We start from the raw sequence: 144,179 nt of genomic DNA, 5'->3' as shown, positions 1-144,179 counted from the left end.
GTGCTGGACGCGCTGGTGTAGTGTTCAATGTTCGCATTACGAACTGAACTAGTCGTCTATATAATGCCACTAATTCATTATATAATATTCTTAAATCTACAACCGGCATATTCTGTATGCCCGGGTGAGGTGTATATGTGGCAAACATGGGCCATGTAGGCCCTTCATTACTTAAAGGACCTAGCCTCACCCGTGGTAGTACATGTGGTAGGGCGCCTTCAAACCAGTTCTGATGCTGTTGATATGTGAGCGATATTTCATGATACTGGTATGCTTCATATCGTACTGGAACGTCCGCAATGTCATATTTGTGAAATGTGTGCGTTCGTTGGTCAGCCCCAGGAAAGGCAACCCAACAGTAAAATGTTTCAGTTTGGTATGCTTCAGTTGCTTCTATAATCAAAGTAACCTCCCCGCCCTCTTCTGTAAGGCCATGCGCTAATAAATGTTGTGTAAGTGCATGTCTAGCATTTGCAGGAATGTCTATGGTATTAGCCATAGTTGTTTAGAGAAACGGAACACCAAAATAGGGGAAGTTTTTCCTTTTGTTAGTTTGAGCTTGAACAACCTACAGCCTAATCAGGGGTTACCTGTTCGGCTGAGGAGGATTCTCCCAAAGACCACGGACGTCTCCGTATAATGGTACTGAGGGTACCTGTTGTCTGTGAGACAGTGATAGTCAGGGTATCCGTAAATTAGTGCCTAAACACCATCGTTGGTGGCGCCATGTCGTAGTTTGGACTCTTGCTCTGAGCAAGACTGCTGGCCTCAGGATGACAGTACTTTCGTTTGTAGGTGACTAAGTTCCTTCCTACAACTAGTTGTAACTGTTGTCCAAACCTTACCGGCTTACTAGCAGTACCTCACCAGAAACACAATAGTAAAAGGTGATTTGTAGCAGTCGCTTACGCATGGACTCAAAGTAAGATCTCTCAGGGTTGTCGTGGTTAAACGGAAATTACCCTTTTCTCACAGATTTATTATGTCTCATACAAACAAAGGCAATAACACAGATGCAGTGAAGTTATAATAGTTTTTATTCAACATAACTGAAATTTGCGATAAGTTGCATGAACTGCAATGATTAGGATAATGAATATACCAAGCAACAGTATTGTGAAGAGGAGAGTCATTGTTATGAAGACCCCCACCATTATGCAATATATGAAAGAAATATATGTATATGTAAAAAATGGAATAAGCCCTAGTACCCTAAGGAGAGTAAGTCTAGCCTCCTACCTATAAAAGGAGAGCTGGGTTTGTTAAACCTAATCTGCCGAAGCCGTGTCCATGAGAGGAGCCCCCAACCCTCGTTACCTTGGAATGAGGTCTCTATCTCAGACTCCGCAGGGACACGAAGACTGGGTCAGCGTCAAGATGACTGTAGCATCGGTATCAGCGATGGTGGCGATGCCCTCTGGTCGGAATCCCTCTGATTATCTGTCTAAAAGTGTGTTGTATTTGTACAGATTTACAAGGTCCCCTGACATAAGTGTTATTCATAACAATAGATAACAGGCATGCTTGGGACGGCAACAATCCATCGAAAGTGTAGAGAGGGAAAATCCCTAAGTGTGAATGCCTACTGTATGTTTGTTTTTCGTGCTTGATCTTGACGCCTTGGCGCAGTGACACTGATAATAGAACCCATAACAAGTGGCCTAACTATAAACAAGCCCGCCATTTTAAAGGAAATAAATAATTAAATGGACTTAGACAGAGCAAGCTAAGTAGGTTAAAAGTCACTGGGTGACGGGGGCACGAGTTTACAAGCCTACGGCTAAGCTAACTCCTGTTATCCCGCTAAAACAAACTAGGATTCACTACACCTTGGTCTGTAACAGCGCAGAGAAAAACTCCATCACCATCAGAGGAGTTGTTGGCACCACCAGCGCAGATTCCGACATTGGATAGATCTTGTCTGGCATCGAGTTATTCTGCCCATGCCAGGAGTAAGGTCCTGGCACTGACCTTGGCTTCGTTAGCACCGCAACAGGCTTTATTGATGCTGACATTCTCTTTCAATGTCGTGGCTGGAATCCAGGCTGAGATCCAGGTGGGAAGCCTTGAGGCTCTTGGAGGAGCAGCAGTATCAGGACCTCGAAACTCCTAGATTTCCTTAAAAAAAAATTCGGGCCCCTAACGGGGGACCACTCCTTTTGTATACATTATGCCTGGTGCAGGCATGACGTAGCGCAAAGGGGTACAAAGTGAAGAAATGCATGCATTGCACAACTTTGTAAACATGGTGCAGCGTTTTGGTCCATTTAACGCCACATTACTGTAAACAAAATCAGCCCCTTACTTTTAACATACCTGATGGGTACACCGTTTGAACTGTTACATAGTAACCCATCTAACCCCTTATGTTTAAAGCAGTTTTTCTCATAGCGATCATGATGGCTAGATGTGTTAGTAAGCTTCGAGTTCCGAGTGTAAAACCCCCTCTCCATGCCAACAAGGTGGTTTTGTGAATCAGGGTGGCTTTCCTGCCAAAGTAGTGACTCCTTTTCATTTAGGGCAGTCCATCACCCTTCCACCTTTTTATCCTCCTCCCCATCTCTCTAAGGAGGAGGAAAGGCTGCAGTGTCTGGATCTAAAGAGAGTGTCAAGCTTCTAGATGGACAGGATGAGCAAATTTAGGATGGACGATTAACTGTTAATTTGCTATGTGAGCAAAATGAATGGCAAAGCTGCCCACAAACGAACGTTGTCAAGGTGGTTCATTCTTTGCATTAAAATATGCTATGCACTGGCAGAGAAAGATACTCCTGAGGGCATTAGGGCTTACTTGACCAGAACTAAGGCTACTACATCAGCTTTGACTAGAGGTGTACCAGATGTTGATATTTGTAAGGAGCAAACTGGGCTTCCCTCCACACTTTTGCAAAACATTATTGTTTGGACTCAGAAGTGAGGAGAGAATGTGATTTTGTCTGTTCTGTGCTACAGGATTTCTTGGTATAGGCAGACAGGCACCCACCTCCTAGTGTTAGACTGCTTTGGGACTCTATTCAAAAGGTGAGTAATCCACTGATACATGTATGCATCAGAAGAACAAGTTACTTACCTTCGGTAATGCTTTTTCTGATGGATACAGTATCTACCTGTTGATTCATCTCTGACCCAGCGGCCTCCCTGTTGCCTGTCCGAATATACCAAGAAGGAAATTGGTGTATATTTTGTATATGTTGCAAAATTATATATACATATATGAATGTATATAAGTTCTTGAGTCAAGTTCACACATGCTATGTTTGCAATGTTGGTGTTCACCCGTTCGCCTCAAAGGCACGGGTAAAAGTAGGTGAAACTGACGTCAGCACACCATTAAAGACTTCTTATGGATCTGATGGTGTCAGATGAAGTTGCGTGCAAAGCCATTTCATTATGACGTCCTCGTCGACGTGGAGAGCTAGAAAGAAAAACATTTTGTTGAATGCTGGTGCAATGGAAGTATTCAAAAGGTGAGGGATCAAAAGGTGAAAAATCCACAGGTAGATACTGTATCCACCAGAAAAAAGCATTACCAAAGGTAATTAACTTGTTCTTATGCACTAGCTTGAAACCATCAACCGGCATTAAAGAATCATCTACAGTTCTCATAGTTCATTGGAGTTAAAAGAATTAACTTCAACCCTGAAGAGTTATTAAAATCATATGATGAGTGCAAGACCAGATTCAGACAACAAGGTTATTCTCAACACATATTTGATTGATCCATAAACTAAGCTGAATAATTGCACAGAACAAAATCTGATAGAAAAAAAACAAAAAGAGGGTCCCCAGAGGTTGGCGTGCATGCTAAGTTACTCAATGAAGTCCCATTCCATCAATAGTATCATAAACAAAAGATGGGAAAGCCTTCAAAATGAACCTGACTTTCAAGGATTATTTACCTACAAGAATTTGTTTGCATACAGCATATCAAGGAATAATAAAGACATTTGATCAACCAGGTAGCATGTTTCAAAAGCGAAATAAAGATCCTAAACAACAAATGTTGTGTGTCATACAGCATTCTAATCTGAATGAAAAAATCAGAAAAATAATTTGGAGTAATTGCCATATACTCAATAGTGACCAAGATTTACCTCCCCTAGAACAACCTCTCCTTGCATTTAGAAAAAATCTGAATATCTGTAATAGATTGGTGAAATCAAGCATACCTAAAGATGAAGACTTCTGTCAAAAATCGATTATGGGACAGTGACCGATTAAAGGCAATCATAAATGTGGAACATGTAAAGCCTGTCCAGGGGCAATTGTAGGTAAAACATTACAATGGAAACAGAAAGAATTCAGACTCACAGACATGACTAATTGTATAACAGGGAACTGTATATATTTGATCTGTTGTCCCTGTACCTTGGGATATGTAGGAGAAACAGGACGAGAAGTGAGAGTGAGGATCTTGGAACATATGTCCAATATACGCAACAATAGGGAGGGAGCTCCCATGGTTCAACACTGGCAAAATAAGGGACATAAAATAGAGGATGTGACATGGACAATCTTGGAAAAGATTAAGAAGTCTGGAGCAATTGAGGATAGTAAAGTTAGGAAAAGAAGAGAGACATATTGGATTTTTACCCTGGATCCATATAATAAAGGCCTCAATGAATACATTCTATGGGACAATGAAATTAGTTAAGTCAAAATTACCTTAAGGGGGCATTAGATTCACAAAAAACCTCTACAAAATAGAGGGGTATTTGTATTGAATAATTCTTTCACTTAGGGCCAGATGTAGATAAGTAAAAATTTGCGACTTGCAAATTGCGAGTGATACCGACTCGCAAATTGCAACTCGCAAAATATTATGCAGAAAGGTGTCTCAGACACCTTCTGCGACTGGCTATGGGGTCGCAAAGACCCACCTCATGAATATTAATGAGGTGGGTCACTTTTTGCGACCCCATAGCGAGTCCATGCATTCATAGGGATGGTGGCCTGCTAAAGACAGCAGACCTCCATGTCTGTGACTGCTTTTTTAATAAAGCAGTTTTTTTCTTTTCTGTTTGCAGCCCGTTTTCCTTAAAGGAAAACGAGCTGCAAAAAGAAAAACTTCCGAAACCATTTGGTTTCGTTTTTTTCAGAGAAGGCCATAGGACCACTGCCTGCTCTGAAAAAACATTTTTCTCGGCATTCACAAAGGGGAAGGGGTCCCATGGGGACCCCTTCCCTTTTGTGAATGAGTTACCACCCACTTCAAGTGGGTGGTAACTGCGAGTTGGTTTGCGACCGCATTCGCAGTCACAAAGCAACTCAGCATGGCGATGCGGTTGCAAATAGGAAGGGAACACCCCTTCCTATTTGCGAGTCGCAGCCTCAAATTGCGAGTCGGTACCGACTCGCAATTTTAGGTTGTGCATCCCGTTAGGCCTTTTGTATGCCGCAAACTGCGTTTTTCGTAATTTACGACGTGCAAAAGGCTTCCTACATCTGGCCCTAAGATCCTTGATCGTGCATGCTTTTTCTCTGCCCCTAGGGAGCCCTGGTGGTAGTGTCTGACCTAAAAATATAGAGATTGCTTTTGCCTTCCAGAAATCGATATTCCAATTTTTCCCATGATTGGTCCCGTAAATCTAGCTTCATTGGATGCTTGTTTTCATCTTATGATCTCAGTTTGAACATATTGAGAGCAGAGTTTAAACTCCTGTTCCAAGATGGCATCCGTTTATCTTTCGTCTTTTCACTTAACAATAGTATCCCGTCAGAGGAATATATTGTGCTCTCATTCAACAATTTTGGAAGAAATTTATGTTTATGTATATTCATCTTTCTAATCTTACTGGATTAGTGTCAGTTTCTTGCGGGATTGTTGCCGCGCTCACTACTCCAGGGCTGAGTGGATTCCTCCGTGTAAAGATGACGTCTGGGTCCTACATGCCTTAGTAATGTATGTCTTTCCGGGGTGAGCTATACGTAACCCCCAAGACATTTCCGTACACCGATACTAGACGTTTAAAATGAGTGAAGTCTATCCGGTGAGTACGCTAGGAATATACCGGACCATCGTATGGAAAGTATTACGGTAAGTGGAATGGAAGTGGTATTTTCTACTAAGGGAAATTTATAGTACTGGAATACTAATTATCAGCTCTTCGCTATGAAAAGTAATTTAGGCAATTTTCATTTTCTGTTCCTCATTAGTATAATGAACGCGTTTACCAACATGTCGGTCCAGAACTGCAAAATAATGTAGTCTGCCACTTGAAGAGGCTATATGTATTTTTAGAATAGCCAATACATCTGGAGGTAATAATGAATAAAATGGACCTGAGTCAATTGTATAGTGATTACAATTTTCCTGTTTTCTTTTTTTGCATAATTACGCGATTACTTTGTTTTATAGAACTGCTATTTTTGGAGTGTTTTACATAACGTGAGGAACTTGGTTTCACCATATTTGAGAATTGTTTTTTCCTCTACTTAAAATAATGTCCTTTAGTCATACTTGGAAGGTAAAGACAGTATTTACATAACACAATGGGCAATGTAGATGATAGGCACTCTAGTCTCACTACAGGTGGAATATAATTGTGGCAAGAGTTTGGGCATTGCATGGCTTGCAATACGTGTCTTTAGATACCATGGTGACTATTATGACATCGTTTTTCTTGGTCTTTTAGAGCACCTCATTATAGTTTTTCTCTCCCTTTTCTCCCGGTATATGGGTTATTTGTGGCTCTCTGTACACTCTTATATTGGCATGTATTGTTATTCACATAATTTTTTAGTTTTTTTGTATTAGATATCCTTTATTGATGTGGTGACATCTCAGGAAATTGGCGTATTTCTCTGTATGTCTGTCCCATCTATGGCTCTTTTATACTCACATGTGAACCCACAGCCTGGAACTGCCCTGATGAAGGTGGCCTCCTAATGAGAGGAGAACCGAAACACGCGTAGGCATTGGGTTCCTACAGCTCCTTGTATTTATCTATACTAACATTGTGAAATTAGGTTTTGCGCCTTATAGCTGTTATATATATATATAAGCTAATATTATTTCATTATTTTATATAGATACTTCTTGATTACATCAAACTATGTTGATTCATTTATGGTTAATGTAGGATTGATGACTGTATGTTTGTTTTTGTATATTTTCTTGTGGGGAGTATATGATCATAAGTTTGTGTATGGGCGTTATTTAGTCCTTATTGTACAGTAATTCAGTTGTTTGTCTATATCCATGTCTTATATCATGTAATAAAATGAAATATGTAAATGACCTTATGAAATGTGGTCTGTTGAAGATATAAAAGTATAATACTTATTTAGCCCAAGATGGGACATATAGTATAATACGAGTTTTGACATACAATACAATGTGAGTTTATTTATATTGTGATGTTCTCTTATCTATATCTATATATTTAGCATGAACAAAAATGTTATCAAGCTAAAGCATTCAGCAGATTGTAACAGCAAAAATGATGCATATGCTTTAAAGTACTGATGGGGTAAATGTATGTGGGAAAAACTGACTTAAAGAGAAAGAAAGATTAAAGTGTCCATCACTGAACACAAATGTAACAGAGCAATACAACTAAAACATTCAGTGTGGCCATGCACTGGTCAGAGGCAGACCACAACATATCTCAACTAAGATTCCAAGTTCTGGAAGTTGTCAACTTAATTGTAGACATGGACAATCACAATAAGATTTCACAAATGGAATTGTACTGGATTAAGAGGTTGTAAACCAGGCAACCCAACGGGTTGGACTACATGTGCTTTCTTTAAACATTGCATAAAAGCACACTCATATCACAGTGTCTTGAGTTACTTTTCAACAGCAGATGTTGAATATGCGTTCCTATTATTAAAGCCTATGAGATTCATTTGTCAACAACTGCTGAGTGTTGGGACTTCAACTAGGGCAGTGACATAATATTTTACACCAGTGAGACTCACGTAGAGCCTCTTTAACCATGCATTTCATTGTCATCAGGATATGTGTATCACTCTACGTTTAGTTATTTATATTGCATTTTTGTTGTTTTGATTCATTTATTAGAATTATGAATGGAGAAGAGCAAGGGAGGCGGTGGTTATGGAGACTGATGCAGCAAAAAACTGTGGCAGCACATATATATATTTTGAGCAAACGTTTGAAATTATATGTATATATATATATATATATATACATATATATTTTTTATATATTCACCATATCTATATCTATATCTATATATTATAATAATGTGAACAGCAATGTCCCCAGAACCATTTGGGTATTTAACTCAACTAAAGAAAAGTTATAACTGGGACTAAGCAACACCTAAAACTACATAGGATCATGGCGGTGCTGCTAGCTGTGTGATTTATGGATACTTTTTTAGTCCTTTTTTACTTACGAGTATCATGAAATTATCAATGAAGGAAAACCATTTAAAGCACCTGTGAGTAAATGTCTATTTCTTTACCGGCATTTGAGAAAGGCAATCTGCTGAAAGGCATCATGCTGGGTGTATTGAATGTGGCTGAGAATCCGGAGAGTGCTCCTTTTTGTCTCTGAAGCGGAGCCTGTTTTTTTGCTATAGACATATAGATATATATACATGCACCGCTCTACACATTATATAAATGACATATGTATGACATATAAATTTGCAAGCACATGCTCACCTCTCTGGGGAATCTTCATGTTAAAATAAGTGATGTTGTCACTCAACCATCCATACTTTCCGTTTTACATTCACTTTCAGACCACCCAACTATGCACACATCAAACATGTAAGTGTTTTTGCACTGCTGCTGCATACTGTACTTTACCTGTTTTTTTGAGAGAGCTGGCTTCACTGATGATTCATGGTTTTTACCTGTGTGTGACAGTAGGAATCCTGTACTGCTGCTGTAGTGTTAGACAGGAACGTGTCCATTGCTCTTACCATGCTATAACTGTTCTGTAAATATGGTGCATTGTTTTTGGCCTTCCAACGTCACATTAGCGTCATAAAAATGACGCTAATGTGGCATTGGAATGGCGCTAGGCCCACATAAATCTGGGCCTTATTATTTTAGTAAACGGTGTCTCCACAAAGAACAAGAAAACATGGCAAGAGTTAGTGGATATTAAGAAAATTTTAAAAATGTACTAGATGCACAATAAGATTTGGAATGAGAATAGTGGTACTGTACAAGGTATAACACATATAGAGGATGAAACATTTACGTCAAGTGGACCAATTGAAAAGGTAGATTGATTGAGATCAGAAGAAATTTATGAACACCACAGCATCCATCCTCTGCATTCCAAAGACCTTATTGGTGATACTATTGATCTTTTTTCAAATGAAGCAAGCAAAAGGTGAAATGTGTAGAGGCTTGCTGTTTTCCACAACTATTTCCCACTGGAGAATGTGGACTGTATGAAGATCCCCCTTACAGGCACCAGAAGTTAAATAATGGTCAACAAGATTATATTCAGAAGAATCTAGATTTCGCCAGTGTATCCCATATATGTTTCATCTCCGCTTTGAGAGTGACTTGTCTGAACTATCATACGCTGTAAAACATACATTGAAGACAAAAGTAAATCTTCAAAACCTTTCGGCAAAGGAATGTGTTGAAATAGTTCATTGAAAGTTGGAGTACAACTTGATTAATTTGAGGGTGTGTTCCAACTGGGTACCAACAAGTATTGGTATTGTTGTCACAGAGAGCTGAAATGCTTGTTGAGAACTCTAGATGCACCTACTTTATTCCTGACACTCAGTTGTAAGTATGTGTGGGATGATCTGCTTGAATTTCTGAGAGAAGCAAACTCCAACATTAAAGACATTAAACTGAAGACAGTGGGAAAACTTTGTTACTTGGATACTGCTAATGTTTGCAGCTATTTTAACCACAGATTTCAAACTATGCTGTTTTTTATTATTTGTTATTCGGTCTAGATTTAGACCATTAAAATACAATAGAACAATCATACATAACAATAGAAAAAACTTGTGTCCATCATTCAAATAGGTACAGTTAATACGTTCCTTAAAAAAAGAACTAAAACAAATATCATAATTGATTTGTGGGCTGGTACATTTCTTATCATATCAATATAATTTAAAAGATGCCATGCAGTTTAAGCTAAAAATGCATCTATGAAAACTATTAAAACCATGACTACGCACATAAAAACAATCCTAATAAAAAGAAGAAGAAAAATACAAATACCAGCAATATACAATATGGTGTGCTGTGAGAATATAGAAATAATTGTTAAAACAATACTTTTAGGACTAAATTTTATAAACAATTATAAAAAAAATCCACAATTTTGGGCTACATTCAATACCAATTAGACTGCACTATAGATAAAAAGATTGTTGGAGATAAGATATGCATTCCAAAAATCATATCCTAAAGCCCCCCAGTGATCCTGAGATATTTAAAACCCACACACTGGTTAAGTAAAATTCCCCATCAGAGTTTAAATACATGACACGTCAAATGCCTAAAATCTGCTAGACTTGTCCAAATAGATCTAATTGGAGTCCCCATCCATTAGCTATAGTATACCTATCCAACTCAGAGCCCTGAGGGTAAGGTGAACCTATGACGGACGAACCAAGCTACCGACAGATATTTGGTGACTGAGCTTACTACCAGTGTAGATGGATCATATTTGCACATTCTAATGGCATTAGCTTGGTCCTGCAAAAGTAAAACTTTGCACAAAGGGATGATCCACCTCTCTCTAGGGCTCTTATAAAAGGGGACAGAAGAACAACACGTGCTCGGGTGTTTCCTTGCAACGGTGACAATTTATGCATCTATCAATCATGGAATTACTTGTCGACCAACGAGCCGAAAAGCTATTAACAGATAAAATGCCATATCTTAGCTGAAGGAATAAAGCGCGGGCACGTGCAAGTATAGTGAGGTCCATGAAATTCTCAGGCCGGGGTTCATGTTTAACCTGAAAAAGCTCTGCTGTTAACCGGCCTGCCCCATTTTGGTGGAAAAGCTGATCGTTGGTTTTTCCCCAGTATCTCCCTTTAACAAGTTGTCGAGCGTTAGCAGGGATCAACTCGGGGTACTTCCAATAGTGAGGGAAACCTAACTTATCCCAAGCAGATTTTATCTCCCTCAACCAAAGGATTTTTTCCCAACCCTGTGGGGATATTATGAGATCTCTTATTGCCACCCTGAATGGTTCAAGTTCATCTGTTTTCCATAATCGAATCCAGTATAAAAGCGGTCTCAGACACGCTGTGTCTTTAATACTATTTAAACCTAGATTGAATCTGAGAGGAATCATTGGTGTGCCCTTCCCAAACCTGGATATATGTCTGAGAAAGTGATTTTCTTTAGCTTGTAAAATATCCAGTTGTCTGAAGGAACCCCAGAGTTCCGCTCCATACAGGGCCGCAGCACGGATTTGGACTTTATAAATCTCGGAGATTGGATTCAAAGGGGGACTCACTGCAGCTCTAGCCTTCTAATGCCCCACCTCTTTGGCTTATAATAAATGCCCCTTTTCTGATAGCTGCCTCCCATCTACCAGAATCCGTTAGCCTAATGCCCAAATAATCAAACTCTGAGACTCTTTCCAGAGGAATTGATTTCATTACTATTTGTGCACATAGTCTCTTTCTCGAGGCACTAAATATAAAAAAAAATGTTTTCTTGACATTAACATCCAGCCTATAATCTCTACAGAAAACACATAATTGATTAACCAGATTTTGGATTCCCATCGGTGATTTGGCTGGCAGGATAGTGTCGTCCGCATAAAGCAGACACAGTATTTTCTTCCCAGCCAGCTTGGGCGAGTTGTTGGTGCGATTCTCTAAATATTGGATACAATTGTTTATGTATAGGATGAAGAGGGTAGGGGCTAGAACACAACCTTGTCTGACTCCTCTTTCGATGGCTACTGTGTCTGTCAATTCGCCATCCTTACCACACCTTATTTGTGCATAAGTATTCTCATGCAATCGAACAATGAGTTTCAAAAGACCTTTAGGAATGCCCATATTGGATAGTGTCAACCATAACAAGTTCCTGGGGACCAAATCAAATGCAGCTCTTAGGTCAATGAAAACCACATACAGATCTCCCCCCCCCCCAGGTCCACATTCTTCCATTTGACTGCTAGGAACCTCAGGGCTTGATCTATGGTACTAACTGCAGGTCTAAACCCTGCCTGTAGATCAGATATAGCTTTGGACTCTGAAATCCATTCGTCAAGATTGAACAGAACTTGCTTCGCAAACATTTTTGGGGAGTTGTCAAGTAAACATATCGGATGGTAGTTGGCAGGGTCACTGGGACTACCTTTTTTGAAGAGGGGGACTATCTCGGCTCCTTTCCAAGAGCGCGGGACAGGTGCTCCTGCCGCAACTGCATTACAGACTAGGTTTAAGTAAGGGGCCCATATATCAGGTCTTGTCTTATATAGGTCGCCAGGGATCATATCAGGACCCGGGGCCTTTCCCCAATTCAGTGGAATTATTGCAGCTTTAGTTTCTGCTAGGAAGAATTTAATTGGGTGGCCCCGGAAGTCAAACTATCATCAAGGTTCCTAGAGGTAGCTTCGGGTGACCCTTCATATAATCGACCAAAGTACTCAGCCCACACTGCGGAGAGGATTGACATACCAGGCTGGGGGGGATGAGTCCCCACTGTCATCTGCTATCAATTTCCAGAACCTTGAAATATCGTTTGCTTTTGCAGTCTCCAGGATAGCTACCCATCTAGACTCCTCCCAGCCCCTACAACATTCCTGTTTGTAATCCTTTCTTGCTTGTTTTATATGCTCTGCATGACCCCCTCTCAGGGCTCTCAATAAATCATGCTGGGCTTCCCTACATGAGTTGCTAAACCACTGTGCGCTGCACTTCTTTCTAGATTTACTAACAATCTCTTTAGTGAAAAAATACTTTAAAGAGTTGAATAGTTCAGTATGAACTGCTAGAAGCCCATCACCATCCTCTAAATACAAAAGCATATGTTCCATTTGGTCTGCTAATAAACTATGTATTGATGTAAGGGAACCAGGAGAGGTATTGACAGACTCCCATTTAACATTACGTCTATTATTTGTCAGAGCAAGCTGTTGTGCATGTGCCTTAGGGTGGGGAACTTCAAGTGAAGGCAGCAGACCGCTGGTCGATAAAATCAGTGGATTGTGGTCACTTTCTTCGTGTTCTAGCACCCTCATGTCAATCATGTGACCCCACAATCGGATGTCAAATAAAATGTAATCAATCTGACTCCTATGAGCTCCATGCCTAAAAGTGAGGTGAGAGTTAGCATCTGAGCGGGAGTGGCCATTGCAAGCTCAAAGACCATTGGTTAGTGTAATGTCAACAACTTGATGAGCTATTCTATTCATTCTGGGTCTTTTACTCAACACTAGTTGGGGGATGCCCCAGTAGGCATCCTCTTCTTTGTATAATTCTTGGGCCAGAGGGTAGGGCTCAAAGGTAACGTTAAAGTCCCCTGCAATTAGGATGAAATGGGAGGAAATATTGCTGTGAAGGAAGCTGTTCAATATGGCCAGAGCATTAGACTCATAATTACTGCCCGCACTCCTGTTATAGATGTTACTTATTAGGAGAGGTCTCTCCTTAAGGGTCGATACTATTAAAGCCTGTAAATCAGGGCAACCCATATCTACAACTTCAACCTGATACTTGAGAGAGCAACCTAGCCATATGAGCAGCCTGCCCGAGGGTCTCCCGGAGGTTGCCTTACGCGCTGCAACCCAGTAACTTTTGAAGCCAGATCTATATTTAGGCCCCAATGCCCATGTTTCTTGAAAAGGACATATCTGATGTTTGTCTATGAATTGGCCCCATTCTGGAATTTGCATTTTGTTCTCCAACCCTGCTATGTTCCAGCTAAGAACAGTATCTAATGCATCTGTTTTTCCTTGACATGCTTCGCCCGGGGATTGCACTCTCTTAGAAGTGATACAACTAGAAAGCTTGATATCCCTCATAATCCTAACTGGGCTACTCGGGCTAGCATAACCCTTTACTTTATTGCCCTGAAGATTACTCACCCCGCTAGGTTCAAAGCCAATCATATTCATATCCAGTGACTTGACTGGAGAAATAAACCCAGGGTTGCAGGCAGCGCTTATCGCAAAGGATCCCCCCTCCTCACTGACTCCTGAGAGAATATTCTCGCTAATTCACGGATTACAGGGATCTATCAGGGTGGATGGTATGAGTGAAGTAAGGCCTCTAGGAACTGGGTAAACAATATGCTCAATCTCAGGGCTACTAACTGTTTTCTTTGGGAAGTATTGGCAATGTAAATATATGGATAACCTTCCAGAAACAGAACAGTGCATAAAAAGAGCTAGAGAAAAAATTGTGTGAAGCATCTGGTATAGAATATGGAAATATTCTAAAGGATATTTGATTTGGAGTTTTGACCAAAGATGGAAACGTGCTTTAGAAAGTTGTCTTATCAAGAAATCATTTTCAGCAAACAACACAGCAGCACAACCAATGTACAAATTCACTCAAGAAGAAAAATCAATACTCTGTTTAATGCCTACACTTCAAGAGTGCTCCAACTTCAACTGCTAATGGAAAAAGTACAAGCAAAATTGGATTCTTTGGAGAAGTGTGTATCCAAGACTGCAGGATTAAATTAGATTAGAAAGGTTTTTAACATGTATAAAACATTTCTAGTGATTTTGCAGCATAATTTACATGTTGAGGAAGGGTTAGTAAATGGCACAATTAATAAAATTGTTGAGTCCATTAATATTCGAAATAAAGATGACGTTGAATGTTTGGCTATAAAATGTGATCAGATTGATGCTGTAAAGCACATTGGCTGTTGTCTTGTACTTTTTTTTGCTTGTAAAGGATTTATATGTCCATTAACAACAGTTCCCAGTGTTTCTAGCATATGCTATAAATATCCATAAATCACAAGGTTTAATTGTAGATGTAGCTTTTATTGTTATTGGAAGTACAATATTTAAAGAAGGTATGTCGTATGTAGCATTATCGCGTGTGAGATCATTATCTGGTTTGTTTTTTGTTGAATTTGGTGAAAGCAAAGTTAGTGCTGATGTAAACTATGTTAGACAGAATTATTGGTTAAGAAGTTGATATGCTTCCCAATTACATGAATATCCTATTTATGAGAAAGAGATAATCTGTCCGATACGCAACCATTACAAAAGTTGACAGTTGTTCAGGAAAACAAGAAAAAGAAGGACAATCTAGAACGTGATGAAAAGAAAAAAGTGAAAAATAAGGGACTTACTGTAGGTTACTGGTAGGAAAATAGTTAAGTTGTCAACTGCTATGCAAATGTTCTTCTCAATTTACTCTTTTATTTACCACAAGTTTTAAGTGGAATTCATCAGAAAGCTGATAACTGATTATGGTCTGCACTATATTGTTTGTTTCAAAGTTCAGTGTGTGAAAGAACTGTAATACATTTGTCTTCAGCCATTCGTGACCTTGTAGATACATTTAATGGGTCTGTAGTATTTACTATTAACAGTCAACAAGTTGCACAGGAGTATTTGTAGAAGAAGAAGCAAATATTGCTGAGATTTTTGGGCTGAGTTACAAATGGAACCATGACCATGATGTCTTTTACATCCTGTACTCAAATACATTCTGAGCGATTTCTGTACTTGATGCCACCGGATTGGAAAAGTGTGCCTTTTGAGAGATTAATCAAAATATGACCTGCAAAAATTGTAGATCAGGTGTTATATCTACATTGCATCTTTGGAGAATTGGAAAATGCCAAATATTAGTTTTATAACGAAGCAAGCCAGATGGATCCAAATTGGAAACCGAAATTACACACTTTAAAGCTGGAAAGTAGCAGTTTTTGGAAGAACGCATGCTACTACAGCTGGAATCTTTTACGAAGGAGTTAATATTACATCTGGAAACTACACTGTCTATTTGAAGAGTGAAGCTGAATGGACAGAACCTTAAATTCAAACTTAAACTGCCTTTCAAACTACAAAAGTCTTACCTTTTGTTTCTTCAGCCAAAATTCTAACAATTATGTCTTAGTAAAAAGTACTGTACTATTTTGTTCTATGTGGATCGTCACAGTTTTAGACATCCTTCAGCCTACCAGGGGTGATGTCTTTAGAAAGTTCTCCAAAAATTGAAGAATCCTTTTACCTTACACAAAAGAGTTATTTAACAAGTAGCCATAAAACTATCTAATGAAAGAGTAAAACTGGATGGACATAATGCAAACATTTCAACCTTAAACTGATACAAAAATGACCATTCAAATTACAAACTTGTCACCCTCTTGGACTACGTTAAAGGTTGCTCTTTTACATCCTGTACTCAAATAAATTCTGAGTGATTTCCGTACTTGATGCCACCGGATTGCAAAAGTGTGCCTTTTGAGAGAATAATCAAAATATGACCTGCAAAAATTGTAGGACAGGTGTTATATCTATATTGCATCTAAGGAGAATTGAAACATACCAAATATTAGTTTTATAAGGATGCAGGGCAGATGGATCCAAATTGGAAACCGAAATTACACACTTTAAAGCTGGAAAGTACCAGTTTCTGGAAGAATGTATGCTACTACAGCTATTATCTTTCACGAAGGAGTTATTATTACATCTGGACACCACACTGTCTATTTCAAGAGTGAAGCTGAATGGACGGAACCTTAAATTAAAACTAAACTGCCTTTCAAACTACAAAATATTTACCTCTTGTATCTTCAGCCAAAATTTTAACAATTAAGTCTCAGCAAAAAGTACTGTACTATTTTCTTCTATGCAGATCGTCACAGTTTTAGACATCATTCAGCCTACCAGGGGTGATGTCTTTGGAAAGTTCTTCAAAAATTGAAGAATCCTTTTATCTTACATGAATGAATTACTTAACAAGTAGCCATGAAACTATCTAATGAAAGAGTAAAACTAGATGGACACAATGCAAACATTTCAACCTGAAACTTGTATCAAAAACGACCACTCAAATTACAAACGTGTCACCCTCTGTTTCTTCAGACAAAATTAGATGAAATATTTCTGTTAAAAAGGAATGTAGGCATTTCATCTACAAGGATCATCAGTGTTTTAGATGTCATTGGGCCTTCCAGGAGCGATGTTGTGAAAAACATTTCCAATAAACAAAAATCCCTTATATGTCGGAATACTATTGTGCCACGTACAATAATATGAACATTACTTTCTGGACGCATTTGAATAGATTAGCTTACAAATTCTATGTAAAACAATTTATGAAGTGTTTGTGGTGAATACAATGCATAGTGTCACTTATTTGTAATGATTTACTGTGCAATTGTGTTTTTTTTACAGTCCCTGTGATTGTTTTTCCCCATTGTTCAGTGCTGAATATTTATATGAAGAAACATTGTAGCTGTACAAGTATAAATTCTGAGAACAGAAAAAGAGGAAAAATTAAATGTTTCCTATAATGTGATATAATAATATATAAGTAATGTGCACTGTTCAGTTTCTGAAACTTTATAAATAAAATCCTAACATTTATATTCTTTTTCAACAGTGGTTGGAGGTATATCTCTTCGGATCTGTCAAGATACTTGTAGTGACACATGAATATTTGTTGATAGTCCTGGAGAGGGTCTTCTCCATAAAGAACACTTGACATGCTTTGCAACTATTCTTTGTTGGCTGTAGTTCATTGTGAAAAGCTGCAATTTAAATTTTTGCCACTTTTCTGAGGGTTATTTCTCAAAACTTCACTCTCCCATACGGCCACTCACACTCCCAGTCACAGAGTCATACGGCCACTCATCTACCTACTCCCTCATCTATATAGCTGCTCATAGCTCAAGTCAATCAGTCTCAAACCCACTTACACAAACACTCAATCATACAGCTGCTGACTATCCCAGTAACACATGCAGCTACTCTTTCACTCATACAGCCAGTCACTCATAGATCCACTTGCGCACCCACGCACTCACCTGTACAGCCACTAACACACCCAATTTCACACTCATACAGCCACTCACACAGCCAGTCACTTACTCATACATCCACTCATATACCCACGCACTCACCTTTGCATCCACTCACACACTTATTACCTATATAGACACTCACACACCCACTTACTCAGTCATATAGCCAGTCACACACCCAGTGACTCACCCATACAGCTACTCACATATCCACTGGCTCATTAATACAGATAGCATACCACTCACTCATACATCAACTCATACACCTAGTCACTCAGTGATACAGTCATTCAACCACCCACCCAGTCACTCATTCATACAGATACTAGCATACCCACTCAGTCACTCATGCAGGCACTCAATACACCCAGTCATTCACCTATGCAGCCACTCCCAGTTACTCACCTATTTACCTGCTGATGCCCCAGGCAGTCACTCACACAGCCACTCACACTCCTAGTCATTCGCCCATACACCTGCTCACGCACCCAGTCACTCACACATATAGCCATTCATACCCCAACGCAATTAGTCTCACACCTGCTTACACAGTCACTCATACAGCTGATGACTCTCCCTTTTACTCACTCATACAACTCCTCACACAGCCACTCACTCACCCATACAGCTACTTGCAGACTCAATCGCTCACTCATATAGGTGTTATACTATTAGTCATTCAATCATACAGCCATTCACACTGCAAATCACTCACTCATGCAGGAACTCACCAACCCACTCACTCACTCATACAGCCACTAACAGAGACACAGTCACTAATAGAGCTACGTACACAGCCAGTCACTCACCCATACAGCCACTCACTCTCCCAGTCAGTTACTCACACACCCACTCATTCATACAGCAACTTACACACCCAGTCAATCACCCATGCAGCAGTTCAAACCCCTAGTTGGTCACTCACTCAGGTACCCATATAAACAGTCACTCACTCATACATGCGCTCACACCCTCAGTCAGTCACTTACACAGGAATTCACACACCTAGTCACCATCCCAAACATTGCACTCACACTCTAAGTCACTCACCCATAAAGCTGCTTACACCCCCAACTGATCACTCACACAGGCACTCACACTCCAAGTCACTCACCCATACAGACACTCACACATCCAGTCACTCACGCTCATTGTCACTCACTCATACAACTGTTTATGCACCCAGTCACTCACCCATGCAGCCACCCACTCTCCCAGTCACTCACACATACAATAGCTCACACTCCCAGTCCCTCACCCATACAGCCTCTCACACACCCACTCATTTACCCATAGAGCCACTCAGACACCCAGTCAGACACTCAGACAGCCGCTCACACACCCAGTTATCCATACAGCAATTCACACAGCCACTACCCCACTTCCTCTCTTCCTTACACATACTTAGGGCCTGATTACAACTTTGGAGGAGGTGTTAATCCGTCCCAAATGTGACGGATATACCACCAGCCGTATTACAAGTTCCATAGGATATAATGGGCTCGTAATACGGCTGGTGGTAAATCCGTCACTTTACCGTCACTTTTGGGACAGATTAACACCTCCTCCAAAGTTGTAATCAGGCCCTTAATGTTTTAAGCTTTTGTAATTGTTTGTTATTTTTCTTAAATAAAATGGCAACTAGAAACAAAACATTCTGAGTAAAACTCAAAAACAGAGTAACAAAACATGTCAATAAAAAACATTTATGTTTTTTGCTGCTTCCAACAGTACAACAACAAACGTCCCACCTACAGTGAGTATTTTCTCACAGTCCACACAGAATGAACTTCTCCTGAGTTCTGGAGAGGTTTCCAGGATAAGTCTCTCAACTTCACTAGAAATAAATTCTCCTGGAGTAGGTATTGGTGTTGTAGATGTGAAGATTATACAGCTCTTTTTTCCCTCTGTACTCTCAAGATATGCTTTTTATAATACGTTTTTTAATGGGGCAACATGCTTGTTGTCCCACAAGAATATTATTTGGAGATGCCCTTGGAAAGGATTTTATCATACAAGGAGCACTTGACATGTTTCACTCATGTCTTCTTTTCCCCAGACAGAATTGTGAAAAAATCCTAAGCAATGGATTGTTTCTTGGACACAGGTTCCTCTTCTGAAGAACTTCCATCATCGGGTGTGGCTCCTAGACCTAATGCACTCCAGATGCCATTTTACTGAAGAAAAGAAAAAAAAAAAAGAAAGAAAAAGAAAGGAGCAGTAGTAGAAAATACAGGAGGCCTCTTAAAATAGTTCCTATATCAGCACTGGTATGGAGCAAAAGAGAAGACTGGGTGTGGTGGTCCTCTACAGATAGTAGAAAACTGTCTTGTCCAAACAAAACTTTTTCTTTCAAAGTCATGGGATATTCTTGAATCCTGACGTCATCACGAATAATAGTGTCATTGTGGATATGGGAAAATAAATAAAAAAGTGTTCCACAATAAAATTGCTCACATAAACACTAGTTTCTACATTATGTTATTAAATTATGATCACAAACATTAACTACAACATGTGCATATATATTTCACACTTTTTAAAACGTGCACCAAATTCGTGAATAATTGTGGCATGGACATATGTGTCATGCTACATTTTGCGATGAATTTGTGAATAATTAAAAAAATTATGAAAAAACACACTACGCATACCACTAAATAAAGTACTCAATGCAATATTTTTCATCCCTAAACATTTCTCAACAATATGTTATATATATTTTATACTGTTTTTTTGTGTCCGTTCCTTTAATTTCCCTTCTTCTCACTGCTTTCTTTTTGCTTATCTGCACCTTATTCTACTACCTCTTTGTTACCCTTCACTCCTTAGTGCTTTATTTTTCTTCCTACCCCCAATGCGCATGGTGCAAGGCCATGAATGATGTGGTCTCAAGTGATTATAAAGTGATGGCCACTGGACCTGGCCACAGGCCAGGCCCTGTGTGCAATCACTGCAGCTCATGGCCAAAGGCCGTGTGCTGAGGTGGTTGGATTAACGTAAAGTTACTAAACTTACTTTACATTAAAAAAACCTTAGGAATTGACAGAAGAAACCAAAGGTTATAGGGATGTTATAGTTCGGAAATAGAATTAAAAAGCCTTAGAAATTCACTTCAGGGCTACAAGGACATTATAGCTAGGTACTGAATTTACTCACACAAAACCATAGAAATTCAGCAGTTATAGTTAACAGACTTAACTATAATTTACGCCCCAACAATTCAATGTTTATGACCTCACATATTACATCATTCATGACATGGTCAGTGACATCACTCATAAATCTATTCAGACAGCTACACAGCCACCTATGCAGCTAATGCAATCTTCACTTATTCATGTATACAGCCACTGACTGTGACACTTGCACACTCATACACCCATTTACTCAGCAATACAGCCATACAGACAACCAGTCACATAGACATATTGGCACCCAGACAATGTTCACTCACCCACACAACTACTTATATACCCACTTACTTGGTCATATAGATACTAACACATACACTCACTCTCCTCTACAGTCACTGATACAAGTACACATTCACCCATACATTCACTGACACACTCACTCCTGCATACCGTCACTGACACTCCCACTAACTCACCCATACAGATACTGATGCTGCCTCTAACTCACTCAAAGAGCCACTCACTCAGCCATTATAGCACCCAGTTACTTGCTTACCTCTACAACAACTAAGAAACCAGTCACTCTGACATAGAGCTACTCACACATCCACTTATTTACCTATACAGCTACACAGAATACCACTCACTCAGTAAAACAGCTACTGACACAGACAGTCACCCAACTGTACATACACTCACAAAACCATTCTTGCTACACAGCACTAATACCAAGAAGAAGGCTTATCATGGCCTTGCCCCATAGTTTATTCTATGAAGAATAACGGGACTCTATCTCTAAAGTCACAACAACTACAAACCACAGACCCTTTATTATCTTCATTTGACTACAAATACAGACCTATCTGATCACCCAAGGTTTTGAACACCATTTGCCAACTGCCTATCATTGGGCATCTTATTTCTTGCTGTATTATTGATTATTGTGACAGACTGGATACCATTTTGCCCTGAAGAAGCCCTTTTGTTGATGGGCGAAACGCGTTGGCTGTAAATTTTCTGTACCTTATGTCCCAATAAGAGAACTGTGCGAATTGAAAATAATTAAATGGAAGATTTGCTTCATCACTATTACTGGAGTATTGGACTCTCTTTTTACTGTATTTAATGGTTTGCTTTTCTAGTGATGCACTTAAAAAATTAAAAACAATGGTTCTACTGATTGGTTTCTTGCCATTTTGTTGTCAAATAGAATAACTACTTTACACATTGCCTCTAAGTTGAGCATGACTGTTTTTGTGCTAAGCTACCTCAGAGATAAGACAGAGGGTTAAACACAGGTTAATTGAGTAACTTTTCATGATAACCCTGACAAGGATTGTGTCTGTTGCTGGTGTAGGCTTTCAGCCTCTTCAACCAACAACCCAATTTCCCACAGGAGTATAACTTGACAATTCACACAATCACATTTGTGAGGTTGGTATATAACAATAGTACTAGTCATTACTTCATCTAACCTCTGTTTTGGACCTCAAACATGTATTCCCAAATGATAGAACAAAGGCCTTCTCAGCATCCAAGAAAATTGCTCTGCATTTACTTCAGGGATACATTGTGAAGCAATTCTAAAGAAGGTCCAACATTTATGAGTGGTCAGCATGCTGTGAAAGACATTGTGCCATATATACGAACACATTTTCCCATAGACATAGAATGGGTAAAACCCTTTGATACATCTGGCCCATTGTTCTTGGAAAACCAGACCTGACATGAATGGGGTGACAATATTCACAAGATTTGTGTCTACAATCTTGGTGACTGTATTGAGCAGAGAGTGGCCTGTAAGATGAGCAGATCCACATGCTTATCTGGCTTCAAAACCACGACCACTGAGGTCTCTTTAATCATTGGTGGCAGGAAACATAATTCAAGCATTTATCCAAATAATGGATAAATTTGAAGTTGGAGCATCTATACCAAGAGAACAGCCATTGGGCATACTTTTGATACAACATTTTTAGTTCATCTAAGTTTAGAGACACCAACAGAACTTCCCTATGAGCATCTTGAAGCCAGGCCATAGTCAGTTCCTTCAGGTATTTTCTAATCACTACCCCAAAATCATAATGGTAGGTGAATACAGTCCTCACTAAGTATGAATTTTGCATTGCCAAACAAGGTAAGCAGTCTAACAATTTGAGAGAGGAATTCAGACTTATGCCTAAATAGATCCCACAATGATCAATATTCACAGGCATCATGAATATGAATCTAAGGAGAGACATACTCAGACTCAGCATCTGACCAGCTTAGTAATAGTTTGAAAGCCAGTGATGTGTGTAGTAGAATCACTACTCCTCTTTTCCTGGAGGCTGATGGGCCCTCCTGGGTAGGTTCATTACTGGGGGGTGGAGCTTGCATGTATTACCCAGCCCAGTCAGTCTCTCCGAAGCGTATTGCTCTCCTCTGGGGTAAAATGTGTCTCTTGCAGGAGTGCAATATGTGGCTTCTTATGATTTAGCAAGGTAAGCACATCTTTCCATTTCATAAAATTTGTTAACATTAAGAGATACCAATGTCAGTGTTTTTTGTAGCTGTGGGGACATTAAGGCTCACTGTGCTCAGGACTAATTGGACAGTGAGAACCAATAGCTGTCTTCTCGTTTAGCAGTGGCCCAGGGCGGTGGATGACCGAAGTAGTTCTGTTGGTAGTTTAGTAACATTAGCTAGGGGGCAAAATGTGCCATCTATGCATAAAGGATGTTAGGGGTTGGTCAAACATGATGTTCTCTCCTAACTGTGGGGAGGTAAGAGAGGCATGTTCTAAGGGTAAGGAACTAGAAGTATATGCAATATAATGTAAAATGGTTTGATGGCTAGTCTCTGGGCTGAGCACAAGAGGCACTATTTGGTCAGGAAACTTTATCCCACAGGATAGGGGCAGCATCAGCACTACTGGGGGACTGACCCACACACCAGGAATTGAATAATGATAGGTAGCCGGTTACCTGGGTTCAGAGTGGTCAGGGTGTATTTACTGAGGACTCTAGTGTAGCATGTGTGACACACTCCTGATATGTTAGATGCAGGGGTGTCAGACCTGGCCACCTCTGCAGGGTCACCCCCCATACTTTTGCTTTTATCCCTCTAGTTTATGATGGATTTGTTTTTGTACCTTAGCACTCTGTGCACTGTACCACTGCTAACCAGTGCTAAAGTGCTTGTGCTCACTCCCCCAAAGATGGTTTGATTGGCATATTTAATTTACTTGTAAGTCCCTTGAGGGTGGTATATCATATTTCCAGGGCTTGTTAATTCAATGCGACCAGTGAGCCTCTGCCACCCACAAAAGTAGCATCTCAAAACATGTCCGAGGCCTGCCTTTGCAGCCTGGATGCAGTTTTAAACTGCTATGTCGCCTTGGCATTTAAACCTCCTTGCCAAGACTTAAACTCCCCTTTTATTACATATAGATCACCACAAGGCAGCCCTAGGTATCACATAGGGCATGCTGCTGTGTAATTAAAAGGTTGGACATGCATTTTTAAGTTCTACATGTCCTGGTAGTGAAAACCTCCTACATTCATGTTTCACTACTGTAAGTCATACCTCTCCAATGGGATAACATCGGGGAGTCCTTGTTAAATCAAATAAGCTGGAATTCCTAACTGAGATGAGGCGTATATGTCATGTTCAGTAGTTATGCAGTTGTAATAATAACCCCTGTTAAATGGAAAAGTTGGATTTTTAATTAGAATTGTGAAAATGCCACTTTCAGAATATTGGCATGCACCTGCTCTTAACCATTTGTACCTGCAGGCTGTCTTAAGTCACATGACTGGGTGTAGCTGACAGACTTTGTGAATTCCTCCCAGGCTATCACACAATAGAAGTGTTAAGTGTGCCTAAATGGGCCATCTGCTGGCCGGATGGTGGGAGCGGCGCTGAGCACAGCCCCACTTACACTTTAATAACTTGTGCTCTGCCTTCACACAAAGGCCCATATTTATACTTGTTGACGCACAACTGCGCCAACGCAGTTGTGCGTCAAAACGTTTACCGCCGGCTAACGCCATTCCAACGCAGCATGCGGGCGCCTTATTTATGGAATGACGTTAGCCAGCGCTGCGGACTGGTGTGTGTAAAAAAAAATGACTCACACCAGGCATCACCGGCGTATGTTAAAATGGAGATTGGGTGTCAGAAAATGGGGCAAGTCAGGTCTGAGACAAAATTCGGGCCTCAACCCGATTTGCGCCATTTTGTTTGATGCACAACCCCCATGGGAATGACTCCTGTCTTAGCAAAGACAGGAGTCATGCCCCCTTGCCCAATGGCCATGCCCAGGGGACCTATGTCCCCTGGGCATGGTCATTGGGCATAGTGGCATGTAGGGGGGCCCAAATCAGGCCCCCCTATGCCACAAAAAAAATACGAAAAAAAATACTTACCAGAACTTACCTCAACTTCCCTGGGATGGGTCCCTCCATCCTTGGGTGTCCTCCTGGGGTGGGCAAGGGTGGCAGGGGGTGTCCCTGGGGGCATGGGAGGGCACCTCTGGGCTCCTTCTGAGCCCACAGGTCCCTTAACGCCTGCCCTGACCCAGGCGTTAAAAAACTTCGCCCATCAGGCTGTGCGTCGTTTTTTAAGGCCTGCCCCCTCCTGTGCGTCAAAATGACGTCACAGTATAAATATGGGGCACAGGCCTTAAAGTCATTTTTTGGAAGGGAACGCCTACCTTGCATATAATTAACGCAAGGCTGGTTCCCCCTTCCAAAAAATGGCGCACATGGTGGAACTTTGACGCCCGCTGGTTCGGACGTCAAAGTATAAATATGGGGCAGGGTTTGCGCCGATTGTGCGTCAAACATTTTGACGCACATTCGGCGCAAACAGAGTATAAATATGCCCCAAAGTGCCTAACTTCCCTGTATTGTCACTGCAGCCAGCTTGGAGCCAGGACAGAGGAGTCAAGAAAGTACATGGACTTCAAAGGTATTTTCTAGAGGTTTCACCCACCTTCCAGAAATAGGGCGCACCAAGGTATAAAAATAGGACATTCAGATCCACTTTTCAGTTCACTATTGGACCTGCAGAAGGAATCTCAGATGACTGCCTGCTGCTGTGACCTGAGGTGCGCTCTGACAGACTGTGCTGCACCTGAAAGGCCTGCTTTGCACCTGGAGCCTGTCTTGACCCCTTAGATGCCAGCCCTGCTGTTAAGATCTGCATGTACACCTGCACCCAGGACTACCAGAAGAGACTCCAAGGACTAGTTTGCTGGCCTTCTGTTCAGACCCACAGGTACATAACAGGATTCCACCATCATGACCTGTACCTGGACCAATCATGACTGAATACTAAACCCCTACGAGGTCTTTAGCCACTCCTGGACCCTAATGTGTGGTGCTAGAAATACCCTGAATTTTTCAAAACTGAGAATGAGGAGGAGACTGGGACCAACTTGCTCGCCGTTCAGCCCGAGCTGAATCGCAAGTTGAATTGACTTTGTGGCTTCTCCCACTATGTTCTTCTCTGCAGCAGAAAATCTGTTTCAACAGTCCTTCACTAAAGGCGTATGTGACCTTGTGGAACTGTGGAGGTTTTTTACTTTCTTTACAGCGACTAACTCTGAAGGTAAAAATCTTCACTGTGGCTTCACTCAATGGCCATCTGATGAAGACTCCCTCCTCAGACACTTCTGCACTTTGCCTACCCTGCTGAACTTCTAGCTTTTCCCAAAAAATTATCTCAAATGCCCGAAGGTTAGGACTGACTGGGCCCAATCCACTTCTTGTGTCCACACCGCGCTACAATTCATAAATCTGGTTCTGCTGATTGGATTTTTGTTGTTTCATTGTCAAATAATTTATTAAATTTCAATCTATTTTTTTAAACTGATTTGGGATTTTCTTGCGTTGTGTTTTTACTTTGTTACTGTGTGTGTGCTGCATAAATACATTGCCCTAAGTTAAGCCTGACTGTTTTTTGTGCCAAGCTACCTAGGGTTAAGCACAGGTTAATTTAGTGAGTTTGCAGTTCACCATGCAAGGGATTCTGACTGTTGTTTGACCAGTTTTGGCCAGGTTTCATATCCCAGTAAACTAACAACCCAATTTCTCACCAGAAGATGAGCTATGTATTATACTGACAACTTCCTATTCACTCACTCATACCAGATGACCTTGATACCGGCCCTGATGGATGTGATCAATTTCTTCTTCACAACAGTGTCCGCATCCAGGACCTCCTTAAGTGCACCAACCTTTCAGTGGCTAATGTCCTACCTTAAATAGCTGGGAATCCTCCTCAACTCAGGTTTACAAATCATGTTTCAAGATAATGTACTCCCAATTTGGGACAACGTTAAGGTGGATTTTGCTGTTTCATCCAAACTACAACTATCATGTGGGCTAGAAAGCAGATCATACAAATTAATGTTATGCAGCGGTTTATGAATATCTTCAGTATGCTCCCTCTGATACTGATGACCCCCACCCAGCTGGCTTATATCCTTAAGCTATTCTGGGGAATAGACTCAACACACTTGCCACAGACGAAATCCTGCAATATCTTATGAGATGGAAGGACCATAAAGGAGTTATTTCTGCACTATACACGTCATCGACGGATGTCCTTTTCTTGAGACTAAATGCACTTTCCCCCATGCTGCTCCGGGTGATTGGTGAGGCTGGGGAAAGAATTCAAGGACAATGCTTTGCTCCACATTATGGAGAATCATAAGACACTATGAGAAGTATGCCTCAAATTTGGTTACTATAAAGTGTTACACTAAAGGCACTTGTCCCTTTTCAGAGGTCACATGCGATTCTGCTTGCTGAAAGGGCCATGCACCACTTTGTGATATTGTACATGTAGTGCTGGATTGTGTCCTGCTATGGACCTACAGGAGCAGAAACACTTAAAGTATGCCCCGGGGGCCACAAGTGACCCTCCTGACATTCACTTGTGGCCCCCCAGTTGAACAGCAGCACTAGGCTGTTGTTTACTTTACAAAGCACTAACATTCGTAAAGATATTAACTACATTGAAAGAATTTATTTACAGGATAACTGAAGTAAAATAAAAAGATGCACAGATGGTGTCTTGTGCCGCTTAACTTCGAGAGCACCGTAATTTTTAAAAACATTTTGCAACAAATGTATAAAAATATATTAAAGTCCATTCAAAGTTCAAAGAAGTGTATTTTATTAACATACAAATGCATTTCATCTTTGTACATCAGATGTAGATCAGTGCATTGAGAACTATTTTTTTTTTAAAGTGAGTTTTCGAACATGAATTTAGAAAGATTCATGCCACCCTTCCCTAACAACAATTCCAATAGTAAACTTAGAGACATGCTAGTTGTTATGTGCACCCTCTGGCTAGCCTGGGTTGCTATTACATATGGACAATTTTATGGTTTAGTAAATCAACCACAAGAGAAGGTTTTATATAGGGCAAATCCTGATGTCATATTTCAAGGTCCTCTTACATGTGATAATGAAGAAGAAAGAAGCAAAGTGAAATAAATCAATTGCCTATGCTCACAAAATTTAGTCAAGATTCCCACCTGTGCCTGATCCCTGGTGGCCTAATGGTTGCCTTCTCTCTCTCTCTCTCTCTCTCTCTATCTCTGCTGCCTTCTGCCTTTCTGTGCCCTTTTTCTGCCTTTTTGCTTTTCTTTATGTCTTTAACTCTTTTGACTTTTTACCTAATTTTCCTCCTTTCCTCCAATCCCCTTGCGTCCCTGCCGCCCCTGCGGCTTTTCCCCCCTCCAAACGTTATGTTGTCCCACCCTCACAGCAGAGCGACCCCTCCCTTTGCTGCTGCTGCCCTTCACCCTCTGAGCCTGCCGGGCTCAGTGTTTGAGGCCCTCTTCCACCCACAGGCTCCTGCCTGCGCCTCATCCCTAGTGGCCTGGTGGTTGCCTTCTGTCTCTCTCTCTCTGCTGCCTTGTGCCCTTGTGCCATTTTTCTGCCTTTTTTCTCTTTTGTCTTTCTTTCTGTCTTTTACTCTTTTGCCTTTTTGCCTCATTTTCTTCCTTTCCTCCGATCCCTACATTGCTCCGCCTCCCTCCAAGCACCATGTTTTCCCGCCCTCCCAACTCCCAGCTAAACGACCCCTCTCATCTCTCTTCCCTTCTTAATAGTGGCCGCGCTCTGGTGTGCCAGAAGCATGCCATCAACAAGCCCATCCTGCACCTGTCTGCGCCTGGACCACACCCAGTGCCACAGACCCTGGTTGCCACACCATCTAGCAATATGACACCAGCACTATGTACGTCCCCAACTCCAGAGTCTTCATCGCTTGCCACTGCACCTCACCCAAGGACACTCAAGGCCAATTCTCCTGCCGCAACTGCACCTTCATTTGCCCTTGCACTGTAACCCCCCCCCGCCAGGCCACCTGGACACCTCAGTTGTATACTACTCAACACTCACTCCCTCATGAAGCACGCAATAGGAATTTGAGATCTCCTTGACTCCATCGCCCCCGACGTCGCCTTCTTCACGGAGACCTGGATTACCGCCTCCTCATCAGCAAACATCGCCACTGCCATTCCCAACGGCTACAAGACCATACATCAAGACAGTGTCAATCTACCAGGAGGTGTTGCCATCGTTCAAAAAAATTCACTCCACCTCACAACCAGCATTGATGTCTAGACCCCCATCGCGGAACACTTCCACTTTCAAATCCAGACTAATCCAAAGACCACCCTCCACAGCAGCCTCATCTACAGACCCCCAGACCCAGGCCACCCTTCAGCGAAGCACTGAACAACTTTATCGCTCCCCATGCACTCACCTCAACAGACTACATCCTCCTCTGTGACCTCAACGTTCACCTTGATAACCATAGCAGCCCAAACACCTCTACCCTCATTGAGAACACTGCCACCCTTGGTCTCAAGCAACTGGTCAACTTCCGCACGTACTCAGCAGGACACACCCTGGATCCTGTCTTCTCTGCCCGAAACCATACCTTCTTCTCTCACCCCTCTGAACTCCACTGGACCGACCATCGCTGCATCCATTTGTCCTTCACCAAGATGGGTGAACCACACCACACCTACTGCCCTCCTTGCAGGAACTGGACCAAGGTCACCGAAGCCCAGCTTACCACCGCGCTCCACCACTCCCCACCACCAGACACAAAAGATACCAATGCCTCAGCCCACAACCTCCACCAATGGATCACTGATTGTGCCAACACCCTAGATCCTCTAAGAAAACCCGCCAGCAATCAACACCACAGGAGACCCAGCTGGTTCTCCCCCGACAGACCACCAAGCCTTCAAAGATGCTGTCACATCACACCACCAGTTCATCAGATCGACCATAAAATCAGCCAATTAGGAGCAAATCAACACCAACACCAGCGCACACAACAGCAAAGAACTTTTCGCTATAATCTAGGAACTCACAAAACCCGGCACGGACAACACAGACATCCCACCCTCCCAAGACCTCTGCGACACCCTCTCCACTGGAAAATTCAGGAAATCTACGAAGGATTTGCGGACAAATACCCACCTCCCTCGCTCACCAACACCACCACCGATGCCAATCAGCAAACCATCGTGAAGCACTGAACTCTACTCACCCCGGAGGACACCCTGAAGCTCATGAATACCACCCAATCTGGGGCACCCTCGGACCCATGCCACCACCACATCTTAAATCAAGCACCTAAACTATGCCATATCATCAACTTCTGCATTGAGACCACCACATTCCTGGACACCTGGAAACACATGGAGATAAACCCCCTAATAAAGCCCTTCACAGACCCAACATAGCTGAAAAATTACAGACCAATCTCACTGCTCCCTTTTCCAGCCATGGTAAACAAAAAAGCTATCAACGCACAGCTCACATAGTTCATCAAAGCCAACCACATCCTTGACCATTCCCAATCTGGATTCAGGAGCAACCACAGCACCAGAACCACACTCCTAGCAGCCATGGATAACATCCGCACCCTAATAGACCACAGTAAGACAGCTGTCCTCATACTTTTTGACCTCTCCGCTGCCTTCAACATCATTTCCTACACCACCTTGTACACCAGACTACGTGACCCCGGCATCCGCAGCAAAGCCCTGGAGGGGGTCTGTTCCTTCCTCACTGGCTGGAGCCAGAGAGTCAGGCTCCGACCTTTCACTTCAAAGCCAACAGAAACCAGATGCAGAGGTCCCCAGGGCTCCTCCCTGAGCCCCACCCTCTCCAGTTTCTACAGGACCATGCTTGCCAAGATCGTCAGACACCACGGGCTCAACATCATCTCATACACCACTGACACAAGGTTCATTCTTAGCTGTGACGAACCATCAACAGCCAAAAAGAACTTTCACAACAGAATGAAGGTAGTTGCCGAATGGATGAGGGACAGCTGTCTCAAGCTCAACTCGGACAAGAGAGGGATCCTCATCCTGGGTCCCACCACTACCGCCTGGGATGACTCCTGGTGGCCTCTCCGACTGACCACGCAGGCAACCTCACTATCATTCTCGACTCAACACTATCTATGGCCAGCTAAGTGAACACCTGTAGGAAATACCCTCTTTTTGCCATGGTTACCCCCCTTTTCTGCCTGATGTCAGGGTGCTTGACTGTGTTCACTGGGATCCTGCTAACCAGGACCCCAGTGATTATGCACTCTCTCCGCTAAAATTTGTTACTGCATACTGGTAACCCAGGATTTCACTCACAATTAGCATACTGGTGCTCCCTTATAAGTCCCTAGAATATGGTACCTAGGTACCCAGGGCATTGGGGCTTCAGGGGATCCCTATGGGGTGCAGCATTTCTTGTGCTACCCATAGGGAGCCCATGCAAAGGCTTCTACAGAACTGCCATTGCGGCCTGTGTGAGAAGGTGCTTGCACCCTTTCACTGCCATTTACACTGCACCAGGTGCCTGTGAGTGTCCAGTGCCAGCAGGTGACATCAGAGCCCTCCCCCGATAGGTGCTTACCTGTTTAGCTGACCAATTCTCCTTTCAGGGCTATTTAGGGTCTCTCCTTTGGGTGGTTCTTCAGATTCAGATTGCAAGACTCCGGCAGGAATCATCTGCATCCTCCACTTCAACTTCTCAATGAAGAAACTGCATCTGGACCCTCCAGGAACTCTACAAACTGCAACAAAGAAGCAAAGGCGACTTCTGCAACATTGTATCTTCAGCTCCTGCCAGCAACTGCAACTGTTTCCCGGTTGTGCATCCTCAGAGGTCAGCCTGTCTTCAGCCTGTACCAGAAGAGTGAAGGAATCTCCCATGGGGTGAAGGAGTCACTCCCTGCTTGAGCAGGCACCTACTGCTGCGATGACCGGCTGCGTGAATCCCCGCTCCTGATGAGCTGCGCGTATCCTGCATCACTGGTGGTGGACTGAAGTGGTTCCGGCAGTCCTGACATCATACTGTCCAACTTTGGTGGAGCTAAGAGCTTTCGTCCCCATGAAAGGCAGTACCCCCATTCACTGCATCATTTTGCCATTGCCAAGGCTTGTTGGCATCTCTCCATGAAGTTCTTCATGCATCCTGCAGCTCCGGCCCCCAGCACTCTATCCTGTGATGCACATCTTCCTGAGTGGTTCTCTTGCAGTGTGGGAGCCTTTGGCGTAGTGCTGTGTGGGCCTCTTGCAACTCCTTTGTCCCTATGCTGTGGAACACCTGTGCAGGCTGCCTGGTCTTCTATGGGCTCTCTGAGTTGCTAAGAGGCCCCTCTGACTTCCCCTGCTGGGTCGAGTCCAAAAGGTCCCTCCTGTTACCGGGCAGTGACATTTTCTGCTAACCGCAAGATTTGCGTGTGCCAAGGCTTGTTGGCGGACCCCAGCGACACAAACAAGACTGCAATCCTCCATCCGGCATGGGGCATCATCTACATCAACCAGGAACCCGACTCCATCTTCTTAGGTGCTGTACTGACTGTTCTTCTTCACCAGTGTTTTTTCTTTTGCACCTTTATATACGTTATCAGGGGCTCCTGTTCTTCCTGGACTCTTCTGTGCTTCTACGACTTGGTCTCCTTCTTCCACAGGTCCTTAGGTCCAGGAATCAACTATTGGTGTCTTGCAGTCTTTTCTGGTTCTTGCATAATCTTCTTTCTCGTGTTTCTGTGTCTGTGCTTGCAGTTTTGAACTGCCAACTCGACCCAGCAGGTGTACCCACTTGCCAGGCTCAAACCTTCCCTTTTTGTACATGTAAGGCACCCGTAGGGCGTACCTATGGTAGGGTGCAGTGTATGGTAAAGGTAAGACTGATGTGCTTTACATGAACTAACAGTGAAATACTGCCAGATTTGGTTTTCACTGTGGCAAGACCTATCTCTCTCATAGGCTAACATGGGGACTGCCTTTTAATATCTTTAAAGTGTAGTTTCCCATTGGAATCAGATAGAGATATGTAGTTTGGGATCTCTGAACTCACAATGTAAAAATACATCTTTTGGTAAAGTTGGTTTTTAGTCAGTTTGAAAATGCCACTTTTAGAAAGTGGGTTTTTTCAAGCTCAACCATTCTGTGCCTCTTCCTGCTTGTGTATTCCACATCTGGGTCAGACTGACAGTTGCCCTGTTGTGAATTTCCTCCAAACAGTGACACAAAGGGAGCTCGGGTTTAGCCTGTATATTCTGATGAGTCTCCTTAGCTAGAGTGGGGAGGGAGGAGCTGACACTCAAACCTTAAAGGGCTGGGCCTGTCCTCACACAATGCAGTCTCCAACCCCCTGGTGTGTGTCTGGGGCCAGGACTGGGAAGGGAGGATCTTGTGAACAATAGAGACTTTCCTTTGAAGTTTGCCTACTTCAAAGGCAGAAAGGAGTATAAGTAGTGGACCCAAAACCCCAGATTTTTTAATTACTTCTGGATCAAGAAGAACCTCTGTCAAGGAGAAGAGCTGTAAAGCTGGTGGAGGACTACTGACCCTTTGCCTGTGAGTGTGCCTTACTGGGTTGGCTCTCACAGGCTACTTCTGCCTGTGAGAGTACAAAGACTGGACTTTGCTGTGTTTTCCGGCTTGTGAAGTGCCTCTAAGGGCTTGGACTGAGCTTGTCTCCTGTTCTGAAGTATCAGAGCCATCGAGGACTTCCTCTGCCAGCACCTGGACTTTCTTGCTGAGACTCCAACCCTGCCAAGTGGTGCCTAATCCAGTCCCTGGGCCCTTGAAAGGAGAATCTGGTGGAACCAAGACTGAAATTCACGCAATGGAGGCATGTAGGAGAAAAATCAACACAGCACCTGCTTTGCAGCTGAAAAATTGATGCACCACCTGCATTGCAGCGGGGAAATTAATGCAACAGCCGTGTGCAGCTGCCAAAATCAACACATCACCTACGCAGCATGGCTCTTCACCACTGTGTGCCGGAATCTTGCATGCATCGCTGGTGGGCTCCAAAATCACAATGAACCTGCGTGGTCCCGAGGTTGCCCATCCAGAAATCGATGCATCAGTCTTCTTCGGGTGAGAAAAGTGATGCATCACCTACCCGACCAGAGAAGAAATGACTCACAGCCTCACTTGCAAGGAACGAAGTGACACATCGCTATTGCTGACTTTTCTGGCGCACACTTGCCCATGCAACTTTATTTTTTATGCAAACCAGGTACTTTGTGTAAAAACAACACTTCTATTGATTTCACTGGATGAAGACTCTTTTTACTTTAAAAATTCATAACTTTGTTATCGGATTTATGTCGTTTTGGTCTTGTTTAATTTAGATAAATATTGGCTATTTTTCTAAACTGGTTTTCTGTCACTTTTGTGTTGTTTTCACTGTGCTACTATGTGTGTTGGTACAATGACTTTACACATTGCCTCTGAGCTAAGGCTGACTGGTTGTGCCAAGCTACCAAGGGGATGAGCAGGGGTTGTCTTAGGAGTGTAACTCCCTTACCCTGGCTAGAGTGAGGGTCCCTGCTTGGACAGAGTGCAAACTGACTGCCAACAAGAGACCCCATTCCTAACACACAACAATTAAATATGCATTAACATCACTAATACCTGACTCTCAAAGCTGTAAGAATAGCTTGGGCAGCATATATTTTTATATTTTCTTGTATATTTAAAGTCTGAATTGACACACTTGTATGAGTCTGATGGCTAGTAGTGATAGTACTGTCACTGGCAGTGCTACTGGGAGCAACGGGTGGTGCATTCTGCAGTGGCCTCCTGAGAAGGGCCCTGGCACTTCCTTATTTTACAAATTAAGCACTGATTGTAAGGGGTGGTGTGGTAAGAAGGTAACTAGACAACACCCAGCCTTGGGTATTTGTGGCAGATGACATCCATAGGTTGTGGGGTATTGAATCGGTCTTCAAACTGAGACAATATAAGGGGGGGGCTGTGGGAACTGTGTGTCATTTATCAATATGAAGTCGAGAAGCAGGAATCCACAATGGCCTTCCTCCTCTTTAGAGACCAATATTTAATTGTAAACAGTGATAATGTACAGTTCTTATCATCTCACTTGACTTGTCACAAAAAGATCACAAAATGCAATAAAACTGATTCAGAGTCAGGTACATAAATGGCATCAAAGGACACCTTGTTTATTTATCAACATCCAACCACATTCAACTGTTGTACCTGGTCAGTAATTGTCTCTTAATGACCCTACATGAGAGACAACCTATTTTTAAACTTCCTGTGCTAGGCGTTGCATGCATTTTCCAGCAAAAGCATTCACTTTATTTATAATAATTTTGCAAGTGATCACTTAAATATATAGCTTGTGATTGAAAACAGTGAGCAAAAAATCAAATAATATAATACCTAAAGCCTAATGTGTAAGTCCACCGCCAGGTTGTAGTAAGGCAGCACACTTGAAAAGCATCATTATTAGTATCATTGCATATATATATATATATATATATATATCATATTCTTTGTAGCAGGATTCAAAGTGAACCATAATGAAAAGGCATAAAATCAAGAAGTAAGACAGTGCAGAAACAGTTTCTAGTTGAGCATTGCACACAAAAGGCCCAATTTCACTTAACCCTAAGTGTTCATATACTGTCTTAAGCTCATAGACCTTTGAATCATCGAAGTAAAACAGTCCTTTTTTGCATGAAATATATATTTAGGACTATGGGGAATATTTATTAAAGTGATGCGTCGCCCGTGTGCCAATCATGGGGAGGGGGGGCGGAAGGGTGACGTAACACTAAATTAAGCTTTATCAAGCCACACAAGGCTATCTTGCATGGCCTTGTGTGGCTTGATAAATCTAGAGTAACACAACACAAATTGCTGTGTTTCGTTATTCTGCCCCAAGGAGGCACTCTATGGGTGGGGCTTGGGCGTTCCCATGCATACACCGAAGCCGATGGATTTTGCCGCAGTCCCAGATTTACCCTTACGGGTAGACCTGCAAATGCGTCAAAATGCTACACCTCCCCAGGTGAAGTATAACAAGAAGAAATTTCCGTATTTCATGTCGTTTTTTCCTCTTTTTATGTGTGCTGCACAAAATGCCTCAGATCCATGGTGCAAGGGTGCCTGTGTTGGCGCTAGGCAGCACATTGTGCGGCAGTGCAGGGGAAAGACAAGAATGCATTATATAATGTTAAATACAGCACATCCCTGCCCTTTCCCTATTATGCAGTGCAGCAAGTTGCCTTCCTGTGTGATTTTTAATAAATATGCCTTTAAAAACTGTGACAAAGGGATCGGTGTAATTGCCTGGTTGGCGATTCTACTACTGGGTAGCTTTAAGGAAGTGATAATCTCATCTCAGAACTGTGTAACAACCCCAAATTAGTTCAATATATTTTTGCCTCCTGGGTGCCGACTCATCTTCTTTAAGTTGAGAAACTCACAAATTACTAAAGATGGTAAATTACTGAGTCTAGGTGGATATCAAAGGATTCCTTAATTTACCACTGCACCATTTACCGCATCATGCTACCAGCATAAAGATTTGTTCGCTATTTGTATAACATACTTTTTCACACATATGAAGGAAACAGGTTTGAGCTGAAATGTCCCTCTCCAAGATTTGTTTTATAAAAAAAAAGTCTTCCATGAAAGGAAATTACACAAAATCGTGCAATGCAGCATTTCGAGATTATATTAGAATTTTTCAACCTTGCCTGCAAAATTTATATTATGCCCAGGCCTAATTATATGAGATAACACCCTTTGGAGCAAAGGAGGCAATTCACCAATAGTTAATATGTTTTTCAGGCATAAAATACCACCACTTTCTAATCTCCACTCTGCTTCGATGAAAGTGAACTCAGACGATATACCTTGGTTGACACAGGACTGGGAAAATGTTTCCCTACACCAAGCTTGGTTTTATTGAACATGCTGTGAAAGGCAGATCCGCTAAAGGATTCCACCTCCTTTGATGCAATTTTACTCCTGCCAGGGTATCAAAATAGATTTGGTGGACCAAGGACTTCGTCCAAGTTGTGTGGCATCAACTAACAAGTGGGTATATGTATCTGTCTCATGGCTGGTGCTGTAGTCCTGTCAGGATAACATCCTTTGGTGGGTTAGATCAGATGACAGGAGGAAGCCTCACATGGTGGACTGGGCAAGGAAAATTAGTGCTAACAGTCAATAGGAAGGGATGACCATCATCCCTCAATGTGGTCCTCTGAGGAAGGACCGTTGGGTGAGGGGATACTGACGATGAAGCCAGCTGAGGCTCTGCTAATGGTAACCCAGCGATATTCCTCAATAATTCAGCGGGGAAAACTACAGCTTAATTGGACGGGAGGACAAACAAGGAAAGCTTTTCTCCTGCTTTCCCAAATCATAAAAAAGGCCCTTAATAGCCAATGCTTGGAATAAAATGAACCCACTGGCCCATTGAGTATTGTGGATGGGCTTTAAGAAAGCTCAAACATTGGATTTCTTTGCATCGAATGCCGGATGCAACTTGAACAAATATTGGAAGAAATGCAAAGGTTTTAAATTACAGGACACAGTATAAATAACTAGTCATTTATTTAGGTTTATTTATTTTGTCTGAAACTCCATATTGGTTCATTCATTTATTCTTTTCACTTTTGTAGCTTACTTTTCTTCCTGGGCAAATAGTTATGAACTTGGTACTAGTTGCTTTCTCTTTAAAGGTATCTTTGCATGCATTTTCCTGTTTGAAAATGTGATTGATCTAAAGATTATTATTTTTTTTTTAAAGAGAACATTTGGACAATACTGGTGAAAATGGGTGAAGTGCACTATTCCATTCGAAATTTCCAATATGTTTGTAGAACGATAAGTGACATATTATAGGTTTTTTTTTAGGTGAGACACACAGAGGTACCCTATTTAAACTAAAATGTTTTATCTTCTTACCATCCTAAAAATGTGAGGTCCTTGTTGTTTTATAGCGATTTTTCAGATGTGTGTGTCTACACTGCATGGAATATGTGTTGCTCCAAAATAGTTATAAACATCACTTCGGAAGAGCTAGTATTGCATAGTCCCAGTAGCTGGCCTTCCTTTTGATTAGGGACCAGGAAAAGATCCCCTTGTACCAGTGCTTAATTTGTAAATAAGAAGGGGCCGGTGCCCAAAGCCCTCATCTTAAACACCGGGCTCCTGCAATTAAATGTGTGAACAAGGACTACTGAGGCGGCGTAATCCTGAAGCCATCTCTGGCCTCTTCAATCCATTTACAGCCACTCCCTTCCCCTTCAGCTCACTCTTTCAGCATCCTGATTTCTCCCTTTGTGACGCTTTTTCTTTTTTCCCTTCATCCGTCTTTCCCATATGTGTCTTTTGCTCGCTGCAAATGCTTGAGGCCGAAGAATAAGCTCCGGGCCTCAAAAATAAGTGCCGGTGCTCAGCACCGGAAACAACAAGCACAAAAGCACTGCCCTGTACTCTGCTTTTTAGGTGCTGGGCAGGAGTGAGAAGCTGGGCATGGGGTTTTCTTTTCGTTATTTTGTTTCTGGTTACCTGGTACGTATATTTTATTTTAGTTGCTGTAAGTAGCATGCTTTTAAGCTTGTCAATAAGCATCTTTGCCACAAAATATTAATTTCATCTTTTCAGTTGCACAATCGGGCGGCTGGTAAGCAATGAAGGCTGTATGTTCTTCACATGTCCTCTTGGCGGACACTCAAGTTAAAAAAGCAGGCTCCCTTCCACATGCCGGAGACGGTGGTTTTATATCCAAACACTGTTAGGACCTCCGCTGTGTAGGGAACGTCGATGACGGCTTTCTTGACAACTCCTTTCTGTCGGACAGCTTTTCCAGCCGCCAGTTCAAAGGTGGATGATGTTTTGTAGTGTGTCTGAAAAGAACAACAAAAAAAACATGGGTTCACATCGAACGCACGGGTAGTTTAGGATTTTTTTACTAGGATTAGTTACGATTATCACTACAGGAAACATTGTGTATTCACCAAATAAAACATATTTGTATTGGAAGCACCTTCGATCGTCACGCTATGTTGATGCATGCACTCTGAGATGTGTCCATCGGGATGTCTGTTCTTTCAAAGTACCTACAGCACGCTTTAGAGATCACCTTCGCTCTTGACTTTCTCGAGCTTCACTGGCTTCCAATTAAAACAAGAATGGCCTTCAAGGCTCTATGTTTGGCACATAAGGCACTGATTGGTTTCAGACAAGATCACCTGAAAAGGACATTTGTATGGTACACCCCGAACAGACTGCTGTGAGCTGCAGCCTCCAAATCAGTCATTGTTCCAGCAATTAAGAAAACTTCGTGGGGTGGCAGTGATTGTGTTTACTCCACCTGTCAACTTTGGAACAAACTGCCTGTGCACCTTAAATATCAGTCTAATATGGCAAGCCTCTGGAAAAAGCTGAAGTCCTAGCTGTTCTCCTTATCTCTCTCCCTCATGATAGTTTTCTGGTCAGGAATTCAGTGAATGCTAGCACCAAGATGCCTATGGGCAACCATGTGCTCTAGAAATTTTAAAATCGAAACACTTGAGAATTTGACTGTTAATATCATTTCTCAGACAATTGCTATGTATGAATTTAGCAGCAAAGCACAGTATTTACTTTTATTCAGCTCCTTGACACCCCTTTACTGATATATTTACTAACTGATTATCAATACCTCAAGATCCACTTCAAGGATCTCTCTCTCAGAACATGTGTAAAAAGGAGCATAAAAATAAGATTTTGCACGAATAACTAACTTTGAGTCTCTGGAGTTGGGGTTTCTGCTCTAATTGTTCCTCCAAGGACACTACTAGAACCCAAATGGTGAAGACCACGCCTTGGATAGACCTTAGGTAATCAGAGGGGTCCCACTGGATTTGATCATGGCTCCTACCCTTTTGTCTGCACATGGGGCTTTTGAGCTTGAGTCTGAAAGCCACAGGTGTGTCAGTCCACCAGTAGGCTGTTGACACCAGTCAGTCTCGTTCCCCACCTCAGGAAAATTCAATAACATCACCCCTTACTCTGTAATACATAATGCACCCTTGTCTTCATTTTGTACAGTGCATACATTATTTTAAATAAAGACTGATGGCCTGATTACAAGAAGGTTGTTGTTTTTGACTTTTGCTTAAACCCCTGTCTGCACAAGGGTCGGAATTATGAGTTGACTGTTATTTATGCCTCTAATAGTTATTGGGTGTGTTAAATACCACAACTTTTTTTTTAATTTCTGCAGCTCAACCCCGCCAACATATAACAGGGAAAACATATGGTATTTACCCTACCATGTGGATGTGGTTAAACACAAATCCACTTAATTCCCCAGAAACTCGTAATTGATGCTGTTTATAGCACCTGATAAATTACGAACCCCGTGGATCATTATTTACCAGATGCATAAAATACTACCTATAGTTTTCATCAGGGCCTAATTGGTTTATTTTGAGACAGGAAACAAATGACTAGAGACAAAAATGAGGCAGTGCAGCCTAGGTGGTGACTTCCATGGCTCCACACTAGCAACAGAGGTACCAGGGATGCTGCAACTTGAAATATTAACATTGGTCCCCACCTAATTCAACATCTTCTCCCACCCTTTGTCTGTGAATCATCACATTGTGTGGATTTTCCTCACCAATTAATCCAAAACAGAAACAACATGAGACACCCGGAAGATGACACTTCACTGCAGTCATCTTTGAATGGGTTTTCTCCTTTGCCGTATTGGCCGTCCCACCAAAAGGCATCAATCCAGATACCTGCTAACCCAGTGAACATCCAGGCAGGACATTTAGGATAGACACTGATGCCCATAGCATGGGCCTATTCAGTAGTGATACTGGCATGCAATACCTTGCTATGGGTGAAGTACAGGCTAAAAGTGAAAATGCTTTTGACCAAGCATCCATAATTGTGTGAATCAAGACATCACTGACAGTCAACAAGGGCTCTGTAGTCAATGGCCCATATCCCAACATTTTGATTGGGAGTTAGTTTTAGTCTCTTCTGTGGCAAGTGGCAATTCCATGAATACTACTTCCTATGGACCATTACTGCAAAGGATGAGATTACCTCCGTAGGAAGCTCAAAAGTTGAATCTTGGTTAGTCCCCTGAGATAGATCCACACAAAGGCTCACTCAATAAGTTGGGCATGTTTGAGAAATGAACAACATTCATCTGAATCAACCTCAAAATTGTCCTCCATCCTCCAAAACCACTGTTGTCAAGACAGAGGGACTGTAGGAGAGACTACATAATGCCCATCATCAGATTTTGCACTAAAATTATTAAAGTAGGGTGGGCTCTAGATGAATCCATGTCCAATGCAACCAAAATCGCAGCTGTGCGGAGGGAGGACTGGACAGGGTGCCCACCACCCTTATACAGTAGTGTGTCACAGTGTACTTTCCTTGGGATCTGCGCGCTGCCGAACAACAGGCCCACCTTCCAGAGTCACCAACTCAGAAAGCTATTATAGCACAGAGTTATGATGAAGCCAGGCGGGGGGTAGGGAATTAGGGTAGGGAACAGCAGGGAGAGAGATCTGAAAAGGAGAAATGGTTAAGCCTGATTGTATATACTTGTTCATAACAGCATTAACATTCAATTATACATTTAGACAAAGGTGTCTCCGTGAATGCAAGTGTTGAGACCCATATGGAATAAACAAAGGTGTCTTAGTGGATGCAAGAGTTGAGACCCTTATGGAATAAACAAAGGAGTCTCCGTGAATGCAAGTGTTGAGACCCTTATGGAATAGACAAAGGCGTCTCCATGTGTGCAAGAGTTGAGACCCTTATGGAATAGACAAAGGCGTCTCCGTGTGTGCAAGAGTTGAGACCCTTATGGAATAGACAAAGGCGTCTCTGTGGATGCACGTGTTGAGATCCTATGGAATAGACAAAGGCGTCTGTGTGTGTGCAAGAGTTGAGACCCTTATGGAATAAACAAAGGCATCTCCCTGAATGCAAGAGTTGAGACCCTTATGGAATAGACAAAGGCGTCTCCGTGAATGTAAGAGTTGAGACCCTTATGGAATAGACAAAGGCGTCTCCATGAATGCAAGTGTTGAGACCCTTATGGAATAGACAAAGACGCCTTCGTGTGTGCAAGAGTTGAGACCCTTATGGAATAGACAAAGGCATCTTCGTGGATGCAAGTGTTGAGACCCTTATGGAATAAACAAAGGCGCATCTGTGAATGGAAGAGTTGAGACCCTTATGGAATAGACAAAGGCGTCTCCGTGAATGCAAGTGTTGAGACCCTTATGGAATAGACTAAGGCTTCTCCATGTATGCAAGAGTTGAAACCCTTATAGAATAGGCTAAGGCTTCTCTGTGTGTGCAAGAGTTGAGACCCTTATAGAATAGACAAAGGCGTCTCCGTGAATGCAAGTGGTGAGACCCTTATAAAATAGACAAAGGCGTCTCCGTGAATGCAAGTGTTGAGACACTTATGGAATAGACAAAGGAGTCTCCATGGATGCAAGTGTTGAGCCCCTTATAGAATAAACAAAGGCGTCTCCGTGAATGCAAGAGTTGTTAGAATCATGATACTTCAGAATATCATGAGCATTAGACAAAACTGAGCGTAGCCCTTCTCTGAATCATGGAACAAGAACAATTGGTAGAATCATGATACTCCATGATGTCGTGAGCATTAAACAAAACTGGGTGTGGCCCTTCTCTGAAGCATGGAACAAGAACAATTAGTGAAATCATGATACTTCAGGATGTTGTGAGCATTAAACAAAACTGGGTGTGGCCCTTCTCTGAATCATGGAACAAGAACAATTAGTAAAATCATGATACTTCAGGATGTCGTGAGCATTAAAAAAAACTGGGCGTGGCCCTTCTCTGAATCATGGAACAAGAATGAACTGAGACCTCCGAACCTTGAGAAGGCAAGAGCTTGGACCATGGACATACTCTGAACATCAATCATGCAACTACTATGCATTCATAAACATAAAACGTATGGTCTCAGTCTAGAAATTTGCAAAGACTTAAATATGTATCTCACATATCATCAAAAACTTAAATATGTTTCTCACATATTATGCTTCCAAAAACAATGAAACTATGATTTGCTTATCTTTGAGATGTTTTCACATTTGCCACCTGGGCCTGAAAGTTTTACTCATGTAAACTGTAGCGCCTTGATTATTGGACCAAGGGCGCTTTACTCATATGAACTGAATCGCCTTGATTGCTGTGCGAAGGACGATTTACTTCCAATGAACAGAAGCGCTTTGAATGTCGTGCCTAGTGCGCTTTACTCCTGTGAACTGAAGCGCTTTGAATACCATGGCAAGTGCGCTTTACTCCTGTGAACTGAAGCGCTTTGAATACCATGCCAAGTGTGCTTTACTCCTGTGAACTGAAGCGCTTTGAATGCTGTGCCAAGGGCGCTTTACTCCTGTGAACTGAAGCGCTTTGATTGCTGTTCCAAGGGCACTTTACTCTGGTGAACTGAAGCGCTTTGAATACCATGCCAAGTGCACTTTACTCCTGTGAACTGAAGCGCTTTGAATACCATGCCAAGTACGCTTTACTCCTGTGAACTGAAGCGCTTTAAATGTCGTGCCAAGGGCGAATTACCAGTGTGGCCTGAAACGCTTTGCTTGTTATGCTAAGGGGCGCTTTACCTTTTGGAATTAACAACTTCCTTCAAACTTGAATTCAGCAAGGCCTTACAGCTATGAGTACGACCTACTCGTTTTAGAATGCACCATGGAAACAAGGATACTTCGGATGGGTGACACTCTGCCGTTCAGGAACTCTGCTCTTCTCCAGAGAAATCCCCACGAGGTCTGGCTGCAAAGAAGTCTTCAAAATAGTGAGCAACATGCTTGGGTGTGGCTGGGCTTTATAGGCCTGCCACACCCCAAGATGGCTACTGCCTCTAAAAACATGGGAATTGTAGTCCCTTCATGGAATAGCACTGATAAGTGCATCTTGTCCACCAATGACCTGAACCTGCAGCTCAATGAGCTTTGCAACAGGGCAGACGACGTTAATGGCCACCTTTGGAGCAATAGGGGATGACAAGTGGTGCGCAGAAAGTGCTGCAGAGCCGCGCAGCGGAGTTTTGGGCGGGACCTGGACCGCGCATGGTTAATTTCCTGACATAGTGGCTGGTACACGGGGAGTCACAGCCTGACATCAGTGGCAAGGAAGGTTGACTCACGTGGGATCAAAAAGTGTGAGTAGAGGGCCCACCGTGTAAATCTACGTGGAGGCCCTGCCTGGAAGGACCTTAATTAGCTGAAGCATTGTTGGAATTAGATCCGGGTCAGAAACCAAGAACAGCGTAATGTGCCATGACCATGGATTGTAAAGTATCTGCTTGTATTGGGAGCTCTAGAACAGGGACAAGCTGTGGGCTCCCTTGTATTTCTTCCTTAACTTGTCTTTGGACTTGGCTTTTGAGCAAGAATGGCCTAACTTCTTGTTTTCTGCAGTATAACTTGGCCTCTCTGTTCCTGATGGTCTTTGGGTTCATCAATAAACACTTAATAGTAGTCATGCTTGGTTCTGGGGGACTATAAACAGGGTCATGCTTGGTTCTGGGGGACTATAAACAGGGTCATATCAGTAAGTCACCCACATCTGCTCCAGAGGCACGTGGTACAGCTTGGAAGAATTAGCTAATTCACTGAAAACCCAAATTGGTATGTCAGGCTCCAGAAGTGCATCTTCAGGCACAAAAAAATAGGAACTCTCATCAACACAAAGGGATAACAAAATCTGTTTGGCTCTAGACGTGGGCTGCAACATATAGGCATGCATGACCTATTGCAAGATATTCTTGATCTAGTATAGCTCCTCAGCAGATTCACAAGTTGAGGAATCTTCAGTTAGGCATATCCATCACATAAAGGAACACACATGAACATAGTTCGACCAGTGAAACCATATTCCCAACTCTGGCCCAGAGTTAGGGTATATATGAAACATACAGATTGATTTGGAGAACTGACATAGATGGGACTTTCTGGTATTCTGGAGACTGCTCAGAATGATAACTCCAGTTACTGTTAATTTTGGTTAACACCTTTGATTAACATGCACTCAATACATAATAATAATTATACTGCCAACACTAATAAGACAGTGACCTTTGTCCCAGAACTGATGGAAATGGAGTTCTCTTGAATTCCAGAGAGCACATCAGGTTTGGTCACTTCAGGCTACCCAGAAGGACTCACCATGTTCAGGAATATCTTGTTTTTAAGGCATAAATAGGCCCATCAGATCATCATGGCTGCCAAGAAATACTGTTCTGCTTTCACAGCTTATCAGCATGCCAACCACTGTATACATATCACTGCAGACCCTTCATGCAAAGCTAGTATGAAGCAGCAAAGCTTCCCGCCTTTGCAGTCATTGCTGAAGAAATGCAGTCGGCCGCCTTGTTGATCATACTGGATGAAAGAACAAACGATTTCATGGAAAAATTGGAGAAATCCTTGGAAACCCTAGAATACTCATCTACAGACTTGTCCTAAAATACATAGGCAAAATTCTAAGATCTTACTGCTTATGAAAGTTCTTGACAACATACACTGTCTATGTGGCATATTTGGTGGTATGACTGAATCAAAGGGAAGGTATGTAGGATTATGCATCTGCCTATGTGGCACTTCTAAGGTAACGCACAATTTTGGCAAATATGACACAGATAGGTTGTTACGTAGTTTGGTAACGGTATGGATGTAATTTCCTATAGTCAAATAATTTTACAATTAGTCTGTATTATATTGAGAAGCACTATCACGTTGTGTGGTCTTAAGCACCTATCTGGTGTTCAGGTTGGATCTGTTTGAGTATGACAATCCTCACTCTTAAGTGACCTGCAGGCACGGCCATATAATTATGCGAAAGAGGAGGACCGAATAATGTGACAGGGTTGACTAAATTACTTGGCAAGAGAGGCAATTTATGCAGCCTATTGTGGCATATTTTGTGATATTATTACATGATAAGTTTGTCATTTTTTAAACATGTTAACACTGCCTAGGCAAATGGTTTGATATACTAGTACCAGTTTATCACCCAAATACAGCAATATGCAAATTAAAAATAGATCAACCCTTTTGAAGTGCCTTCCACTGTTTGACAGCACATGTTGCCACATTTTTACTAACAGTGGGTGATTTGCCAATGTGATCACCAGATTCTATCTGGAGACCTGGTTGCGTTTACATAGGGCACGCTTGGTTATATTGATTGGGCTAATGCTCTCTTTTACCACCACATTTCTTACGTACACTTTCGTTGGGGATTGTCTGTATATGGGGTCCACAAGCACACTCTCTAGATGTCCATACAGCTTTCCCAGTAGTTTGCTCTAAGTAAACTTGTGACATACCCATGAGTAACATCATAACCTCCATAAAACAACACAGAGATCATAATATCCTGTCCTACCCAATAATGTTAATGACCTCACGCCCTACATATCTGCAACAAAATATTACTTCAGCTTGAAATCACTGGATATTGTATTGGTGCAGGAACACACCTTACCTCTGCCAAAACAGATAATGTATGGTGGCAATACTATATAGGTGAGCACCCCTGGGAAATTGTGGCAGGGTCCAACGGGCAACTTTATATTTGTCAAAGTTAAGTTCCAAGAAGCTACTTAACCCCTTCTGTGCCCAGGACGTAATGGTTACGTCCTGAGGCACAGTGCTGCTGTGCCCAGGACGTAACCATTACGTCCTGTGCACAGAGCCCAGAGGGAGCGCTCTCGCTCCCTCTGTGGGGTTCCCCCCCACCCCCCCAAGTCAGGGATGGAAGGGGAAGCCCTTCCCCTCCCACCCCCGACCCCCCCAACCCTTCCTGTGACGTCAGCGCGCGAGCGCGCGCTGATTAGTCACAGGGTCTCCCCCATCGCGCTGGAAGCAGAGCTTCCAGCGCGATTGAAAAAGAAATGCTTTTGCATTTCTTTTTCAATCCCATGGGGGAGGCCCCGAGAGGCTTCAAAGGGAAGGAAATGTATTTCCTTCCCTTTGAAGTCTCTCACAGGTTTCAAAAGCCGGATTGCTTGCAATCCGGCTTTTGAAACCCCACTAGACACCAGGGATTTTTTTTTTTTTCCTTGAAATTGGCAAAAGGGAGCGACCCCTTGGGCAAGGGTCGCTCCCAGGGGGGCATTTTTTTTAGGAAGGCCTTTTCTGCCCCCCCTGGGGGCAGATTGGCCTATTATTAGGCCGATCTGCCCCCGGGGGGGCAGAAACCTCTAGGCACCAGGGACCTTTTATTTTTTATTTTATTTTTTTGTGATGATTTCTTTTTTTTTAGGTGGGGAGCGATCCCTTAGGCAAGGGTCGCTCCCCTATGGGGCAATATATATTTAGGCCATTTCTGCCCCCCTTGGGGGCAGATTGGCCTATTTTGATGAGGCCAATCTGCCCCCAAGGGGGGCAGAAACCATTAGACACCAGGGAGTTTTTTTTTTTGCGTGAATTTCACGCAAGGGGAGCGACCCCTTAGGCAAGGGTCGCTCCCTGGGGGGGGGGGGTGGGGGGGGATTATTTTAGGCCATTTCTGCCCCCCTGGGGGGGGTAGATCAGCCTATTTTGATTCGGCTGATCTGCCCCCAAGGCGGGCAGAAACCACTAGGCACCAGGGATTTTTTTGTTTTTCTGTTTTACAGATGGGGAGCGACCCCCTTGGAGAAGGGTCGCTCCCCTGGAGGGGCAAAATGTATTTAGGCCATTTCTGCCCGCTTTGGGGGCAGATCGGCCGATTTTAGGTCAATCTGCCCCCAAGGGGGGCAGAAACCACTAGGCACCAGGGATCTTTTTTTTGCGCCGTCACACAAGGGGAGCGACCTTGTAGTCAAGGGTCGCTCCCGGGGGGGGGGGGGGGGTAGGGGTGGGGGGGGCAAAATTATTTTAAGCCATCTCTGCCCCCCCTGGGGGCAGATCGGCCTATTGGTATTAGGCCGGTCTACCCCCAGGGGGGGCAGAAACCTCTAGGCGCCAGGGCAAATGTTTTTTTTGTGTTTTTTTTATTGGTTTGGTGTTTTTTTTAGAGAAGGGGAGCGACCCATCAGGCAAGGGTCGCTCCCCTGTGGGGCAAATTGTGTTTAGCCCATTTCTGCCCCCCTTGGGGGCAGATTGGTCGATTTTAGGTCAATCTGCCCCAAGGGGGCAGAAACCACTAGGCACCGGGGATTTGTTTTTTGGCGCCAATGTCACGCAGGGGGAGCGACCCCGTAGGCAATGGTCGCTCCGGGGGGGGGGGGATGGGTGTTCGGGGGGCAAATTTATTTTAGGCCATTTCTGCCCCCCCTGGGGGCAGATCGGCCTATTATTAGGCCGATCTGCCCCCAGGGGAGGCAGAAACCTCTTGTTGCCAGGGCAAAAAAAAAAATTGTGTTTTTTTTTTGTTTGTTTGGTTTTTTTTAGAGATGGGGAGCGACCCATCAGGCAAGGGTCGCTCCCCTGGGGGGCAAATTGTGTTTAGACCATGGTCGATTTTAGGTCAATCTGCCCAAAGGGGGCAGAAACCACTAGGCACCGGGGATTTGTTTTTTGGCGCCAATGTCACGCAGGGGGAGCGACCCCGTAGGCAAGGGTCGCTCCCGGGGGGGGGGATGGGTGTTCGGGGGGCAAATTTATTTTAGGCCATTTCTGCCCCCCCTGGGGGCAGATCGGCCTATTATTAGGCCGATCTGCCCCCAGGGGGGGCAGAAACCTCTTGTTGCCAGGGCAAATTTTTTTTTTGTGTTTTTTTTTTTGTTTGTTTGGTTTTTTTTAGAGATGGGGAGCGACCCATCAGGCAAGGGTCGCTCCCCTGGGGGGCAAATTGTGTTTAGACCATTTCTGCCCCCCTTGGGGGCAGATTGGTAGATTTTAGGTCAATCTGCCCCAAGGGGGCAGAAACCACTAGGCACTGGGGATTTGTTTTTTGGCGCCAATGTCACGCAGGGGGAGCGACCCCGTAGGCAAGGGTCGCTCCGGGGGGGTGAGGGGGTGTTCGGGGGGCAAATTTATTTTAGGCCATTTCTGCCCCCCCTGGGGGCAGATCGGCCTATTATTAGGCTGATCTGCCCCCAGGGGGGGCAGAAACCTCTTGTTGCCAGGGCAAATTTTTTTTTTGTGTTTTTGTTTTTGTTTGTTTGGTTTTTTTTTAGAGATGGGGAGCGACCCATCAGGCAAGGGTCGCTCCCCTGGGGGGAAATTGTGTTTAGACCATTTCTGCCCCCCTTGGGGGCAGATTGGTCGATTTTAGGTCAATCTGCCCCAAGGGGGCAGAAACCACTAGGCACCGGGGATTTGTATTTTGGGGCCAATGTCACGCAGGGGGAGCGACCCCGTAGGCAAGGGTCCCTCCGGGGGGGGGGGAGTGGGTGTTCGGGGGGCAAATTTATTTTAGGCCATTTCTGCCCCCCCTGGGGGCAGATCGGCCTATTATTAGGCGGATCTACCCCCAGGGGGGGCAGAAACCTCTTGTTGCCAGGGCAAATTTTTTTTGTGTGTTTTTGTTTTTGTTTGTTTGGTTTTTTTTTAGAGATGGGGAGCGACCCATCAGGCAAGGGTCGCTCCCCTGGGGGGAAATTGTGTTTAGACCATTTCTGCCCCCCTTGGGGGCAGATTGGTAGATTTTAGGTCAATCTGCCCCAAGGGGGCAGAAACCACTAGGCACCGGGGATTTGTTTTTTGGCGCCAATGTCACGCAGGGGGAGCGACCCCGTAGGCAAGGGTCCCTCCGGGGGGGGGGTGAGTGGGTGTTCGGGGGGGCAAATTTATTTTAGGCCATTTCTGCCCCCCCTGGGGGCAGAAACCTCTTGTTGCCAGGGCAAATTTTTTTTTTGTGTTTTTTTGTGTTTTTTTTTTTTTTTTTTTTTAGAGATGGGGAGCGACCCATCAGGCAAGGGTCGCTCCCCAGGGAGCAAATTGTGTTTAGACCATTTCTGCCCCCCTTGGGGGCAGATTGGTAGATTTCAGGTCAATCTGCCTCAAGGGGGCAGAAACCACTAGGCACTGGGGATTTGTTTTTTGGCGCCAATGTCACGCAGGGGGAGCGACCCCGTAGGCAAGGGTCCCTCCGGGGGGGGGGGGGGAGTGGGTGTTCGGGGGGCAAATTTATTTTAGGCCATTTCTGCCCCCCCTGGGGGCAGATCGGCCTATTATTAGGCCGATCTGCCCCCAGGGGGGGCAGAAACCTCTTGTTGCCAGGGCACATTTTTTTTTTGTGTTTTTTTTTTTGTTTGTTTGGTTTTTTTTAGAGATGGGGAGCGACCCATCAGGCAAGGGTCGCTCCCCTGGGGGGAAATTGTGTTTAGACCATTTCTGCCCCCCTTGGGGGCAGATTGGTAGATTTTAGGTCAATCTGCCCCAAGGGGGCAGAAACCACTAGGCACCGGGGATTTGTTTTTTGGCACCAATGTCACGCAGGGGGAGCGACCCCATAGGCAAGGGTCGCTCCGGGGGCGGGGGGTGGATGTTCGGGGGGCAAATTTATTTTAGGCCATTTCTGCCCCCCCTGGGGGCAGATCGGCCTATTATTAGGCCGATCTGCCACCAGGGGGGGGCAGAAACCTCTAGGCGCCAGGGCAAATTTTTTTTGTGTGTTTTTTTTTTTTGTATGTTTGTTTTTTTAGAGATGGGGAGCGACCCATCAGGCAAGGGTCGCTCCCCTGGGGGGCAAACTGTGTTTAGACCATTTCTGCCCCCCTTGGGGGCAGATTGGTCGATTTTAGGTCAATCTGCCCCCAAGGGGGCAGAAACCACTAGGCACCGGGAATTTGTTTTTTGGCGCCAATGTCACGCAGGGGTAGCGACCCCGTAGGCAAGGGTCGCACCTGGGCAGGGGGGGTTTGGGGGGGTGGGGGGTCAAATTTATTTTAGGGCATTTCCCCCCCCCCCCCCCCCGGGGCCGGCTGAGCTAGAGGCCAAAATCCACAGGTAGGCACTTTGCAAAAAACACCTCTGTTTTCTGTGAAAAAATATGTTGTGTTTTGGGCCATTTCCTTTTGTGGGCGCTAGGCCTACCCACACAAGTGAGGTACCATTTTTATGGAGAGACTTAGGGGAACGCTGGGTGGAAGGAAATTTGTGGCTCCTCTCAGATTCAGAACTTTCTGTCACCGAAATGAGAGGAAAAAGTGTTTTTTAGCCAGATTTTGATGTTTGCAAAGAATTCTGGGTAACAGAACCTGGTCAGAGCCCCGCAAATCACCCCATCTTGGATTCCCCTAGGTCTCTAGTTTTCAAAAATGCGTTGGTTTGCTAGGTTTCCCCAGGTGCCGGCTGAGCTAGAGGCCAAAATCCACACGTAGGCACTGTTTTCTATGAAAAAATGTGATGTGTCCACGTTGTGTTTTGGGCCATTTCCTGTCGCGAGCGCTAGGCCTACCCACACAAGTGAGGTATCATTTTTATCTCACATTTGTAGCTCCTCTCAGATTCCAGAACTTTCTGCCACAGAAATGTGAGGGACATGTGTTTTTTTAGCCAAATTTTGAGGTTTGCAAAGGATTCTGGGTAACAGAACCTGGTCCGAGCCCCGCAAGTCACCCCTCCTTGGATTCCCCTAGGTCTCTAGTTTTCAGAAATGCACAGGTTTGGTAGGTTTCCCTAGGTGCCGGCTGAGCTAGAGGCCAAAATCTACAGGTAGGCACTTCGCAAAAAACACTTCTGTTTTTTTCCAAAATTTAGGATGTGTCCACGTTGCGCTTTGGGGTGTTTCCTGTCGCCGGCGCTAGGCCTACCCACGCAAGTGAGGTATCATTTTTATCGGGAGACTTGGGGGAACGCTGGGTGGAAGGAAATTTGTAGCTCCTCTCAGATTCCAGAACTTTCTGCCACAAAAATGTGAGGGACATGTGTTTTTTTAGCCAAATTTTGAGGTTTGCAAAGGATTCTGGGTAACAGAACTTGGTCCGAGCCCCGCAAGTCACCCCTCCTTGGATTCCCCTAGGTCTCTAGTTTTCAGAAATGCACAGGTTTGGTAGGTTTCCCTAGGTGCCGGCTGAGCTAGAGGCCAAAATCTACAGGTAGGCACTTCGCAAAAAACACCTCTGTTTTTTTCCAAAATTTAGGATGTGTCCAGGTTGCGCTTTGGGGTGTTTCCTGTCGCCGGCGCTAGGCCTACCCACGCAAGTGAGGTATCATTTTTATCGGGAGACTTGGGGGAACGCTGGGTGGAAGGAAATTTGTAGCTCCTCTCAGATTCCAGAACTTTCTGCCACAGAAATGTGAGGGACATGTGTTTTTTTAGCCAAATTTTGAGGTTTGCAAAGGATTCTGGGTAACAGAACCTGGTCCGAGCCCCGCAAGTCACCCCTCCTTGGATTCCCCTAGGTCTCTAGTTTTCAGAAATGCACAGGTTTGGTAGGTTTCCCTAGGTGCCGGCTGAGCTAGAGGCCAAAATCTACAGGTAGGCACTTCGCAAAAAACACCTCTGTTTTTTTCCAAAATTTAGGATGTGTCCACGTTGCGCTTTGGGGTGTTTCCTGTCGCCGGCGCTAGGCCTACCCACGCAAGTGAGGTATCATTTTTATCGGGAGACTTGGGGGAACGCTGGGTGGAAGGAAATTTGTAGCTCCTCTCAGATTCCAGAACTTTCTGCCACAGAAATGTGAGGGACATGTGTTTTTTTAGCCAAATTTTGAGGTTTGCAAAGGATTCTGGGTAACAGAACCTGGTCCGAGCCCCGCAAGTCACACCTCCTTGGATTCCCCTAGGTCTCTAGTTTTCAGAAATGCACAGGTTTGGTAGGTTTCCCTAGGTGCCGGCTGAGCTAGAGGCCAAAATCTACAGGTAGGCACTTCGCAAAAAACACCTCTGTTTTTTTCCAAAATTTAGGATGTGTCCACGTTGCGCTTTGGGGTGTTTCCTGTCGCCGGCGCTAGGCCTACCCACGCAAGTGAGGTGTCATTTTTATCGGGAGACTTGGGGGAACGCTGGGTGGAAGGAAATTTGTAGCTCCTCTCAGATTCCAGAACTTTCTGCCACAGAAATGTGAGGGACATGTGTTTTTTTAGCCAAATTTTGAGGTTTGCAAAGGATTCTGGGTAACAGAACCTGGTCCGAGCCCCGCAAGTCACCCCTCCTTGGATTCCCCTAGGTCTCTAGTTTTCAGAAATGCACAGGTTTGGTAGGTTTCCCTAGGTGCCGGCTGAGCTAGAGGCCAAAATCTACAGGTAGGCACTTCGCAAAAAACACCTCTGTTTTTTTCCAAAATTTAGGATGTGTCCACGTTGCGCTTTGGGGTGTTTCCTGTCGCCGGCGCTAGGCCTACCCACGCAAGTGAGGTATCATTTTTATCGGGAGACTTGGGGGAACGCTGGGTGGAAGGAAATTTGTAGCTCCTCTCAGATTCCAGAACTTTCTGCCACAAAAATGTGAGGGACATGTGTTTTTTTAGCCAAATTTTGAGGTTTGCAAAGGATTCTGGGTAACAGAACCTGGTCCGAGCCCCGCAAGTCACCCCTCCTTGGATTCCCCTAGGTCTCTAGTTTTCAGAAATGCACAGGTTTGGTAGGTTTCCCTAGGTGCCGGCTGAGCTAGAGGCCAAAATCTACAGGTAGGCACTTCGCAAAAAACACCTCTGTTTTTTTCCAAAATTTAGGATGTGTCCAGGTTGCGCTTTGGGGTGTTTCCTGTCGCCGGCGCTAGGCCTACCCACGCAAGTGAGGTATCATTTTTATCGGGAGACTTGGGGGAACGCTGGGTGGAAGGAAATTTGTAGCTCCTCTCAGATTCCAGAACTTTCTGCCACAGAAATGTGAGGGACATGTGTTTTTTTAGCCAAATTTTGAGGTTTGCAAAGGATTCTGGGTAACAGAACCTGGTCCGAGCCCCGCAAGTCACCCCTCCTTGGATTCCCCTAGGTCTCTAGTTTTCAGAAATGCACAGGTTTGGTAGGATTCCCTAGGTGCCGGCTGAGCTAGAGGCCAAAATCTACAGGTAGGCACTTCGCAAAAAACACCTCTGTTTTTTTCAAAAATTTAGGATGTGTCCACGTTGCGCTTTGGGGTGTTTCCTGTCTCCGGCGCTAGGCCTACCCACGCAAGTGAGGTATCATTTTTATCGGGAGACTTGGGGGAACGCTGGGTGGAAGGAAATTTGTAGCTCCTCTCAGATTCCAGAACTTTCTGCCACAAAAGTTTGAGGGACATGTGTTTTTTTAGCCAAATTTTGAGGTTTGCAAAGGATTCTGGGTAATAGAACCTGGTCCGAGCCCCGCAAGTCACCCCTCCTTGGATTCCCCTAGGTCTCTAGTTTTCAGAAATGCACAGGTTTGGTAGGTTTCCCTAGGTGCCGGCTGAGCTAGAGGCCAAAATCTACAGGTAGGCACTTTGCAAAAAACACCTCGGTTTTTTTCCAAAATTTAGGATGTGTCCACGTTGCGCTTTGGGGTGTTTCCTGTCGCCGGCGCTAGGCCTACCCACGCAAGTGAGGTGTCATTTTTATCGGGAGACTTGGGGGAACGCTGGGTGGAAGGAAATTTGTAGCTCCTCTCAGATTCCAGAACTTTCTGCCACAGAAATGTGAGGGACATGTGTTTTTTTAGCCAAATTTTGAGGTTTGCAAAGGATTCTGGGTAACAGAACCTGGTCCGAGCCCCGCAAGTCACCACTCCTTGGATTCCCCTAGGTCTCTAGTTTTCAGAAATGCACAGGTTTGGTAGGTTTCCCTAGGTGCCGGCTGAGCTAGAGGCCAAAATCTACAGGTAGGCACTTCGCAAAAAACACCTCTGTTTTTTTCCAAAATTTAGGATGTGTCCACGTTGCGCTTTGGGGTGTTTCCTGTCGCCGGCGCTAGGCCTACCCACGCAAGTGAGTTATCATTTTTATCGGGAGACTTGGGGGAACGCTGGGTGGAAGGATATTTGTAGCTCCTCTCAGATTCCAGAACTTTCTGCCACAGAAATGTGAGGGACATGTGTTTTTTTAGCCAAATTTTGAGGTTTGCAAAGGATTCTGGGTAACAGAACCTGGTCCGAGCCCCGCAAGTCACCCCTCCTTGGATTCCCCTAGGTCTCTAGTTTTCAGAAATGCACAGGTTTTGTAGGTTTCCCTAGGTGCCGGCTGAGCTAGAGGCCAAAATCTACAGGTAGGCACTTTGCAAAAAACACCTCTGTTTTTTTCCAAAATTTAGGATGTGTCCACGTTGCGCTTTGGGGTGTTTCCTGTCGCCGGCGCTAGGCCTACCCACGCAAGTGAGGTATCATTTTTATCGAGAGACTTGGGGGAACGCTGGGTGGAAGGAAATTTGTAGCTCCTCTCAGATTCCAGAACTTTCTGCCACAGAAATGTGAGGAACGTGTTTTTTTAGCCAAATTTTGAGGTTTGCAAAGGATTCTGGGTAACAGAACCTGGTCCGAGCCCAGCAAGTCACCCCTCCTTGGATTCCCCTAGGTCTCTAGTTTTCAGAAATGCACAGGTTTGGTAGGTTTCCATAGGTGCCGGCTGAGCTAGAGGCCAAAATCTACAGGTAGGCACTTCGCAAAAAACACCTCTGTTTTCTTCCAAAAATTCGGATGTGTCCACGTTGCGCTTTGGGGCGTTTCCTGTCACGGGCGCTAGGCCTACCCACACAAGTGAGGTATCTTTTTTATCGGGAGACTTGGGGGAACATAGATTAGCAAAACAAGTGTTATTGCCCCTTGTCTTTCTCTACATTTTTTCCTTCCAAATATAGGAGAGTGTGTAAAAAAGACATCTATTTGAGAAATGCCCTGTAATTCACATGCTAGTTTGGTCACCCCGGAATTCAGATATGTGCAAATAACCACTGCTCCTCAACACCTTATCTTGTGCCCTTTTTGGAAATACAAAGGTTTTCTTGATAGCAATTTTTTACTCTTTATATTTCAGCAAATGATTTGCTTTATACCCGGTATAGATTGAAAACGCACGTCAGGGTGCAGCTCATTTATTGGCTCTGGGTTCCTTGGGTTCTTGATGAACCTACAAGCCCTATATATCCCCGCAACCAGAGGAGTCCAGCAGACGTAACGGTATATTGCTTTCGATAATCTGACATTGCAGGGAAAAGTTACAGAGTAAAACGTAGAGAAACATTTATGTTTTTTTCACCTCAATTTCAATATTTTTCTTTTTCAGTTGTTATTTTCTGTAGGAAACCCTTGTAGGATCTACACAAATGACCCCTTGCTGAATTCAGAATTTTGTCTACTTTTCAGAAATGTTTAGGTTTCTGGGATCCAGCATTGGTTTCATGCCCATTTCTGTCACTGACTGGAAGGAGGCTGAAAGCACAAAAAACTGCAAAAATGGGGTATGCCCCAGTAAAATGCCAAAATTGTGTTGAAAAATTGGGTTTTCTGATTCAAGTCTGCCTGTTCCTGAAAGCTGGGAAGCTGCTGAGTTTAGCACCGCAAACCCTTTGTTGATGCCATTTTCAGGGGAGAAACCACAAGCCTTTTTCTGCAGCCACTTTTTCCAATTTGTTTGAAAAAAACGAAATTTTCACTGTATTTTGGCCAATTTCTTGGCCTCCTTCAAGGGAACCCACAAAGTCTGGGTACCTCTAGAATCCCTAGGATGTTGGAAAAAAAGGACGCAAATTTGGCTTGGTTAGCTTATGTGGACAAAAAGTTATGAGGGCCTAAGCGCGAACTGCCCCAAATAGGCAAAAAAAGGCCCGGCACAGGAGGGGGAAAAGGCCTGGCAGCGAAGGGGTTAAAGTCAGTATGTGCCCTGATAGACTCCAAAAGTAGTCCTGTTCAAACCCTCTAAAATATGTTATGTTATTCGATTTGTGTAGGACACTAATCATCTGAGAGGGTATCCAGGCACTTAGGCAGGTGTGTAGGTGGGTGGTCCTGAGGTGCTCTATTGAAGAGCCAGGACTTCGGCTTCTTGCAGAAGTCCAGATGTGATGCGGAGGCTATGATGTATTGAGGGAGGTTGTTCCATCTTTTGGGCGTGATATAGGACAATGAGCGACCTCCAGTTTTGCTTTTGCAGATGCAGGGAATGTGTGTGAGTGAGAGTGAGGCCGCGCATAGGTGTCTGTAGCTTGGTGAAAGTGCATGCAGCTGTTCAGGTATTTTGATCCTGTGTTGTGTAGGGCTTTGCATGTGTATGTGGGAAGTTTGAATTGGTTGTGCTTGAGAATTTTGGAGCCAGTGAATATTCATGAAGTGCGGTGTGATGTGGGTGCAGGGTGAGATCTCCAGTATGAGTCTTGCCGTTGTGTTCTGGATGGTCTGGAGTCTGTGTAGGAGCTGTCTGGAGATTCCAGCTCAGAGAGTGATGCCGTAGTCCATCCTGATGGTGTTGAATGCCTGTGTGACAGGTTGTCTGATGTTCTAAGGCAACCATTTGAAGATCTTTTGCAGCATGCTTATGATATGGAAGCAGGAGGTGTGTACTGCATTAACTTGAGCCGTCATGTTGAGCTTGGAGTCAGGCCTTGTGTCTGAAGACTAGTACTTCTGTCTTATCAGAGTTGAGCTTCAAGCAGTTGTTTCACATCCAGTCTGCTACCATGGTCATGCAGTTGAGGAAGTTGGCTCTGTTGGTGGATGTTTTGTCCATCAGGGAATGGATGAGCTGGGTGTGATCAGCATGGGAGACAGCAGCAATGTCTTATGTTTGGATGATGTTGGCGAGCAGTGTCACATGTTGAAAAGGGTGCAGCGGGGGGACAATCCCTGTGGGACTCTGCAAATCAGTTTCTTTGTCTCTGATGTAAAGAATGGCAGCCTGACCCTTTGGGTTCTTCCTGTGAGAAAATAACAGATCCATTTGAAAGTAGATCCTTATGTGTCAATCTTGTGGTGTCTTCTGCCGCAATGATGTCGAGCATGATGATGTACGCTGATTCTTCTTAATCCAGGATGATTTGAGTGTCATTAGTGGCTGCAAAGAGTGTTGTTTCAGTGCTATGTTTGTTTCTGAATCCTGACTGGGTGTTGTCTAAAAGATGGTGGAGCCTGAGGTTGCTTGCTGATGGCCTTCTCATCACTTTGACTGAATAAGAGAGCAGGGAGATGGGTCGAAGTTTGCTCAGTTGATTTGGGCTGGGTGTGGCCTTCTTGAGGAGGCTGTTGATTTCTACAAGCCTCCAATCATCTGGCAAAGTGGTGAACATGATGAAGGTGTTGATGATGTAGGTTAGGGTAGTGCTGATTAGTGATGTTCCCAGATTGTAGATGTGGTGGGGGTATGGGTCCGTTGGGATCCACAATTGGGGATTTCTGCTGTGTTGTTTCTGGTGGAGGTTGCCCATTCAGGTAGTGGTCTTGGTTGGTAGTGGGTAGGTTAGCGATGAGTTCTCTGGGGTTGAGTTGGTGTACAAAGTTGATGTAGATGTTTGCAATTTTGCTGTGGAAGAACCTGGTCCGAGCCCCGCAAGTCACCCCTCCTTGGATTCCCCTAGGTCTCTAGTTTTCAGAAATGCACAGGTTTGGTAGGTTTCCCTAGGTGCCGGCTGAGCTAGAGGCCAAAATCTACAGGTAGGCACTTCGCAAAAAACACCTCTGTTTTTTTCCAAAATTTAGGATGTGTCCAGGTTGCGCTTTGGGGTGTTTCCTGTCGCCGGCGCTAGGCCTACCCACGCAAGTGAGGTATCATTTTTATCGGGAGACTTGGGGGAACGCTGGGTGGAAGGAAATTTGTAGCTCCTCTCAGATTCCAGAACTTTCTGCCACAGAAATGTGAGGGACATGTGTTTTTTTAGCCAAATTTTGAGGTTTGCAAAGGATTCTGGGTAACAGAACCTGGTCCGAGCCCCGCAAGTCACCCCTCCTTGGATTCCCCTAGGTCTCTAGTTTTCAGAAATGCACAGGTTTGGTAGGATTCCCTAGGTGCCGGCTGAGCTAGAGGCCAAAATCTACAGGTAGGCACTTCGCAAAAAACACCTCTGTTTTTTCCCAAAATTTAGGATGTGTCCACGTTGCGCTTTGGGGTGTTTCCTGTCGCCGGCGCTAGGCCTACCCACGCAAGTGAGGTATCATTTTTATCGGGAGACTTGGGGGAACGCTGGGTGGAAGGAAATTTGTAGCTCCTCTCAGATTCCAGAACTTTCTGCCACAGAAATGAGAGGGACATGTGTTTTTTTAGCCAAATTTTGAGGTTTGCAAAGGATTCTGGGTAACAGAACCTGGTCCGAGCCCCGCAAGTCACCCCTCCTTGGATTCCCCTAGGTCTCTAGTTTTCAGAAATGCACAGGTTTGGTAGGTTTCCCTAGGTGCCGGCTGAGCTAGAGGCCAAAATCTACAGGTAGGCACTTCGCAAAAAACACCTCTGTTTTTTTCAAAAATTTAGGATGTGTCCACGTTGCGCTTTGGGGTGTTTCCTGTCTCCGGCGCTAGGCCTACCCACGCAAGTGAGGTATCATTTTTATCGGGAGACTTGGGGGAACGCTGGGTGGAAGGAAATTTGTAGCTCCTCTCAGATTCCAGAACTTTCTGCCACAAAAGTTTGAGGGACATGTGTTTTTTTAGCCAAATTTTGAGGTTTGCAAAGGATTCTGGGTAATAGAACCTGGTCCAAGCCCCGCAAGTCACCCCTCCTTGGATTCCCCTAGGTCTCTAGTTTTCAGAAATGCACAGGTTTGGTAGGTTTCCCTAGGTGCCGGCTGAGCTAGAGGCCAAAATCTACAGGTAGGCACTTTGCAAAAAACACCTCTGTTTTTTTCCAAAATTTAGGATGTGTCCACGTTGCGCTTTGGGGTGTTTCCTGTCGCCGGCGCTAGGCCTACCCACGCAAGTGAGGTGTCATTTTTATCGGGAGACTTGGGGGAACGCTGGGTGGAAGGAAATTTGTAGCTCCTCTCAGATTCCAGAACTTTCTGCCACAGAAATGTGAGGGACATGTGTTTTTTTAGCCAAATTTTGAGGTTTGCAAAGGATTCTGGGTAACAGAACCTGGTCCGAGCCCCGCAAGTCACCCCTCCTTGGATTCCCCTAGGTCTCTAGTTTTCAGAAATGCACAGGTTTGGTAGGTTTCCCTAGGTGCCGGCTGAGCTAGAGGCCAAAATCTACAGGTAGGAACTTCGCAAAAAACACCTCTGTTTTTTTCCAAAATTTAGGATGTGTCCACGTTGCGCTTTGGGGTGTTTCCTGTCGCCGGCGCTAGGCCTACCCACGCAAGTGAGGTATCATTTTTATCGGGAGACTTGGGGGAACGCTGGGTGGAAGGATATTTGTAGCTCCTCTCAGATTCCAGAACTTTCTGCCACAGAAATGTGAGGGACATGTGTTTTTTTAGCCAAATTCTGAGGTTTGCAAAGGATTCTGGGTAACAGAACCTGGTCCGAGCCCCGCAAGTCACCCCTCCTTGGATTCCCCTAGGTCTCTAGTTTTCAGAAATGCACAGGTTTTGTAGGTTTCCCTATGTGCCGGCTGAGCTAGAGGCCAAAATCTACAGGTAGGCACTTTGCAAAAAACACCTCTGTTTTTTTCCAAAATTTAGGATGTGTCCACGTTGCGCTTTGGGGTGTTTCCTGTCGCCGGCGCTAGGCCTACCCACGCAAGTGAGGTATCATTTTTATCGAGAGACTTGGGGGAACGCTGGGTGGTAGGAAATTTGTAGCTCCTCTCAGATTCCAGAACTTTCTGCCACAGAAATGTGAGGAACATGTGTTTTTTTAGCCAAATTTTGAGGTTTGCAAAGGATTCTGGGTAACAGAACCTGGTCCGAGCCCCGCAAGTCACCCCTCCTTGGATTCCCCTAGGTCTCTAGTTTTCAGAAATGCACAGGTTTGGTAGGTTTCCATAGGTGCCGGCTGAGCTAGAGGCCAAAATCTACAGGTAGGCACTTCGCAAAAAACACCTCTGTTTTCTTCCAAAAATTCGGATGTGTCCACGTTGCGCTTTGGGGCGTTTCCTGTCGCGGGCGCTAGGCCTACCCACACAAGTGAGGTATCTTTTTTATCGGGAGACTTGGGGGAACATAGATTAGCAAAACAAGTGTTATTGCCCCTTGTCTTTCTCTACATTTTTTCCTTCCAAATATAGGAGAGTGTGTAAAAAAGACATCTATTTGAGAAATGCCCTGTAATTCACATGCTAGTTTGGTCACCCCGGAATTCAGATATGTGCAAATAACCACTGCTCCTCAACACCTTATCTTGTGCCCTTTTTGGAAATACAAAGGTTTTCTTGATAGCAATTTTTTACTCTTTATATTTCAGCAAATGAATTGCTTTATACCCGGTATAGATTGAAAACGCACGTCAGGGTGCAGCTCATTTATTGGCTCTGGGTTCCTTGGGTTCTTGATGAACCTACAAGCCCTATATATCCCCGCAACCAGAGGAGTCCAGCAGACGTAACGGTATATTGCTTTCGATAATCTGACATTGCAGGGAAAAGTTACAGAGTAAAACGTAGAGAAACATTTATGTTTTTTTCACCTCAATTTCAATATTTTTCTTTTTCAGTTGTTATTTTCTGTAGGAAACCCTTGTAGGATCTACACAAATGACCCCTTGCTGAATTCAGAATTTTGTCTACTTTTCAGAAATGTTTAGGTTTCTGGGATCCAGCATTGGTTTCATGCCCATTTCTGTCACTGACTGGAAGGAGGCTGAAAGCACAAAAAACTGCAAAAATGGGGTATGCCCCAGTAAAATGCCAAAATTGTGTTGAAAAATTGGGTTTTCTGATTCAAGTCTGCCTGTTCCTGAAATCTGGGAAGCTGCTGAGTTTAGCACCGCAAACCCTTTGTTGATGCCATTTTCAGGGGAAAAACCACAAGCCTTTTTCTGCAGCCACTTTTTCCAATTTTTTTGAAAAAAACGAAATTTTCACTGTATTTTGGCCAATTTCTTGGCCACCTTCAAGGGAACCCACAAAGTATGGGGACCTCTAGAATCCCTAGGATGTTGGAAAAAAAGGACGCAAATTTGGCTTGGTTAGCTTATGTGGACAAAAAGTTATGAGGGCCTAAGCGCGAACTGCCCCAAATAGGCAAAAAAAGGCCCGGCACAGGAGGGGGAAAAGGCCTGGCAGCGAAGGGGTTAAAGTCAGTATGTGCCCTGATAGACTCCAAAAGTAGTCCTGTTCAAACCCTCTAAAATATGTTATGTTATTCGATTTGTGTAGGACACTAATCATCTGAGAGGGTATCCAGGCCCTTAGGCAGGTGTGTAGGTGGGTGGTCCTGAGGTGCTCTATTGAAGAGCCAGGACTTCGGCTTCTTGCAGAAGTCCAGATGTGATGCGGAGGCTATGATGTATTGAGGGAGGTTGTTCCATCTTTTGGGCGTGATATAGGACAATGAGCGACCTCCAGTTTTGCTTTTGCAGATGCAGGGAATGTGTGTGAGTGAGAGTGAGGCCGCGCATAGGTGTCTGTAGCTTGGTGAAAGTGCATGCAGCTGTTCAGGTATTTTGATCCTGTGTTGTGTAGGGCTTTGCATGTGTATGTGGGAAGTTTGAATTGGTTGTGCTTGAGAATTTTGGAGCCAGTGAATATTCATGAAGTGCGGTGTGATGTGGGTGCAGGGTGAGATCTCCAGTATGAGTCTTGCCGTTGTGTTCTGGATGGTCTGGAGTCTGTGTAGGAGCTGTCTGGAGATTCCAGCTCAGAGAGTGATGCCGTAGTCCATCCTGATGGTGTTGAATGCCTGTGTGACAGGTTGTCTGATGTTCTAAGGCAACCATTTGAAGATCTTTTGCAGCATGCTTATGATATGGAAGCAGGAGGTGTGTACTGCATTAACTTGAGCCGTCATGTTGAGCTTGGAGTCAGGCCTTGTGTCTGAAGACTAGTACTTCTGTCTTATCGGAGTTGAGCTTCAAGCAGTTGTTTCACATCCAGTCTGCTACCATGGTCATGCAGTTGAGGAAGTTGGCTCTGTTGGTGGATGTTTTGTCCATCAGGGAATGGATGAGCTGGGTGTGATCAGCATGGGAGACAGCAGCAATGTCTTATGTTTGGATGATGTTGGCGAGCAGTGTCACATGTTGAAAAGGGTGCAGCGGGGGGACAATCCCTGTGGGACTCTGCAAATCAGTTTCTTTGTCTCTGATGTAAAGAATGGCAGCCTGACCCTTTGGGTTCTTCCTGTGAGAAAATAACAGATCCATTTGAAAGTAGATCCTTATGTGTCAATCTTGTGGTGTCTTCTGCCGCAATGATGTCGAGCATGATGATGTACGCTGATTCTTCTTAATCCAGGATGATTTGAGTGTCATTAGTGGCTGCAAAGAGTGTTGTTTCAGTGCTATGTTTGTTTCTGAATCCTGACTGGGTGTTGTCTAAAAGATGGTGGAGCCTGAGGTTGCTTGCTGATGGCCTTCTCATCACTTTGACTGAATAAGAGAGCAGGGAGATGGGTCGAAGTTTGCTCAGTTGATTTGGGCTGGGTGTGGCCTTCTTGAGGAGGCTGTTGATTTCTACAAGCCTCCAATCATCTGGCAAAGTGGTGAACATGATGAAGGTGTTGATGATGTAGGTTAGGGTAGTGCTGATTAGTGATGTTCCCAGATTGTAGATGTGGTGGGGGTATGGGTCCGTTGGGATCCACAATTGGGGATTTCTGCTGTGTTGTTTCTGGTGGAGGTTGCCCATTCAGGTAGTGGTCTTGGTTGGTAGTGGGTAGGTTAGCGATGAGTTCTCTGGGGTTGAGTTGGTGTACAAAGTTGATGTAGATGTTTGCAATTTTGCTGTGGAAGAACTTGGATAGGTTTTCACAGAGTTATAGGGAGGCAGCAATGATGACAGTGGCTGAGGGTGGGGTGAAATCCTTAACAATCAATAACATCTCTTTGCAGCATCCTTCAATGAGAATTTCTAGTGCTTTTTTCTTGGTGTCTCTTATTTGCTTATTTTCTGCTGATAGAATCTGAGTGCAGTAGTGTGGGAGCTGGTTCTCCATTTGCTTTCTAGCTGTTTACAGTGTTGTTTAGTGCCACTGAGGTCTTTTGTATACCAGCTGGCCTGCTTGTTTGAGCTACTATGCTTGTTGGGTTTGATGGGTGTGAGGGAGTCCGTGCAGTTCTTATTGAAGTTGTTAATGTCCTTGTCAAGGTTATCTGGGGTGGTAGGTTGATCCATGCAGAGGCCTCTGAGCCAGTATGTTTCTATGATTTTGCTCAAGCTTTGTCTTGGAATGCTGTATCTGGTAGCAGTGTTGAATGGTAGTTGTGTTGACTTGGAAGTAGATGATGGAGTGGTTGGTCCATGAGAGCGGTGTGGTGGAGTTGCAGTTGATGGTGTCACTTGTGGTGAAGATGGGGTCCAGTGTGTGTTCTGTGGGGTGTGTTGGTTCTGTGATGAGTTGAGTGAGTTCAACGTTACTCAAGCTTTTGAGAAGTGCCATGGAGCAGGGGTTGTTTCAGTCTTCCCGATGAAAATTGAGTTCACCAAGGAGAACTGTGTGTCCTGTGCTGTGTGTTGGTTCTGTGAGGAGTTGGATGAGTCCAATGTTGCTCATGCTTTCAAAGGGTGCTATGAGCAGGGGTTGTTTCAGTCTTCCAGATGAAAGTTGAGGTCACAGAGGAGAATGTTGCCTTTGGATTTTGATGGTGAGCAGAGATGAAATTGATGAAGGTGGCTTGTGGTCTGGGTTGTTAGGGTTCCACCCAGGGTGAAGTTTTTGGAGATTTGCAGCATGAAGTGAAGGTGTTACATGAATGGGATCTGTGGCTGTTGTGAATTTGATGGATTCCTTGTGGATGATAGCGAGTCCTCCTCCTGGCTTGGAAAGGCTGTCCTGTAAAGTAATCTTGTAGCCCATTTGGAATGCTGTGGTGATGCTGGCAGTCAATGAAGGGTTGAGCCAGGTCTCTGTGATGAAGAGGATGTTGTGTGTGTTGCTGGTTAGTAGGCGTCATAAACCTGTTGTGTGTCTGCTGAGTGATCATGTGTTGAGAAGCATACATGCGAGTGGGTATTGGTGCACTGGTTTTCTGTGTTGTGTGGTGTAGGATAGGGTTGTAAGTATTGTTAGTGCTTGGATGGCATATTTGTTTGGAGGTTTTTTTTAGCAATTGCTTGGGGGTTTCAGTGGGTGGCTGCTGGTGAACTGGCGGTGGGTCAGGTATAAACTCCTACTGTGATGTGAGGTGTGGTGATTTAGCAGTTGGGGGAATGGCATCTGGGGTTTAAGGAGTGCTGTGGAGTATCACTGGGCACAGTCCAGGCAAGGACAGGCACAGACGGGCTTGCCTTTGGTGTGCGTTTAGGATGGCGGTGGCATGCCCACTGTGCATCCATTGAACAGCTGTGTTGCAGCTGCAATTAAGTAGGTCCTGGGAAAAGGAATGAGTGTAGGGTGTTATGATGTCATTTCCTGTGATGATGGGTGATGGGAAATGTTAGACCTTTTGCTTGGATCTTCTTTTAAAGACAGGATCTCACATCATCCATGGAGGGCAAGTTACATAACTGGTTTTCCTACCAAAAATAGTAATGTCACTTCCTGTCCACATGGATGATGGGAGATCCTGTGATGTCAGTTCATGTGCTGATGTGAAAATGTATGCTTACTTTGGGATGCCCAGTGAAGTGATAGGATGGTACTGATGTTAACACCAGATCCGGCATTTGACAGAGGAGTGACAGCAGTCATGCACAATTGAAAAGACTAAAATCTACATTAAGTGTGACTCTCAGCCATTTGAGTAATAACTGTGTTTCTCCAAAGACATGAGGTACGGAGTCCTGCAGGGGTGTGCCTAGGTTGAGTGAAGGGAGTCCACCTCTCACTACATTCACTGACTAAACTAAGGGCTTCCTGGCTGATACATGTACATAGAAGTGGTTGCATTATTTATTTACTGCACCATAACCACCGGACATAAGGCTTGAGATGGCGAGTGCCCTTGATACTTAAAATAGGTGCAGAGCTGCGAGTACTCACTTAGACTCCTCTTCAGAATATTCAAAGGTTGTCATGTTGTATGTTTTCTGTAATAATAACCAGGAATTCTATTGTGTTCTCACGAAATTAAAATATTCCAATAATTTATAGTCAACAGGCCTTCCAGTTGCTAAGACACTATTTCTACCTGGACAAAAATTGTGCTCCTGAAGTTCACAATTCCAAAGAGTAGTAAAAGAAACCAGGCTAACTTACTGATGATAGTGTGTACTGACAGGCCAATCACCATGAAACTGCCTGAGGCATAGAATCACCTCTATTTTTGAGAGGCTTGACATCGTTAACCCACAATACTTTTAGGTAATGTAGAACAACCTCTCTGGGACTTCAGCCTATCATGGTGGCAGGATAGACCATCAACAATGTTAGGGGCATATTTACATGCCCCTAGCACCGCCTGACCATAATCTTTTTATGCTAAGGTGGCGCTAACCAGTCCCCCACACTGCCCCATATTTACAAAGTAGTGCAATGCTGGCATTTTGCTATTTTGTAACCCCTTGCACCACATTATACCTGTGCCAGGTATACTGTATGCAAGGTGGCGTTTCCCCACAGGGAGGCCCAAATAAATGGCACAGTGAAATTAACACGATTTCACTGTGCTATTCTAGTGTAATTTATTAATTCCTGCCCAGGACCTGCGTTAAAGTGATGCTAGCCTATTATCTATGGGCATCCCCACGCTTTGCTGAACTAGCATCAACATTTTTCACAATGTCACAATAGCGGCAAAAATTCTGAGTCTATTGTGCTAGCATGAGCCATGGTGCGCTGTATTGTAAATAAAGCGCTACCATGGTGTTGTTAGGGGACGCAGGTGGGCACAAGGAAACTGGCACATGGGGTTGATGTGCCAGTTCCTTGTAAACATGCCCCTTCAGGGGCATATTTACATGCACCTAGTGCCACCAGAGCATTACTTTTTGTGACACTCCGGTGGTGCTGTGCCCTGAGCCATATTTACAAGGCAGTTTTATGCCACTTTTTGTGATTTAATGCCACCTTGTAAATATGGGTCCCCCTGATGCAGTTTTCTCCAGCAGAGGGGTGTGCAATGGGTGTTGCTGTTGGCGTACCCTGCAACACCTCTCGCTTTTTGATGCCTGTCCTACGGTCACCTGTTCAATGGTCCTAAAAAAATCACCTGTCTTACAGTCCCACAGTTCACAATTCCAAAAGCAGCAGAAGAGGCCAGGCCAGCTCACAGCTGGGAGTATCCGATGCATAGGCAGTCACCATGAAACTGTCTGCGGCACAGAATCACTTTTAATTCAGGGAGGCTGCAACATTTAACCCCCCAATACTCTTATTTAATTTACCATAATCTCTCTGGACCATCAGCCTGTCATAGTGGTAGGCTTGGTCAATGTACTAATTTTATAGCATAACATAGCATACCCTTTATGGGAAGTATTAAACCTCAGAGGCAGGGGCGCCATACAATCAGTGGGACAGTAGCAGCATTCTGCTGCAGGCTACAATTGGGCAATATCTCAATATATCAGCATGCCTATTACACTTTGAATTCATGGTATCAGAATTTCTCATCAGAGCTGCTCTATATTTGATGGGACAGTTCCACCTCTCAGAGCCTACTGTCTTCAATTGTACACTGCTTAGAATGGCACTGACTGCAAAGCCCTGTTCTGCCATCCTCTTTCTTTTAAGGGTCTGCTGCTGAAACCATTTGAGTAAATGCAGGATGGCAATAGTTTGGTCTTCAATTGATTTACCATTAACAACAGCTGCAAGTTTAATTGTTGGAAATTTTATAACAGCCAACGAAAAGCTACATAAAGGTGATCCATGGTGTTAAGAAATTCAGGTAAAGCAGAAACTTCTTCAATCTTGAATATATTAATCATAAATTGGGTTAGAATTATTGAAGCCCTGCTGGCTGCACTTCATGCTTTCTGCTCATATTAACCAAAGGTCCACTTTCAAATGCACAGCCTCCAGAAATTCTATACATTTAATGCTGAACATTCAATAATATTGATTTACGCTTCACTATCTAAGGGCTTGATTATTTGCAGACCATCAAATTTAACTCTGGTGGTTGGACCACCACAAGACTGCCACCACTGCCAGGATCATAGATCCTGACAGGTTGACAGTGGTGCAAGTCGTGGTCAGCAGTGGCGATGTTTAAGGCAGGACTATCATGCTGATCACAACTTACCTTTTTGCTGGCCTTTGAATGGTTGGGAACCTGCCATGCAAAGGCTGGCAAAAAGGAAATGAGGGGGCCACGGGGGGCGCTGCACTGCACATGCCATTGTCATGGTCAGTGCAGGGGTTTCCCTGTCAGCGCACTTGAAATGCACACTGCCTGCAAAGACAGGCAGTGCACATTCTGACTGTGTTTTTTAATGGTGCAGGCATTGCAGCTTGCATTGGCCTCAGTTCCCTTTGAGCCGAGGCCAATGCACTGCCTGTGCCGTCTTCCCGGAGGAAAAGTCATAGTTAGAGAGGGGCCTCCAGGTTGGCCTCCTACCCATGGCGGACTGCCAAAGTCGTAATCGGGCACTAAGTTGTGAGCTCAACACATTTGCCCCCATAGAAATAATGAAGTTGTCAAAAAAAGAAGAAAGACAGAATATAAAATGAGTAGTGCATTTCTCAAACATAATGTTCTAATCCCAGAACATTGTATGGTACAAATTCACAGGATAATCCAAGGAATGGCCTTACCTACACAGAAACTGCCTATAGGAGGCTGGCCTGGTTTGTAGTGGGTACCTTGGGTACTTACACCTTACACCAGGTCCAGTTATCCCTTATTAGTGAATGTAGTAGTATTCTAGCAGCTTGGGCTGATAGAGGTAGCTGTAGCAGAGCAGCTTAGGCTGAACAAGGAGACATGCAAAGCTCCTGCAATACCACTATAGTTACACAGTATTCATACACAATAAAAGGCAATACTCAGTGTTACCAAAAACAAAGGTACTTTATTTTAGTGACACAAGGCCAAACATATCTTAGAGGCAATAATCCTTCTTGAGGTAAGTATTATACACAATATATACACTAGAGACCAAAATCAGATAAGTAAATAGTCACAGAATACTGCAAACAATATAAAATAATATAGAATGCAATAGGGAGCAATAGGCATAGGGCAACACAAACCATATACTAAGAAAGTGGAATGCGAATCAGGAATTCCCCCCTAGGCAACTGTAGTGTGTAGAGGGGTGCTGGGAGTGTAAGAAAACCACAAAGGTGAGTAAAATACCCCACCCCAGGGCCCAGGAAAGTAGGAGTAAAGTACTGCAAGTTTCCTCAGGACACACTACAAGTCGTGATAAGAGTTATTGCAAGAACCAAGCAAGACTGCAAGCAACAAATAGTGGATTCCAGGACCTGAAGACCTGTAAAGAGAGGAGACCAAGTCCAGAAGTCACAGAAGATTCCAGGAAGGGCAGGATCCCCTGCAAACCTAGAAGATGGTGCAAAAGAGGATTCTCCGTTTTGAAGAAGTCTGCAAAAGAGCACCAAAGAAGATGGCTGTGGGTTCCTGCATGATGCAAAGGATGTCCCACTTCGAGATGTTGGATGCAGGTGAGTTGCAGCGCTGGATTCATCCAACAAGCCTTGGTTCAAGCAATGTTGTGGTTTGCCTCAAAATGGAGGTGCCTGGACCCAGGAGGGTTCTGATGGCCTCAACTCGGACTGAGGAGGCAGAGGGGGCTCCCAACACTGGATGGAATGCACAGATGACCAGGCAGCACCCACGAAGGTCCCAAGACATGGGGACAAAAAAGGTGCAAATTGCAGTTGCTGCAGCACTACAAAAGAAGGTCCCACGCCACCGGAGAACCACTCAGAGAGTTGAGCATCACAGGATAGAGTGCTGGGGCTGTGCACAAAGGATTCTTGCAAATAGTGCACAGAGGCCTCAGGAGCTAGAGATGACGCAGTGCACAGGGGCGCTGTTGCAAATGGGGAGGGCACCACCTATGTTCCAGGGAGCACGCTTGTCACAAGGAGAAGAGTCCCAGAGAACTGGTTGCCATCTTAGAAGGTGCATCCTGGAGAAGGGAAGTGACTCCGTCACTCCACAGGAGATTTCTTCGGTCCTTCTAGTGCAGGGTGAAGACAGGGAGTCCTCAGAGCGTGCACACCTTGAAAACTGTTGCAGTTGCTGAGTGGAGCTGAAGTTGCAGGGTCACAGTAGCCTTTCTGGATACTTTGTTGCAGTTATATCGGTTCCTGAAGCAGTCTGAGGTCTATCCAATGATCAAAGGATGAAGCAGGAGTTGCAGAGGATTCCTGGTGAAACTTGCAAGCTGAATCTGAAGAGGAACCCTCAGGAGAGACCCTAAATAGCCCTGAGAGGGGGATTGGCTACCTACCCAGATATGCACCTATCAGGAGGGGTCTCTGACATCACCTGCTGGCACTGGCCACTCAGAGATCTCCAGAGTGTCTCCACACCTTGGAAAACAAATGGCTAACTCCATGGACACACTGGAGGAGCTCTGGGGACCACCCCTGGGGTGGTGATGTATAGGGTATTGGTCACTCTCCTTTCCTTTGTCCAGTATCGCACCATAGCATGGATTGGGGGTCCCTGAACCGGTGCAGATTGGCTTATGCAAGGAGGGCACCATTTGTGCCCTTCAAAGCATTTCCAGAGGCTCTGGGAGGCTACCCCTCCCAATCCTGTAACACCTATTTCCAAAGGGAAATGCTTTGTTCTGCCTTCCTGGGACTGAGATGCTAATACCCCAGGAGGGCAGAACCTTGTCTTTGAGGTGGCAGCAATTGTAGCTGCAGTGCAAGCCTCAGAAAGCTGGTTTGGCAGTACTGGAGCCCCCAGGATGTATGGGATTGTCCTCCAATACCCAAATTTGGAATGGGGGGACAATTCCATGATCTTAGACACCTTACATGGCCATCTTCGAAGTTACCATTGTGAAGCTACATATAGGTATTGACCTATATGTAGTGTACACGTGTAATGGTGTCCCCGCACTCACGAAGTCTAGGGAATTGGCCCTGGACAGCATGGGGGCAGCTTTGATAGTGCAAGGGTGCCCTCACACTTAGTAACTTTGCACCTAGCCTTCAGTAAATGAAGGTTAGACATTTAGGTGACTTATAAGTTACTTAAGTGCAGTGAAAATGGCTGTGAAATAGTGTGTGCACTATTTCACGCAGGCTGTAGTGGCAGTCCTGTGAAAGGGTTTGTCTGAGCTCCTTGTGGGTGGCAAAAGGAATGCTGAAGCCCAAATGGATCTACTGGAACCCCAATGCCCTGGGTACCTAGGTACCATATACTAGGGAATTACAAGGGGGGTCTAGTGTGCCAATTAGAGTTGGTAAATGAAGTCACTGAACTATAGTGACTAATTTGGAAGCAGAAAGACATAAGCACTTAAGTTCTGGATAGCAGGACTTCAGTGACACAGTTAAGCACTACTGACAACACACATTAGGCCACAAACTATGAGCACTGAGGTCCCGGCTAGCAGGATCCCAGTGAGACAGGCAAAACACACTGACAAATATGGTTTTAACTATGAGCACTGGGGTCCTGGATAGCAGGACCACGGGGGCGGTAAAAACACACTGACACACACTCACAAACAGGCCAAAAGTGGGGGTAACCATGCTAGAAAGAGGCTACTTTCTCACACTGCCTACTTTGCCATTCTTGTTACAAATTCCACACCTATGCACTATGTTATCTGCCATGTATAGGAAAGTAGCCTCTTTCTAGATTGGTGACCCCCACTTTTTGGCCTCTTAGTCATTGTGTTTGACTGTGTTCACTGGGATCCTACTAACCAGGACCCCTGTGATTATGCTCTCTTCTTCAAATGTGGTTGCTGGCATCGTTTCATCTCACAATTGGCATACTGGTGTGCCCATGTAAGCCCCTAGTATATGGTACCCAGTTATATAGGGCATTAGGGTTCCAGGGGATCTCTATAGGCTGCAGCCGATATTCTGCCACCCATAGGGAGCCCATTCAAAGGGTTCTGCAGGCCTGCCATTGCAGTCTGTGTGAACAGAGTGCATGCACCCGTTTTCACTGTAGGTCACTGCACCAGGTCTCTATAAGTCATCCCCATGATAGGCCCTCTCAGCCCAGAGTGCAGGGTGCAGGTACCTGTCTGTGAGGGCATCCCTGCACTAGGAGAGTTGCCACCACAAACGCCAGACCCACTTTCCTGGACTTTGTGAGTGTGGGGATGCCCCAGCTGCTGCCACCTAACAAACAGGTTTCTGCCCTCTGTTGCTTGAGTAGCTCAAGCCCAGAAAGGTAGAACAAAGGATTTACTTTGGGAGAGGGGTGTTACACCCTCTCCCTTTGGAAATAGGTGTTGCAGGGCTTCGGAGATGTAAGCTCCCCAGCCCACTGATATGCTTTGAAGAGCACATTTTGTGCCCTCCATGCATAAACTAGTCTACCCCAGTTCAGGGACCTCCAGTCCCTGCTCTGGCGTGAAACTGGACAATGTAAAGGGGAGTGACCACTCCCTTGTCCATCACCAACCCCAGAGTTGGCGCCAAGAGCTCTTCCAGAGGGTCTCCAGGTTCTGCCATCTTGAATTCAAGGTTGGCAGGGAACTTTGGGAGCATCTGAGTGGCCAGGCCAGGCAATTGACATCAGAGCCCCCTCCTGATAGGTGTTCACCCAGCTAGGTGACCAATCCTCTTTTCAGGACTACTTAGGGTCTTACCTTTGGGTGGTGGTTCCTCAGATTCGGGTTGAAAGATTAAAGCAGGATTCCTCTGTATCACTTACACAAGATTAAAGCAGGATTCCTCTGCATCCCTTACTTCAACTTCTGAACAAAGAAACTGCACCTGGACTCTCCAGGACCCAACACTCTGCAACAAAGATGAAGGTTTTGCCTGCAACATTGTTTCTCCTTCCAGCTTCTGCAACAGTTCCCCAGTTGTGCATCCTCTGTGGACACCCTGTCTTCAGTCTGCACTGGTAAGAAGAAGATATCTCCCTTGGAGTGAAGGAGTCACTCCCCTGCATCTGCAGGCACCAACAGCAATCACAACCAGCTATATGGATCCCCTATCCTGCTGAGCTGCATGGATCCTGCAACATGGGTGGTAGTCAGAAGTGGTCCAGACGGTCCTCTCTACCAGTTGTCCAACTTGGGTGGAGGTAAGCCCTTGCCTTCCCACGCAGGACAGTACCCCCATGCACCACATCATTTGCAGCTGCCAAGGCTTGTTGGCACTTCTTCCAAGGGGTCTTCAGGAATCGTGTAGCTCCATCCCCCAACACTCCTTTCTGCAATGTGCAGCCCCACGAGTGACTCTACTGTGGCGTCGGACTCCTTTTTGTAGTGCTGCATGGGCTTCATTTGCACCTTCTGTGTCCCCGTCCTGAGGGACTCCTGTGTCTGCTGCCTGTACTTCTGTGAGCTCTCTGTGATGATGAGGCCCCCCTCTGATTCCCTCTCCCGGGTTGAGTCCTCCTGGGCCTTTCTTGTCCCCAGCAGCACCACTTTCCACCAATTGTTTTGCCTGTGCCAAGGCTTGTTGGTGGAATCCGGACACTCAAATCCGAATGCAATCTTTCTTCTGGCGTGGGACATCACCGGTATCCCAGAGGAACTCGACTCCTACTCCAGGGTTGGAGAGCTGACTTCTTCCTTACTGTCAACCAACTCCTGCTATCCTCAGCTTGGTGGGCAGGGGCTCCTGCCCCCACTGGACTCTGCTGTGTCTTCTGAACTTGGGCTCCTCCTTCCACAGGTCTTGCTCTCCAGGAACTCACATTTGGTTTCTTGCAGTCAACTCTGGGTTTTGCAATCCTCTTATTTTCTTCTAAGTGGGTGTTCTAGGAAAATCCTTGGAATTTACTCCTGTTTTCCAGGTTGCTACGGGTGCTGTGGTACTTACCTTTGAGTTTTCCTTGTACCGCCAGTGACCCTCTACACACTCCACTTACCTGGGTGGGGGTGACACTCTTGCATTCCATTTATTTAGTATATGGTTTGTGCTCCCCCTATGTTCACCATTCCCTATTGTGTTTTACACTACTTGCACTGTTTTCTAACTATTCTTACACCTATTTCTGACAACTAGTGTATATAACTTGTGTATTACTTACCTCCTAAGGGAGTATTGCCTCTATAGTATTTTTGGTGCTGTGTTACTATAATAGAACACCTTTTTTTGTAACACTGGGTGTATTCCTTCATGTGTGTAAGTGCTGTGTGACTACAGTGGTATAGCATGAGCTTTGCATGTCTCCTAGATAAGCGTTGGCTGCTCATCCACAGCTACCTCAAGAGAGCTTGGCTTCTAGACACTGCCTACATTTCACTAATAGGGGATACCTGGACTTGGTATAAGTACCTTAGGTGCTGACTACACACCAGGCCAGCTTCCTACACCTTGTCATCCAACGCTGGCCACCAAAATGTTTACAATCTCTCCTTTTAGTTGCCAACATACCTACATGCCACATATAACCATTTTCAATTATTCCTAGTCTGACACCAAAATATGGCACAGCCTTAATTCCCCTCATTAGAACAGGTAATTCCCAAGAAAGTTCCCCTTGATTTTTGGAAAACTACCTAATTTCCCCTTGAGTTCTCCTTTCATCAGGCCTGCCTTGTTCAATATATCACCTAATGTCCTCAAAAAAGGGTCATTCTTAATCACCCTCATTCATTTCTCTTCATAGCATATTCTCCAGAACCAAATTTAACAGCAGACATGTCTTGGAGCCTAAAGAGCCCTTCTCTTTTATTCCCATCCACCTGAAACAGGCAAAGGCAAACCGGACATGCAGTCCACCTGTGAGTTAATTTTTCCTGAGTCTTACTGCAGGACTGGCAAACTTGGCCAATTTGGCCATCGTGACTCTTCCTCCCCAAGGAGCAATTATGCTGACTAGAAGTTTATTATCAATCCTTAGAACAAATTGGTTCCCCCACAGAAACTTGGAAAATATTTGGCAGGCAACGTACATGCCAGCAACTCTTTTTCTATTATTGTGTAGTTTTTTCCTGGCTCACGCAGCGTGCTCCAGCACAGCACCAAATACATGTTAATTGCATCTACTGCTACAATACAAAATTTACCCACAATAAAAGGTTTGAGAAAAGGAGCTTTTATGCTGTCACTCTTCTGCTTAGAAAAAAGTTTCCTTTTGGGCATTCCCCCAGATAACTTTAGCATTTTGCTTTAACAATCTTCTATTAGGCTCAGGCTTAGCAGATTCGTTTTATATGAACTTTGCAGAGAAATTCAAATGTCCTAAAACAGATGCTACTTGTTCCTTAGTCATTAGTTTGAGAACTTCCAGGATGGCCTGTGATGTGAATCCCATCCCGAGATATTCTATGGCGTAAGAATTCCAATGTGTCATGTTAGAAATGGGGTCTTTGGTTGGCAGTCATTTACCCCCTGTCCAAGCAAGGACCCTAACTCTACTCAGGGTAAGTCACACTCAATCCAAATCATCCTGGTCCCACCCTAAGGTAGCTTGGCACTGAGCAGCCAGGCTTAACTTAGAAGGCAATGTGTAAAGTATTTGTGCAATAACTCATACGGTAACACAGTAAAAACACCACATAAAAACACCACACAGTGTTTAAAAAAATATATAATATTTATCTGGATAAATGCAGGCCAAAACGATTAAGATTCAATAAGTACACATTGGAATATCACTTAGAAAATGATATAAAGAGTCTTTAGTTCTTTAAAAGCATCAAATGTCTCTTGCAAGCACAAAGTACCTGGTTTGCGTTCAAATTCTCCACAAGGGACCGCAGAGGAGGAGTTGCATGGAAAACGTGGAGGTGTGTATCGTTTTTTCCGTGGACACAGACAATGCGTCATTGAGTTTTCATGCAGGGCAGGCTTTGCGTTGATTCCCAGCACGTGGACTGGGATCCTCTTCGGGTTGCTGGGTTTTCAGACGCCACGGGGATGATGCGTTGAAATCCTGGGCGTGCAGGACGAAGTCACAGGGTCTGGGTCGATCCGGTGGGCGATACGTGGAAATTTCTGCCACACAGCAGGCACTACGTTGATTCTTCTCGCAGGAAGTCGGGCTGCGTCATTCCGGTTCGGCTTTGCATCGATCCAGTGGGCTGTGCGTCAAATTTCTGGCCACAATGTTGGTGCTGCGTCGATCTCGTCTTCGGGGAGTTGGGCTGCATTGTTCCTGTTCAGTGGGATTTTCTCACCGCGATGCAGGCTGTGCGTCGTTTCTTGTAGGTTGTGCGTTGATTTTCACAGCACAAGGGGTTCTTTTGCAGAGATGAAGTCTTGTTGGTCTTGAGACTTCAGGGAACAGGAGGCAAGCTCTATCCAAGCCCTTGGAGAGCACTTCTCAGGACAGCCAGAGAGCAGCAAGGCAGCAGGGCAACAGCGAGGCAGCAGTCCTTAGAAAAGCAGTCCAGGTGAGTCCTTTGGGCAGCCAGGCAGTTGTTCTTGGCGGGTTGCAGGTTCTGGTTCAGGGATACTTCACCAGTGGTATCTTGTCCAGAAGTGTCTGAGTTGGTAGGGTCAGGGACCCTGCTTGAATACCCAAATGTGCCTTTGAAGTGGGGGAGACTTCAAAGAGTGGCTTAGAAGTGCACAAGGTCCCCTTTCAGTTCTATCCTGTCTGTCAGGGTCCCAGTAGGGGGTGTGGCAGTCCATTGAGTAAGGGCAGGCTACTGTCCTTTAACATGTAAGTGTCAGGCACTCCACCTTCTCAGCCCAGATAGACCCATTCAGTATAAAGATGTGTGCAGATGTGACTGAGAATCCTGTGTTTAGGGTTTGTCTGAGTGGAACACACAAGGGAGCTGTCAACTAACCCAACCAGACATGGGTTGTAATGCACAGAAGGATTTAAGTGCAGAGAAAGGCTCACTTTCTAAAAGTGGCATTTCTAAAATAGTAATATTAAATCCAACTTCATCGGTCAGCCGGATTTTGTATTACCATTCTGGCCATACTAAATAGGAACTTGTTACTCCTTTCAGCTCAGAATCTACCACTCAAGCAGTATATGAGTGTAGCCCTAATGTTAGCCTATGAAAGTAGCAGGCCTCACAGCAGTGTAAAAACAAATGGAGGAGTTTTACACTACCAGGACATATAAACTGCACAGGTATATGTCCTGCCTTTTATCTACATAACACCTGGCCCTAGGGGTTACCTACAGCCTACCTTAAGGGTGACATATATGTAGAAAAAGGGGAGTTTAAGGCTTGGCAAGTACTTTTAAATGCCAAGTCGAAGTGGCAGTGAAACTGCACACACAGGCCTTGCAATGGCAGGCCTGAGGCATGGTTAAGAGGCTACGTATGTGGGTGGCACAATCAGTGCTGCAGGCCCACTAGTAGCATTTAATCTACAGGCTCTGGGTACATGTAGTGCACTTTACTGGGGTCTTACAAGTAGATTAAATAAACCAATTGGGTATGAACCAATGTCACCATGTTTTAAGGGAGAGAGCATTTGCACTTTAGCACTGGTTAGCAGTCCTAAACCCAGCAAAAACAGTGTCCAAAAAGTGGAGGGAGGCAGGCAAAAAGTTAGGGGTGACCACCCTAAGGCTGTCAGATCTAAGTAGACCTATCTGAAGATTTTTTTTAAACTGAAACGGAACCCCTCTGTCTGATGAGGCCAGTACTACTCTTCAAAATCAACTTCAAATCATGCTGATCATTATCCTTACCAAATGCTAAAATGTAGGCCCTCATTGCGAACTCAGTGGGAAAACCCACTGAGTTCGGTGCTGGCGGTCTACAAAAGACCGACAGCGAGTTGAAGACCCTGCCGCCCACATTGCTAACATTCCGCTGGGCCGGTGGGCGGAAACAGTGTTTCCTTCAGCCATCCTGGCAGAATGCAGGGCCTGTACATTGACGATGGCAGGAGTACCCGTCGCGCATATCACTGGCCGTAAATCAGGATGTCACATGTGTGACAGGGCTGTGGACAGGGATCCCGAGACAGCCATTCTGACAGCCTTTACCTGGCGGGGTGAACCGCCAGGGAAAGGCTAGGGGAAAAAGGTACATTATCCGACGGGCAGCCCTGCATGTCGGATAAGTAATTTCGCCATCGCCAGGCTTACACCAGTGGCGGTTGTGCCATGTACATTATATGGCGGTCTGGGCCGCCATGCCGGCGGCGGTAATGGCGGTGGTATTTACCACCACTGCCGGCATGGCGGCCCAGACCACCATCTTCGTAATGAGGGCCGTAATCTTGAAACGATATTGCTCAATCAAGCACATCAAGAGGTTCTTTATTGGCGCATTGAAAGACAGACGTGGCACTGGCTAATCTGAAGGGCATCCTTTTGAACCGAAACATTCCCTCCGATGTGATGAAAGTAGTACAATGTCTGGAATTTCCCTACAAAACTACCTGCTGATATGTGCTAGCAAGTTCTAAGTTGAAAACAGCACTGCTCCCTCCAATGTGGAGATCAACTTGGGCCTGTTGCATACATGACAATTTGTGAAACCAAAAATTGCTTTATTTTAGCTGTGTCCCACAAAATATTACTTCTGGTTTAATAAACGTCAAGGGGGGAAATATATTCTCCCAATTATTATTTTCAAACTATCCCTCTTATCTCTTCTCAAATGTTGGATTGTATGATATTGGATGCCAGTCCATACAGCACTGTTTATTCTATGAAGGTCTACAAAGAGCCTACAAAGGTAATTTAAAAGGTTCAGTAACCTCTTCTAAAGACAAGCGTTTCAGGCTATTTCTCAATTTCTTCCTATATGTCAGCAGACCATTTCTCATGTAATGCTTTAAGGGTAATTAATGAAACAACATTGTTCCAAGGACTATTGTTGTCAAACATATAGGAAAATTATTTTTGTGATCATCTGTCTATAATGAGTACAAGCATATAGGAAACAAATATCCTTGACACTAATATCAACAAAAAATAGAAAAAGATATATTTTTTAATATAGATATTGAGGAAAGGAATTTCAATGTCAAAAATATCAGAAAAAATATTGAGATCATATACTTATAATGGTAAGAACACAAATATCAGAAGAAAAATATGGGTGAAGCTCACACTGTTCAAAAATAGACTAAAATAGTCTAACTTATAGTTTTAATATAATGTTAATTAAATATAGCCTAATAATATTAATAGTTAGCTACATACATATACTCATATATTTATATAAATATGTGTCTGCATGTGTGTGTGTGTATATATATATTTCACTGAAAAAAACAAAGGTTACAGGGACATTATACTTTGGGTCTGAATTAACTCATACAAAATCATAGAAAGTCAGCAGTTACAGTTAGAGGTCTTTCAAGTAACTGTATCTCATGCCCTAAGGTAACTATAACTTGGGGCTTAGCTGAAGCAGAGTCCCAAGGTGGCTGCCAACATTTCCTGGTTTGAAGCATTGGCAGCCAATCAGAGCTGTGCATTTCCCTGCATGAGCTCATCTTTTTTTCGCAAATCATAGCAAAGGAGCTGCAGCCCTAGGTATACAAATTTATTTTACCTTTAATATCTCCAAAATTACTGAACGGATTTACACCAAATAAGCAAAAGCACATTCTGCATACCGAAGGCTGGCTCTCTGCCAAATTTTGTGTAATTCTCTCCATTGATTCAGGCTGTGGTCGTGATGAAAGGTCCTATGAGAATTAACATGGGAAACTAACTTTTTTGACCCCCCTTTTTCTCATCCCCTGCTTGACAGATCACCCCAAACCTTCCATGCGCAACAATAATCTATATATACACACACACACAAACAGTGTAATTATTATTTTTTTTTTTTACAATATATTACTTTTTTATATTTTTACATTACCTACTGACAGTCACCAGTAGGTAGTTATTGTTGGGACCTACTTACTATAGGAAAAGCATGTTTTGTTTTGTTAATAACTTTGGTGCCACTGGACAAATCTTCACAATTTTTTCAAAAGTAGTTTGCCACTCACATCAAGTGCTATTTGTAAAGTCTGAGGGTGATCCATCCAGCAAGAGCCGAGAAAAATGGGGGATCCCAAAACACATTTTCTCCATGCAATTTCCCATAGTGATTTTGAACACGACTACAGCCTAAACCGCTGAACGGAATCACACCAAATGTTACAGAAAGCTATATCTTTGGACCAGAAAGATCTCTTATTGGAGTTTGGTGTAAATCCGATCAATAGTTTTTGAGGTTTAGAGAAAATGTTTTATGTACATCTAGGGACGAGAATCCTCAAACAGATCTCATTGTGGAATTTGATTGGCTACCACCACTTCAACCAGGAATTGGTGGCATCCATCTTGGGACTCGGCGAATGCAGAGAAAAAATGTAAAGAAAACTGACAAGGGGTCAGGGTAGGAATACCCTGACCCTTTGGTCCTGGTGGGGTCCCACAGGGACCCGGCCAGGGGCCAAATTTCTTTTTAATGTTGCCACAAAGTTGCAGAGGATCTATGTATCTGCTGCAGAAGGACTCCCATGCTTATTTCTTGGTATGATTTCAGCCCGAGTAACACCACCCCAGCCCCCTGCCATGTAACGCAAGGGGAAGAGGGGCAGCGGCCCCCCTCCCAGGGCCAACTTAGGTCCTGGGGACCCCAACCCTCAGGGAACAGCCCTAATATTGGCAGGAGGGAGAATTGCGGCCCCTCTCCTCGGTTGTTTTCGGTCTTGGAGACCCCAATCCCCTGTATCGCGACATTAGAAGCATAATAAATGTTTCGCTTGTACTTTTGCTAAGAACAGCAAAGAAGTGGTGATGGGAGGATAGATATGGCACCAAAATGTTTTTTGTAATACCAGAAATGTGGTATATTGTGTGAAATATCCCTGTAACAAAATATGCATAGGTCAGACTACTCAGGCAGTGAAGAATAGGATTCTGCAACACAGATCCTGCATAAAATGTAAACTACAAGGTGCTCCTGAGGCAGAGCATAATGAAAATGACATAGAATTGACTCTACTGCATGTGATCCCCTAGGCAGTATGCAAATCAAAGCTTGAGAACAATCTTTTAAGAACAGAGGCAAGACTTGAAGCAAGATTCCATATAGCATCCCAAGGTTTGAATGATCATGAAGAAATAAGGGCATTGTTAAATACATGAAAATGACATAACTGATTGCTGTGAATTCATTGGAATGTGATTTGATTTTTGGCACAGTCTTTGATGATTGTGCTCATTGACTCTGAGCCCCTTCTAGAACTCTTGGGCTATGTTAAGCCACTCAACCCTGGACACAGAAGTTTTGTGGACTAACTTTACACTTTACAAGTTTAGACCAAAAGTGTAACTTTACTACGAATAAAGTTAAACTTTTGGTCTAAGTTTACATTTTTGGTCTAAACTTAGACTTTTGGTCAACGTTTAACTTTGTGAATCAGGCCCATAATGTTCTACAGTTTAAGGAAATCATTTGCTGCCTTCAGAAAGCAATAAGGAAGTCTTCCTAAAAACTGTCTCTTTAACATGGGTTGTTAGTTCACAGAAGGAAAAAAAGAACATTCCTTGACATAAGGGTTCACATTCTAGGACAACCTATCCATGCAGAGTCATAGAGCATTTCTGTTCCTTCTTATTAAGATATACAGTAATATTCACCTATTCTCATCCATAGATAAAATAAAGTAAGCAGGTAAATCTGTACCTCAATTCTGTTGATGTCAGTAAAATTCCAAGTATGTGAAGTGGATGTACTTGCAGCTACACGGGCACCTCCTTCCCCAACAAGAGGTATTTTAGCAGTAAAGGTGGTTTCAGCTTCAAATCCGATTTCAAATCCATGTTCATGGGTAAACTGGGTCTCAACAATACATGTTTTATCAATTCTGAAATAAGCAGACACACACCACAGTTAGAATATGTCATGACAAGAGACTGTAGATTAGCAATATGAGAAAGGGAATTTGAGGTCAGAGTCAAAACAATCAGCTGAGCCAATGAAAAGGATTGTGCTGCTATATTGAAGCCAGTAGTTACAGGTGGGAACCACCTAACTTTTTGCCCCCATTTTTCACTTTTTGCTGATATGTTCCTGACTCTGACGGTGCCCTGGGCACTGCTAACCAGTCCCAGGGCCTGTGCTCTGAGTAAAAGGAAATGCAAATGAGGCTAAATATAATTGGCTGTGTCAACTAACCTATAGGTCCCTAGAATATGGTAGGGCATGTAGGGTTAGGGACCCCAGCATAGGTACTGCACCCATAGGTTTACTGCAGAGGTGCCCAGTGTCATTTTAAAGGGAGACCTGCCTTGCTGGGTGCTTTTAAAATGGGGAGGCTTTATTCTTATTAATAAAGTCACAAAAGGAGCTAACTATTTCACGTTCAGTATCAAACTTCTTGTTATAATAAATCCAACAACTTGCCATTGTTGAAATTAATATAACTAGTTCAGATTAGCCAAACTGGACTTCAAAGGAGGGAAGGACATTTGGAGCAGCTCAGAACCTCCCCCATTTCCTGCAAATCCAGACAACCAGGTACCCTCTTGATTAGATTAGGAAAGGGCAGGAAAGTGGTGTTTTAAGGATTTTTAGCCACACCAGTGGGTGGACTCAGTCATACCTAACCTACAAAATTCAGTTTCAACCATTTTGGATTTTTAATGAATGTTGCTCCCTGGGATTGATTTTTACCATACTTCCCAGGAAGTGGTCATCCAAGAGGGTGGTGGCCTGCCTGTGATTGGACAGTTGGCCCGCCTGCTTCTCACCGCAGCAATAAGGATAAATTTGGCAGTTTCCCTTCGAGAGCAGATAGAAATGTGGAGTTTGGGTCTCTAAACTCACAATTTAAAAATACATCTATTATTGAAGTTGGTTTTTAGATTGTTACTTTGACAATGCTACTTTAAAAAAGTATGCATTTTCTTGCTTTAACCATTCTGTGACTCTGCCTGCTTGTGGATTCCCTGTCTGGGTCAGACTGGCAGTTGGACTGTTTATGAATCTCCTCTAGCCAGTGAGACAAAGGGAGCTGGGATGTAGCCTGCATATCCTGATGAGTCATCTGGGCTAGAGTGGTGGGAGGAGTGGTCATGTATACCTGAATGGGCTGTCCCTGACTGCACACAATGCAGTCTCCAACCGCCTGGTGTATGTCTGGGGCCTGGCCTGGGCAAGGCGGGTTCATGTAAACAACAGAGACTTTCCTTTGACGTTTGCCTACTTTAAAGGCAGAAAGGAGTATAAGTATTGGACCCAATACCCCAGACTTCAGATCACTTCTGGAACCATGAGGAACCTCTGCCAAGGAGAAGATCTGACGAGCTGAGGAGAAGTGCTCTGTGACTGTTCTTTCTTAGGCTATCCTGCAGTTGCTGCTTCTGCCTATGAAAGGGGACAAAGACTGAACTTTGCCGTTGTAGGAAAGTAGCCTCTTTCTAGCTTGGTTACCCCACTTTTAGCCTGTTTGTCAGTGTTGGACCTTGTCTACTGGGATCCAGCTAACCAGGACCCCAGTAGTTATGCTCTCGCCCTTAAAATTGGTTTCTCAATACTGTTAACACAGTATGTCACCCACAATTGGCATACTGGTGCCCCCTAATAAGTCCCTAGAATATGGTACCTTGGTACCCAGGGCATAGGGGCTGTAGGGGATCCCTATGGGGTGCAGCATATATTTTGCCACCCATAGGCAGCCCATGTAAAGGCTTCTGTAGGACTGCCATTGCAGCCTGGGTGAAAATGTGCAAGCGCCCTCTCAATGCCATTTACACTGCACCAAGTAACTTATAAGTCACTCCTATAGCAGGCCCTCCGGTCCTGAAGTCAGGGTGCAAAGTACCTGTGTGTGAGGGCACCCCTGCATTAGCAGAGATGCCCCTACGACCTCCAGGACCATTTTCCCAGACTTCGTGAGTTCCAGGTCGCCATTTTATTAATGTACTGGATATAGGTCACTACCTATGCCCAGCTACATAATGGTAACTCCGAACATAGGTATTTTTGGTATCAAACATTTAGGAATCATAGCCCCATGCTTTTGCAAGCATTGGTTGTATGATCCCATGCACTCTGGGAGCTCCTTAGAGGACCCCCAGTAATGCCAGTACAGCCTTCTGAGGTTGTCCAGGGAGCCCCAGCTGCTGCCACCTCACAGACAGGTTTCTGCTCTCCTGTTGCTTGAAAATCCTAAGTCCAGGAAGGCAGAACAAAGAATTTAATTTGGGAGAGTGGTGTTACACCCTCTCCCTTTGGAAATAGGTGTTAAAGGCTTGGGAGGGGTAGCCTCCACAAGCCACTGGAAATGGTTTGAAGGGCACATTTGGTGCCCTCCTTGAATAATCCAGTCTACACCGGTTCAGGGACCTCAGCCCCTGCTCCAGCACTCGACTGGACAAAGGAAAGGGGAGTGACCACTCCCCTGTCCAGCACCCCTCCTGGGGTGGTGCTCAGAGCTCCTCCAGAGGGTCCCTGGGTTTTGCCATCTTGGATTCCATAGTTGGCAGGGAACTCTGGGAGTATCTGAGTGGCTAGTGCCTGAAGCTGACGTCAGAGCCCACCCCTGATAGGTGCTTACCTGTTTAGCTGACCAATCCCCCTTTCATGGCTATCTCGTCGGTGATTCTTCGTGTTCAGATTGCAGGCCTCCAGCAGGAATCCTCTGCATCCTCCACTTCAACCTCTCACCGAAGAAACTGCATCTGGACCCTCCAGAAACTCTTCAAACTGCAACTAAGAAGCAAGACGCCATCTGGAACATTGTATCTTCTGCTCCTGCCAACAACTGCAACTGTTTCCCAGTCGTGCATCTCGAGGACAGCCGGTCTTCAGCCTGCATGAGAAGAGCGAAGGAATCTCCCTTGGACTGAAGGAGTCACTCCCCTGCTTCAGTAGGCACCTACTGAAATGACAACTGGCTGCGTGGATCCCCTCTCCTGCTGAGTTGTGTGGATCCTGCCTCACGGGTGGTGGACTGAAGTGGTCCTGACAGACCTGACGTCCCACTGTCCAACTTTGGTGGAGGTAAAAGCTTGCCTCCCCAAGCATCTTCTTTGTGCATCTTGCAGTTCCAGCCCCAAGCACTCTATCCTGTGACCCACAGCTTCCTGAGTGGTTCTTTGGCGATGTGCTGAGTGGGCCTCTTTTGCACTGTCCTTTGTCCCCATGCTCTGGGACTCCTGTGCTTGCTGCCTGGTCTTCTGAGTGATTTCTGAGTTGCTGAGAGCCCCCTCTTACTCCTTCTCCTGGATAGAGTCCACCTGGTCCTTCCTGGTCCTGGGTAGCGCCATTTTCCGCTAACCATGAGCTTTGCATGCGCCAAGGCTTGTTGGCGGACTCCAGCAGTGCAAACCAAACTGCAATGCTTTATCTGGGGTGGGACATCACTTGCACCAACCAGGAACCCAACTCTGTCTTCTTGGGTGCAATACTGACTATTCTTCCTCACCGGTGGTTCTTCCTTTTGCACCTTCATCTGGATTAGCAGGGGCTTCTGTTCTTCATGGACTCTTCTGTGCTTATTAGACTTCGTCCCCTTCTTCCACAGGTCCTCCGGTCCAGTAATCCACTGTTGGTGTCTTGCAGTCTCTTCTGGTTCTTGCATAATCCTTCTTTTCGTTTCTGTGTGTGTTCTGGGAAAGTTTTTGTGTTTTACTCCTGCTTTCCTGGTCGCTGGGATGGGTTGTGATACTTACCTTTGGGCTTTTCTAGTACTCCCAGCTCCCCTCTAAACACTACTCTTACCTAGGTGGGTGACCAACTTTCGCATTCCACTTTCTTAGTATATGGTTTGTGCCACCCCTAGGCCTATTTCTAACTATTGTGATTTTCACTAATTGCACTGTTTTCAAACTGTTTTTATGCCTATTTCTGCATACTAGTGTATATAATTTGTGTCTCTATGGTATTTTTGGTATTTGTGTCGCCAAAATAAAGGACCTTTATTTTTGTAACACTGAGGCGGTCATTCTGACCCTGGCGGTCAAAGACCGCCAGGGCGGAGGACCGCGGGAGCACCGCCGACAGGCCGGCGGTGCTCCAATGGGGATTCCGACTGCGGCGGTAAAGCCGCGGTCGGACCGGCACCACTGGCGGGCTCCCGCCAGTGTACCGCCGCCCCATTGAATCCTCCACGGCGGCGCAGCTTGCTGCACCGCCGCGGGGATTCCGACCCCCCCTACCGCCATCCAGATCCCGGCGGTCCGACCGCCGGGATCCGGATGGCGGTAGGGGGGGTCGCGGGGCCCCTGGGGGCCCCTGCAGTGCCCATGCCACTGGCATGGGCATTGCAGGGGCCCCCGTAAGAGGGCCCCTACATGTATTTCACTGTCTGCTGCGCAGACAGTGAAATACGCGACGGGTGCAACTGCACCCGTCGCACAGCTTCCACTCCGCCGGCTCGATTCCGAGCCGGCTTCATCGTGGAAGCCTCTTTCCCGCGGGGCTGGCGGGCGGTCTGAAGGCGACCGCCCGCCAGCCCAGCGGGAAAGTCAGAATTACCGCCGCGGTCTTTCGACCGCGGAACGGTAACCTGACGGCGGGACTTTGGCGGGCGGCCTCCGCCGCCCGCCAAGGTCAGAATGACCGCCTGAGTGTTCTCTTTCATGTTCATATGTACTAAGTGTGACTACAGTGGTATTGCATGAGCTTTCCATGTCTCCTAGATAAGCCCTGGCTGCGCATCCACAGCTACTCTAGAGAGCATGGCTTCCAGACAATGACTACACTACACTAATAAGGGATACCTGGACCTGGTATAAGGTTTTAGTACCATAGGTTCACACCACACACCAGGCCAGCCTCCTACAGACCCTATCTGGGGGATTCCATTGGACGACTGAGTAGTTTTTGAAGGATAATATGACGTGTGATTTATTTTTGCTGTCAATAGTGATCTATCTCATCCAATGTTTACATTGGGTGTACCACAGCTTGGGTCTGAATTTGCCCAAAACAATTTAAAATAACTATGAGAAAAAGCAGTGTGTTTTGTATTTCTTGTGCATCCAGGAGCATTGTGCTCAGGGAATGACAAGTAAGAAAAGGTGCAGATTGCAATGATGTTAATGATATCAATTACTCATTGTATTTATTCGAGTGGATGATATTGTGAAACCAGGAAAAGTTTTGAAACGTTAAAGAGGTTCACTGTAGGTCACCTGGCTAAGGAGTCTGGGTCAAAGTAGGGTGAGAGACACTGTAGTGGAGTGGAAAGGGTGGTGAGAGTAGCATTTTGAAGAAATAATTTCATTATAAGCAGCCAGCATAGTTGTTAAATTCATCAGAAAACTACATTTCATACTCACTCAAAGGTGCATTTGAGTGGACTGGTGCTATCCTTGTTATCGTATTCTTGCAGGGCAACCACCTCCGGGTGTGTTTCCAGGACCTCTCCACTGTCCAGTAGGAAGTCGAGTCTCAAAATCTTCTGGATTGTCTTATCATGTGTGAACTTCATATGTTTGTATGTACGATAATCCGACCCCATCCTCTTGGCTCTCTCTACCCAACGATCATTCCTATGAGTAGGTGGTGGCGCTGAGTACATCACTCCATCATTCCTTGAAACACACCAAAGATCGCCTTCAGAGGAAAACCCCATGAAATGGGAGTATTTGTCCCAACCACTTTTTCCAACGTTTACGCTTTGAGTGACCCATTCGCCTAATATATTTGTTACCGGGGGGTTTTTAAGAAGTGCACCCCTCAAAATAACATACATGATGCCTTCTGGATCAAAAAAGAGAACATCAAAGTACTGCCAGTCCCTGCCGCCTAGTTTAGTGGCTTGTTTATGGAGCCAGGATACATGTTTGTTGTTAGGTTCAGGGCCTTTATAAAAAGCCCCAGCCTTGGTAACTGCATAGAGGATGCCTCCAGGGCTGAAAGAAAGGAACTTGAACTGGTCCCATATACCTCTTCCGACACATTTCGCCAACTGGAACCAGTCACTCCACCGTGCTGAAGGTGTTGGTCCTTTAAAAAGCTCGTGCTCACGCACGACAAACATCTCACCTCTTGGATTGAAGAAAACATGGCTGACATTCCCTAAATTTCCTAATTCCATGGCTCGCAGGTGGTAGTTGTCCTCCTCTGCAGCTGGAGGTAAACCAATCTTGCAGTTATTGCTCCGATCAATACAAAACAAAACGGTCTCTACAATGAAAGAGAAGGCACATATTAACTGTCATTCACATTCAGGTAAAACCAGAACACATGCAAGCGGACTGGTTGTTATGACTGAACAAACAGCAATGTTTGCTGTCATTATCCTTTTGTTTTTAATCCTGGCGGTCTGGCGGTGGTAGCAGTCCTAATCCGCCAGGACAGCGCTGCAAACTGTGCTGCCCTGGGGATTACAACGCCCTTCTCCAACAGCGATTCTATGGTGGTAACACTGCCATGAAAAGGCTGGCGGAGACAGGGTGCAGGGGCCCCCTGGCCAGCATCGTCGCTATGTTCACTGTCTGCTTTGCAGACAGTGAACATTGTGACGGGTACTGGTGCACCCTACTCACTACAGCATTGCTGCGACTCTATTACGAGCAATATAGACCTGCTGAAAGGTTTGGTTACTGTCTCGTTGCAAGTATTGTATGCTAGTAGGTACTGGCTCACACTACAAGTGTTATAACCTAATAGAGAAGAACTGGCTCATATTTCAAGAATTGCATCCTAGTAGAGCTGTACTGCCTCACCCTTCAAGTATTGCACCCTAGGTGAGAAGTACTGGCTCATACTTCAAGTATTGCATCGTTGTAGAGAAGTACTGGCTTGCATTTCAAGTATTGCAACCTAGCAGAGATGTACTGGCTTGCACTGCAAGTTTTGTATCCTAGTAGAGAAGCACTGGCACATACTTCAAGTATTGCATTCTAGTAGATAAATACTGGCTCACACTTCAAGTATTGCATTACAGTAGGGAAGTACTGGCTCACACTTCAAGTAGTGAATCTTTGTAGAGAAGTACTGGCTCACACTTCAAGTACTGCATCCTAGTAGAGAAGTACTGGCTGATATTTCAAGTACTACATCCTAGAAAAGAAGTACTGGCTCACATTTCAAGAACTGCATCCTAGTAGAGAAGTACTGGCTCACACTTTAAATATTGCAGACCTGCAAATAATTACACAGTTCTGCCCATTCCAAAGTACTCAGCCCAGCAGTACGTTTGTAGTACTGAACCACTGAGAGCTGTGGGTTCTTGCAGAAAAATAAAAGCATGGTCCCATTAAAAACACTGGAGCTCATCCATGAAACACGTTCTGTCCTTCTATCTGTATGTTACTTGTACTTTTTCTTCGCATTAAATGTTTTTCAAGGTTGTTCACCTAAGGAAAATGTTCCCATATTTCACACAAGACAACATAAATGGGGCAGCTGAGGACAAATGTGGAAAAGCAGATAGGTGGAAAGGAGGAAGGTGAGAGGGGCATGGAAGGAGAGGAGCTACAAGTAAGGGGGTGTAGCTGGTGGAGTTAGGCAGAAAGAACCAGGACAGACTGACAAAAAGGAGTGGGTTGAGACAGATGAAAGGAGTAGTGGGAGGGCAAAAGGAAGAAGATGGTGGAGGCAGACAAAACATTCTTTGGAGAGATGGGTTGAAAGGAGCAGCAGGGGGAAAAGGAACTGAGGAAGACCAAAGGAGCTAGGGGAAAGAAATGCTGTAGAAATGCTAGAGTCGCAAGTGAGCATTAGTTGCACACTTGAGTGGGGAGCAGCAGAGACAGTGGGAAACTGAAGAGTGGCAGTAACAGGATACCACACATATCATGGACAAGAACCTAGTACATAGCCCAAAATCACCCAAAAGATGTCAGAGCGAGGCCCCGCAACACTTACCTTCCCTGGTAGAGGTGGAAGCATCGTCGCTGATTTTAGAGTCATCAGCAGAGGTGCTTTTGTCAGTCGTACTAGCCGGTACCCCACTGGCCGGTATCACTCTGTGAGTAGCCGGAGGGCGGGAAATTGCCACGGAGGGCCGGCCTGAAACAAGCACATTTGTGAGTCAATGTCATAACCTTACCATGCGTGATTCCACTGACACACATTTAGTTCAGCAGCATGCTCAGTCATTGCCTCTACTCCTAGTCAGCTGTTATTTTTGTGAGAGACAAATACTCTACAGGGGGAGAGTGGGGGAAGGGGGGCAGGAAGACCAGGGGCTACTGGGATATTTATTATTAACGGAGCAGCTGTTCCACTCGTTTAATGATGGATATCCTACCGGCAGCACTTTTGCCCCTCACAAAGAGGGCTGAGTGCCAGCAGCGGGTTGCTGCTTACAAAAGTGTGAATGACTCACGGTCTGTGGGGGGAGCAGGTTGTGTGCCATTCGCTGCTGACCTAGGATGCACACCTTTGGAGTGGTTAACTGGCTCTTGAAAGGCACTAAGGTGTATCTACCTTTGTTGCATGATTTATTCTGCACAGTACTTTTTTCATTTGCAAGCTGTAATCTTTGTAAGGGTACATCGAGCACACACTAAGAGGACTGCATAGACATATTACCAACCTGCACCTCTGCCCTCCAGTGCTGCAGAACACGGACATAAGAGATCTTTCCTAACGGTGAAGTGAGCTAAAGAGTTCGAGCAGGGCTGGCTTGTTGTTAACAATAATAACAAATAAAAGGTCTAGTTTACCCTCCCACCCAGTTTAATTTAAGCTGCAGGAAAGAAACAATAGACATCTGCAATGCCGTCATTTTAACAGCACAACCAAAAACATATTTGTAAACTCAGCTTTTGTTTTCGCTATGCCAAAAATAAAATGTTGAAGCCTGTCAAAGGGATGATGTTAGAAATGGGGTTTTTGGTTGGCAGTCAGGTTACCCTCTGTCCAAGCAAAAGCCCTCACTCTAGTCAGGGTAAGTCACACACTATCCAAGATTATCCTGTGCCCACCCTCTGGTAGCTTGGCACGAGCAGTCAGGCTTAACTTAGAAGGCAATGTGTAAAGTATTTGTGCAATAAATCATACAATACCACCATATAGCACCACAAAAATACACCACACAGTGTTTAGAAAAATATATAATATTTATCAGGATAATTGTAGGTCAAAAAGAATAAAGTTGCAAATGGAAAATTGTAGAAATATCACAGGGAAGTGATATAAAGTGTCTTAAGTCTTTAGAATGCAATAAAGTGTCTTTCAAGCACAAAGTACCTGGTTTCTGGTGGGAAATCTCCTCAGAGGACCACGGGAGAAGAGATGCGTGAAAAAAGGGTGTGTGCGTCGATTTCTCCTCAGCACACAAAGACTTGCGTCGTTCTTTTCCACGCGGGGAAGTCGGGCGTCGTTTTCCGGCGCGCAGACAGTCTCTTTTCGTGGATCGCGGGGATTACCAGATGTCCCGGGTCTGTGCGTGGATTCTCCTACTTGTTTTCCGGCTGCGCGTCGTTCTGCGGGACTGCGCGTCGAAGTTTCGATCTCACGGTAGGCGTCGCGTCGATTTCTCCTTGGAAGTCGGGCGGCGTTGTCCTTGCGAGGCCGTGCGTCGGAATTTTGGTCTCACGGCAGGCGTCGCGTCGATTTCTCCTCGGAAGTCGGGCGGCGTTGTCCTTGCGAGGCCGTGCGTCAATGTTTCGCGTTCACGGTAGGCGTCGCGTCGATTTCTCCTGGAAAGTCGGGCGGCGTTGTCCTTGCGAGGTTGTGCGTCGAAGTCTCGATCGTCCCGAGAGCGTCGCGTTGATCAGCGTCGGTGTGCGGCGTTTTTCTCGCCGCGAAACAAGCTGTGCGTCGAAATTTTCGGCGCACGGAGCGTCCAAGTGAAAGGAAGAAGTCTTTTTGGTCCTGAGACTTCAAGGAACAGGAGGCAAGCTCTATCCAAGCCCTTGGAGAGCACTTTCACAGCCAGACAAGAGTTCAGCAAGGCAGCAGGGCAACAGCAAGACAGCAGTCCTTTGTAGAAAGCAGACAGGTGAGTCCTTTGAGCAGCCAGGCAGTTCTTCTTGGCAGGATGTAGTTTCTGGTTCAGGTTTCTTCTCCAGCAAGTGTCTGAGTGAATGCACAAGGAGCTGTCAACTAAACCTAGCCAGACGTGGCTTGTAAGGCACAGAAGGATTTAAGTGCAAAGAAATGCTCACTTTCTAAAAGTGGCATTTCTGGAATAGTAATATTAAATCCGACTTCACCAGTCAGTAGGATTTTGTATTACCATTCTGGCCATACTAAATATGACCTCCCTGCTCCTTTCAGATCAGCAGCTGCCACTTCAACAGTGTATGAGGGCAGCCCCAATGTTAGCCTATGAAGGGAGCAGGTCTCACAGCAGTGCAAAAACGAATTGAGGGTTTTTTACACTACCAGGACATATAACTACACAGGTACATGTCCTGCCTTTTACCTACACAGCACCCTGCTCTAGGGGATACCCAGGGCACACATTAAGGGTGACTTATATGTAGAAAAAGGGGAGCTCTATGCTTGGCAGGTACTTTTAAATGCCAAGTCGAGGTGGCAGTGAAACTGCCCACACAGGCCTAGCAATGGTAGGCCTGAGACAAGGAAAAGGGGCTACTTAAGTGGGTGGCACAATCCGTGCTGCAGGTCCACTAGTAGCATTTAATCTATAGGCCCTAGGCACCTGGAGTGCACATTACTGGGGACTTATAAGTAGATTAAATAGTTCAATCAGGTATGATCCAAAGTTACCATGTTTACAGAGAGAGAGCATATGCACTTTAGCACTGGTTAGCAGTGGTAAAGTGCGCAGAGTCTAAAAACCAGCAAAAACAGTATCCACAAAGTCGAGGGAGGCAGGCAAAAAGTTAGGGGTGACTACCCTAAGGCTGTCAGGTCTAACATGTGTCCCCCCCAGCTGAAAGTGGGGAGAGCTACCCGACCTCTTGGGAGCTCTCATCGCTAAGGCGGAAGTACCTGGAGAGACCATCAGCATTGGCGTGGTCAACCCCTGGGCGATGTTCCACCGTAAAGTCCATCCCCTGTAGGGAAATGGACCACCTCAAGAGTTTTGGATTCTCGCCCCTCATCTGCATGAGCCATCTGAGGGGCCTGTGGTCTGTCTGAACTAGGAAGTGAGTCCCAAACAGGTAGGGTCTCAGCTTCTTCAGTGCCCAGACCACAGCAAAAGCTTCTCTTTCAATAGCACTCCACCTCTGTTCCCGTGGTAATAGTCTTCTGCTAATAAAGACTACCGGTTGATCTCTGCCCTCCTCATTTAGCTGTGCTAGAACTGCCCCTATGCCATGCTCTGAAGCGTCTGTCTGCACGATAAATTCCTGGGAGTAGTCAGGGGCCTTGAGCACGGGGGCCGTGCACATGGCTTCCTTCAGGGCGTCAAAGGCTTTCTGACAAGCCTCTGTCCAATTCACCAAACCTAGGTTGCTTCTTGGACGTGAGTTCTGTCAAGGGGGACACAATGGTACCATAGCCCTTGACAAACCTGCGGTAGTATCCGGTGAGGCCTAAAAAGGCTCTCACCTCAGTCTGGGTTCGAGGTGGTTGCCAGGCCTTGATAGTTTCGATCTTGGCCTGGAGTGGCTGCACCTTGCCACCACCTACTAGGTGTCCCAAGTACACCACGGAACCCTGCCCAATCTGGCACTTACTAGCCTTGATGGTCAGGCCTGCCTGTTGCAGGGCCTGAAGCACCTCCTTGAGGTGGAGCAGGTGTTCCTCCCAGCTGGAACTGTAGACAGCTATGTCATCCAGGTAGGCTGCACAGAAGGCATCCTTGCCAGCCAGGACCCCGTTAACCAACCGTTGGAAGGTAGCGGGGGCATTTTTCAATCCAAACGGCATCACCCGGAACTGGTAATGGCCGTCAGCGGTGGAAAAGGCGGACCTTTCCTTAGCCCCCTCAGTCAGGGCGATCTGCCAGTACCCTGAAGTAAGGTCAAACGTACTCAGGAACTTGGCAGCGCCTAGCCTGTCCACGAGCTCATCAGCTCGGGGGATGGGGTGAGCATCAGTCCGTGTGACTGAGTTGAGACCCCGGTAGTCCACGCAGAACTGGAGTTCTGGCTTCGCGCCTGGGGCAGTAGCCTTAGGGACCAACACCACTGGGCTGGCCCAGGGACTACTGGACTTCTCAATAACCCCTAGCGTCAACATCTTGGAGACCTCCTCCTTGATGCTGGCCTTCACCTTATCTGACAACCTGTAAATTTTGTTCTTCACAGGGAGACTGTCACCAGTGTCAATATCATGAACACAGAGGTGGGTCAGTCCAGGAGTAAGGGAGAAGAGGGGGGAGAACTGCTCCAACAGCTCATAGCAGTCTCCTTTCTGGTTTAGAGTCAGGGAGTCAGACAGAATGACCCCGCTTACGGACCCATCACCTTCTTGGGCAGAGAGGAGGTCAGGGAGAGGTTCACTCTCCTCTTCCATTCCTTCATCTGTGACCAGAAGCATGTTGATCTCCGACCTCTCAAAATGAGCTTTTAGTCGGTTCACGTGGAGCACCCTTAGGGGGTTCCTAGGGGTTTGGAGGTCCACTAGGTAAGTGGCCTCCCCTTTCCGCTCCTTTATTTCAAATGGGCCAGACCAGCGGTCCTGGAGAGCTCTGGGCTCTACTGGCTCCATTACCCACACTTTGTCTCCAGGTTGAAACTCTACCAGAGTGGCCTTCTGGTCATACCATTGTTTCATCACCTCTTGACTGGCCTCCAGGTTACTTTGGGCCTCTTTCCAGAAGCGGGTCATCTGATTGCGGAGGGCCAACATGTAGCTGACCACGTCCTGAGGGGGTGTCTTTGGAGCGTTCTCCAATCCCTCCTTGACAATGCTTAAGGGTCCCCTGACGGGGTACCCATAGAGAAGCTCAAAGGGACTGAACCCTACCCCCCTCTGGGGGACCTCTCGGTAAGCAAAGAGAAGGCATGGTAAGAGGACGTCCCATTTACGCCTCATGGCCTCAGGGAGGCCACCAATCATGCCTTTCAGGGTCTTGTTGAATCTCTCCACAAGCCCATTAGACTGGGGGTGATAGGGTGTGGTGAACTTGTAGGTTACACCACACGCATCCCACAGATGCTTCATGTACGCGGACATGAAGTTAGTGCCTCTGTCAGACACTATCTCCTTGGGGAATCCCACACGGGTAAATATCCCCATCAGGGTTCTGGCTACCACCGATGCAGTTACGGTCCTCAGAGGGATTGCCTCTGGGTACCGGGTGGCATGGTCCACCAAAACCAGGATAAACCTGTTGCCTAAGGCAGTTTTGGGGTCCAAGGGGCCAACAATGTCGACGCCCACCCTTTCAAAGGGGGTGCCAACGACAGGAAGTGGAATCAGGGGGGTTTTAACCCTCTTTCCTGCTTTACCACTAGCCTGGCAGGTAGGACAAGCCCTGCAGAATTTGTCTGAGTGTGTCCTCATTTTGGGCCAGTGAAAGTGGGTGACAAGCCTGTTGAAGGTCTTGTCTTGTCCCAAATGTCCTGCCAGGGGAATGTCGTGAGCCAGACCCAGTAGGAAGGCTCGGTAACATTGGGGGACCACCAGCACACGTGCTGCCCCAAAGACCGGAACCCTAGGCTCACTGTAGAGGAGATCATTCTCCCAATATAGGTGGTGATTGCCAGAGGCGTCACCTGCTGCCTGGTTTAAGGCTTGTTTCCTCAACCCTTCTAGAGTGGGACACTCTTTCTGCGCCTTGCAGAATTCCTCCCTGGTGGGTCCACCCTCAACTTGCCAGCCAGCAAGCTCAGGTAAGTCACCTAGGGTGGCAATGTCTTCCCCAGTTGGCTCGGGAGTCTCCTCCTCAGGAGCCCCGTCAGCCACTGTGGGAACTTCTGGGGCCGGTTTCCCGCGCCCCTCGTCCCTCCTCTTGGCAGCTCTCTGGGCCATCGTTCCAGGCTCCAGATGCCCTTGACTTCCCTCTCGGTCAGCCATGGACCGGGTGGTCATGCAGACCCACTCAGGTAACCCTAACATCTCCAGGTGAGATCTGAGCTCCACTTCTTTCCAAGCAGTATGCTCAAGATCATTGCCTAACAGACAATCTACAGGCATGGCAGGACTCACAGCTACTTTCAGAGTACCAGAGACCCCCCCCCCACTCAAAGGGAACCCGAGCCACCGGTAGGTGACTCTCGCGATTGTCAGCGACTATGACCTGGTGGAATGTATTAGGGATTATCTGCTCTGTGGACACCAGCTGACTCTTGATAGTAGTCATACTGGCTCCTGTGTCACGCAGAGCCTCCACCTTCTGCCCATCAATGAGGACCCACTGCCGGTACTTGGAAGTATTTTTAGGCATGTGGACCTTGGACATCATTTCTCCTTCTCCCAGGGACACTAGGGAAATCTCTACCTGTCCCCCACAGCTATCTGGGTCCATCTCCCCCCCGAGCGCTACACTAGTCAACCCAGGGACCTGTCCAGTAGTGGACGGTGCCCTCTTGGGGCACTGGGGATCGCCTTTATAGTGACCATACTGGTAACACTCCATGCATTTGGGGTTAGATTTTCCTGACCTGTCAAATGTCCCTGGCTTTTTCCCAAATTTGGAAAAGGAAGGGTTGCCACCCCCTCCCTGGGAATTCTTTTGGGGGCCTTTAGAGAGTTCCTTATCTGTAAGTTTATCTCCCCCCTCTTTCTTCTGTTGGGAACCCTGACCACCTTTGTGGGAGTCCCCCCCAGGTACCTTTTTGGACACTCTGGTGCTAACCCAGAGGTCCGCCTCCTCAGCAAGCTTCCTGGGATCAGTCAGCTTACTATCCACTAGGTGCTGGCGCAAATCGGTATAAGTAACATTAAGCATATGCTCTCTCAGGATCAAGTCATATAAACCTTTATAATCTGCTACTTTGTTGCCCCGCACCCATCCATTCAGTGCCTTACTAGAGAAATCAAAGAAATCTACCCATGTCTGTGTGGTTTGTTTGGTGCTGTCCCTGAACCTCTGACGGTATCCCTCAGGGGTCAGCCCAAAGTTGGCAAGTAAAGTGGCTTTCTGGAGTGGGTATGTGTTTTGATCCGGTGGATCCAATGTGAGAAGTGTGTCCCTCCCCAATGGCGGCACATAACCCCACATAGCTACCCCCCATTGCCCTTCAGGAACCTCATGAGCCCTTAGTGCAACTTCATAAGCAGCTAACCATTTATCTATGTCATCTCCCACCACAAAACTGGGCACCACATTTTTGGGTATACGAACCTTCTTTTCTCCAGCAGGTCCTGTCTGTATGCTGCCACCATTATTGCTGGATTCAGACTGTCTTGCCTTGATCTCCAGCTCCTTGAGACTCAGTTCATGAGCCAACAATAGTTTCTTTTCAGCCAAAGCTCTTTCAGCTTCCACTTGTTTGGCTGCTCTTTCAGCTTCTGCTTGTTTGGCTGCCCTTTCAGCTTCTGCTTGAATCTGTTTGGCTGTCCTTTCAGCTTCAATCTGTTTGGCTGCTCTTTCAGCCTCAGCTTGTTTGGCTTCTCTTTCTGCCCTCCTCTCCTCCTGTTGCGCCTCAATTTTCAGTTTTGCCATTTGCAATTGGAACTCCCTTTCCTCTCTCCTTTCCTCTGCGGTCAGGCTTTGCATGGAGACACTGCTCCCTGGTCTGGAAGGGTGCACAATTGCAGTGGTAACACCATCCATAGATAGTGAAAATCCTTCTGAGGGGCCATTTTCTGGCTCCCCTTCCTCATCATCCTCTAAATGGGCTTCTGCCCAGGCCCTCAGTGCCACTTGAAAGTCCTCCTTTCTGGAGGCCCCTTGGGTGGGTACCCTTAATGCCCTGCAGAATCCTCTTAGTTGTTTGACCGTGTATGTATCCAACTGGACTAGGTCAAAGTCCCCTGTCTGAGACCCAGTCAGAGACATGTTGAGTGAGGATTTAGTTTTTGAAAATTGTCAGGAAAAAACGGATTTTCAAAAAGAGATAAAAACCAAGTTGACCTTCAACTGTGGGTAGGTAGTGAGATACTTAGCTACTGTATGTCACTGCACAAATACAAGTCCTATCCTCACCGCTGATCACCAGTGTTAGAAATGGGGTTTTTGGTTGGCAGTCAGGTTACCCTCTGTCCAAGCAAAAGCCCTCACTCTAGTCAGGGTAAGTCACACACTATCCAAGATTATCCTGTGCCCACCCTCTGGTAGCTTGGCACGAGCAGTCAGGCTTAACTTAGAAGGCAATGTGTAAAGTATTTGTGCAATAAATCATACAATACCACCATATAGCACCACAAAAATACACCACACAGTGTTTAGAAAAATATATAATATTTATCAGGATAATTGTAGGTCAAAAAGAATAAAGTTGCAAATGGAAAATTGTAGAAATATCACAGGGAAGTGATATAAAGTGTCTTAAGTCTTTAGAATGCAATAAAGTGTCTTTCAAGCACAAAGTACCTGGTTTCTGGTGGGAAATCTCCTCAGAGGACCACGGGAGAAGAGATGCGTGAAAAAAGGGTGTGTGCGTCGATTTCTCCTCAGCACACAAAGACTTGCGTCGTTCTTTTCCACGCGGGGAAGTCGGGCGTCGTTTTCCGGCGCGCAGACAGTCTCTTTTCGTGGATCGCGGGGATTACCAGATGTCCCGGGTCTGTGCGTGGATTCTCCTACTTGTTTTCCGGCTGCGCGTCGTTCTGCGGGACTGCGCGTCGAAGTTTCGATCTCACGGTAGGCGTCGCGTCGATTTCTCCTTGGAAGTCGGGCGGCGTTGTCCTTGCGAGGCCGTGCGTCGAAATTTTGGTCTCACGGCAGGCGTCGCGTCGATTTCTCCTCGGAAGTCGGGCGGCGTTGTCCTTGCGAGGCCGTGCGTCAAAGTTTCGCGTTCACGGTAGGCGTCGCGTCGATTTCTCCTGGAAAGTCGGGCGGCGTTGTCCTTGCGAGGTTGTGCGTCGAAGTCTCGATCGTCCCGAGAGCGTCGCGTTGATCAGCGTCGGTGTGCGGCGTTTTTCTCGCCGCGAAACAAGCTGTGCGTCGAAATTTTCGGCGCACGGAGCGTCCAAGTGAAAGGAAGAAGTCTTTTTGGTCCTGAGACTTCAAGGAACAGGAGGCAAGCTCTATCCAAGCCCTTGGAGAGCACTTTCACAGCCAGACAAGAGTTCAGCAAGGCAGCAGGGCAACAGCAAGACAGCAGTCCTTTGTAGAAAGCAGACAGGTGAGTCCTTTGAGCAGCCAGGCAGTTCTTCTTGGCAGGATGTAGTTTCTGGTTCAGGTTTCTTCTCCAGCAAGTGTCTGAGTGAATGCACAAGGAGCTGTCAACTAAACCTAGCCAGACGTGGATTGTAAGGCACAGAAGGATTTAAGTGCAAAGAAATGCTCACTTTCTAAAAGTGGCATTTCAGGAATAGTAATATTAAATCCGACTTCACCAGTCAGTAGGATTTTGTATTACCATTCTGGCCATACTAAATATGACCTCCCTGCTCCTTTCAGATCAGCAGCTGCCACTTCAACAGTGTATGAGGGCAGCCCCAATGTTAGCCTATGAAGGGAGCAGGTCTCACAGCAGTGCAAAAACGAATTGAGGGTTTTTTACACTACCAGGACATATAACTACACAGGTACATGTCCTGCCTTTTACCTACACAGCACCCTGCTCTAGGGGATACCCAGGGCACACATTAAGGGTGACTTATATGTAGAAAAAGGGGAGCTCTATGCTTGGCAGGTACTTTTAAATGCCAAGTCGAGGTGGCAGTGAAACTGCCCACACAGGCCTAGCAATGGTAGGCCTGAGACAAGGAAAAGGGGCTACTTAAGTGGGTGGCACAATCCGTGCTGCAGGTCCACTAGTAGCATTTAATCTATAGGCCCTAGGCACCTGGAGTGCACATTACTGGGGACTTATAAGTAGATTAAATAGTTCAATCAGGTATGATCCAAAGTTACCATGTTTACAGAGAGAGAGCATATGCACTTTAGCACTGGTTAGCAGTGGTAAAGTGCGCAGAGTCTAAAAACCAGCAAAAACAGTATCCACAAAGTGGAGGGAGGCAGGCAAAAAGTTAGGGGTGACTACCCTAAGGCTGTCAGGTCTAACAGATGACATTTGATTTCGTAGGTAATTCTTTTAGGGGAAGATTGAAGTTGACTGAAAAACATGTTTGACAGCTCTAAAAACTCTGAATTTGGTTTCTGCATGCAGGAATTGGGAGACTAGCTGTTAAAGCAGTAATTTCCTGCCTGAATCGGGAGGGTTGGCATGTATGTGTCTGCAAAATGTTATAGGCGTCTCCATTCAAGACAGTACCTGAAGGGAGCCTGTCCAAAGTTTAGCCAAGTGCATGTGGTATGTTGTAGTGTGTTTTGTGTGTGTGTGTGTGTGTGTGGGTGGGTGCCTGTGTGTGTGTGTGTGTGTGGTGTGTAGTACTAACAATAGATATTTGGTGTCCAGCAGAAGGTGTCTCTGGTAAGCCATACAAAATAGCATACCAAAAAAGGATGAGAATTAAAATATTGTTGATGATTTGTGCAGTTAAAATAACAAACTTTGCTTATAATTGTAGGAAAGTAACCTATTTTTACCACAGTTACTCCCATTTTCTTCCTGAGTGTGGTTGACTGGGTTCACTGGAATCCTGATAACCAAGACCCTAGTGATTATGCTCCCTCTCCTCTAAATTCTGTTGTTGTAGACTGGTAAGACAGTATGTCACCCAACATTGGCATGCTGGTGCCCACGTATAAGTCCCCAGTATTTGGTACCTAGGTCTCAAGGCATTAGGGTTCCAGGGGATCCCTATTGGCTGCAGCATTGCTTTTGCCACCCATAGGGAGCCCATGCAAAGGCTTTTGCAGGACTGCCATTGCCTGTGTGAAAAGGTGCATGCATTTACACTGCACCAGGTCACTTCTAAATCACCCCTATAGCAGGTCCTCCAGCCCTGGGTGCAGAGCACGTGTGTGTGAGGGCACCCCTGCACTAGCAGAGATGCACCCACGACCTCCAGGACCATTTTCCCAGACTTGCGGGTACGCAATTTTACACCTGTACTGGACATAGGTTACTACCCATGTCCAGCTACATAATTGTAACTCCAAACATAGGCATGTTTCATATCAAACATATCGGAATCATACCCCCAATGCTTTTGCAAGCATTGGTTGAATAATTCCATGCACTTTGGGGACTCCTTAGAGGACACCCAGTACTGCCATTCCAGCCTTGTGAGGTTTTCCAGGCAGCCCCACCTGCTGCCACCTCCCAGACAGGTTTATGCCCTCTGGTTGCTTGAGCAGCTCAAGCCCAGGAAGACAGAACAAAGGATTTCCTTTGGGAGAGGTGTGTTACACCCTCTCCCTTTGGAAATAGGTGTTACAGGAGTGGAAGGTATAGCCTCCCCAAGCCACTGCAAATGCTTTGAAGGGCCCACTTGGTGCCCTCTTTACACAATCCATTCTACACCGGTTCAGGGACACCCAGGCCCTGCTATGGCACAAAACCAGACAAAGGAAGGGGGAGTGACCACTCCCCTGACCATCACCACCCAGGGGTGGTGCTCTGAGCTCCTCCAGAGGGTCCCTGCGTTTTGCCATCTTAGATTCGATGTTGGCAGGGAACTCTGGGAGCATCTGGGTGGCCAGTACCAGCAGGTGACGTCAGAGCGCTCCCCTGATAGGTGCTTACCTGTTTAGCTGACCAGTCCCCCTTTCAGGCCTATTTAGGGTCCCTCTCTGTTGGGTGGTTCTTCTGACTCGAATTGTAGGACTCCAGCAGGAAATCTTTACTTCACCTTCTCACCAAAGAAACTGCATCTGGACCCTCAAGGCATTCTACAAACTGCAACAAAGATGCAAAGACAACTTGTGCAACATTTTATCTTCAGCTCCTGTCAGTAAATGCAACTGTTTCCTGGTTGTGCATCCTCAGAGGGCAGCCTGCTTTCAGCCTACACCAGAAGAATGAAGAAATCTCCCTTGGAGTGGAGGAGTCACTCCCCTGCTTCAGCAGGCACTTCTCTGCGCGGACGGGCAGTGTAGTTCCCCTCTCCTGACAAGCTGTGTTGATCCTGCCTCATGGAGGTGGACTGAAGTGGTTGCAATGGTCCTAATGTCCTACTGTCCCACTTTGATGGAGGTAAGAGCTTGCCTTCCCACACAAGAGAGTACCCCTGTGCACCACGTGTTTTGCAGTTGCCAAGGCTTGTTGGCATCCTTCCACAAAGTTCTTCATGCACCATGCAGCTCTGACCCCCAGCGCTCTATCCTGTGATGCACAGCTTCGTGCGTGGTTCTCATGCGGAGTGGGACCCTTTGTTGTAGTGCTATGTGGGCCTCCTTTGGCACCTTCTTTGTGCCAATGCTGTGGGACTCCTGTACATTGCCTGGTCTTCTGAGGGCTCTCTGAGTTGCAGAGAGCCCCCTCAGACTCACCCTCCTGGGTAGAGTCCAGCAGGTCCCTCCTGGCCCTGGGCAGCGCCGTTTTTCACTAACTGCAAGCTTTGCGTGTGCAAAGGCTTGTTGGTGGAATCCAGCCACGCAAACCAGACTGCAATCTTCCATCCAGCGTAGGACATTATTTGCACCAACCAGGAACCTGCATCCGTCTTCTTGGGTGGAGTACTGACTGTTGTTCTTCACCGGTGTTTCTTTTTTTGCACCTTCATCTGGGATAGCAGGAGCTCCTGTTCTCCCTGCACTCTTCTGTGCTTCTTGGACCTGGTTCCCGTCTTCTGCCGGTCTTCAGGTCCAGGTATCCACTGTTGATGTCTTACAGTCTCTTCTGGTTCTTGTTTCTCGTGTTCTTGTGTGCTCTAGGAAAGTTACTGTGATTTACTCCTGCTTTCTTGGGCTCTGGGGTGGATTATATTACTTACTTTTGGTGTTTTCTAATACTCCCAGTGCCCCTCTACACCCTACACTTGCCTAGGTTGGAAACTGACATTTGCATTCCACTTTCTTAGTATATGGTTTGTGTTCCCCCAGGCCCATACCTAACTATTGTGATTTTCACTATTTGCACTGTTTTCTAACTGTTTTTACAGCTATTTGTGCATACTAGTGTATGTAATTGGTGTACTACTTACCTCACTAGGACATATCGTCTCTGTGGTATTTTTGGCATTTGTTTCACTGAAATAAAGTACCTTTATTTTTGTAACACTGAGTATTTTTGTTTATGTGTGTGAGTACTGTGTGACTGCATGAGCTTTGCATGTCTCCTAGTTAGACCTAGGCTGCTCATCCACACTACCCCTAGAGAGGCTGGCTTCTAGACACTGACTACATTTCACTAATAATGGATAACTGGACCTGGTATAAGGTGTAAGTACCTTAGGTACCCACTACAAACCAGGACAGCCTCCTACACTAGATTACAGAAGGCTCAATACAGTCACAAAGACTGATGCTCACCCTATACCCAGGGCAGATGAGCTGATAGATACACTAGCATCTGCCAAGTATCTAAGCACTTTTGATTTGACTGCAGGGTATTGGCAAATCAAACTATCAGAAGATACTAAACCAAAGACAGCTTTCTCAAGCTTTGGAGGGCCTTACCAGTTTACAGTTATGCCTTTTGTAGGAGGCTGGCCTGGTTTGTAGTGGGTACCTTGGGTACTTACACCTTATACCAGGTCAGGTTATCCCTTATTAGTGAAATGTAGTACTGTTTTAGCAGCTTAGGCTGATAGAGTTAGCTATAGAGGAGCAGCTTAGGCTGAACTAGGAGACATGCAAAGCTCATGCAATACCACTTATAGTTACACAGTACTTATACACAAATAAAGACAATACTCAGTGTTACCAAAAATAAAGGTATTTATTTGGGTGACACAGTACCAAAAATATCTTAGAGACAATTCTCCTTCTGGAGGTAAGTGTTATAAAGGTATTTATTTGGGTGACACAGTACCAAAAATATCTTAGAGACAATTCTCCTTCTGGAGGTAAGTGTTATACACAATATATACACTAGACACCAAAATTAGACAAGTAAGTAGTCATAGAACAATGGAAACAGCAGGCAATCCTATAGAATTCAATAGGAAAAAATAGGTCTAGGGGCAACACAAACCATATACTAAAAAAGCGGAATGTGAATCACAAATTCCCCCCTAGACAAGTGTAATGTGTGCAGAATAGCTGGGAGATTAAGAATACAGTAAAGGTAAGTAAATTACCCCACCCCAGAGCCCCGAAAGGCAGGAGTAAAGTACTGCAAGTTTTCTTAGGACACACTACACCTCGTTTTTGGGATTTTGCAGCAACCAACCAAGTCTGCAAAGAACAACTGCTGGATTATTGGACCTGAAGACCTGCAAAGGAAGGGGACCAAGTCCAGAAGTCGAAGGAAGTTCCAAGAAGGACAGGAGCCCCTGCCAACCCAGAAGAGGGTGCAAAAGAAGAGTCCCTGGTTAGTTGAAGATTGCAGAAATGCACCCTAGAAAGATGCCAGTGGGTTTTTGTATGATGCAAAAGATGTCCCACGCTTGTGGTACTTTAAATTTCGGAACCACACTGGAGGCATGGCCCTATCATGCCGATTTTAGTATCAGAGAGCCGCAAATGGCAAATACGATATGTACGAGTGTTTTTATCGCGTTTCATCAATGGAATGACCTTGTATATGATACTGCATATTGATCCCATTTTAGAACGATAGCCATTTATGTGGTTGCCCTCACATAGGCTGCACTAAGGCCATGCTCATGCTTTAGGACACGTACAGTTTCTTATGACTTCTTCGTGACCTGGGCAAGCTGACTCCACTGCCTGAAGCCAAACCTGTTCGGCCAGTTTCTTTCCCAGTGGCCGAATGAGATTAGTATCAAGGCACAACACATCATAAACCTTTCATCACACACAAACCATGCCTAATCTTACACACACCTGTCTCTGTTTCTTTCTTTATGACTTGCTTTACAAGGAGGAGGTGCCCGTTTATATTGGGGGTCCGTCGATATCTGATGAAAGTACTAAGCCTTGCCGGGTAATTGATTGAGGGCTGGACAAACTGGAATATGGGCTTGTCATCATAAACCTGCTATTTCTTTGTAGTGAAAATATGTGAATGGTCAACTGTAATCCTGTTAAAACCCCAAAGGCTACTCACATGTTGCCTCTCTAGCTTTTCTCATTTGTTTAGGAATGTGACTGGTACAGCCCCCTTGCATGCCTAGGGCATAATAAATGATATAAAAGGTCTGAGCTAAGACCATTTCTGGAGACTGCCTCTTTCAGTTGCTATAGGTCAGCTTCTGGGAGACGTAGTCTCACTCATTTGAGTTTAATAAAGATGTCTTTTCATATTTCAGCTTCTTTGCCAAGTTCTTTGTTATATTACCCTGAGAATGAAAATCTCTAGTACTTCACGCTGTGAAAGTCGTTGCAGATGAGATTTCGTGTTGTAAGGCACCAACAAACCTTGGCAATGGCAAAAGTGTATTTTTCATCAAAATGGCACTGGATAGACCCAGGAGGGACCTGGGGCCATCAACTCTATATGAGGAAGAGGAGGCTCTCAGCACTTTAGAGAGCCCTCAGGATGCCAGCCAGCACCCCCAGAAGCCGCAGGATCCGGGTTCAAAGGAGATGAAAAATGTGGTTGATGTAGCACAACAAAAGAAGGTCCCATGCTGCAGGTTGTGCAGGAAGGAATTTTGCAAAGAGTGCACAGAGGCCTCAGGAGGTGAAGAAGACACAAATCACAGGGGTGCCATCATTCTCAGGGAAGGCACAGTCTTTCCTCCTCCAAATTGCGTCAGCAGGACCTCAGGACAGTCTATGTCGATGATGTCTACCCTCTGTGCCCTTAGGAGCATGCACATCACCGTGAGAGGAGTCCCAGGGTACCGGTCGTCGCCTTGGAAGGTGCCTCCTTGGAGCAGGGGAGTGACTCCAAAGGAGATTTTTTCGGTCCTTCTGGAGCGGGATGAAGGTAGGGAGTCCCCAGAGCATGCACACCATGGAAACAGTTGCAGTTGCTGACTTGGAGCTGAGGTTGCTGAAGAAAAGTGTCTCTTATAGACACTTTGTTGCAGTAACAGCGTTTCTTGTAGCAGGCTGTGGTTGATCCGAAGTCAAAGGATGCTGAAGTTGTTACAGAGGATTCCTGAAGGAAACTTGCAAGCAGAATCTGAAGAGAACCCACAGGAGAGACCCTAAATAGCCCTGAGAGGGGGATTAGCTACCTTAGCAGGTATGCTATCAGGAAGGGTCTCTGAGGTCACCTGCTGGCACTGGCCACTCAGAGACCTCTAGAGTGCCCCCACACCTTGCAAAGCAAGATGGCTGAAGTCTAGGACACATTGGAGGAGCTCTGGGCACCACCCCTGGGGTGGTGATGGACAAGGGAGTGGTCACTCCCCTTTCCTTTGTCCAGTTTCTCACCAGAGCAGGGGATAAGAAGTCCCTGAACCGGTGTAGACTGGTTTCTGCAAGGAGGGCACCATCTGTGCCCTTCAAAGCATTTCTAGAGGCCTGTAACACTTTTTACCAAAGGGAGAGGGTGTAACACCCTGCTCTCAGAGGAAATCCTTTGTTCTGCCTTTCTGGGCTTGAGTTGCTCAAGCGACAGGAGGGCAGAAACCTGTCTGGGAGGTGGCAGCAACTGGGGCTGCCTCGAAAACCTCAGAAGGATGGAATGACAATACTGGGGGTACTCTAAGGAGCTTGTTATTCCTTCCTGGACTGGGGTGCCCAGACCCCAGGAGGACAGAACCCTGTCTGTGAGGGGGCAGCAGCTGTAGCTTTAGCTTTAGTGCAAGCCTCAGAGAGCTGGTTTGACAGTACTGGGGATCCATGGTGAAGCCCCCAGGATGCATGGAATTGGCTCCCCAGTACCAGATTTGGAATGGAGGAAACTTCCATGATGTTAGACATGTTGCATGGCCATATTCGGAGTTACCATTGTGAAGCTACATAAAGGTATTGACCTATATGTAGTGCACACGTGTAATGGTGTTCCCGCACTCACAAAGTCTGGGGAAATGGCCCTGAACTATGTGGGGGCACCTTTGCTAGTGCAGGGGTGCCCTCACACTTAGTAACTTTGCACCTAACCTTCAGCAAGTGAAGGTTAAACATATAGGTGACTTATAAGTTACTTAAGTGCAGTGAAAATGGCTGTGAAACAACTTGTGTGTTATTTCACGCAGGCTGCAATGGCAGTCCTGAGTAAGGTGTTGTCTGAGCTCCCTATGGGTGGCAAAAGAAATGCTGCAGGCCATATGTGTAGGAAAGTACCATCTTGCCTGGCATGTTACACCCATATTGCACTGTATATATGTTGTTTTAGTCTATATGTCACTGGGACCCTGCCAGGCAGGACCCCAGTGTTCATAAGAATGTGCCCTGTATGTGTTCCCTGTGTGATGCCTAACTGTCTCATTGAGGCTCTGCTAACCAGAACCTCAGTGGTTCTGCTCTCTCTGTTTTCCAACCTTGTCACTAATAGGCTAGTGACTAAATTTACCAATTCACATTGGCATACTGGTACACCCATATAATTCCCTAGTATATGGTACTGAGGTACCCAGGGTATTGGGGTTCCTGGAGATCCCTATGGGCTGCAGCATTTCTTTTGCCCTCCATAGGGAGCTCTGACAATTCTTACACAGGCCTGCCACTGCAGCCTGAATGAAATAACGTCCATGTTATTTCACAGCCATTTACCACTGCGCATTAGTAACTTATAAGTCACCTATATGTCTACCCTTCACCTGGTGAAGGTTAGGTGCAAAGTTACTTAGTGTGTGGGCACCCTGGCACTTGCCAAGGCGCCCCCACATCGTTCAGGGCAAATTCCACAGACTTTGTGAGTGCGGGGACACCATTACACGCGTGCACTGTACATAGGTCACTACCTATGTACAGCGTCACAATGGTAACTCCGAACATGGCCATGTAACATGTCTAAGATCATGGAATTGTCCCCCCAATGCCATTCTGGCATTGGGGGGACAATTCCATGATCCCCCGGGTCTCTAGCATAGTATGCGGGTACTGCCAAACTGCCTTTCCGGGGTCTCCACTGCAGCTGCTGCCAACCCCTCAGATAGGTTTCTTCCCTCCTGGGGTCCAGGCAGCCCTGGCCCAGGAAGGCAGAACAAAGGATTTCCTCTGAGAGAGGGCGTAACACCCTCTCCCTTTGGAAATAGGTGTGAAGGCTGGGGAGGAGTAGCCTCCCCCAGCCTCTGGAAATGCTTTGATGGGCACAGATGGTGCCCATCTCTGCATAAGTCACTCTACACCGGTTCAGGGATCCCCCAGCCCTGCTCTGGCGCGAAACTGGAAAAAGGAAAAGGGGAGTGACCACTCCCCTGACCTGCACCTCCCAGGGGAGGTGCCCAGAGCTCCTCCAGTGTGTCCCAGACCTCTGCCATCTGGACACTGGACTGCTCTGAGTGGCCAGTGCCAGCAGGTGACGTCAGAGGCTCCTTCTGATAGGCTCTTACCTCTCTTGGTAGCCAAACGTCCTTTTCTGGCTATTTGGGGTCTTTGCTTTGGGGATATCACCAGATAACGAATGCAAGGGCTCATCAGAGTTCCACAACAAAGCAGCAAGACGACTACTAGCAACCTTGTATCGCTTCATCCTGCCTGCTTTCTCGACTGTTTCCAGGTGGTGCATGCTCTGGGGGTAGCCTGCCTCCTCTCTGCACCAGGAGCTCTGAAGAAATCTCCCGTGGGTCGATGGAATCTTCCCCCTGCAACCACAGGCACCAAAAGACTGCATCACTGGTCCTCTGGGTCCCCTCTCAGCATGACGAGCGTGGTCCCTGGAACTCAGCAACTCTGTCCAAGTGACTCACACTGTCCAGTGACTCTTCAGTCCAAGTTTGGTGGAGGTAAGTCCTTGCCTCCCCACGCTAGACTGCATTGCTCGGTACCTCATGATTTGCAGCTACTCCGGCTCCTGTACACTCTTCCAGGACTTCCTTCGTGCACAGCCAAGCCTGGGTCCCTGACACTCTAACCTGCTGTGCACAACCTTCTGAGTTGTCCTCCGGCATCGTGGGACTCCCTTTTTTGACTTTGCATGGACTCCGGTTCACTGTTCTTCCAAGTGCCTGTTCAGGTACATCTGCGGGTGCTGCCTGCTTCTGTGAGAGCTCCCTGACTTGCTGGGCGCTCCCTCTGTCTCCTCATCCAAATGGCGACATCCCGGTCCCTCCTGGGCCACAGCAGCACCAAAAAACCTCTACAGCGACCATTGCAGCTAGCAAGGCTTGTTTGTGGTCTTTCTGCATGGGAACACCTCTGCAAGCTTCATCCCGACGTGGGACATCCATCTCCAAAGGGGAAGTTCCTAGTCCTCTTCTTTCTTGCAGAACTCCAAGCTTCTTCCAACAAGTGGCAGCTTCCTTGCACCCTCAGGTGGCATTTCCTGGGCTCCCGCCCACTCTCGACACTGTTGCGACTATTGGACTTGGTCCCCTTGTCTTACAGGTACTCAGGTCTGGAAATCCACTGTTGTTGTATTGTTGGTGTTTGTTCTTCCTGCAGAATCCCCCATCACAACTTCTGTGCTCTCTGGGGGTAGTAGGTTCACTTTACACCTACCTTTCAGGTTCTTGGGGTGGGCTATTTTTCTAACCCTCACTGTTTTCTTACATTCCCAGCGACCCTCTACAAGCTCACATAGGTTTGGGGTCCATTCGTGGTTCGCATTCCACTTTTGGAGTATATGGTTTGTGTTGCCCCTTTACCTATGTGCTCCTATTGCAATTTACTGTAATTTTACACTGCTTGCATTACTTTTCTTGCTATTACCTGCATAATTTTGGTTTGTGTACATATATCTTGTGTATATATATTATCCTCACACTGAGGGTACTCACTGAGATACTTTTGGCATACTGTCATAAAAATAAAGTACCTTGTACTTCTGTGTATTGTGTTTTCGTATGATGTTGTGCCTATGACACCAGTGGTATAGTAGGAGCTTTACATGTCTCCTAGTTCAGCCTAAGCTGCTTTGCCATTGCTACCTTCTACCAGCCTAAGCTGCTAGAAACACCTCTTCGACACTAATAAGGGATAATTGGACCTGGCACAAGGTGTAAGTACCTCTGGTATCCACTATAAGCCAGGCCAGCCTCCTACATTGGTTGTGCAGCGGTGGGAGAAGTACTTGTAACTACTTACCACTTTGTAATTGTGTTCTTTTCATATGAGAATAATATAGAAAACAAGTTCAGTGTATGTACACCTAACCAAAACATTTTGCTTTTCTCCTGTTAAACTTTTAACAAAGTGCTGAAAAGTATTCTAAAACTTCTAAAAGTTTTCTAAAAGTTAGAAAACGTTTTTTCTCTGTTCTTTAAAAAATTCTGAAACTTTTTCTTTCTTCTCACTGTCTCTAAACCTTTTGTTATCATGTCTGTAGAAGACTCTACTCTTAAAATGGTCAATACTACTTATGACAATTTGAATTATAAGAGCCTAAGGAGTCTCTGCTTAGAGGTTTAGCGATAGGAAAGAACCCTACAAAAGAGTTTCTATATAACATGCTTATTGTAAATGATGAGTCCCAAGCAGGCACTTCAAATGAGAGGTTAATAGAAGGTTCCCATTCTGACTCAGGGGATCTCCTTGAGGGAGGTGGGGAGGGTTCTGTACCAGATCTGCCCCTTAGCAGTACACCTAGTAATGTTGGTAGTAATGGAGGTTCCCATCATAGTAGGGGAGTCTTTATTCCTGGAGGCCAAGTTATTAGGGTTCAGTAAGTTAGGGACAAATCCCCCTCTGTTGTTTCCAATTTATCTTCTGTGTCCAAGCATTCCCAACCCACCCACTCTGAAGACAACATGTTAGAAAGGGAACTCAAAAGGTTGAGGGTTGAAGAGACCAGACTGAAGCTTAAACAGCAACAGCTGGCCTTAGATAGGGAATCCCTAGACCTGGAGAAGGAGAGATAGAGATTGGGGTTAGGACCCCATGGTGGCAGCAGCAGTATTCCTGATAGTAATCCTGTTAGAGAGCATGATTCGAGGAATCTACACAAGATAGTCCCACCTTACAAGGAGGGGGATGACATCAACAAGTGGTTTGCTGCACTTGAGAGGGGCTGTATGGTACAGGGGGTCCCTCAAAGGCAGTGGGCTGCTATATTGTGGCTATCTTTCACTGGAAAGGGTAGGGATAGTCTCCTTACTTTTAGAGAAAGTGATGCTAACAATTTTGCAGTTATGAAGGATGCACTCCTGGTTGGATTTGGCTTAACCACTGAACAATACAGGATTAAGTTCAGAGACACCAGAAAAGAGTCCTCACAAGACTGGATAGACTTTGTTGACTGTTCAGTGAAGTCCTTGGAAAGGTAGTTACATTGCAGTAAAGTTTCTGACTATGAAAGCCTGTATAATCTTATTCTGAGAGAGCATATTCTGAATAACTGTGTGTCTGACTTGTTACACCAATATCTAGTGGACTCAGATCTGACCTATCCCCAAGAATTGGGAAAGAAGGCAGACAAATGGGTCAGAACAAGAGTGAACACAAAAGTTCATACAAGGGGTGACAAGGATGGCAAGAAGAAGGATGGTAAGTCTTCTGACAAGGGTGGGGACAAAAGTAAAAATGAGTCTTCATCAGGCCCACAAAAATCCTCTGGTGGGGGTGGTGGGTCCAAATCGAGCGAACTCTGACCCTGATTCCCAGGCAGGTCGCTCCCCTCACCGCCACGCAGCCCCCAGTGTGACCGCTCTCGCTGCCGTGCCCTGACTGCCTGTGCCCGCCTTCTGTGACCGAGCGCCAGTGTCCTCCCTGATTTTGTGCCCTGAGTGCCTGTGTCCGCTTTTTTTATTCTGTACCCCGAGTGCCTGTGTCCGCTCTTTTATTCTGTACCCCGAGTGCCTGTGTCCCTGGTATTGCTGCCCTGATTTGTTCTCCCTTACTTTTGTTGCCCTGACTGTGCTCCTTTTTACTTCTGTTTCCCTCGCCTCGCCGCATCACCCCCTCGCCGCCCGTTTTCCCGCCACTGCGTCCCGGTAGCTCCGCCCCCTTGAACCCCATTGGCCGCCCCGCTCCCACCTCCCAGCTGCTCCTCCCTCCCTCTTCCCCTCATATGGAGGCCACGCAGCGGTAGAGAGAGCGACCTCTGACCCTGGTTCCCAGGCAGGTCGCTCCCCTCACCGCCACGCAGGCCCCAGTGTGACCGCTCTCGCTGCCGTGCCCTGACTGCCTGTGCCCGCCTTCTGTGACCGAGCGCCAGTGTCCTCTCTGATTTTGTGTCCCGAGTGCCTGTGTCCGCTTTTTTTATTCTGTACCCAGAGTGCCTGTGTCCGCTCTTTTATTCTGTACCCCGAGTGCCTGTGTCCCTGGTATTGTTGCCCTGATTTGTTCTCCCTTACTTTTGTTGCCCTGACTGTGCTCCTTTTTACTTCTGTTTCCCTCGTCTCGCCGCGTCACCCCCTCGCCGCCCTTTTCCCGCCGCCGCATCCCGGTAGCTCCGCCCCCTTCCACCCCATTGGCCGCCCCGCTCCCACCTCCCAGCTGCTCCTCCCTCCCTCTTCCCCTCATATGGAGGCCGCGCAGCGGTAGAGAGAGCGACCTCTGACCCTGGGTCCCAGGCAGGTCGCTCCCCTCACCGCCACGCAGCCCCCAGTGTGACCGCTCTCGCTGCCATGCCCTGACTGCCTGTGCCCGCCTTCTGTGACCGAGCGCCAGTGTCCTCTCTGATTTTGTGCCCCGAGTGCCTGTGTCCGCTTTTTTTATTCTGTACCCCGAGTGCCTGTGTCCGCTCTTTTATTCTGTCCCCCGAGTGCCTGTGTCCCTGGTATTGTTGCCCTGATTTGTTCTCCCTTACTTTTGTTGCCCTGACTGTGCTCCTTTTTACTTCAGTTTCCCTCATCTCGCCGCGTCACCCCCTCGCCGCCCGCTTTCCCGCCGCCGCGTCCTGGTTACACCGCCCCCTTGCACCCCATTGGCCGCCCCGCTCCCACCTCCCAGCTGCTCCTCCCTCCCTCTTCCCCTCACATGGAGGCCGCGCAGCGGGCGCGCCGCTGGCGCGCCAAAGGCAAGCCCGTCTGTGCCCGTCCGCGCCTGGACTGCGCCCAGCGCCAGACCCCCTGGCCCCCGCCGTTGCCAGCCCACCCGCCGGACCTACGACGCCGCCACCCTCCTCGCACTCAACACCAGCCGGATCCCCGGGTGCTGCCGAGCTGCCCCAAGACGCACCGACGGTCCCTTCGCCTGCCAATCCTGCAAGTTCTCCTGCATCCGGACCCGCACCGCACCCGCCAAGCCAAGCACCAGCAGCAACCACCTGAAGTGCATCCTGCTCAACACCCGCTCCATCCACAGACACGCCGTGCAACTCTGGAACCTGCTCGACACCACATCTCCAGACGTCGCCTTCCTCACAGAAACCTGGATGAACGCCTCCTCAGCGCCCGACATCGCCATCCCGGACGGATACAAGATCACCCGGAGGGACCGCGTCAACTAGACAGGAGGAGGCATCGCCATCGTCCACAAGAACACGATCCGCATCACGACCAACTCCGACGACACCCTCACAGCCGCCGAACACCTTCACTTCCAGATACACACCGAACCCAAGACCACACTCAGAGGCACCCTCATCTACAGACCCCCAGGACCCCGCACACAATTCAGCGAAGACATCGCAGACTTCATCAGCCCACACGCCCTCCCCTCCGCTGACTACATCCTCCTAGGGGACCTCAACTTCCACCTGGAGAACAACAACGACAACAACACCACCACCCTGCTGGACAACCTCGCCAACCTCGGACTCAAGCAACTGGTGAACACCCCCACCCACTACGCCGGGCACACGCTTGACCCAGTCTTCTCCTCCAGCAAGTACATCTCCTTCAGCCACTCCACCGTACTCCACTGGACAGACCACAGCTGCGTCCACTTCAGCTTCAGAAGAACCACGACTCACCACAACCCACAACAGGCTCCCCGCAGGAGCTGGAACAAGATCACCACCGACCAGCTCTCCACATCACTGAGCCAGAACCCTCCCGCCAGCTCAGCGGACCCCAACCAAGCAGCCAACAACCTCACACAGTGGATCACCAACTGCGCTGACAACCTCGCACCTCTGAAATCCCATCCCATCAGGCCCAACAGCAAGAAAGCCTCCTGGTTCAACAACGACCTCAAGAACTCCAAGAAGAACTGCCGCACCCTCGAGAAAGCCTGGCGAAAAAACCCGACTACAGACAACATGACCGCCCTCAAGCACGCCTCTCGCAAACACCACCAGCTGATCCACACCACCAAGAAGACAGCATTCAAAGAATGACTAGACAACAATGCACACAACAGCAAGGAACTCTTCAGCATCGTCAAAGAGTTCTCCAACCCCAGCGCCGGAAACAACAATATCACTCCCTCACAAGACCTCTGCGACTCACTCACCTCGTTCTTTCACCGCAAGATTGCCGACATACACAACAGCTTCGGCGCACAGACCACGCACCCAACCACCAAACCGACGCCCCCCAACACCACCCTCCGCGACTGGACCCCGGTCAGCACCGAAGACACCATCCATACGATGAACACCATCCATTCCGGATCACCAACCGACCCATGCCCCCACCACGTCTTCAACAAGGCCGACTCCGTCATCGCACCCCATTTCCGGGACATCATCAACTGCTCCTTCAACACCGCCACCTTCCCGGAGAGCTGGAAGCATGCCAAACTCAGCGCCCTCCTCAAGAAACCTTCAGCAGACCCCACCGACCTCAAGAACTACCGCCCCATCTCGCTCCTCCCGTTTCCTGCCAAAGTCATCGAGAAGACCGTCAACAGACAGCTAGCCGCCTTCCTCGAGACTAACGGATCCCTCAACCACTCGCAATCCGGCTTCCGATCCAACCACAGCACCGAGACCGCCCTCATCGCAGCCACTGACGACATCCGAACCCTGCTCGACAACGGGGAAACAGCGGCCCTCATCCTCCTGGACCTCTCCGCAGCGTTCGATACTGTCTGCCACCGCACCCTAGTGCAGCGCCTCAGCAACATCGGAATCCAAGAGAAGGCACTAGAGTGGATCATCTCGTTCCTCGCCGGAAGAACCCAGAGAGTCCGCCTCCCCCGTTCAGATCCGAGGCCACCGAAGTCATCTGCGGCGTACCACAAGGATCATCACTCAGCCCCACCCTCTTCAATGTCTACAGGAGCCCCCTCGCAGCCATCGCACGCCAACACAACCTCAACATCATCTCCTATGCCGACGACACCCAGCTGATCCTCTCCCTCACCAACGACCCAGCCACCGCCAGAACCAACCTGCACGAAGGGATGAAAAACGTAGCCGAGTGGATGATGAACAGCCGCCTGAAACTGAACTCAGACAAGACGGAAGTCCTCATCCTCGGACCACGCACTTAACCTGGGCTTCATCCTGGACTCCTCCGTCTCGATTATCAGACAAGTCAACGCCGTCTCATCATCATGCTTCAACATCCTACGCATGCTCCGAAAGATCTTCCGATGGATCCCCACCGAAACCAGGAAGACGGTCACCCAGGCACTCGTCACCAGCCGACTGGACTACGGAAACACCCTCTACAACGGAACCACGGCCAAACTACAGAAAAGACTCCAACGCATCCAGAATGCCTCCGCACGCCTCATCCTTGACATCCCCCGACACAGCCACATCTCCGGACACCTGAGAGACCTGCACTGGCTCCCCGTCAGCAAGAGAATCACGTTCCGTCTCCTCACCCACGCACACAAGGGCCTCCACGACCTGGGCCCCAGGTACCTCAACAACCGCCTGACCTTCTACACTCCCACCCGCCAGCTACGATCGACCAGCCACGCCCTCGCCGCCGTTCCACGCATTAGAAAAGCCACCATGGGAGGAAGATCCTTCTCCTACCTGGCAGCCGAGACTTGGAACTCCCTCCCCATCCACCTCCGTCTGACCCAAGACCACCTCTCCTTCAGGAAGCAACTCAAAACCTGGCTGTTCGAGCAGTAGCGCTCCCACCTCCCCCAGCGCCTTGAGACCCTCCGGGTGAGTAGCGCGCTTTACAAATTTCTTGATTGATTGATTGATTGATTGAAATCCTCTTCAAATCAACCTAAAAAGCCTTGGTGTTATTTGTGTAAAGTCAAAGGCCATTGGACAACTGATGCCAGTTGTCCAAAGAAAAACACCAAACCTCCCACTACCACAACCCCTACTGCAAATTCTAGTGCCCCTAGTAATAGCAGTGGTGGTGGGAGCAAACCTACTAATATCCAATCCAAGGGAGTAGTTGGGCTCACTTTTGGTAATTTAGTTGGGGTTGGTCTTGTTAGGGAGACCACAGAGGCTGTGTTAGTCTCTGAAGGTGCCATTGATTTGGCCACCTTGGTTGCTTGTCCCCTTAATATGGATAAGTACAAGCAACTTCCCCTAATAAATGGTGTTGAGGTTCAGGCCTACAGGGACACAGGTTCCAGTGTTACCATGGTGATAGAGAAACTGGTGCACCCTGAACAACACCTACTTGGTCAGCAGTACCAAGTAACAGTCGCTCATAACAACACTCTTGGCCACCCCATGGCTGTTGTGAATCTCAACTGGGGGAGGGGGTTACTGGTCCAAAGAAAGTTGTGGTTGCCTCAGATTTACCTGTAGACTGTAGACTAGGGAACGATTTAGAGACATCAGCTTGGGCAGAAGTGGAGTTGGAGGCTCATGCAGCAATTCTGAGCATTCCTGGGCATATTTCTGATTTGACAAGGGCTCAGGCCAAAAAAGCAAAAAGGACAGGGTAACTTAGATCCTGGAAAAATGGACCAAGTGCTCCCTAAAGCTAGGGGTAGCAAGGGTAAATCCCTACCCACTATCCCTCCATCTACAGATGATTCTCCTTCTGAGGCAGAAGAATTTCCTCCCTGTGCAGAACCTTCACCAGATGAGCTGGCAGCAGACACTGCTGAGGTTTTGGGGGCAGGGGGGCCTGCCAGGGAAGAGCTGAGTGTGGCACAGCAAACCTGTCCCACATTAGAGGGTCTCAGACAGCAAGCTGTCAAACAGCAAAATAGGCATGTCAGTGACTCACATAGAGTTTACTGGGAGGACAACCTCTTGTACACCGAGGCAAGGGACCCAAAACCTGGAGCAGCCAGGAGATTGGTCATTCCCCTGCAGTACAGAGAGTTCCTCCTAACTATTGCACATGACATTCCTTTGGCTGGGCAATTGGGCCAGATCAAAACATGAGAAAGGCTTGTCCCCCTGTTTCACTGGCCTAGGATGCTTGGCTCCCCTTATTCCACTACCTGTGGTTGGGGTCCCCTTTGAAAGGGTAGGGGTTGACATAGTTGGCCCCCTTGACCCTCCTACTGCTTCAGGCAATAGGTTTATCTTGGTGGTTGTGGACCATGCCACAAGATATCCTGAAGCTATTCCTCTAAGGACCACTACAGCTCCTGCAGTGGCAAAAGCCCTCCTGGGAATCTTCTCCAGGGTAGGTTTTCCAAAAGAGGTTGTATCAGACAGGGGTAGCAACTTTATGTCTGCATACTTGAAAGCTATGTGGAAGGAATGTGGTGTAACCTACAAATTCACCACTCCTTATCATCCACAGACTAATGGACTGGTAGAGAGGTTTAATAAAACTCTCAAAGGTATGATAATGGGACTCCCTGAAAAACTCAGGAGGAGATGGGATGTCCTGTTACCTTGCTTCCTTTTTGCTTACAGGGAGGTACCCCAGAAAGGAGTGGGCTTCAGCCCCTTTGAACTCCTCTTTGGACACCCTGTAAGAGGTCCACTAACACTTGTGAACGAGGATTGGGAACAACCTTCAAAAACTCCCAAACAGGACATAGTGGACTATGTACTTGGCCTAAGATCCAGAATGGCCGAGTACATGAAAAAGGCCAGTAAAAACCTTCAAGCCAGCTAAGAGCTCCAGAAGCAATGGCATGACAAGAAGGCTGTTCTGATTCAGCATCAACCAGGACAGAAGGTGTGGGTATTGGAGCCTGTGGCCCCAAGTGCACTCCAGGACAAATGGAGTGGACCCCATCTAATTGTTGAGAAAAAGGGTGAGGTTACCTATCTGGTAGACCTGGGCACTGCCAGGAGTCCCCTTAGGGTGATTCATGTCAACCGCCTAAAACCCTAGTATGACAGGGCTGATTTCACCCTGCTCATGGCAACAGATGAAGGACAGGAAGAAGAGAGTGACCCTCTCCCTGATCTCTAGTGGAGGGAGTAGTTTTGGCAGATTGTCTGACTGCAGAACAGAAAGACAACTGCATAAATCTCCTTGTACAATTTTCTGAACTCTTTTCAACTGTGTCAGGCACCACATCTTGGTGTGAAAACACAATTGATACTGGAGACAGCATGCCTGTCAAAAGTAAAATCTATAGGCAGCCTGACCATGTCAGGGACTGCATAAAACAAGAGGTTCAGAAAATGTTTGATCTAGGAGTGGTTGAACCTTCTGAAAGCCTATGGGCGAGTCCTGTGGTGCTTGTACCAAAGCCTCACTCAAAAGATGGAAAAAGGAAGATGAGGTTTTGTGTAGACTGCAGAGGTCTCAATCAGGTAACAAATACTGATGCTCACCCTATACCCAGGGGAGATGAGCTCATAGATACACTGGCATCTGGCAAGTATCTAAGCACCTTTGATTTGACTGCAGGGTATTGGCAGATCAAATTGGTTGAGGATGCTAAACCTAAAACTGCATTTTCAGCTATAGGAGGGCACTACCAATTTACAGTGATGCCCTTTGGTTTGAGAAATGCACCTGCCACTTTTCAGAGGTTTGTGAACACAGTCCTGCAAGGAGTGGAGGCTTTTAGTGCAGCATATCTAGATGATATAGCTGCCTTTAGCTCCACCTGGGATGAGCACCTGGTCCACCTTTGGAAAGTTTTGGAGGCCCTGCAAAAGGCAGGCCTCACTATCAAGGCCTCAAAGTGCCATATAGGGCAGGGAAAGGTGGTTTATCTGGGACACCTGGTAGGTGGAGAACAGATTCCACCACTGCAGTAGAAAATCCAGACAATCATGGATTGGGTTCCCCCTACAACACAGACCCAGGTGAGAGCCTTCTTAGGCCTCACTGGGTATTACAGGAGATTCATTAAAAACTATGGCTCCATAGCAGCCCCTCTTAATGATCTCACAAGTAAGAAGATACCTAAAAAGGTATTGTGGACAGCTAGCTGTCAGAAAGCTTTTGAGGAGCTCAAACAGGCCATGTGCTCTGCACCTTTGCTAAAAAGCCCATGTTATTCCAAGAAATTCATTGTTCAAACTGATGCATCTGAATTAGGGGTAGGGGCAGTCTTATCACAACTGAATTCTGAGGGCCAGGATCAACCAGTTGCTTTTATCAGCAGAAGGTTGACCCCTGGAGAAAAGCTTTGGTCTGCCATTGAGAGGGAGGCCTTTGCTGTGTTCTGGGCACTGAAAAGGTTGAGGCCATACCTGTTTGGCACTCACTTTATTGTTCAGACAGACCACAAACCTCTACTTTGGCTAAAACAAATGAAAGGTGAAAATCCTAAATTGTTGAGGTGGTCCATATCTCTACAGGGAATGGACTATACAGTGGAACATAGACCTGGGAGTACCCACTCCAATGCAGATGGACTCTCCAGATATTTCCACTTAGACAATGAAGACTCATCGGGTCATGGCTAGTCTTATTGTCCTTCGTTTGGGGGGGGGGGGTTGTGCAGGAAAGTACCATCTTGCCTGGCATGTTACCCCCATATTTCACTGCCCAGTGCTCATAAGTATGTGCCCTGTATGTGTTCCCTGTGTGATGCCTAACTGTCTCACTGAGGCTCTGCTAACCAGAACCTCAGTGGTTATGCTCTCTCTGCTTTCCAAACTTGTCACTAACAGGCTAGTGACTAAATTTACCAATTCACATTGGCATACTGGTACACCCATATAATTCCCTAGTAAATGGTACTGATGTACCCAGGGTATTGGAGTTACAGGAGATCCCTATGGGCTGCAGCATTTCTTTTGCCACCCATAGGGAGCTCTGACAATTCTTACACAGGCCTGCCACTGCAGCCTGAGTGAAATAACGCCCACGTTATTTCACAACCATTTACCACTGCACTTAAGTAACTTCTAAGTCACCTATATGTCTAACCTTCACCTGGTGAAGGTTAGGTGCAAAGTTACTTAGTGTGTGGGTACCCTGGCACTAGCCAAGGTGTCTCCACATCGTTCAGGGCAAATACCCCGGACTTTGTGAGTGCGGGGACACCATTACACGCGTGCACTGTACATAGGTCACTACCTATGTACAGCGTCACAATGGTAACTCCGAACATGGCCATGTAACATGTCTATGATCATGGAATTGTTCCCCCAATGCCATTCTGGCATTGGGGGGACAATTCCATGATCCTCCGGGTCTCTAGCATAGTACCTGTGTACTGCCAAACTGACTTTCCGGGGTCTCCACTGCAGCTGCTGCTGCTGCCAACCCCTCAGACAGGTTTCTGCCCTCCTGGGGTCCAGGCAGCCCTGGCCAAGGAAGGCAGAACAAAGGATTTCCTCTGAGGATTTCCTCTCCCTTTGAAAATAGGTGTGAAGGCTGGGGAGGAGTAGCCTCCCCAGCCTCTGGAAATGCTTTGATGGGCACAGATGGTTCCCATCTCTGCATAAGCCAGTCTACACCGGTTCAGGGATCCCCCAGCCCTGCTCTGGCGCGAAACTGGACAAAGGAAAGGGGAGTGACCACTCCCCTGACCTGCACCTCCCAGGGGAGGTGCCCAGAGCTCCTCCAGTGTGTCCCAGACCTCTGCCATCTTGGGAACAGAGGTGTCTGTGGCACACTGGACTGCTCTGAGTGGCCAGTGCCAGCAGGTTTCGTCAGAGGCTCCTTCTGATAGGCTCTTACCTCTCTTGGTAGCCAATCCTCCTTCCTAGTTAGCCAAACCTCCTTTTCTGGCTATTTAGGGTCTCTGCTTTGGGGATCTCACCAGATAATGAATGCAAGAGCTCATCAGAATTCCTCTGCATCTCCCTCTTCACCTTCTACCAAAGGATCGACTGCTGACTGCTCAGGACGCCTGCAAAACCGCAACAAAGTAGCAAGACGACTACTAGCAACCTTGTATCGCTTCATCCTGCCGGCTTTCTCGACTGTTTCCAGGTGGTGCATGCTCTGGGGGTATCCTGCCTCCTCTCTGCACCAGGAACTCTGAAGAAATCTCAGTGGGTCGACGGAATCTTCCCCCTGCAACCGCAGGCACCAAAAGACTGCTTCACTGGTCCTCTGGGTCTCCTCTCAGCACGACAATCATGGTCTCTGTAACTCAGCAACTCTGTCCAAGTGACTCCCACAGTCCAGTGACTCTTCAGTCCAGGTTTGGTGGAGGTAAGTCCTTGCCTCCCCACACTAGACTGCTTTGCTGGGAACAACGTGATTTGCAGCTGCTCCGGCTCCTGTGCACTCTTCCAGGACTTCCTTCGTGCACAGCCAAGCTTGAGTCCCCACACTCTAACCTGCAGTGCACAACCTTCTGAGTTGTCCTCCGACGTCGTGGGACTCCCTTTTGTGACTTCGCATGGACTCCAGTTCACTCTTCTTCCAAATGCCTGTTCAGGTACTTCTGCGGGTGCTGCCTGCTTCTGTGAGGGCTCCCTGACTTGCTGGAGGCCCCCTCTGTCTCCTCTTTCAAGTGGCCACATCCTGGTACCTCCTGGGCCACAGCAGCACCCAAAAACCTCTACCGCAACCCTTGCAGCTAGCAAGGCTTTTTTGCGGACTTTCTGTGTGGGAACACCTCTGCAAGCTTCATTGCGACGTGGGACATCCATCCTCGAAAGAGGAAGTTCCTAGTCCTATTCTTTCTTGCAGAACTCCAAGCTTCTTCCAACAGGTGGCAGCTTCCTTGCACCCTCAGCTGGCATTTCCTGGGCTCCTGCCCACTCTCGACACTGTCGCGACTATTGGACTTGGTCCCCTTGTCTTACATGGAACTCAGGTCTGGAAATCCACTGTTGTTGCATTGTTGGTGTTTGTTCTTCCTGCAGAATCCCCCTATCACGACTTCTGTGCTCTCTGGGGGTAGTAGGTGCACTTTACACCTACCTTTTAGGATCTTGGGGTGGGCTATTTTTCTAACCCTCACTGTTTTCTTACAGTCCCAGTGACACTCTACAAGCTCACATAGGTTTGGGGTCCATTCGTGGTTCGCATTCCACTTTTGGAGTATATGGTTTGTGTTGCCCCTTTACCTATGTGCTCCTATTGCAATCTACTGTAATTTTACACTGCTTGCATTACTTTTCTTGCTATTACCTGCATAATTTTGGTTTGTGTACATATATCTTGTGTATATATATTATCCTCATACTGAGGGTACTCACTGAGATACTTTTGGCATATTGTCATAAAAATAAAGTACCTTTATTTTTAGTGCTTCTGTGTATTGTGTTTTCTTATGATATTGTGCATATGACACCAGTGGTATAGTAGGAGCTTTACATGTCTCCTAGTTCAGCCTGAGCTGCTTTGCCATAGCTACCTTCTACCAGCCTAAGCTGCTAGAAACACCTCTTCTACACTAATAAGGGATAACTGGACCTGGCCCACGGTGTAAGTAGCTCTGGTACCCACTACAAGCCAGTCCAGCCTCCTACAATATGTATCTCCTGGAACCCCAATGACCTGGGTACCTAGGTACTATATACTAGGGACTTACAAGGGGTGTCCAGTGTGCCAATTGAAATTGGTAAATGAAGTCACTGGCCTACAGTGACAAACTTAAAAACAGAGAGAGCATGAGCATTGAGGTTCTGATTAGCAGAGCCTCAGCGAAACAGTTAGGCACTACACAGGCATACACATTAGGCCATAAATTATGAGCACTTGGGCCCTGACCAGCAGGATCTCAGTGAGACAGGCAAAACACACTGACATGTAGGTTTTTATCTATGAGCACTGGGGTCGTGGCTAGCAGGATCCCAGTGACACAGTAAGAACACACTGACACACATTCACAAACAGGCCAAAAGTGGGGGTAACCATGCTAGAAATAGGCTACTTTCTCTCACCCTTTGGTTTGAAAAATGCACATGCCACTTTTCAGAGGTTGGTGAACAGAGTCCACCAAGGTCTGAAGGCTTTCAGTGCAGCATATCATGATGATATTGCTGTCTTTAGCTCCACCTGGAATGACCACCTGGTCCACCTTTGGAAAGTTTTGGAGGCTCTGCAAAAGGCAGGCCTCACTATTAAGGCGTGTAAGTGCCAGAAAGGGCTGGGGAAGGTGGTTTATCTGGGACACCTGGTAGGTGGAGAATAGATTGAACCACTACAGGGGAAGATCCAGACTATTTTAGTCTCTATTGGTCTCACTGGGTATTACAGGAGGTTCATTAAGAACTATGGCTCCATTGTTGCTCCTCTTACTCTTAATGACCTCACCTCAAAGAAGATGCCTAAAAAGGTATTATGGACAGCTAGCTCTTAGAAAGCTTCGGAGGAGCTAAAGCAGGACATGTGCACTGCAACTGTCTTAAAAAGCCCAAACTAGTTCATAGTTCAGAAAGGTACTTCAGAGGTAGAGGTTGGAGCACTTTTATCACAACTCAATACAGAGGCCCAGGATCAACCTGTAGCTTTTATCAGTAGAAGGTTGACTCCTAGGAAAAAGCATTGGTCAGCCATAGAGAGGGAGGCCTTTGCTGTTGTCCGGGCCTTAAAGAAGTTGAGACCATACCTCTTTGGGACTCACTTCGTTGTTCAGCTAGACCACAAAGCTCTCTCATGGCTAAAGCAAATGAAAGGAGAAAATCCTAAAGTGTTGAGGTGGTCCATTTCCCTACAGGGGATGGTTTTTACAGTAGCACATAGACCTGGGAGTAACCACTCCAATGCAGATGGACTCTCCAGATATTTCCACTTAGACAATGAAGATTCATGTGGGCAAGGTTAGCCTTTTGTCCCTAGTTGGGGGTGGGGTGGGAAAGTTCCTTCCTTGTGCCATGGTTACACCCATTTTATGTCAGTGTGCCTGACTGCGTTCAATGGGATCCTGCTAACCAAGACACCAGTTATTATGCGTTTGCTCTACATTTTGTTGTTGCATACTGGTAACCCAGACTTTCACCCAAAATGGCATTCTGGTGACCCATTATAAGTCCCTAGTATATGGTACATAGGTACCCAAGGGCACTGGGGTTCTAGGGAATCCCTATGGGCTGCAGCATTTCTTTTGCCATCCATAGGGAGTCCATGCAAAGGCTTCTGCAGGACTGCCATTGCAGCCTGCGTGAAAAGGTGTGTGCACCCTTTCACTGCCATTTACACTGCACCAGGTCACTTATAAGTCGCCCCTATAGTAGACCTTCCAGCTGTGAGCGCAAGCTGCAGAGTACCTATTTGTGAGGGCACCCCTGCACTAGCAGAGGTGCCCCCATGACCACCAGGAACATTTTCCCAGACTTTGTGAGTGCGGGGACACATTTTACGTGTATACTGGACATAGGTCCAGCTACATAATGGTAACTCCCAATATAGGCATGTTTGATATCAAACATGTTGGAATCATACTCCAATGCTTTTGCAACCATTGGTTGTCTGATTCCATGCACTCTGGGGGCTCCTTAGAGGACCCCCTGTATTGCCATTTCAGCCTCCTGAGGTTTTCCAGTAAGCCCCAGCTGCTTCCACCTCCCAGACAGGTTTCTGCCGTCCTGTTGCTTGAGCAGCTTAAGCCCAGGAAGACAGAACAAAGGATTTCTTTTGGGAAAGGGTGTAACACCCTCTCCCTTTGACAATAGGGGGGTCATTTTGACCCCGGCGGGTGGTGGTCGCCGCCCGCCTGGAGGGAACCGCCATATGGCCGCTCCGCGGTCGAAAGACCGCGGAGGCCATTCTGGCTTTCCCGCTGGGCTGGCGGGCGACCGCCAGAAGGCCGCCCGCCAGCCCAGCGGGAAACCCCTCCCCACGAGGAAGCCGGCTCCGAATGGAGCCGGCGGAGTGGGCATGTGCGACGGGTGCAGTTTGCACCCGTCGCGTATTTCAGTGTCTGCTAGGCAGACACTGAAATACACAGTGGGGCCCTCTTGCGGGGGCCCCTGCCGTGCCCATGCCATTGGCATGGGCACGGCAGGGGCCCCCAGGGGCCCCGCGGCACCCCCTACCGCCATCCTGTTCCTGGCGGGCGAACCGCCAGGAACAGGATGGCGGTAGGGGGTGTCAGAATCCCCCATGGCGGCGCAGCAAGCTGCGCCGCCATGGGGGATTCCAAGGGCAGCGGTAAACCGGCGGGAGACCGCCGGTTTACCCTTTCTGGCCGCGGCAGAACCGCTGCGGTCAGAATGCCCTTTGGAGCACCGCCGTTCTGTCGGCGGTGCTCCCGTGGCCGGTGACCCTGGCGGTCACCGGCCGCCAGGGTCTGAATCAGGCCCTAGGTGTTATAGGCTTGGGAGGGGTAGCCTCCCCAAGACAATGGAAATGCTTTGAAGGCTCTATGGTACACTCCTTGCATAATCCAGTCTACACTAGTTCAGGGACTCCCAGTCCCTGCTCTGGTGCGAAACTGGACAGAGAAAAGGGGAGTGACCACTCCCCTGTCCATTACCACCCCAAGGGAGTGGTCAGAACTCCTCCAGAGGGTCCCTGGATTTTGCCATCTTGGATTCCAAGTTGGCAGGGAACTCTGGGAGCATCTGCGGGGCCACTTCCAGCAGGTGACGTCAGAGCCGTCCCCTAATAGGTGCTTACCTGTGTAGCTGACTAATCCCTCTTTCAGGGCTATTTAGGGTCTCTCTCTTGGGTGGTTCTACAGATTCGGATTGTGAGATTCCACCAGGAATCTTCTGTATCCTTTACTTCACCTTCTCACCAAAGAAACTGCATCTGGACCCTCCAGGAGCTCTACAAACTGCAGCAAAGAAGCAAAGACGACTTCTGCAACATTGAATCTTCAGTTCCTGCCAACAACTGCAACTGTTTCCCAGTCGTGCATCATCAGAGGACAGCCTGTCTTCAGCCTGCACCAGAAGAACAAATAAATATCACTTGGATCAAAGGAGTCACTCCCTTGCTTCAGCAGGCACCTCTCTGCAACAACTACCGGCAGCATGGGTCCCCTTTTCTGACGAGCTGCATGGATCTTACCTCACGGGTGGTGGACTAAAGTGGTCCTGATGGTCCTGACATCCTACAGTCCAACTTTGGTGGGGGTAAGAACTTGCCTCCCCATGCAAGACAGTACCCCAGTGCATCTAGATTTTTACAGTTGCCAAGGCTTGTTGGCATCCTTCCATGAAGTTCATCATGCACCGTGCAGCTCCAGCCACCAGCACTCTATTCTGTGACGCACAGCTTTCTGTGTGGTTCTTCGGCGGCCTGGGACCCTTTGTTGTAGTGCTGTATGGGCCTCCTTGTGCACCTTCTTTGTCCCCATGCTGTGGGACTCTTGTGTGCATTGCCTGGTCTTCTGAGGGCTCTCTAAGTTGCTGAGAGCCCCCTTTGAGTTCCCCACCTGGGTAGAGTCCACCAGGTCCCGCCAGCGCCATTTTCAGCTATCCGCAAGCTCTGCGTGTGCCAAGGCTTGTTGGTGAAATCAGACTGCAATCTTCCATCTGGCGTGGGACATCATCTGTACAAACCAGGAACCCGCATCCATCTTCTTGGGTGCAGTACTGACTGTTGTTCATCACCAGTGGCCCTTCTTTTGCACCTTCATCCGGGTTAGCAGGGGCTCCTGTTCTCCCTGGACTCTTCTGTGCTTCCTGGACTTGGTCCCCTTCTTCCACAGGTCTTCAGGTCCAGGAATCCATCATTGGTGTCTTGCAGTCTCTTCTGGTTCTTGCATAATCTTATTTCCCGTTTTCTTGTGTGTTCTAGGAAAGTTACTGTGATTTACTCCTGCTTTCCTGGGCTCTGGGGTGGGTTCTATTACTTACTTTTGGTGTTTTCTAATACTCCCAGCGCCCCTCTACACACACTTGCATAGGTGGGAAACCGACATTCACATTCCACTTTCTTAGTATATGCTTTGTGTTCCCCCTAGGCCCATTTCTAACTATTGTGATTTTCACTATTTGCACTGTTTCCTAACTGTTTTTACAGCTATTTCTTCCTACTAGTGTATATAATTTGTGTATTACTTACCTCCCAAGGGAGGGTAGTATCTATGGTATTTTTGGCATTTGTGTCACTAAAATAAAGTACCTTTATTTTTGTAACACTGAGTATTTTCTTTCATGTGTGTTAGTGCTGTGTGACTACAGTGGTATTGCATGAGCTTTGCATGTCTCCTATATAAGCCTCGGCTGCTCCTAGAGAGCCTGGCTTCTAGTCGCTGCCTACATTTCACAATAAGGGAGAACTGGACCTGGTATAAGGTGTAAGTACCATAGATACCCACTACAAACCAGGCCAGGCTGCTATAATAATCTCATGCCATCTATGTGGGGACCTGGGTATTACTGTAATAACAACCTATTTCTGTATTAAATGTAGCATAACAATCATTATAAACTATCTCTAGAGGGACTTGAACATGACTATAACCAAACACCGTATCTTTGGGGACTTGGACATGGCCATAATTAGGCAATATCTGTTGGGGGACTTTGACATGACTACAATCACACACTATCTCTGTGGGGACTTGAACATGACTATAAGCACACACCACTTCTGTGGGGATTTGAATATGATTATAATCACACACTATCTTTGGGGCAACCTGGGCATCGTTTTAATGACACACTATCTTGTGTCACTTCAAAACATCTATCATCACATACTATCTCTGTGGAGACTTGAATATTATGACAATCACACACTATCTGTGTGGGGACTTGAATGTAAATATAGACTCAGATAGGGAACTTAGAGTGACTATGATGGAAAACAATGGGCCAGATTCACAAAGGTAAACTTACACGTTTGGTATAAACTTAGACCAAATGTCTAAGTTTATAACTTTAGGAATTCACAAAGGGCCTTTATGAGTACTATTTTTAGGTCTGTACTAGGGGCAGAGAATCAGGCCCAGAATCTGTTGTGACTTAGGCATCAGTATAATCATGCAGTGTCTCTGCGGGGACTTGAAAATAACTATCATCACACATCCTTTGTCAGTTCTAGAATATTAAAACAATCGCATGGCATATCTTTGGGGATTACTTTTTTGTAGCCATATCAAAACATATGATGCCTAGTGTTGAAGTTGATGGAAAAGAGACACTGAATCTCAACTTAGCTTTCCAATCAGACCACATAGCAGGATCTTTGGCCTCTAAATTATTCAACTATGTGTTGTTTCATTAGTCCTTAATGGTTATGAGATCTCAGCAATAGGCTGAATATCTGGGGACCCCTTTCCATGGACATGGTATGCTATAGTTTTCTGCTGAGAAATGTATTATCATCAAAATAAATTTTCTGGGTGCCCCTAGGGTACAAGGAGCTATTCACATATGACTAAACTATTGTGTAATTTAGGTATAGCACTCAAAAATAACATTTATCCATTATTAGTATATGAATGTATTCAATCACAAATGACAAGGTTGGAGCACGTCTACACAATGTTAATAACACCTGTTTAAGTCCCCATAAGGATGGTTCTGTGCATGTGATAAAGAAAAGTATATGTTTGCATATTTGACGTAGGATCCTGAATCCTGATTTTTTTCTTAACAATTTTCTGTAATCATTATGTTTTAGGAGCAGTCGGAAAGGTCAGTCCCCACAAGGAACGTATCTGTACATAGTCCCCACAAGGATGGTAACGTGTGTGTGTGTGAGACATATAAGATAGCATACCAAAAAAAGTTGAGAATTAAAATATTGTTGATGTATTGTGCAGTTAAAATAACAAACGGCATGGGGAAGGATTGTCATTTAAAACACTGCTAGTCAATATATCACTATCAAAAAAAGACAGCAGTAACACCTACCTCAAATTACTCCATCGAGCCAGAACACATACTTGGATGATGTGTCTTTTCTGCACAGCCAGTGCAGCTCAGCCGTATTTGTGAGGACTTGGGTGAGCTTATGTTAGAGGCTTTGTATGACTGTTAGAGTAGTGGCTGGTTTGGCATTGCCTTGTCAATCACCCTGCTCATATGATGAAGCTGTTGGGGGACATTCATTGCCCAATTTGAGGCGTTGGTTGCCAGTAGGGACCACTGGTACCCATTTTTGGGTACCAGCACCTACTTTTCCTACTCAGAAATTTCCAGAGAGCAAGAGAGGAAAAACACACAAAGGGGAAAGACAGAGGAAGAGAAAGATGGAAAAACCATCACAAAAGGAGTAAGGAGAAACCCGCAAGAGTGAGATTAAGGGAAAGTCGGTGTCTTGTAGTGGATTAAAGAGGCCTGGAGTGGAATAAATATTACACAACCTTGGTATTCAGCACGCTAACATTTAATTGTGTCGGCCCCTGGTTTCTTAGCACAGCTTTGGGCTCCGGCACTCATTCTTTTGCCCACTAAACTCTGAACTATCATTCCGATGAAGAGCTCTGATGGGACTTGTTTCCAGGCCCACCTCTGCTCACATAAAACTCTGAGTGCTCGATTGGTAAATGCACACACTGCACGGTTGCCTAGCCGATCTTGTGCAAGCAGACGTGCAGCTTGTATTTTTTATGTGGTTATCTCAGCTGTCAACTCAGATCCTCGGACTGAGAGAAAAAAATGAGAGCAGTGTCACCCACCGAGGGAAGGGCAGGGACAAATCAAAAACCAACCACCAAGGCAAACACTGCCCCATAGGAAACAGTTTAACAGTTATGTATCCCGGGGACAACAGAAGTCTGTGCCTGCTTTATGTGACCCTGGGGCCAATAGAATTACAGAGGGGGCTGCAGACGTTTGGGCTTCTTTTGGACTTCTTTAATACTAGCGAATCAGTTTGCCTCAGTGCCATTTTATGGAGAGACAAAGATGCCTATAGGAGGTGCACTGAAAGCGACCACATAAAGGTGGAGATCTTTCAGTTTCAATTTCCTAGAGGCAGCCCTCTGGAGGGGAGAAAGCGGTTTCCATTGACACCCCCAAGACATTCCCCTGCAGGTGCAGGCAGTCACTCACTGGTCCTGCCTGCAAGGGGTTCTCTTTCCTCCCTTCTGAAAGTGCAGCCAGGTTGCCCCCATCTCGGTGAAACACGGAGAGACTTGCAAACAGCTGCCCTGTATGTAACTTGAATGTGCTGCACTCAGAGCATGGTTTGAAAAGCCACCATGGTGCAAACAGGGCACTGCGCCGTATGCATAATACAGCACTAGGTACTTCCTTAAGTGTTTAAAGAAAAAGGAGGGAATGAAGGCTAGAGGGAGATTGTGCATAACAGCAATACACCGTGTACAGTTTAAAAAAAAAAATACATTTAAAGGGGCAGGGAGCCTGATGCGAGTTGTGGGTCTTTTTGCATTTGGACCCATCATAGCTTATCTTCCATTGCAAGAATAGTCCACTGGATAAAGCCAGAGAGGGATCGCTCACAGTGGGCATACACGTCGTAGAAAACCTTGATTTAGTTTCTACAACGCTGTTGCTTAACGCTTTACATCGTTTACACTTTTCAAAGAGTATGGAGAAAAATTTACTTTTTGACATTCATCATTGTTTCAAGAAACATTTCTGACAAAATGTAATATGAATTGGCAGCATCACAAATAATTCCAATACAAATCACAGAACAGAATAGCATTCAAAATGAAAGAACACACACTGGCTCAAATGAGTAGAAACATGAAATGACAAATGAAGAGTTGAGGATGGCTTGACGTACCTCCTCTAGACATAATGATGGTTCAGTCACAACTCGAAGTCTCTTCACTGTAGGTGGGGTAGGTGGTTGTAGGCAGAGGAAAGAGGGTGCAGGGAGTTTCAGGCAGATAGATGCAACAGCGCTGGCTAGCAGGAGCCACTACGGATCAGCTCAGAAGAGCCAATATTTATACTAAGTTTTATACAGGAAAAGTCAATATTCTGTCTTAGGAAAACAACTCTAACGAACATCTTTGTTGACTCAAAGCTTCATCACAACAGCCTCTTTTCTGCCACGTTGAAGCTGGCTCATATACTTACCCTCTGGGAATTTCTCGCACCTTAGCATTCTGTGCACATTTAATATAGCACAAAGAATACAAAGATGGCCACTTTTATTTCTGATCAAATTCACGATCTATCAATATGAAAGGGACTTATCAATACATTCTATTGTAAGGATTAACTTTATGTTATAATAATGAGATTACACATGATAGTGTTAGAAATGGGGTCTCTAATTGGCAGAGGTATATACCCTTGTCCAAGTACGGACCACAATCCTAGTCAGGGTAAGTCACACACAATCCATATTATCCTGTCCCCACCCTCTGGTAGCTTGGCACTGAGCAGTCAGGCTTCACTTAGAAGGCAATGTGTAAAGTATTTGTGCAATAAATCATGCAGTAACTCAGTGAAAACAGCACAAAAATACACCACACATGTTTAGAAAAATATAATGATATTTATCTGGTTAAATTAAGGTCAAAATGATAAAGATTCAATAAGCACAAGCCGAGATATCACTTTTGCAAGGGTAAAAGAATAAAAAGAGTCTTAAATCTTAGAAATCAACAGCTGTCTCTTGTTTGCACAAAGTACCTGGTTTGTGTCAAAAATACATGCACGGAGACCGCAGAGGAGAAGATGTATGGAAAAATAGGGTGTGTGTCAGATTTCCTGACGCAGCACAGACAATGAGTTGTTGCTTTCCACGCTGCAAGGGGCTTTGTGTTGATTTCCAGCGCGCAGTCTTGGTTCCTCACTGCGATGCAGGGATCTTTTTGATTCCCAGGTATGATGCGGGAAAATCATGCACGTGCGGGAAGAAGTCACAGGCGTTGCATCCGTACAGTAGGTGATGCGTCTAATTTTCTCTCGCACGGCATGTGCTGCATGGATTCATCACTCGGGAAGTCGGGCTGAGTCGTTCCGGCTCAGCTGTGTGGTGATTTCTCAGCCGCAAAATGGCTGTGCATTGTTTCTGCCAGGCTGTGCATCAATGTTTGGCCCTGAGACTTCAGAAAACAGGAGGCAACCTCAATCCAAGCCCTTGGAGAGCCCTTCTCAGCAAAGTCAGAGGGCAGAAGGGCAGCAGGTCAACAGTAGGGCAGCAGTCCTTCTCAGGAAAGCAGTCCAGATGAGTCCTTTGGGCAGCCATGTATCTCCTCTTGACAGGTTGCAGTTTCAGGTCCAGAAGTGTCTGAGTTGGTGGGGTCAGGGACCCAGTTTATATACCCAAAAATGCCTTTGAGGGGGGAGACTTCGAAGAGTGGTTTTGAAGTGCACAAGTCCCCCTTTCAGTGCAGGTCTTTCTGGCAGGGTCCCAGTAGGGGGTTTGGCCATCCATTGTGTGAGGGCAGGCCACTAGTCTTTGAAATGTAAGTGTCAGTCCGTCCACCCTTCCAGCCAAGGAAGACCCATTTAGTATGCAGATGAGTGCAGGTGTGACTGAGTATCCTGTGTTTGTGGTTGTCTGGGTGAAATGCACAAGGAAGCTGTCATCCAGCCAAGCCCAGATGTTGATTGAAGACAGGCTGTAAGACAAAGATAGATTTTAGGTGCAGAGAAATGCTCGCGTTCTAAAAGTGGTATTTCTAAAATAGTAATATAAAGTCCAACCTCACCAATAAGCAGGATTATGACCTGGTTACCCCTTTCTGATCAGAATCTACCACTCAAACAGTATATGAGGGAAATCCTAATGCTACCCTATTTCCACTACCAGGACATAAAAACACACATGTGCATGTCCTACCTTTTACCTACATAGCACCCTGCCCTATGAGTGATCTAGGGCCTAAATTAGGGTTGACGTATATGTAGAAAAAGGGGAGTTTAAGGCTTGGCAAGTACTTGTAAATGCCACATCAAAGTGAAAGTGAAACTTCACAACCAGGCCTTGCAATGGCAGGCCTGAGATATGGTTAAGGGGCTACTTATGTAGGTGGCATAATCAGTGCTGCAGGCCCACTAGTAGTATTTAATTAACAGGCCCTGGGTACCTGTAGTGCACTTTACTAGGGGCTTTCAAGTAAATTAAATATGCCAATTGGGTTTGAGCCAATGTTACCATGTTTTTAGGGAGAGAACACATGCACTTTAGCACTGGTTAGCAGTGGTAAAGTGTCCAGAGTCCAAAAGCCAGCAAAAATGAGGTAAAAAAAGAAGTGGAGGAACAATCTGGAAATGGCCTCTCTGCAGGATCACCCCCAAACCAGGGTATTCTCACATAGGTTGTCATATTAGGGCCCAGCAACCTGAAAATGAATTTCTGATAAGGGTGGTATCATCATTTTGGGGAGCTTTACATTCTGTGACTTGACAAAAGAATGAACTAGGAAACCACATGATGAATGACTGAATGGTGAGATTTCTAAAATGCACGGCTACTCCGAGGAATTTCTCTGCACTAAAGGGAAAGTGAGAGAGTGCTAACAGACACATTAAAGAGTAAAAAGTTGTCAGGGGTGTGGAATGTCTATAGTCTGATGCCCAGGACTTATTGTTTGGGTTCAAGGACAAAAAGTTGTAATATTTATTTTATCTTTGGGACAAGTAAGCCCAACCCCCTGAAGCACAAACCCTTTTGCTGCCAGATTACAATATCACATTGTGGATCAAGGAAGGGCATTATCTAGACTTAAGGTAACATTTGTGTCCATATATTAATGATGTTTGAAGCTGTAATGAAATATTGTAAAGTATAAAGATGTGTACACACGTTTGAAAATTTTAACAATATGAGGCTACTTATAATGCTCCCAGAATGCTGTCTGATTAGATGCAAATAGTTGCAGAAGCTTGAAAGCAAGATAGATTAAGTATTTTTTGCTTCCAAAATCAAACAATTCATAAAAAAAATGCATCTAGGAAAAACACGTTTATCTAAACTACTGTGAAATTTTAAGTACCATTTATTTGAAGAATCATTTAGTGAAATGTGTTGATGCATGCTAGTGTTTCCCAAAAATATATCCGTAATGGGAAAATCAGTGTTACCAGTTTCAACAAGATTATGCGAAACATGAAAATAAACAAGCATTGGCAAAGCTCACATGTTCGATATTGTTCGCCAGCTTCTTGGTTTTGTCAATGCGTGATTTGTTTTGACACGATTTTTGCAAAACTTTATTTTTGTTGGAGCTGCTGGACCCTCACTAGTACGACAAATACTGGCAAAAAGCAAAAATATTTTTGGTCTAAAAAAGCAAACATTGCCAGTTTTTCCTGGCACTGAACAAAACTGTTTATGTGCCCATATGCACCTTGCAAAAGAGCACAATGCTGTCACTCAAATTGAAGCCAGTCAATAGATACATAGAGAGAGAGAGAGAGAGAGAGAGAGAGAGAGAGAGAGAGAGAGAGAGAGAGAGAGAGAGAGAGAGAGAGAGAGAGAGAGAGAGAGAGAGAGAGAGCATTCGAATAAAAACAAAAGGTCTTGGTTAATGCCAGACCAAATTAGGAGCCCAATCCTAAAGGAAGTCACGCAAAAAAAATCACCAATGGCATTTGTTATTGCATTAAAGCAGATTTACGACTTTCATATATAACCAAGAATTTACAGGAATAGACCAAGAAAGGGTACTCTTAGAAAATATTTGTAAACTGCATTTTAACTCGAGCAAATATGTATGTGTAGATTTGCTCATGCGAAAATCTGTTAAGCATTTACAAGTTTACTTTCCCTCCACTTTTTCCCAACCATCAGGAATAAATGCCCAAGCTTTCTCAGTATGGGGAAATATTAGAGAAGAGCTGGTGAAAAACCTTAAAACATGCAAGTCTGTAAGTTTGCACAGACTCAAAAGGGCATTCCAACCCTGAAACTATTGCTTACTGCTACCTCAAGCCCCAGTATGTAGATCAGTGGAAAGCTGACAAAATAAGTGGTTTGTTAGTATTCCTACCCTACTATAGTATGTGCACTGGGATATTCAGAGAGGCTGTTATCAGAGCACTTATATAATGAGATGGCTTCCATAATGTGTTGCTGAACTACATGGCACCAAAGGGACAAGTGGATTTGGTTACAGGACAAGTAGATTTATGAAGCAACCTGTCCCATGGACAAGTAGATATTTTATCACATTCCTCACCCCTGAGTTGTACATAGTCCATTTGGCGTAACTCAGCAGTGATGCTATTCCAAGCTAGAGAGCGCAATAAGGAGAAGGATCTGCCCCCGATTTTTGATCGCCTTACCCTCAGAACTTTGGTATAATAGCCAAGGGATGAACACAGAGTTCTGAGGGGAGAATCCTGGTGGATACAATTCTCCTTACAACGCAGGCAACCATGGTGTAACGGTGCCTGCATTGGCACTAGGCAGCTAAAATGTTGCCAGTGCAGGGGAAAAGGCATGATGGTGCCATATTGACTTATGTATGGTGCACTCCTGCCCTTTCCCTGTTATGCAGTGCAGTGCAGCAAAGTAACTTGATGTGCTACACTGCATGACTTGGCCATAATATGACCTCAATTTTGTATTCGAAAGTTCATGTTGTATCAACCTATAGGAATCCTTCTTTCTACCAACCAAACCAACCAAAGTGCCTTATTCATGTCCAGTTTTAGGAAATATGTAAAACACTACTTCTCAATAGAGGCTGCTGCACAGTGACCACTCTTCCATCGTCTATTAGAGCAATAGAGGACAGCCTGACCTTAAGTAAGGAAATAAGTCCTTGCTAGTGTAACTTTGAAAATGTCGTTATAGTGGAGTATGGCTCTCTTCACATTAAGCGGCCACCTTGGCTGTGAATTGGTGGCTTGGCGACTCCTCTGACCGCTTGGTCAGCGTCTATTCGCCCTCCTATGTGCAGTTTCACTTGTTTGCTGCTGCTGCCTTTGCTGAGAGCCTGCCTGACTCTCAGTTTGAGGGTCACATCCACCCTCAGGCTCTCATCTGCGCCTCATCCCTGGTAGCCTAGTGGCCATCTGAGTATAAGTATCTGCTGTCCCATTTCTGTTTGCTATTTTGTCTGTCATCTTTTTTTATTTTTTCTTTTCTTTTCATTCTTGTCTCTTTCTATCTCCTTTCAGCCTTTCCTTTTCTCTGTCCTCTGTTCCCTGCAGCTTCTAACCCTGCAGCCCTGTCCCCCTCCCTCCTGCAAAGCACTTTCCCGCGCTCCCGCCTCCCAGCTGACGGACCCCCTGTATCCCTCCCCTTTTTAATGGCGGCCGTTGCACACTGAGAGGGTGACTCCTCTGTCCTCCTGGTCGGTGTCTGTTCACCCTCCTCTGTGCAGCTCCACCTGTTTGCTGCGCTGCTACCTCTGCTGCGAGCAAACTGAGACCCTGCCTGACTCTCAGTTCACACCTGTGCCACATCCCATGTGGCCTATTGGCCATCTGAGTGTAAGTATCTGCTGTCTCTTTTCTTTTTGCTATTTTTTCTGTCATCTTTATTTATTTTGTCCTTTCTTTTTATTCTTGTCTCTTTCTCTTTCCTTTCAGCCTCTCACTCTTCCTGCACTCTGTTCCCTGCCACTGCTGCCCCTGTGCCCCCGCCAAATGCTTTCCCTCCCCTTCTGCCTCCTAGCTAACCGGATGGCCCATCTCCCTCCCCTTCCTAATGGCAGCCAAACATCAAAGGCAAGCCCGTCTGTGCCCATCCGCACCTGGACCACGCTCAGTGCCATGAACCCTAGTCCTTCAACCACCCATCGCTACAACTCAGAGACCCTCCATGGGCTGAACACAGGAATCTCCGCCCCCTGACATTTTGCATCACCCATAAACACCCATGGACCGTTCTCCTGCCTCTACTGCCACCGCACCCTCACCCTACACCCAGCTTTGGCACCTCCCACCACAGAGCCACGAACACCAACCCGGAGCACCTCAGCTGCATCCTCCTCAAAGTTCGATCCCTCCACAAACACATCATAGAACTCTGGGACCTTCTAGACTCCACCTGCCTGGACATCGCATTTCTCATTGAGACATGGACAAACCTAGCCTCTGCACTGGATACGGCCATCGCCATCCCCAGCAACTACAAACTGTTCCGCAAAGACCGGCCGTCTTGTCCAGGCGGTGTCCAGGCCATCATACACAAATCCATCCTCCACCTGACAACCACTGCGGAAGAATACTCTCCCTCATGGAGCACCTCCATTTCCAGATTCACGCCACCCTCAAGTCTACCCTTTCCAGCACCTTCATCTACAGGCCACTCGGCCCCGCCCAGCCTTCAGCAGCTCCATCGTCAACATCATCTCTCCTCACACTCTAGGCTCCTCTAATTACTTCATCCTCAGTGACCTCAACTACCACATTGACAACAGCAGTGACACCAACACTGTTTCCCTGCTCGATAACCTCGTCACAATAGGACTAAAGCAACTGGTCACCTCGCCCACACACATCTATGGACACACACTCAGTGCCGTCTTTTCCACCAGCAATAACATTACCGTTGTCAACACCTCCACACCTCACTGGATAGAACACAGCTGCATCCATTTCACCATCACCTCACCGACCATCCACCTCCGCACACTCTGAACCTCAAGCAGAAAATAGAACCAGATTACTGAGAAACAGCTCATCAAAACCCTCAGCAAGTCTCTTCCACCCCTCACCACAAATGCTAACATCTCAGCTCGGAAATTTCACCAGTTGATCCCAGAATGCGCCAACACCCTAGCACCTCTCTGTTAGATCTCAGCCAAATACCTCCTCGAGAAGGCCAGCTGGTCCTCCCCTGCACTCAAGTACTCCAGGTGCACCTGCAGAAGGCTAGAGAAAAAAATAGAAAACAAGCAAGTCCCTGAAAGACTTTGAGGCCTTCAGAGCTGCCACCAAATCCCATCACCATCTCATCAGAGTCATGAGGAAAGCCGCCCTGTAAGGCTGTGTCAGCGCCACCGCTCACAACATGAAAGAGATCTTCGCCTTAGTCAAGGAGTTTGCCAAACCCCAATCGGAAACAACATACATCCCTCCATGTCAAGACCTCTGGGACAGACTAGCCACCTTTTTCCACCGGAAAATCAAAGACATATGACAGCTTCGGACCCCAACACCCTCCCAGCCCTTTTACAACCACCCATCTCCAACCCCTGGAACCATCACAGATCCTGCACCGCTGGACCACCCTCACCATGGACAAAACCTGCACCATCATGAGCAGCATCCACTGTGGAAGCCCCTACGTTCCTCACCACATTTTCAACAAAGCGAATACCTCCTTCACACCTGAGCTCCCCCACACCCTCAACTGCTCCACAGATACAGCCACCCTCCCAGAGGACTGGAAGCACTCCAAGACTTGCCTGCTCCTAAAGAAGCCAACGGCCGACCCTCTGGACCTCAATCATTACCACCCCATCTCTCTGCCTCCTTTCCCAGCCAAGGTAATCAAAAAGGCCTTCAACACTCAGCTTCGTAAGTACATTGAGGACTATAACATCCTGGGCATCTCCCAATCAGGTTTTAGAAGCTACCACACCAAGGAGTCTGCCCTACTCGCTGCCACAGACTCTTACTCCTCGACCACAACCATACAGCAGTCCTCATCCTACTGGCCTTCAACATGATTTCACACCTCACCTTTTGCTCCAGACTCCACACAGCCAGCATCTGCAGAAAGACCCTACAATGAATACTTTCCTTCCCGTCTGACAGAACTCATACTCCCGCCTTACCTGTCAGAACCTACAAGAACAGCTGCAGAGTTCTACAGGGCTCCTCACTGAGACCAACACTCTTCAGCATCTACATGGCCAGCTCTCATCCATCATTGGGGTCTCCTACACCGAAACCCCCCAGCTGATCATCTCTCTGACTGAAAACCCCACAACTGCCAAGAAGAATTTCCAAAACAGGATGAAAGCCATCACCGCCTGAATGAAGGATAGCTGTCTCAAGCTAAACTCTGACAAGACCATGATCCTCATCCTGGGACCCTCCACTTCACCCTGGAATGACTCTTGGTGGCCATCCACCCTTGGCACATCTTCTACCCCTTCAACCTGGACTTATCACTCAGCATGACCCACCAAGTCAACTCAGCCGCATTCTCCTGTTTTCAAACTCTCTGACTGCTCCGGAAGATCTACAAATAGGTCCCAAAGGATTGCCACAGAACCGTGACCCACGCCTTGGTTACCAGTAGACTTGATTATGGCAGCACCCTCCAAGCCAACACCACCTGAAAGAACCTGAAGAAACTACAGCACATCCAAAATGCCTCCATCAGACTCATCCCCGACATTCCCCGCAGCGAACAAATCTCCAGTCACCTAAGAGACCTTCACTGGCTTCCTATTGAGAAAAGGATTAACTTCAAACTCCTTGTACATGCATACAAGGCCATCCATGACCTAGGGCCCGCCTACCTCAACCACTGCATCACCTTCTCCCCCACTAGACCTCTCCAAACACCCAGCGCTAACCACTGTACCCAGCATCCGGAAGACCTCGGCTGGTGGAAGATCCTTTGCTTTCCTCACGGCAAAGAGTTGGAACCTCCTGCACCTCAGGCAGTCACCATCACTGCATCAGATCAGGAAGAACCTTAGAACCTGGTTCTTTAACTAAAGCTCAGAGGACAAACCGTGAGATCCTTATGGATAAGTAGCTGCACTTTATAAACTGAGATTTGATTTTATTTGAATTGTGCCATTTCATAAAATGCTCCTAACACACCATACTAACACAACTATAATCATTCATGCAATTAAAAAGGCCAACTACTTCCTGTAGCAAAACATTTTTTCACAGGTACTGATAGCCACATTTTCAGGTTGATACTACCATTGGTGTGCTGCCTCTGCAAGCTAAACTGCTGTATGTCACCTTGTGGTTACTTAAGTGCACACCAGATGATGGCAACATGCTTGTTACGGAGGCCAGGGCAGATGATATTGCAGTTGTTGAAATATGCCATTACAAGAGCCCTCATCAGCTCCACTCTGAGGATTCTTTAGAGCAGTGGGAGGATACCAAGGAGAATAGAGAGTTGCAGAATATGTCCTTGACCACTGCTTTGATTTGGGCAGTGGTTGACAGTGCACAGTCAAACATGATGTCCAGATTTCTTATTTGCAGAGATTTTGATCGAGCAAATATAAGACCTCAGGGCCAATCAAAACTAATGTGTCAGGCTCCATATTGCCCCTTCTCAAAATCCCTATTTTAGCTCTTCATTCAGAAAAATACATGGTCCAAACACAGAGTAATGTCAGTTAAATGACTAGGTCTGTTCTCCTCCACCTCCACGTGTCTTCAGCCTACATTTAAACCTTCACCTATACATTACTTGGTGCTGGAAGACTCACACCTGGATCCAGATTTGTTTCCTGTTGCTAAGAGAAATTATTTTGATTGAGGGCCTGGATATGACTTTTCATTGGTCAAGCCTTTCCACCAATATTGCATGACCAACTATGTAACTGGCAGCACGAGCTTGAGGCATATGAGCACCATAGCTAATCTTCATACAAGGAGTGAAGGAATTCTTAACTTATGGTAGCTATGGCAGATTCAGTATCCCTTGCAGGCAATATTCATTACTACATGTTATGAATAAGATGGATTTATTTGACATACTATTTAGTTTGCCTCCTTTCATGGTTTTGCTGGGAAACGGAGGTTGGAGCTAAGCCAACATTTCACCAAGTTCATGTTTTAAAGGGCAAAAAACAACTTTAGTAAGGAGGGCTGCATTTCTCATGTTTATTATTTTACTTACAAAATAAAGGATGCTTCTTTCCTGAGTACTAGACCTAGGGCCTTGGCAGTGGTTTGCACCATATTGCAGTACTCTGGCACAAGCGTTTCTCCAAAGGAAAATCCTTTTTTGTGGTAGCCTGCCACCATATAGTCACTCCACCTATAGTGACCCTCTTTTCAGACTGCAGAATATGGCTCTCAGCTGCTTTAGAGTCCAGCAGAGTAAAATGCATTGCACACATATGCTAAGTTAGTCACTCAAAATGGAGATCCTTTATGCAAAAATGTAATTTGAACTTTGAAATTAAAGCTTGATTATTAGTATGTTCCACTGAAAAGAGACAGGTAACAGAGAACCATCTTCCTAATGAGAGCTATCTTCTTAACAGAAGTTGAGGTTGTGATCGCTGGTGAGTCTATGATTATGTGCTTCTCAAAAAGGGGATATTCTTTTTCAGATGGCCTATTTTGTTTTGGAACCAGTGAATTCTGAAGAGTATACCCATATTTCTGACTAGGAGTAACCAGACCTCAAATTCTTATCTCAGAAAGAGGCACTCATCCTTTAGATGCTTGGACAGAAGATTTCCGGACCGATTTGGGTGTGCGGACTGATTTAGGTGTGAGGCCTTTCCTCATCAGCATCTCTTCTTTACATCCCTCCTGCGAATGGCCCAGAAGAGCCCATTAAGATTAAGTAGGTCCTTCAACTGTCATGCAGGTAAGACTAAAATGGAGAAGGGCAGAGGTGCATCCAGGACCTCCCAGAGCAAGATTGACCTATTTAGCAGCTGCATAAGATGAAGGGTCTACTCTAATGGCAGAAGTACTGTTGTCTAGTAGAGAATCTGGGGCAGCTCTTGATGGCGTGGGAGCAGAGCTCTCTCTGTTGCAGCAAGACCTCTGCAAAGTTCAGGAGCGCCCCACAGAAGTTGTAAACAGATTGTTAGTGATGAAAGATGACCTGCACCTCCTCAAAAGAGTCTTCCTCAGCTAGTCATTTTACAACCTTTAAATTATTTGACAGAGATGCCATTCTCAGAGCTTCTGTGCCCAACAAAATATTTCCCCCCAGGCAATCAGAGTCAGGATCTTACCAGGCTATAACATCAAGTTTCAGCAACAGCAGAAGACCTTTACTGTAGTAAAGCCAAGAAGAGAGGAATGCAATGCAAATTAGCTACATGCTCCTTTTCCAGCGTGAAGCAAGGCAATTCACCTGGGCAAGTTGTATTTTTTGACACTGCAGTCTTGGGCCTGAATAGAGGAAAGACTACCCTAGCTGGACTTCAAGAATCACAGAATATTGCTGGCCTTATGCAGTTGAAGGACGCCAATGCATCGGAGAAGGAAACGGGCCAAATCCACCCTAGGTAGAAATCATGCATCGAGCAATAAAGATGAATCCTCACCTTTGGAGGTTTGCCACCTGATCTCCAACCCAAAGTGGTACCAACCCAAACTAGTCAACCCAAAGTTATGCAACATGATTTCATCTCCACAGCTAGGAGAGCATTGTGGGAAGCGACTCTGCCCAGATTCACATCTGGTTCTCTTGCTTTCTCCCTGTTAATTAACCAATGAAGAACCACACCTGATTTGGGGGCCCTGCTCCTGTACAGATTAACAAATGTTACATTCATCATTTTACTGCTGCCTAGCTATGAATAAACCAACTTTTAGGAATTATTGAATGTCTTTGATCCATTTTCATTTGCTGTCATTGTAGATATTCTAACAATTTACATTTTGCATTCCAACATACATGCTCAATTCAAATTCCTCACACACACATTTAAGGTACTCAACAATTTAGACCCAATCTACCAGAACAGTTGGATCTCCTTCCACTAACCAGCCATATACCCCTGCTCCGCAGGACTCCTACTCAAACATATCCAATGCATGTACAAAATGTACGGAATTCTCTTACATTGTTCCTGTGGCATAGAATAGCCTCCAGCACCACAGTGGAGGATCCTCCTTTCATCCTAAATTCTGCAAGAAGCTTACTTTTCAATTAACTAGCCTACCATAGGCAGGGCTAGGCACACACAGCTGCTCAACACCAGGATACCCTTGCGGGTGATTTTCAAATTCACATAGCATAACAATGACAATGATTACACTTGACAACAGGGCAAGGCGGGAATTTGTGAGGTGAAGACAGCTACATTTGTGGGTCAGACAGATAGATGAGGTGGTTGCCCCTTCTTGGACATTTTCCCAGCTTTCTTAGTCTCCATTTTATGTATCAGTTTTCTTCCCCTTATTTGTGTTTGTTGAATCAATAATGTACCTCTTTAGTGGGAGCATGCATGTTTTAGGACAACAGATACTTCAATTCTTGAAATGTAGGGAGGGGGCGTTTGGAGGTGGTTTGTTATAGTTCTTTATGTGTTTAGTTATTAACCAAAATGTAGGTCAGACAGCACTGCATAAGTCAAAACTTAGTCCACTTTATCCAATCCTGCAGGAAAACAGCGATTAAAACGTGGCTGTTACAGTGCATTGACATTATAACACAGCTGTTACAACAAGAGTGCTGTTACCATGCATAACATTTACCCCGCAGGAACTTACAACGTATATGCCTCTATCATGCATGCTTTTACAACAAACTTCCTTGTAAAGGCATGAGTGGTAAAAGCATGTGTTTTAAATATAAGTATTATGTAAGTGTGCATATAAATGAATGGGAAATGTTTTTTATAAAGGGATTAGGGTATGCATTTTTAGGGTTTAGGCTCAGCGTGGTTGCGTTTCAAATGTAAGTATTGAAACATACATATATATATATATATATACATATATGTGTGTATATGTATATATATATATATATATATATTGGAAAATGTGGTTTTAAAAAGGTTTAGGGTGGGCATTTTTATGGCTTAGGGTGGTTATGGGTTTTTAGGGGGTAAGGGTATTTAGGGTTTAGGGTGGGTATGGGATTTAGGGTGGTAAGGGTATTTTTTAGATTTTAGGGTGGGTATGGGTTTTTGGGTAGTAAGGAATTTTTAGGTTTTAGGGTGGGTATGGGTTTTTGGGTGGTAAGGAGTTTTTCGATTTTAGGTTGGGTATGGGTTTTTAGGTGGTAAGGACATTTTTAGGTTTTAGGGCAGGCTTTGGTTTTTGGGTGGTAATGGTGTTTTTAGGTTTTAGGGTGGGTATGGGTTTTTGGGTTGTAAGGGCACTTTAATGTTTTTGGGTGGGTATGGGTTTTTTGGTGGTAAGGGTGTTTTTAGGTTTTAGTGTGAGTATGGGTTTTTGGCTGGTGAGGGTATTTTTAGGTTTGAGGGTGGGTATGCGTTTTTGGGTGGTAAGGGTTTTTTAGGGTTTTAGGTGGGTCTGGGTTTTTGGGTGGTAAGGTTTTTCTTTAGATTTTTTGGTGGGTATGGGTTTTAGGGTAGTAAAAGTATTTTTAAGTTTTAGGGTGGG

At 45.9% G+C, this 144,179-nt stretch overlaps 1 protein-coding gene across 1 annotated transcript; it reads right to left on the bottom strand.

Annotated features, from left to right (window-relative positions):
- Positions 1 to 35,545: 35,545 nt before the first annotated feature.
- On the bottom strand, positions 35,546 to 130,931 carry LOC138260406 (uncharacterized). The gene is made up of 5 exons (XM_069208898.1): positions 130,798 to 130,931; positions 90,016 to 90,159; positions 87,480 to 88,329; positions 81,877 to 82,057; positions 35,546 to 39,287 (listed from the first exon to the last, which is right to left on the bottom strand). The coding sequence occupies exons 1-5, from the start codon at positions 130,808 to 130,810 to the stop codon at positions 39,090 to 39,092; spliced, it is 1,386 nt and encodes a 461-aa protein (XP_069064999.1). The 5' UTR covers positions 130,811 to 130,931; the 3' UTR covers positions 35,546 to 39,089.
- Positions 130,932 to 144,179: the final 13,248 nt, after the last annotated feature.

The sequence above is a fragment of the Pleurodeles waltl genome, chromosome 1_1 (assembly GCF_031143425.1).
Source record: "Pleurodeles waltl isolate 20211129_DDA chromosome 1_1, aPleWal1.hap1.20221129, whole genome shotgun sequence".
Classification (NCBI taxonomy): Eukaryota; Metazoa; Chordata; class Amphibia; order Caudata; family Salamandridae; genus Pleurodeles; species Pleurodeles waltl.
Note: the sequence above shows the minus strand (reverse complement) of the source record. Positions and strands in the feature narration are given on the sequence as shown.

Coding starts and splice junctions, on each gene's coding strand:
- LOC138260406 (XM_069208898.1), bottom strand. Junction 88,330..90,015: donor TTCCACCTCTACCAGGGAAG/GTAAGTGTTGCG, acceptor CTTTCATTGTAG/AGACCGTTTTGTTTTGTATT. Junction 39,288..81,876: donor CTGACATCAACAGAATTGAG/GTACAGATTTAC, acceptor TGTTCTTTTCAG/ACACACTACAAAACATCATC.